This window comes from Miniopterus natalensis, chromosome 3 (genome assembly GCF_054644295.1).
Source record: "Miniopterus natalensis isolate mMinNat1 chromosome 3, mMinNat1.hap1, whole genome shotgun sequence".
Taxonomy (NCBI): domain Eukaryota; kingdom Metazoa; phylum Chordata; class Mammalia; order Chiroptera; family Miniopteridae; genus Miniopterus; species Miniopterus natalensis.
In genome coordinates, this window is record NC_142083.1 from 31,875,007 (window position 1) to 32,019,185 (window position 144,179).

Below are 144,179 nucleotides of genomic sequence, written 5' to 3' on the forward strand. Positions count from 1 at the left end.
ACCTGTGACCCATATTTGTGTGGGTGATTCTACATAATTGAAGGAGGAACTTAACTTCTATTCGATGCTAAATCCAGGGTGGGGCAAAAGCAGGTTTATGACCTATGGGCACAGACAATATTGTGGAGAAGGGGTGGTGGGGATGCTGGCAAAGGGGAACATCTATAATACTTCCAACAATAAAGATACATTTTTTTAAAAAGTAGGTTTACAGTTGTATGTGAAACATTTTATTTATTATACAGTTTATTCTTGTCATGAATTATTGTATTATTTTCCAAATGGACATCTGTGAACCTACTTTTGGCCCACCCTGTATATTGCCAGATACTATCAAGGTGCTCTGCATATAGTTTTTTGTTTTTCACAACAACCCCAAAAGACTTCTATTACTATGTCCATTTTATAGACAAGAAAATTTGAGCTAATAGAGGCCGAGCAACTTTTCTAAACCAAGTGTTACAGCCAGGAGTCTAATCCAGATATGCCTCGTTCTAGAGGCTGTATTTTTTCCACTAAACCTTCCAAGAAGTCCAATTTCGACTTCTCTAACACTAGCAGAGTTAAACAAAAATTCAGAGGCATTTCTCCACAGTGATATTTGAGGTCCCAGTGATCTGCAGCATGTCACGATGTAGGTACCTCTTAGGTACCTCTTCCACAGGGAAGGCTGAGGTGTTGCATCTGACCCTCCTACCACTAAAAAAGAGGCACATACTCGTGGGTCCTCTTCAAATTTGGGAGGTAACATATACCATATTTCGATATGCTATGCTGACCCATTCACAAAATGACCCAAGAAGCTGCCAGTATCAAGTGGTTCCAGAGCAAAAGAAGGTTCTTCAACAGGCCCACACTACCATGCAGACTTCTCTGTCATTTGGGCCACATGAGCCAGCACATCCAATGGGGCTTGAACAGTCAGTGGTAGGTGGGGTTGCTGTGGGAAGCCTTTGGCAAGCTTCAATAGGTAAATCTCAGCACAGAGCCTTAGGACTTGGGAGCAAAGCCACGCCATCCTCTGTGGATATTCTCCTTGTGAGAAATAGCTTGTGACCTGCCCTGAGCCTTAGTAGAAACTGAATATTTGACCATGTGCCACTAAGTTACCATGATCCCTGAGCTACCCATCATGAACTGGGTGCTGTCTGACCCACCAACCCATAATGTTGGGTGTGCACAGCAGTGCTCCATTATCAGGTGGAAGTGATATATATGAGATCAGGCTTGAGGAGGCCCTGAAGGCACAAGTTGCATGAAGAAGTAGCCCAAATGTCCATGGGCCCTACTCCTGCTACATTACTCACTCTCAGCCCATACCTGTATCTTCATGCCTAAGACCAGTTGACTGAGGAAGAAAAAACTAAGCCTGGTTTACAAAGGATTCTGCATGATTTGCAGGCACCACCAAAAAGTGTGCAGGTGAAACTACAGCCTTATGTCTGCACATCCCTGAAGGACAATTGTAAAGAGAAACCCTGCAGAACTTCAAGCAGTGCACTAAGTTGTTAATTTTCCTATAAGGAGGTAAAAGTCTATGCTAACTAATGGACTGTGATATGACTGTGTTTGTATAAATATTAACCAAATAGTTTGCTTTCCTTCCCTGTCTTATACTCTTATCTAACATGTGTTAATAATAATATAGTAAGAAAAAGAGCAAATTACCAAAAAAAACCCCCAAAACCCCCAAACTGGGCAACCATCAGTCTATTCTCTGTAACTATGAGTCTGTTTCAGTTTTGTTTGTTTGCTTTGTTCTTTGGAGTCCACATATGCATGAGGTCATGTGGTGCTTGTCTTTCTCTGCCTGTCCTATTCATTTAGCACAATACCGTCTAGGTCCATGCATGCTGTCACAAATGGTAAGACTTTGGGAGGAGGAAACTGTTCCCCATTGACAAGGCACTGCTTACTATCCTGAAGGATAAAAGCACATGATTTTCTTTTGGTTTTCTCCATAAAGTTCCCAGCCACTTTTCTTTTTTCTTCTGAATTTTTTAGGCAACCTCTTTCATACCATTTTAGATAGCTACCTCGCCTGAGTCCAGAAAAAAAGCATTTAAAATAACAATATAAAGTAATTCCTGAAAGTGGGGGGTGCGGGGGCGGGGAATCTACTACCAAGAGATACACATCCAAGAGAAATTAAAATGTAGGTCCACACAAAAAGTTGTACATAGATATTTATATGTTATTTAAAATAGACAAAAAGTAGAAATAATAAAATACCCATCAACTGGTGGATAAATAAAATGTAGTATATACACATGCATATACACACACACACACACACACACACACACACAGTCTGTTCCCTAGGCTCCTTTTTGGATCAATGTAGAGTAAGTGCAACCCTCTAATGAAGGTCATGATTTCTATCAGCTGATCTTTCCATGGACTCCTCCCTTCCCCTTTCAGGCTTAGAGATACCTCTTTATACTATACACCATACTAGTATTGTCTAATAAAAATATAATTCTGATTTTTCTAGTAGCCACATTTTTAAAAGAAACAGATAAATTTTAATATATTTAACAAAATAGTTTCAACATGAAATCAATATAAGACATGACTGGTGAGGTATTTATATATATATACATATACATACATATATATATATATATATTTTATTGATTTCAGAGAAAGGAAGGGAGAGGGAGAGAGAGTCAGAAACATCAGTGATGAGTCACTGATCGGCTACCTCCTGCATGCCCCCTACTGGAGATCAAGCCAACAACCCGAGCATGTGCCCTGACAAGGAATCGAACTATGACCGCCAGGTTCATAGGTTGATGCTCAACCACTGAGCGACACCAGCCAGGCATGACTAATGAGATATTTTTAATTCCTCTGTTTTCAGAGATATTTTTAATTCCTCTGTTTTCATACCAAGTCATAGAAATCCAGTCTATATATTAAACTTACAGAACACCTGAGTTCAGACTAGCCACATTTCAAGTACTCAATACTGTATTATCCTTTCCTGATAGTTTCATTTCCTCTTCCCCATACCTTTGTAAATAGTCCTTTTATTAAATTCTCCTCAAATTACCAATGTGTCCTCTATTTTCTGCCAGGATGAAACTGACATACATGGTGAAATGCTTGATACAATGTTCAAGAAAAGGCAGTATGTAAAATTATACAATTCCAGTACAGTCTTAACTACATGAAAAGTGCACAGAAAAGGAAATACCACAAAATGGTAACATAAAATAATGGAATTAGGAATAATTATTTTCTGTTTCTAGGTACTTTTCTATACTCTTCAAATTGTCAAAACAAAAATCCAATATAATTCTTAGGAATATTGATAAGGTGGATATAACCAAAGGGAATTGACTATTCTAACCTTCTTATAACAGACCCCACCCCTAAAAGGCCTATAAAAATAAAATGAAATCAATCAAATATAGATTCATCGTATGAACAGAATATCAAGCAAATTGGAACTAATATCACTTAGAGCAAATCTATACGTTCCTTAGAAAGGAGAGTCAAAGACTAGAGGACTCAGACTATGCTGCTAGCACATGGGGTCTTTAGCATTCACAGTCCCCCTCTTTCCCAATATAGGTAAGTAGAGCAAAGTCAGCACATATGGCTCAATTCAATATTTGGACTAAAAATAGAAACCAAATATATACTGGATTTAAACGTGGAGCATTTCCAGATTCTGAATTCTAATGGTAATGAGTTCGGAACTTAGTCACTGGCAGATAAAACAACACAGCAAGCAGGTGAAAGCAAAAAAAAAGGACAGTTAAACCCCAGGACTGATTTATGCCTCTTTTCCTTCGTTCACTCTCTTTGTCATCATGTGGGGTTGGGAAGGATGGAACATATGGTAGAATTATAGGTAATCATGGAGGAAAACAAGCTGGCGGCGTAGGTAACAGCTGCCCCCGCCGCCTCCTGCAACCACATCAGAATCACAACTAAAACACAGAACCACCGTCACTCAGAGCCTCCTGAGATCTGGCTGCACAGAAGCCCCACAACCAGGGAGCTGAAGGAGCATCGAGACCGGGAGGAGGGGCGGAGACGCGGGCGGATCGGGGCTGAATCACAGAGACGCGGCCCCGGGCCTACCCCCGGTGCCGCGGTAGAAACCCGGGAGGGAATCTCGGCGGTGGGGGTTTCCCGGAGGAGGGAGGGGACCCAACCCCACAGCAGGCCCCCAGCCCAGGGCTCTGGGACCGGGAAGAGACGTCCCCACAACTCCGGGCTGTGAAACCAGCGGGGACTGTCCCTGAGGGTCGCGGAGGCTGCGGGAGCCCCAGCAGCTCCTCTAAAGGGCCCGGCACGGACTCACTCGGACGCTCCCTCTGAGCCCAGCGCCGGGAGCAGCCTGAAAGGACCCGGGACACTCGGGGGGAACTAACCTGCCTGGAATCCGGGCGAGAGCTGGAGGAGCGGCTTCCTCCCGGGCAGAAGGGCTGGCGGAGGCCACGGCTCCTGTGGCGAGTCCTCCCCGCACACAGCCGGCAGGCAGGCGCCATATCTGAATCGCCAGCACCTGACTCCCACCTTTGGCCCCGCCCCGTGATTCCCGGAGGCCCCGCCCCTCCCCACCTGCAGCTCATCCAGGCCATTTCCAGGGGCTTCGCTATGCAAGTGGCCTCTCGAGCCTCACGCTTAGGACTTTCCTAAAATCTCTCAAACAAGCAGCAGCAGGCCCCATACGGCTTGATAAGTGGCCCCAGGCCTGGCACTAGCGGCAGCTGCATTGGCTCATAGCTTGGCCTCTCCTGACACCTCCAAGCCCAGCACAAGTAGCAGCCAACTACGGTTTGCTGTGTAGCTCATGCTGGGTGGCCCTGGGCAAGGCACTGGCACAGGCTGACTTTGCACCTCCCGGGAGGCCCCAGAGACAGTGCACCTGGTGGTCAGACTCGACCACGCTGGATTACAGCCCTACCACCTCCACGAGTGACACTCCAGGGGCACACTTGGTGAACACCAAAGCTCCACTGAAGTAAATCCTGCTCCATAGGGGTGTCTCCAGCACAGCAGCTCTCTGGCTGTAGTTGCAGCTGGTCCTCACATCTGATTGGCCTGGGGGTCAGTTCCTCCCAGGGACGCCAACAGCAACCAAGGCTCAACTACAACAGGACAGTGCACACAGCCCACACAGGGGAGCACCTAGAAGGCCCAGCTCAGGTGACTGGGGAGGCTGAGCCACTGGTCCCTACTGGACACCTACCACACAAAGCCACTCTACCAATTCCAGGAGACATAGCAGCTCTACCTAATACATAGAAACAAACACCTGAAAGCAGACAAAATGCGGAGGCAAAGAAAGATGTCACAAAGGAAAGAACAGAAGAAATCTCTAGAAGAGGAACTAAATGAATTAGACCCAAGCAAGCTAACAGTTCAGAATTTTGGTTATAAGGATGTTTAAGCAGACTGTTAGGGAAATAACTGAGAAAATCAATAACATAATAAAGTACCAATTTGATATGAAGGCTACAGGAACTGAAATGAAGAATAATTTACATGGAATCAACAGCAGAGTAGAGGACGCTGAGAATCAAATCAGCAATTTGGAACATGAGGAAACAAAAAACACCCAACCAGAAGAGAGAAAAAAAAAGAATCCAGAAATATCAAAATAGTATAAGGAGCCTCTGGGACGACTTCAAGAGGCCCCACATTCATATTATTGGGGTGCCAGAAGGGGACGAAAGAGACCAAGGAATTGAAAACCTATCTGAAAAAATAATTACAGAAAACTTCCCCTACCTGGGGAAAGAAACAGACTTACAAGTCCAGGAAGCACAGAAGGTCCCAAACAAGAGGAACCCAAAGAGGCCCACAGCAAGACACATCATAATTAAATTGCCAAAGGTTAAAGACCAAGAGAGAATCTTAAAAGCAGCAAGAGAAAAGCAATTACTTACCTACAAGGGAGTACCCATATGACTGTCAGCTGATTTCTCAACAGAAACTTTGCAGGCCAGAAGGGAGTGGCAAGAAATATTCAAAGTGATGAAAAACATGGAACTACAACCAAGATTGCTCTACCCAGCAAAGCTATCATTTCAAAGCTATCATTTAGAATTGAAGGTCAGATAAAGAGCTTCTCAGACAAGGGAAAGCTAAAGGAGTTCATCACCACCAAACCACCACTACAGGAAATGTTGAAGGGTTTTCTTTAAGGAGAAACTAATGAACGAAAATATCTGACGAACTAAATAGAGCCAGAGACATTGACGCATGCAACAGACGATCATATTTCAGAGGAAAGAGGGAAGGGGGGTGGAGGGTGGGAAGAGATTAACCAAAGAGGTTATATGTATAACCCATGGACACAGTTAATAACGGGGTGAAGGCCTGGGAAGGGGGTGGGAGGGAAGTGGAGGGGATCAATTGCGGGGGAAAATGGGATACCTGTAATACTCTCAACAATAAAGATAAATTTAAAAAGTAAAAAATAAAATAAAATAAAAAATGAAACTAACCAGAAAATAACCCGACTCCTCTCTATGCACATTTTGATGAATCAACATATTGAACGACACACCTAAAAAGCTAATAAGTATTCTGTTGAGACACTCCCCAGAGACCTCCCCTAGGATTCTGGCTGGCCAAAGAAAGATAAAAAGCCTCAAGACAAAGGATTCGCTAGAATATGCACATGCCTTGTACCTTTGCTGTTTTTCTCCTAAACTCTAAGGGACCCCACGAGATTTGCAACCAGGGGAGCAGTGGGCAGCCTCAGCTTGACCTGGGCTTACCCCTTGAACCTGTTTTAAGGCCCCCTTTTCTCTGAATTTCTCCTATTGCTTCTTCTACCTTAAGCCTTTCCTTCGTTTCACTGTCCTAAGCATTAATAAATATGTTCACAAAATAAAAAAATAAAAAAAAAAGAATTATAGGTAATCATGCCCTTTAACTATTTGGCCTTGCCATCCTACCTACTCTTACCATAGACATTGCCTAACAGCTGGATAAAATATTTCAACATCTGTTTGTTCCCCAGATCAGCCTCTCCCAAACTCTTTCCACTGTCCAGTTTTACTGTAACAAAAAAAAAAATCAGAAACAACTTACATTTCTAATAATAGATCAGTTAAATAATAAAACAGCCATTGAATGGAATACTATGCAACCATTAACAGTGGTGTTATAAAAGATTATTTCATGCACTACAATATGAATGTACTTACTACCACTGAACATACATTTTTAAATTATTAAAATGATAAATTTTGTTATGTTTATTTTATCACAATAAAAAAAATTATTTCATAACATGGAGAAGTGCCCACAATGTGTTGGGTTTAGTATAGTATGATAAACCAGTGGAAACCAATCATTAAACAATGAGACTCAATGATACCATCAGTTCATTGTATAAAATTTAGAAGGACTCACAGAAAAAAACCCACTATTAACCACTATATAGATATATAGATATACAGATATCATAGATATGTTTGTATAGAAAATACAATAATAAATACAAGAATAAACTCTGTGTTTTGCTTACTTACAACTGTAAACCTACTTTTGCCCACCTCTGTATATCCCCAAAATGGGGTGGATGGATAGATATAGATCCTTATTAATATCACCCTCTATCTAAATTCCCTAATAAATTCAATGTAGGCAAATAATGTCCAGACCATTATCTTCGGATCAAAGTTCCAAACATTTCACCCCTAAAGTTCAAATATCCTTTTTTTTTCTTTACTTGTTATCTGCTCATGTTACTAAAAACAGCTGAAATGTAACTGGGTGCTTCCTATTATACCATGCACTTTATATGAGTATCCTGTTTAATCCTTACAAATACCCTGTGATGTAGGTGCCATTATTTTCCTCATTTTACATCTGATACAACTGAAGCTTGGACAAGTTAGTCATGTTTTTCAAGATCACTTATGGAGAGGATGGTAGAGCCAGGATTCAGATCTAGGTCCAGCTAACTCCAAAGCCCATGATCTTAACTACTTCTGATAACACTTCTCATTTTTGTATATGCACAAATAAAAATCTTACCACATAAATCCAAACCTAGCTTTGATTAAAATTTTTCCGATTCATTGAACAATCCTGTTAGCTCCCAAATACTCTCTCAGTGCCTATAAATCAATGAAACGGGATTATTCAACTCCTCTGTTTAGCTCAGCTGACACTGTCTTCCTAGGCATGTATTTCTCTACCCAATCTCTCATTTTATGTCTCAGTATTTCAGCATTATGTTGTTTCATGCTTCCAAGTGTTTACTCTTACAAGGGCCATCTGCTGAGAATCCATTTCCACTCCTTCCCAAACTCCTACTCTTCTACTGAAATTTAGCTAAAGCTTCACTTCTTCCAAAGCAGTGACTCCACCATCACTCTAGGCAACGGCTTGATCCCAGATTTGATGTCCCTCCCCCATGCTCATGCAACGTCAGAGGCGTATCTCTATTCCAACACTTTCTATATTTATTATAATTATATGTTGAAGTGACTCTCCTGAAGTGACTTTCTTACTCATTTTTTGTATCTCAGCTTTTAGTACAGTATCAGGCTATTGATAACTGTTTTATGGATTAATAAATTTACAGTGTTCTCCAAACACCATGGTCTTTATCTTTTCCATTTGCAGATGACCTTTCCTGTGGGGGAAAAATGGTAAAAGGAGAATTCCCCAGTTTTGTATTCATCCCCACCTTACATTGTGTATCATTCTTCTCTGAGCACCTATCAACCATCTATCTACAGATAATTCCTTCAACCGTGAACATGATAGAAAAAAATGTTTAAGAAAAAATCTAACGTGCAAGTAATTGGAATCCCAAAAAGAAAGGAGAAAGAAAATGGAACAAGATCTGAAGAGAGAGGACCAATAAGTTCCCAAAGCTGATTAAAGATATCCACTCACATATCAAGAATCTCAGTGAATCACAAGGAGGAAAATTACACACACACACACACACACACACACACACACACACAGGAAACACAGATGGCTGACATTGAAGCCCTTGCTAACTAGGACGGGCAGGGAGCTGCAATGGAGGCCCCAGGCTGGGGGGGGAGGGGGCTCGAAACTTGCAGGCTGTCCTCGGCAGGTATCCTGAGTCACCACCACCCCGTGTCCCCTCCATGACCCGACTGGAAGGTGGTGGCCCACCCCCAGAGGCACCTCCCTGGGCTCCTTCCACAAGCTCCTCCCACAGGCTCCTCTGGCTTTGGGTCCATGTCCTAAACTTTGTTGAAATAAGGGATGGTCAAGCCATAGGGCCCAATGTCTCCTGGCCTGTCCCCACAGGTCCTGGAAGAGGGTTCAGTCTCCAGCTCTGAGAGCTGAGGCTGTGCTACTGCGGGGGGCTGCTTTCCCCCATCCATCTCCAAGAAAGCACTGTGTTGGCCCCTGGGGGCCTGGGCACTGCTGGAGTGGACAGGGCACATGGCTCAGGGTGCCAACCGCTCCAGCTGCTTCCAGCTTGCCCTGTGCCTGCGGCCCGCCACCTCCAGGTGTCCCAGACCAGGCCCGTGGCTGGAGAGGTCTGGCCAAGGGCTGGGGACCATTGAGGGCTAAACCTTAGCCTGGGGCCCCTAATCTGTAAACTTCTTAAGATGCAAGAACCAGGTCTCAAACCAGCAGAGCTCATGGTTCAGGGAGTGTAGTCAGAGCTCGTTGCTTTAAAATCTTGCTGGGAAAACATTTTAGTCTGTGAACCTCACACCTCTTCTCTGTAAGGATTTTTGCCCTCTTTACAGAAAAATAGGCCATTAGTCAAGAACTCTTCACAGAAAACCTACTCTGCACCCACTTCTGTGGTTCTGCCTCCATCTCTCCGGAGCTCTCTGAAGGATCCTTCAATGTATCAAGTAATTCAAGGTAAACACCCAGCGGTTGAAAAGTCCAGGATACACACAGCCCTGGCCTTCAGGGAGAGCACGGATGCCTTCACCCCCATCCTGGTCCTGTGCTTTCCAGTCTTTGCCACAATCCTGGAGGCCCTTTTCTGCTTCTACCATAATTCTAATGTCTTTCCTTCTACCTTTATTTAGAATCTAGGCACATTACTTTTTTTCTGATTTAGAACATGATGCTTCAGTTGTAGTTTTCTATCACATGTAACGTTATGACACTAGTGAAAATACATTAAGGGAAACCTCGCTAAAATGGACTGGGGAGGCCAGCAGGGGGAGCTCTCAGACAGTAGCACTCCCTGTCAACTGCAGGAAAAACCTTTAAGACCCCAGCAGAATAGTCAGCAGGAAAGAATCTTTAATTATGGGCCCCAGCAGGAACAGATCCTACAAAAAACCGACTACCCCAGCAACTCAGCCAATGAGAAACCATCATTTTCCTGAGTTCACTTTTATCCAACCGAATTTTTTTCAAAACAACCCCTGCCAACTTCCCCCTTTTTCTCCATAAAATAACTGTTCCTCTCCTTTGTTTGACTTGCCTGTGGCCTTTGCCATAGCTTGTTTGTCCCAAATTGCAATTATTTGCTGTTCTGGAATAAATGTATTTTTTCTGGTAAAATAACTGACTTTTATCTTTAAGCTCATTACAGTAAAATGCTGACTTCTGTTCTGCTATGGGCTCTGATATTGCTTGTGAGAGTAAAGGAGCAACTAATGCTTATACTTAATTACATTTTGCACTAGTTATTAAGATGGAATCCCAGTTAATCAGTAATATCCCGTAGTACAGCAACCTCTTGGAATATATTCAATTGGTCATTTGCTCAATTGATCCTGGATTAAATACAAAGTAACAAATTTGATAAAATAAGAAAACAAGACTTGAACAAGTGGGCATTGAAGAAATTGAAATGGTAGCCAAAGATCTCTTCTCCCAAAAAGCTAGAGGACATGATGTTAACAGGTGAGCTGTGCAAAGCTGGTCAGCTTAGTGTGTGCGTAATCATGATTCCAAAATCAGATAACAGCAGAAAAAGAAAAAATTTTATACTTGATTTACTTATGAATTTGAGTATAAAACCTTTAAAAACACTAAATCCAACAGTACATTTCAAAATTACAATGATTAGACTTTATCCCAAGACTGCAAGTAATTCGCTAGACTAACACATTGACATATAAAACTGAGATAATTATGTCAAATGATTCAAAAACATCTTGGATAAAGGTAAGTAATATTTATTTAAAATTCATAAAAATTTAAAAAACAAATTGGTAAACCAGCAGCATCATTTTTCATAATAAACTAACTTTATATGTTCTCTATAAGATCAGAAATAAGACAAGGCCGACCCCTGTCACCACCACTGGAAACTCCCTAAGCCTTTGGAAAAGAATACCAGTCATTGTCATCTGTAGGACAGAACATTATAAGTCAATAAAATTGTTCCTAGAATAATTTGTAAAAACAAGGAAAATGCAAGGCTCAAACAAAAAGCAAGGCTAGAAAACTGCATAAATGTAATACAATGTTAAGTGTGTAAAAAATAATTTTTTAAAAAGTTGGAAAAAAGATTAATGGAAATTACACCAACATGTTACCTCTGGTTGTTTCTGGGTGTTAATATTATAGATAATGATTTTTCTTTTTCTTTTATATCATCTAATTTTTCAATATGAGCATATTTTACTTCTCTTAATTATAGCAATTTAATTGTAGATTACTTTAGGTTTTCTCGATAGATAGAATAATTCCTTTCCAATCCTTATTCTGTTTTATTTCTTCATATTACCATGTTGGCTGGGATCTCTAATTCAATGCTGATGCAAGTATTGATGGCAGACACCTTTGTAGTTTCTCTGATTTTATAGGGAACGTGTTCAGGGTTTCAGTAATTTTTCTTTTATTTCCTAGATTGCTCGTACACTGTTTATGTGAACAGCTATCAAATTTTATCAAATAGCTTTATCTGTTAAAAATCATCATATAATTTTTCTCCTTTAAGCTGATACTATGAAAAATTACATTGACTGGTTTTCTTACATTAAATCAACCTTTCATAGAAGGCATAAACCCAACTTGGTAATGATATAATAGCATTTTCCTACATAGATTTTGAAGGTATTATTTGAGTTGATTTTATTTATTGCATATGATATAGAGCAATTGACTCACTTGAAAGGATAAGAAAATACCATGATATTATTGAAAATGTTCTCTAATATGACTTCAAAAAAATTTTTCCTTTTTTCCAAATATTATTTCACAATGGAATACGGACCATATAGATCATTTTTGTGGGTATTGAAATGCAAGCAGCACTTGAAGCTGTGTTTCTTAAATGCAAGCAGCACTTGAAGCCCCCATGTCTTTTCCTATGTGGTAACTGTAGGAAGACAGTTCATACATAGGTAGATTTGAATTGCTAATGTTTTATGGTTTTGCATATATGTTAATAAATGAGATTAACCTATAATTTTCCTTTCTTGTACTATGCTTGTCAGAGTTATGCTAGTGTCATAAGTTAAATCAGGAATATTCTCCTCCTTATCTATATTCAGGAATAGCTTGCTTAAGATTAGAATTATTTTTTGCTTAAATGTTCGATGAAACTTGCCTCGAAAGCCATCTGGGGTTGGTATTTTCTTCCTTGTTGAAGAATTTTATCTTAATTTCTTAACATAAGTTTTTCCAAGGATTTTTCCATGTCATCTAATTTTGGAGTATATTGGCATAAAGTTGTTCCTAATAGCCTCTTACTGTCTTCTTTCGTCTGCAACATCTGTAGTAATGACCTCTTTTTTAAATCGCTAATGTTGTGTGTATGTCTCAGCTTTTATTCAAGTTTGCCAAAGGCTTGTAAAATGTATTAATCTTTCCAAAAAACCAATGTTAGTCTTGTCAATCTTTTCTATTGTCAGTCTGTTTACCATTTCATTAATTACTATTCTTATCTTTAGCATTTTCTTCCTAATATTTTCTTTGAGGCTTTTTTCTCTGCTGCTCTTTTTCTAACATCTTGACTTGGATACTTAGCTCAGCCCTTCTTCTGTCCTTATATAAACAATGAAGTCTGAAAATCACCCTCTATGTACTACTTCAGATTCATCAAACAACTTTAGAGTACTTTCATATCATCCAATATAAATATTTTAAAATTTATATTATGAGTTATTTGACACATTAGCGATTGGCAACATTCTTTTTCTTGATTTTCAAACATACGGAATTTTCTAGTTATCTACTGTTTGTGATTTCTACCCTAACTCTACTGAAGTCAAAGAATAAAGTCTGAACATTTCTACTCCTTTGAAAATTGTTGAAGCTTACTTTATGAGCCAGTATGGAGTTGATTTTCCTAAACTTAAACATTCTGTTGTAGAATCCTGGGCAATTTACTGTCCTATATAGATCTACATTACTATTGAATTTTTAACAGCTCAATCTCTTAATTATTGAGAAAGATATGTTAAAATCTCCCATCATGATTGTGAATTTGTTTCTTCTTTTAATTAGTGAATTTTTGTTTTATATATTTTGAGGTTATGTTACCAGGTAGCTTCCTAGTAAATAAAAGTTTTTATCACCATGGAGTGACTCTCATCTCACATTTATGCTTCTTACTTTAAAGTCTATTTCTCTGAGACTAATAAATCTATTAAGTTAATTTTGGTATTATTTGCATGGAATATATTTTCTCATCCTTTAACTTTCCACTTTTTTGGATCTTTATATTTACATGTGCTTCTTATAAACGGCAACTTTTAAGCTTTTAATTTTAAATTAACTACAAATTTATAGCAGTTGGAAACATACTACAGAGAGGTTCCGCGTGCCTTTACCCAGTTTCGCCCAATAGCCTCATCTTATGTAACCATAGCGCAGTGTCAAAACCAGGAAACTGACACTGACACAACGTGTGTGTATAGATTTATGTCATTTTATCACATGTATAGTTTTGCGTAACTACCAGGCCGTCAAGATACAGAGCTATTCCAACACCACAAAGATCTAAACGTACGAGATGATTTAGCCAACTGAAGCCTGTGTGGCACGATGACTTCGAAAGGAAGTGGCCATGCTGGCAGACAAGTGCCAGGACTACAGTCCGGAATGTCTGGTTCTACAGATGCAAAAGATGCCAGCAGGACCCTGCCCCTGCTTCCCACCCTGGCGGCCCCATTGTCAGGCAGGCTTTCTTTATGTGGTAGAAGGAGCTACGGGGAGCTTCTGGTTCCCATCATCTAGTTAGTAATTCTAGAAAAAAGAGATAGGCCCTTTTTAGCTTGGTCTCCAGACTAAATATTAAAAGGACACTGACGCATAGCCCTACCTTTGGACCAGTCACTCTATCTAGGGCATGGCTTCTTTGATTGCCCAAGCTGGGTTGCAGGCCAGCCTTTATGGTATGGGGAGTGGGACCCCATAATTGTAGGTCTCCCCCCCCGGCCATGAGAATCACATGGAGAGGAAGAGGCAGGTCACCAGCTCCCACTGCACCAGTGGTCTTGATACGTGGCCTGGGTGGACAGTCACTGCTCTACACAGTCTCCTGGAGAATCAACTATTCCCAGGGCTTAACCTTTCATTCTACCAGGCAGGTCCTCAGGCATACATCTTGAGCCCTAATCTCTTCACTGAATTTCAGACCTGGCGTTTATCATTACCTGTAGGACTTCTTCCACAAGAAGTCCCTTCTCGCATTATCACCTCGATTTAACACATCTAAATCCAAGTTAATTATTTTTCCACCAACCCAGATTCTCCTCTGGATTTTGATATGTCAGGCAAGGTCCCATCACTATTCAGCCTCCTAAATATAAAACTCTGGAGACATCCTTAGTACCTCCTATTGAGTCCCCTTCTGCAGTGTCTTCCACAACTTTCCTTTCCCACTGCTACTTTTGATTTCCAGGCCCTTATGGCAACAGTTTCTCTCATTGTACCCTCTGCCTTACCCATCTAAACACTGATATCAAATTAATCTTCTCAAACTAGTTCGATTTTCACTTCCAAAATTAAAACAAAATCAATTTTCTCTATAGTCCATAGGATATAGTCCAATACTTAGCCTCATATTTCAATAGCTATTATAATCTGGCTCCGACCCACTTTTCCAATCTACTTGATTACTATTTGCTTATATGCACCCTCTGATCCAGCCAAACTAATGTACTTAATACTCCCCATAAATACTATGTCCATTTGAACTCTCTTCCTGTGCTTTGTTCATACCGATTCTCCTGCCTTAAATGCTTTCCCCATTCTTTTCTCCTTATGTAAGCCCCACCTCTTTTCTTTATGACCCACCTCAAATTTCACTTTTCCCTGAAATGTTTCTTTACAACTTCAGCAATGTGCTGGCTCCTCCTCTGTGGGCACCCTGGCCTCCACTCATTCACAAAACGGGAACCGCCCCCTGCAGTCAAACACATCACTGTGTGTGCCAGGAGCCTGCTCAGCTCTAAAGCCAGATCCCAGGACGCTCTCTCCATGGCAGGTAGCACACTAGAAATCTGCACGTCTAAAATCAGTCTTGTTGCCAAAGGCCAGATGGCTGGCGAGGGCAAGTGTGTACACCAACGTGGTCGCTGAACTGCGGCTTTCTCTGCTTCCGAGAGTATTGGCATGGTCCCTATCACTGAACTTCTGCTTCAGATTTTCTTCAGCTCTCCAGTTCTTTCTGGAAAATGGAGCCAAGCTCTGTATCTGAACCACCTCTCTCTCTGTGTCCCCAGAATCTTGTTAAGCTCTTGTCAGCCTGCTTTTCTGTTCCTCTATCTGCTGGGAGACTCACTCCCAACAGGCTTCACTCACAGATGATCCTGCCACCCTGAATATAGCTGACCTTCTCCACTTCTGTTACTGTAAGTCCCTCTTAGACAGGAGTTTACCTTATTTGACTTTGTACCCTCAACAACTAGCACATAGTAGGTATGGGTCATGTTTTTTGAACCTCCTGCCGCGCCCCCCCCCCCAATTTCTGCTAATTAAATTAGACCTTCATGAATATGTGGGCTAATATGAATCATGCCAATTTTGTCCTGTGTCTTTGGACACAGGAGGGAGTTAATAGTTCCTTTTAATGCACAAAAAATAGTCAAGTAATAATAAAGACCTTTCCTTTTGAAATTTCTGGATAAATCAACCTTTATTTCTGTCTTATCTATTTCATGTGTCTTTCAGACCTGGTCTAAAAGCCTATTGTTACACCTTTTCCCTGACTAATATTATCATATAAGGTAAGAATTATCTTCTATCTGCCATTTGGGCCCAAAGTTAACACAGAATATTAAAGCAGTCGTTTAATTTTAAAAGTAGTAGTTAGAGCCACAATGAATTATTTCGATATAATATGAAGGTGTAATAAAGTTGCTTTGACTTTAATCAGGTTATTATTAGAGACCTTATTTTAGAGTTTAGTTTCAGTTATCTTGAAATAACAAAAATGATTGTGCATATTTTTGAGGGAAGGATGAAGGGACTAACCTATTTTTGCCTGGAAGGAAAAAACCCTAACAGGTGACTTGACATGGCTGTTTCAGGATGTAAGGGTTACTGTAAGAGGACAGAGGCCTCACACTAGCCGTGGTCATGCAGCAAATCAGCAGAGCTGGTGATGGACTCGTTGCTGGCAGTTCTGAAAGAGCCAGAGGTATTGCGGCTGCATTTGTAGCCAAACTGGAAGTCAGGCGCCCTTTCCTTCTGCCAGACTATCAGAATAGAGACACCGGAGACGTCCTTCCAGCTTCCACAGAACAGGAGAGAAGACAGACTGAGCCAGAACGAAGGGGCTGGGCTGCATCCTGGCCTGAGGCCGAAAGCTACCCTGCAAGGACCATCTTATTTCCCAACTCCCTACGGTGGGGGGCAGGGGGATCTATAGAGATTTTGCAGTTAAGAGACACTCTTCCACCCTGGTTGGTTTGATTCGGTGGTTAGAGCGTTGGCCCAAGGACAGAAGGTTCCAGGTTTGATTTCAGCCAAGGGCACATACCTCAGTTGCAGGCTCGATCCAACCTTCCCCTAGTTGGGCGCATGGGGGAGGCAACCAATCGATGTGTCTCTCTCACATCAATGTTTCTCTCTCTTTCTCTCTCTCTCTCCATTCTCCCTTCCACTCTCTCTGAAAAGCAACGGAAAAAAGATCCTCAGGTGAGGATTATAAAAAGAGAGATACTTTCTCAACTTAATTCTCTCCTCATCTCTGTCTGAATTTAAAAGACTTAACTACACCATCATATTGAAAAGTTGGTTTTTATTTTAACTCATCTGTCTTACTTTAAGCCTGGCAACAAATGTTATTTATTTCCCATATTCACTAAGGAAATGGAATTAAATTGCTCCAGGGAGAAATTTAGAATATACGTAAAGAACAATGTCCTGACTGCAAAGTTTGTTGAATGCTAGAAGAGGTTATTGAGAGGAATTATAGAATCTTTTTCCAGAACAAGCCATGAGAAAAAAATACAGGCCAGGTCCTGAGCTGGCCTCCCTAGTGGGAGACAGGAGGTCCCCTACCACCCTCCGATGCAGCAGAATTTCAGTAATTAGGCTAAAAACTCAAGAGTTTAAATGCCTTGGTCCCCGAAGTCAGGTAATGGTGCTATGTTGTAGCCCTTTATTTATTCAACAGATTATTTTATTAACGTATTCTAAGGACCTAGATACTTTAAACCTGGATTCTATTTTCAGTGTTGAGCTGAGCTCAGCAATCCTGGATTCCTATTAGAGACTCTTGGAAAGATTTTCTAAATTCTCTGCATTTGCAAAAGATCAGTAGATTTCCACTCATTTCCATTTTGGACCACATTTTATCTCCACTGATTCCTTCTTTCTATCATTAGGTCCTTTTGTGAAAGCAGCATCTCTTTTCTTACCCACTGGCCCCTCCCTTCTTTGTCACACATGTCCTTTAAAAGGCACACACACACTTACCAGAACCTGCCATTCTGTAGCAACTGTCCTAGCTCTGCCCTTGCCCTCGTATTGGCGGTGCCCACCTGTGTCTTCCATTTCTTATCCTCACTGCTCAGTGACAAGGTAGGGTTCACTCCTTCCATTTGTTACATCTGCCAACTCTCCACAGTGACCTCTGCTCACCAGGAGGTGTTTTTCCAAGTCTTACCTGTTGACTGGCCTGGAGACTTATCTTCGCCCGTCTGCCAGTTTTCCTTCCTACCCCTAATCCTTCCCCGAAACACATCCATTCTCCAGGCTTGATTGACCATTTTTTGCTTCTGACGTCTAAGTTTACATCTCCAGCCCTAACCTGTTCCCAGTGTCATGGGTTCAATTGCCCAATTCGATCAGGGAAAGCTCCATTTTATAACTTCTCAGAGCAGGAAATTCAGATGCATCTCCTGTTCTTTTTCTAATCCATACACTGCCTCTTTTTCCTAATAGTAAGCGACTTGAAAGCCCACTGTCCCAGAGATGGGCCACACCCACAGGGCGCTCCTCAGCAGCAGGGGTTCCAGGGCCGCAGGGTGCGAGCGTGTGGAAGGGACCACTGCCAGCCTATAGTGTGTCCGTCGGCAGAGACTCTGCTGACACTGAGGCATCGGAAGCCCCAGAGGTAAGAATATAGCATCCAGAGAGAAAGTCACGTTGGCACAAATGTAAAGGTTTACCCAGATCAGACTGGCCGGTATGTGGAGAAACAGGTACTTTCGTAAATATCCAGCACGGGTGCAATTGGATGTGGCCACTTTGGGAAGATCTTAGGGTCTCTTACCAATGCAAATGCATATGTTCTCTGACCCAGCATAGTTAAGAATTTCATGGCAGCAGAGTTAACGTTATTAAAATATTGGGAATAATCTAGATGTCCCAACTAGGGAGTGTTTTAGTCAGCGGTCTCATCTGTACTATTCTAGGAGACTGTGCGGAAGTACACGGTTGAGGAAGATTGCACGACACACAAGCCGCTGCCAGGACAGAGTGAGGGCTGCACAGGACACAGGCACCTGGCAGAGCGGCGCGTATGCCGTTTCTATAAGTACATTCGCATACATAACAACACCGAAACACTCTGTGTCTTGACAGGAGGAAGCAAGTGCACAGTTGTGTAGATCTACACAGCAAACTGATCAGGAGAGTGTTTCCGGGGAGGCAGGTGAGGACTGAGGCTAGGGCTTTCTCCTAATCTGCAGTGTAACTTTTTTAGAACAAGAAAAAGGTATGTTTGTATTAATTGTGTTATTATTAGAGAGGGAGGGGGAGAAAAGGAGAGAATGAGGGGGGGAGAGGGGGAAGGATAGGGGGAGAGAGAAAATGAGAGGGAGGGAGGGAAGGAGGGAGAGAGAGAGAGAGAACAATTGAGCTGGCCAGGCAGACACAAGAGGAACCAGAAAATAAAACAAAGGTAGGAAATGGACTGGCCAGAGGCAGAAATGAGCCAGGGCACAGATGGGTCAAAGGACGGTTAGGGAACTGCTTCTGCAGACACAGCCTGTCCACTGCAGTGTTCCTCCAGCATGTTTTTCAGCATACTTGGCAAGCCCAGAAGCGTCCTTAAAGGAACCAAGTTGCATTGGAAGGAGTGGCCACCGCATTCGGGGTCGGTGGGACCAGCAGAAGGAAGTAGGGCCAGCAAAGCCGTGGCTGACTACTGCCTGGCTCTGCCGTGGTGCGGATTGGGTTTAGATAAGAGCTGTGGTTGGCCAGAAAGAAGTCTAGTTAATGGGTGGGAGACTCAGTAGAATCCATAGGCAAGAAAGGCTGGAGTATGGCCAATGGGTACATGCCCCCTGTATGTAGAAGGCAGGAACCACTCTATGGAGCCAGTGTTAGATGCAAATTTCAGGGGTAATGGTCACAGAGTTTTGTTATTTCCGTGGGAGATTGAAATACCTGTTGCTTTTTACCTTGCTTTTATCTTGGGTAGTTTAGATAGTGTTCCAGTCAGTCCTGTCATGAGGTAATGCTTTGACCTTAAAACTCTCTTAAATTCTCCCTGATTCTTACTGGCAGTCAGGTTCCTCCTCCACTTGGATTATTACAATAGCCTAAAAAAAGGTTTCACTATCTCTTTATTCCAATGCATGCTGCAGATCACTGCCAAATTAATTTTTTTAAAATATCACTTGCCTCTTATTAATTCACTTAAGAAATGGCAGTGGTCCTCTTTTGCCTGTAGCTTCTCTCAACCCAGCATCAGGATCAAACTCCTCTGTTTCGCTCTAACAGCACTAGGTAAAGTGAACCGTGCGGCTCCTGGCTAACATTAGCTCCCAGGCTATCCATGACCTGCATCACTGACTCCTCTGAGCGCTGGAGCTCAGCTCCAAGTCTGTTCCTTCAAAGTACAGAACGCCAGTGGTGGACCTCAGATTGGTCCTTTGGCGTATCAGCTTCCCAATGTGGCCTCAAATCATGTACATTACTGTCCTCCAGGGAGAATTGTTAGGTGTTCTCTGTTTCTCATCTACTACCAGTTCCTGCCCTAAACCAAAGGAACCAGGCCACTTGTCCTCCTACCATGACCTCACCCGCACCACTCTCACCGCAGCCTGTCTTCTCTTCGACTCAGGTCAGGCTCCTTAGGCACGTCACTCTGGGCCTTGGCCCTGCGATTAGCCAACTCCACAAAATCTCTCTCCACTCCTCCACCTATCCAGATTCTCTTAGCCACTCTCCAATATGCAATGAAGTATTATTAACGGTGGTTGTCATGAAAGCTGCTAAGAGAATAAATCTTAAACGTCGTTATCATAAGCCCTGGCTGGTGTGGCTCAGTTGGTGGGAGCTTCATCCCATACACTGAAAGGCTGTGAGTTCAATTCCCAGCAAGGGCACATACCTAGGTTGTGGGTTTGACCCTTGGTCAGGGTGCATACGTGAGGCAATTTGTAGCTGTTTTTCTCGCACATCAATGTTTCTCCCTTTCTCCCTCCCCCTCTCTCTAAGTAATTTTTTTTTTTTAATGTATCTTCAAGTGAGGATTAAAAAAAGTTCTCATCACAAGAAAAAATTCTGCAACTATGCACGGTAACGTATGTTAGCTTGATTTAGTGTGGTTATCATCTGCAGTATATACAAATATCAGTATATTGTACACCTGGGACTAATATCATGCTGCATGTCAATAAAGCTAAAAATAAAATTTTAAGAAAGAATCAATTTGTCTCCATCTCTCTGTTCTGATTTCCTCTGCGTTGGCTCTCAGGCAGTCTGTTGACCATGAGTAGCAAAGGCAGCCACCCAAAACTACAGGCTTTCACCTTTTCACCCTGGGAAACCAATGGAATGCTTAGCATTAGGCTGAAATATATAAAATTGCATTTAAATATGTCCAAAATTGTTGACTAATGGCAATTTCAAGTTTCAACCTAATAGTTCCAGAAAAAAGCCCCAAGACCTAAAGTTTATTGGTTCAGCTTAGATTTTATACCCATTATTAAACCAACCACTGTGGCCACCAGAATATAGTAATCTTATCGGCCAGGTGGGAGTATGCCCAACCCATGAGCCATGTGACAAAATGTGAGAGAAGGCTGATTTCTCAAAGGAAATTTAAAGTGCTAGCATCAGGAAAGGGAGAACAGAAACAAAGGAGGCAAAACACCAGAGGCCCCTGTTCATACAATAGACACTGAATGTGACAATTTACCACAAAGGCAGCGAAGCCTGAACTTCTGGGAACCTCACTGCATATGCTCCTTCTAAGGCCATGTATCTAATTTTGTTTTTAACTTTTTGGATTCTTTTTCTTAAAGAAGAGCTCCTAAATTATATAAACTTTAGGACCAACAAATCCTGGAACAGCACCTAATAAAAACACTCAAAAATATTTGTAAAATCAATAAATAAGAGTTCCCAATATATTGTACTTCCTCTTGTTTTTAGTGGAAATAAACCATTTCATACATAGTTTATTCACTAAATTCTTCACAATAACTTAATCCCTTTGGACACTAACAGAAAATAACTTGATTATCCCCTTCAGATCTCCCCAGCACCTCAGAACTCAGCATCTTAATGTTTCTCTCTTTGCCTCTGTCACAGACCCACAAAGGTTAAAGTCCTTTTTCATTTTTTTTTTAAAATGTTTTTTATTGATTTTAGAGAGAGGAAGGGAGAGAGAGACACACAAACATCAATGATGACACTGATCGGCTGCCTCCCGCACGCCCCCTACTGGGGATCGAGCCCACAACCCCAGCCTGTGCCCTGACCGAGAATCAAACAGTGACCTCCTGGTTCATAGGTCAATGCCCAACCACTGAACCACGCCTGGCCGAGAGGTCCTTTTTCAGTTTTACTCCTCCTTGAACTACTCCCAGGTGAAACCTGCCTCCCAGTACCTCCTTTGGTGAGAGGCCAGTCCAGTTTGAGACATGCATCTCTGGGTCCCACTGTGGTTTCTTACAGCAGCAACTGAAGAAACCCACCAAGATGCTCATATTCACTCTAAACTAATATTCATTTTCTTAAAATTCCAAATCAAAACGAATTCTCTAAAATTGCCACAGAGAAAGCATGGACATCAGGTGGATCTTATATTGGAGTGAAACTAGGATGTGACTCAGGTTAAAGCCATATACCTATAGAGGATCCATGATTGGTGTTGTGGCCAAACTGGGTCTGGATAACCAGAAAACAAGCCCCTGTTGGGATTTCCAACTGCATTGCCCTTCAATTTGGCAGCCCGGCAGCCCCAGGAATGTAAATTCATGCTGCTTCCAATGTGGGGGAAGGTGAGGGAACTGAGCTTGCCTGCTGCTATTCTGATTACAGCATTTGTCCCTGGGAGAGGCTGCTCTGGGATGGATGATATTTTCCTCCCTTCTCAAGAAAATGGCTTGGGCTGCATATCTGGGAACCAAGGGGCACCTACAAATGACAGCTTCTGCTTAATCTCCAGCAGATTTCCAAATCTGTAGTCCTTCAGATGTGGCACTGACTTTGACCCGTTTATCCCCTCCCTCCACCTCCTGCAAGAAATATGGCATAGAAACCGTGCAGCGCAGTTGTGTTGAGGGGATTTTTTTTCTTTTAATTTGTTGAAATTGTCTCTAGGCAGAAGGGGTGGGGAGTGGGGGCTGGGGGATGGGTCAGAAACCAGATGGTTGTAGCTGGAGTAGAAAGCTACTACTGAGGAGCTTTGAGATGCTCAAATCTGGTGACAGTCACTGTTTCCCTGCAGGGAAGGGATGGTGGCAAAAGGCAACCAGGAGCCTGGCCTCCAGTGTTCTTTTTTCCCCACCCTAGGTCCACACACGTGAAAAATGCAGCCCCTTTTCCTCTAACTCTCTAAAGTACCACCTCCGGCTGAGCAGGCTTTTCTTTAAGTTTGGGGAGTGGGGTAATTAGTGGCAACAAAAGGGAGGTCACAGGACTTAAATAATTTACAAATGATTATTACCTCTCCTTCCTTAAATCCTCTTAGCACCCCCCACCTTCCTCCTCAGCATCTCGACCACTCACTAAATCCCAGCAAATCCCACCAACTCACCTAATGTGTTCCTCAACCTCCCCTCTCCATACATGAGACACAGAAAGAAAACTGGGGTCAAGGGAAAGAGGAACAGAGAGTCGACTAAGAGTTAACCTTTTCTGTCTTCCTATATCTGGGGAGACTGGCCAGCTGAAGAGCCCTTCATCCTGGTCTCTGGGCCGTCTGTCCGGGCCATCTGAACAGCTGGCGGACAGCAGCGCACCAAGGTCTAGGGCTGGAGCTGATATCTCCCTCCCGACTCTGTTAGGGGAAACTGACTCTCAGTATTTGTGAAGTAATGTGCAAATACATCCGAGTAGCCATCAGATATCCACTTGTTAGGATTTTTCCTCCCCAACCAAGCACATGGTATCTTTTTCAGCACTAGTTCAACTCTCCAACAGCAACGAGGTGTCCTACAATTAATTCAATCCAGTTCGATTCAATCCAATCCACAGGTTTAAGGGCTCAGTCCCACAAGACTGCCCTCACTTCACAGACTAATCACAAGTATCAAGTCCCCAGGTTACCCACAATTTTATCCGACTTGGCTACAAAGTCAGGGGTTCCCACATACCCCCTCATATGTGATAATTTGCTAGAATAGCTCGCAGAACTTGGAAAGCGCTTTCTTTACCTGTTATTATAAAGAATACAACTCAGGAATAGCCAAATGGAAGAGACGCATAAGGCAAGGTATGGGAAAGGGGACACAAAATTTCCATGCCTTCTCTGGGCAAGGCGCCCTCCCCGCAACTCCATGTCTTCAACCCAGAAGCTCCCCAAACCCCATCAATTAGGGGTTTTATGGAGATTTCACTGTGGTTTTTCATAATAAATCAATCTCCAGCCCCTCTCCCCTCCCCAGAGGTTGGGGGATTGAGCTGAAGTTCTAGACCTCAGGTCAAGGCTTGGTCTTTCTGGTGACACGAGGCTTACCACCTTTATTACTTACTCATGGAATGCCAAGGGTTTTCTCTGTGTCAGGAACTGGGGACAAAGACCAAGCATTGTTCTTATTATACCACACCACCCCCATTATGTTTACGTAGCTTGTAAAAAATACATAGATCCTAACGCTTCCCTGTGGTGTTAGCCTTCCTGGCTGTACCTGGCTCTCCCTAACTGTGTATTCTCCGTATCCCACTACAAAGTTGACCAGGAACCTCTGATTAGTTCTTCGTTAGGCTTTTACTTGTTCCCCAGTGGCAGACCTCTTTATCTGTCCCCTCCAAATGAACCGTTCAGGGCAGTCAGCATTTGCCAGGCATCGGAACTGAATGCCCATTTGGCCTCCCTTCCCGCAGAAGAAAGGGGCTGCCAGCGGTAAGGATGGACTTTAGTGGTCCAGGAACTCACTCCCACCCTCTTTCGTGCAGGTCCCTGGGTCACTGGTGTCCCATAAAGGAGAAGTCATTCGGAGTGGCAAGGGAGGCCTGTTGGCTCTTACTTGTCCAGGTCTCTCCTGGGAAACTCTCAGAGCCGGGGGACTGAAAACTCTGCAATGAAAGCCAAAAATTTCACTAATTAAAACAGGATGCGATGAAGACCAGTTTGACTGATGGCCCGAGCGCCTTCTGCCCTACTGGCTTCCTGACCCCCCTCCTCAAAGACAAACAGCAGAAACACCACCACAGCAGAACCCCTGGAGACAAAGCTTCCCTCTTGCCTTACATCTCCCTTTGGAAGTAAAAGCCTCGCTCCCTCCTCGCCTTGAGCTCTGATCGTCGGAGAGCGAGGCCTCGAGCCCGCACTAGTTGATCTGCAATCCCTGTTTTCGGTCCCAGCATGTGACAACGTGCTCCACTCCGATGACACTTTTCGTTTCTAATAATAGAGCAGATGAAGTAATATTGCAATTGATGTTCCGGGGGATGTGATTGGATAAGTGCATAAACTGTGGAGGCGAGGAGGTTGCCTGGACGGATCACATTAGCGGCCCCGTCCTATCCACGCGCAGGACAGCGCACCACGTCAGCCGGACCGATTCCCCGCGTCCGCCAGTCCCGCCACCGGTTCATTTGGGATCCTCACCCGGACGGGCCGTGGAGACGAGGGATCGAGGCGGCCCATTAGAGCCAATTGCCCGCTCCGGGGACGGCCAGCCCTTCCAGGCCTGGCGACGGGGGAGGGAGGGAGGGAAGACGCTGGAGCTGGAGCGACGCCCCCGCCCCCCACCTTGCGGCGCAGGCTTTGAAAGCGGCTCCCTCTGAATGGAAACTCCGAGCCGCCGGGAGGCGCGTTCCTTCTCGCCCAGCCCGGCGGTCTATGCCGAGGGGAAGGCGGTGCGAGCCTGCGCCAGCGCCCAGATCCCGGGACGGGGCCGGCGATGCTGCTGAGCAGAACTTGAGCGAGCCCCCTCCGCGCTCCTGGCGGAGCGATGCTGCAGGGCGCCGCCGGCGCTCCCCCGGCTCTCCTCCAGGCTGAAGGTTACCCACCCGCGCGGCCGGCCGCAGCCCCGTGAGCCCGCGCCCGGCCTCCTCCGGCTGCTCGGCGGCGCGCAGGGCAGCGACTGGGCCGCCCGGCCGGGGCGCACTGCACCAGAGGCTTCGGCTCGCTGGATGTGTATGCATGAGTTCTGCACCGAATGGGCGCAAGAAGCGCCCCAGCCGGCCCACCCGCTCCTCGATCTTTCAGATCAGCAAGCCCCAGCTGCAGAGCGGGGAGTGGGAACGCAGGGGCAGTGGCTCCGAGAGCGCCCACAAAACCCACCGAGCCCTGGACGACTGCAAGATGGTAGGTGAAGACTGCGCCTTTTTTTTTTTTTTTTTTTTTTTTTGGAGAGGCGGTAGGAGAATCGTGTCTGTGAATCGTTTTTTGCTTGAGTGCCAGCCACTCCCCCACCCTCGGTTCCTCCATGCCGATCACGTGCACAGGCACTATTTTTAAATCTGCAGTCCCCTAGATTTAGGGGTGACACCCCGGTGCTAATGGCCCCTCAAAGAAGTGCCACAGCCAGAGTCCTGAGGTCGTGCCTCTGCCCCTCTGAGAATGGTGGATACGGACGACGCCGTGAACTGGCTTGCGCACCCGGGAGGGAAAGGACAGGAGGGGGTGCTGCTTTGTGGGGAGATTGTAGCAAACAAACCCAAGCGGAGCACACGGGGCGGTGCGCTCGCTGCGCCGAGATGGGGAGGAAGGTTCCAGCGCAGAGCAGTGGCCGGCCCCTGAGCGGTTCAGTGGCCCCACGGGACGTGAACGGTCTGCCTGTTACCACCCCCTCTGGCCTCTGTCCCCACCCCACGCAACTTCAGATTCGTGATGGACGCACGCTCCACAGGCGGGCTCGCGGCGCCTCTCCAGCGCCCCGGGAGTGGCGACGGTAACCTCAGACCTGCCTCCTCGCTCCTCAGGAGCGGAGTCTGGCCGGCGGGGGCGAGTAGGTCTGGAAACTTACGGGCGAAAAGAAACACTTGCCTAGGACAAAGAGAATTTACCATCTTTGTGCCTTAATCCTGAAATAATTTGTAGATTTTTAAGCTGGAGATGGGGGGGGGGGACTCAAGTGCCAGTGGAAGCCTGTTTATGTACACCAAAAATAGGGAATTGTCTGATAAGTGTTTCCTGAACGAAACTCACTTCTTTTCCAGCTTGTCCAAGAGTTCAACACGCAAGTGGCCCTGTACCGAGAGTTGGTCATTTCTATTGGGGACGTCTCGGTCAGCTGCCCCTCGCTCCGGGCGGAAATGCACAAGACCAGAACCAAAGGCTGTGAAATGGCCCGGCAGGCACACCAAAAACTCGCTGCCATCTCAGGGTAGGAGACTCTTGGCATTATTTGGTAATTCATATGCAGGGTGCATGCATATTGACATCTTTATGGTGGCCAAGGCCTCAGAGGTGAACTCTGCAAATGTGGGGTTTTGACCAATCACCCTGAGATCAGGATTCTCTAAACAAACAATAGGCCAAATCATACTCCAAGGTAGTGTAATCATCATGCCTCAAGAGTATTTTGTCATCTGCGGCTAAACATCTGCACAAAAGGCCTGTGCAGTAGAGAGAAAGTCTTTGGTAAATCCCAGATTTACTGAACTATTTATACCATGACATAAATTCCTATGATAGCATTTAAAACAAAATCCCTACAATAAAATCTTGGATCTAATTTACTCTCTTTGCTCTAGTATACAAAAGGGAAGGTTTTTGTTGCTGTTTTGTAATATTTTTGTGCCTTTGGGGGGGATGTAATTGACATATAGCATTATATTAGTTTCAGCTATATAACATAATGATTTAATATTTGTATACACTGTGAAATGATCACAATAAGTCTAGTTAACTAACATCTGTCACCATACAGATTATTTTTTTTCTCATGATGAGAACTTTTTTTTTTTTTAATATATCTTTATGGATTTCAGCGAGAGGAAGGGAGAGGGAGAGAGAGAGATAGAAACATCAAGGATGAGAGAGTCATTGATTGGTTGCCTTCTACACAACCCCCACTGGGGATTGAGCCCACAATAGGGGTATGCACCCTGACTGGGAATCAAACTGCAATCTCCTGAATCTCCGGGATCATGAGCAAGGCCGGCAGGGCTCACGACGAAAACTTTTACTCTCTTAACAACTTTCAAATTCGCAATACAATGTTAGTGATTATGAATGTCATACTGTACATTACATCTGAAAGGGAAGTTTTAATATAAGAAAACTTTTTAAAGATTGGGATAATTCACAAATCTAACTAAACCTAACCTGTTCATGCCCCCCAGTTATTTTTATGTATTTTTTAGCACATTTATGGATTTCCAAGCTTATTTTAGGTGATAATACAGTGAGTAAAAACTCCCTTGGGACTCTATCCGCTTCTTCCTGATCTCTCAATATGGGGGGAACAATTAGTCATGGATTTTGTTAACAGTTCCTATTTTCACATAAGTACATACAGAAAGGAAACACGGAAACTTTTATACAAATACAGGAAGTGTTTGGTTCAGCCTGGATATAGCCTTTATCTGTTTACCTGTGTGGATATGGCTTTATCAGAATGCACGTGCAAGTTAGACTCACTTGATAATGTTGCAGAATGATCACTTGAAGGAATTATATCTAATTTACCTACTTGAAAGGACCATTCTTTGCCATCTTTAATGCCAGTATTATGCATAGTGGCTATTATTGGGATATAAAGATTAGAAAGCCATATGTTGCCTCCCTTAATTACTAGTTTACATTTGAAAACAAGCATTTTCTACCATGAAAATAGATACACTCTACTAATCTCCTTGAAGTGAGAGAGAAATAAAATGTTACAACCCTACTTTACTCAGTAGAAATATTGAAAAGCCTTAGCCCTTTCTGTTTTAACTGTAATTCTGTACTTAGCTGGAAGTGAATCTGGGAGTGACTCGAGAAGGTGGAAGGAAATTAAGTGTTTCGGGTGGGGGAAGAAATGCAGCTGTGATACATACCAGATAAGAGTGGAGGAAAACAATCAGAAACACAAAGGGGAATAGTGGGGGATTGAAAAATGCTAGAGAAACAATGATTCAGAAGGGAAAACAGGTTTAGAACAGATCGTTTTATGCTCAGGGCTAAGGAGTAGCATCTTTGTAAACTTTTTGTCCAAGAGCGTAAGATGAGGTTATGTCAGGATCCCTTTAAGCTGGAACTCAAATCGATGACACGCTCTCATCAGAGAAGGCGGGCTGGCAAAATGAATAGGGCGTTCAGTTTAGTTTATTTTGCTACACACCTGAAATTCAGGTTCTCCTAAGGGTTTAGGAAAGGAAGATCCTGAAACCGATGGCTAGAAGTTGAGGGGTTTTGAGGACTTGAGGTGGATTTTATTTACAGGAGGGGGTGGCTGCGTAGGCCCTTTGCTTTTTGCTTACATGCTCTGCGGGTTGGTGTTATTAGGGGCAGTTTTATAGGAATTGGTGGGAAAATACATCGTTCTTAGAGCCTTGCAAAGGTAAGGCCAACTCTATGAAATATTCTAGGGTGGAATTTGAAATGTTTTCCTCCTTAAAATAATAATTAAATACAGTTTAACCTTCTTTCTAAAAAATGACAGCAATATAATTGAAGGAAATCCCTTTAACTGCTCACCCTCTGGGCTCCGTTAATGAAAAATGTAATTCCCTGAGCGGAATTCCGTTCCTGGTGCTGCTAGTTATGTGGGCTCTCGTTTCAAACTTGACGCGAAGGCTGGTCGGGAGGCTGTAGTGTTCATTTTAAAGTTTGAAGCAGGATGGTTAAGTAAAAGCAAAGGTTTCTAGGTAATGTGTGGAGAGAAAGTCTGGATTTTTTGAGAGCCCATTATTTGCCAGCACAACCCAGCTAATCCACGGAATATTCCTCTGAAGGAAGGATTACTATCTTAAGCCTACAAATGGGTCTCAGAGAGGTAAAGGCACTTGCCGAAAGCCACAGACCTCAGAAGTGGCGCAGCTTTGCTCCAGCCCTCCATTTGTGTGTTTCTGAAACCCACGATCTTTCCTCTGTATATTGCTGCCATTCAAAAAAGCGTTACGTAAAAAGCAACGAAGTACTGAGACATGCTAACATATGGATGAACCTCAGAAAAAAGTATGAACAAAGCCAGTCACAAAATACCACATATTATACCATTCCATTTATATGAGATGCTCAGGGAAAGCAAGTCTGTAAGAAACTGAGTAGATTAGTGGTTGCCTAGGGCTGGGAGTGGGAAAAGGGAGTGACTGCAGATGAGAATGAAAATGCTCTGAAACTGAATAATGGCGATGGTTATGCAACTGTATATTTACTAAAAATCACTAACTTGACAGAGAGAACTAATTTAGCACAAAAATGCATGAATTTTAAGGTATGTAAAGTATTATGTGTTTTTTAAGAGCGTGATCACCATCACCGTAATTAACATTTGCCTTTCCTAAGCTTCATTCTTTGCTACATATGTCGCTTTAGTGAAAGGGATATGAGCTATAAGGGATGGGGGAAAAGAAAACTTGGCTTTCCATGTATTCAGCGGGAGGCCAGCCTCCCTAGCTAAGTGCCAGCATCTGCTGTGTGTGGCACTAGAGGTGAGGGAGAGGGCCCAGTGCATCACTCATTCCTTTCCAGCAAGCACCACTCCTTTCCTGTCTACCACCTGGCTTGGGGCCAGAGGAGAGAGACAGGGCCGAAGGAGGGCAAGATAAACAGAAAGAGAAAAAACAATGTATCCGAACTAAAAAAGCCCACAAATGCTCCATCCCTTTCATTCCTGACCAGTTGAAAGCCTCAAGGACCGGTGACCGCAGAAGAAGAAAACTCAGACAGTGTTTCTCATTAACTGGCCGAGGGTATGAAGGGCCATCTTCACAGACACAATGGAAACACTTTCTCAAACTGTGTCTAGATCAGCAGAAGTCTGGATGGGTATGGTCTTTTCTTTCAAAGGCATCTGATGTTTCCTGGACTGAGCCAGCCAAGTGAACCAGAAGTCTCCTCTCACTGCTCTATTTACCTCGGTTATTGTACCTTGGCCACGCGACTCCCCTCCTAGGTATTAAAGCTGAGAGGGGCCTTAACAATCATGTGGTAGAGTGGTCCCCACACTTCTTTTAGCAGCAGAATCCCCCCTTCGATCTAAATGTGGAAAGCCAGAATTATAAGGCCGAAGTGGTGTTGCACTGCAGTGTGTGTGTGTGTGTGTGTGTGTGTGTGTGTACCCCCAAATGACTTCTGAGACACCTTCAAAGAATCTCTAGGGCTCCATGGCACAGAGAGAACTAATTTAGCACACCACCATGTTTTATACTCGAGGAGTCTGAGATTCAGAGGATTGAAGTGACTTTAGAGGTGATGTGGCCAAGTATACATGAGGATTTTGCAGTGAGGCAGACCTGGACACAATAATGACTTTTTTGACCTTGATGGAATCATATTTAATTCTCTGAATCTCAGCTCGCTCACCTGTGAACTAGGTGTCATGCTCACTCATGTGGTTGAGAGGGATAAGGGAGCCAGGTATGCGGTGCCCAGATTGTCCATGGCACTCTGCCAGTCCGAGGCTCTCACTCCCTGCTCCAGTGTCTGTTCCATCAACCACACCACATCCTGAAAACGAAGAGAGAGGAGCACAGCACACAAGCTAGGAGTGACCTAGAAGAACTAGCGTCCTCCAGCAAACCCGAGAGATTGTGCTAAGGCTGGTGGGCTGGTGGGCTGGTGGGTAGGATTCCTTTTCCTGTACTGCTTCTGTGATGTCTACTGCACTGGACTTTCTTCACTGCCTTCTGCTTGTGTCTGCTGATGACAGTGAAAGTGGAGTTCAAGTATCATCATGTGAGAGGCAGTATGTTGTGTGATGGGAAAGAGCATTGATCCTAAACCAGATTAGACCTGGATGAAATCCTGGCTGTACCACTCATTAGGGATACATATGTACTAATATACAAGTTGCTCCACAGGGTGGTAACTGGTAGTCTTCTACAGTGGTTAAGTACATAGACTTCGGAGCTAAACTGCCAGTGTTCAAATTTCATCTGTTCCATTTGTAAATAGTTTGATCATGGACACAGATATTGTTTCTCCTTGCCTCAATTTCCTGATTAGAAAAACAGGGTTAATAAGTAATGGGACCAATGCATGTGGTATTGTGAGCATTAAGTTAACATCCCATCAAGCACTTAAAAGACAGTAGGTGCCATTATTGAGTCTTAGTATAATTAAGAATAAGATTTATAATTATTCATAAATTATAGTGGTGAAGATACATTTATATAAAAATATATTTATCCATCACATATTTTTCAAATAAATATTTTGGCTGGAATAAGTTTTTGCTTACCTTAGTTTCTTACACTAGCTTCTGATGAATTTTCCAGGTGGACATTTCCCAGATAGTAAAGGGCCTCTTCCTTAAAACCTTAAAAACAATACAGAGATGCAAGCGTTCAAAGGTAGTTAGGTTTAGAAGTGTTTCATTTGTATAAGTCGGCCTGGATGCTTCATAAATAATATGACATTTATAAAATCTGTTGTGGTGTAGGCTGCGTGACACTGGACAAGTCCGTTAAGCTCTGTACATCTCAATGAGAGGGTTGAACTTGAATGACTGTGAGTCCTGTGGCTGCATTGTCCCAGTGTCCTAAGTTAATTCATGTAGAATCACATTTGTTTACAGAACAGAGCTATGAAAACACAAGCACTGTGGAGGAAGTTTGAAGACTGAATTCCAGAAATAGTTTGTCACGCTGTGAACACAGTATGATCACAAGAAGAATCTTAATTTCCTGATGGCTTTCTGGAACAATATAATGAATGTCCTAGAGACCCAGACCCACAGATTGCAGGCTTTTCCCTCCAGCAATTATTTTCCTGACCAGTCGTGCCTATGTTCTTCTATTTTCTCCCAACATCTCTCCTCGTGTTCTTTCTTCTATTTTATTATTTCTTGGCGGAGGTCTGCGTTAGTTTTATTTGATTCCTATTTGGCCTCTCTGCTCTATTTCTTCCAGGCCCACTTCTAGCTGGTTCTCGTCGGTTCCCTGTTCTGTTTCCTGGGAAGTTGAGAGGTGGGAGAAGGGGAGTAGAGCCCGCAGCCCAGTCAGCACTGCTCCTTTTGAACATCTGGGCTGAGACAGCGGTAGTTACATGGGCTGGTGGAGTACCGAGAAGTGCTCGGTGCCCCTGGAGGTGGCTCGCTCAGCTCTCTTTGCTCCACATGCTGGAGGAGGCCTCAGGTGTTAGTAACAGAGGCCTGGCTGGCAGGCATGCCAAGCCACCCACTCTGTCCTGTAGTCTCCCTTCCTATTGGTGTTTTTGTTTTCAAATGTTTAACTCTCACTGGTCAAACAGTGAAAGGGGAGTTATATCTGCACCAACAGGATTTGCCACCCATCAGCTATAATGCTGGGAGGACAATTCTGTATTAGTTTGCTAGGGTTACAGTAACAAGGCGTCACACACTGGGTGGCATACACAACAGAAATGTCTTGTCCCTCAGGCCCAGAGGGTAGATGTCCAAGATCAAGGTGTAGGCAGGGGTGGCTCCTTCTGAGGGCTGGGAGGAAGAATTTGTTCCTCTCCTCTAGCTTTTGGTGATTTGCTGGCAATCGGTGGCTTGTTGAAGTACCTCTGCCCTCATCTTCACGTGTCCTTGTCCCTGTGTGTGTGTATCTGTGTCCAAATGTTCTCTTTTTATATGGGCACCAGTTATATATAGAATTAGCAGTCCACCCTACTGGAGTAGGACCCCATGCTAACTTAGCTTATTACACCTGCAATGACCTATTTCCAAATAAGGTCACAGTCTGAGGTACTGGGGGTTAAGGCTTCAACATATGAATTCAGGGCAGGGAAGGCAGACATCATTCAACCCATTGTAAATTGCCCTGAGCCATCTAAGGTACACTTGGGCTTGTTTTGCCCAATGGGGGTGGAGTTCTACCCAGAGCTACATTCTCTCTCAAGGCTTTTGCATGAAAACGTCCCTGTGCCCAATGTTTCATCATTTGCAAGACTGTCGGGCATAATAGGGGTGGGGACCATGACCCTGGAATGGAACGCTTTCTGTATGGAGTGGATGTGTTCACAAAGGTACTAAATCCCAACTGTGGTTGGCATTTTGCTCTCCCCAATGTACTTACTAGCATCTGAAGGTGAAACAAAGATCGTACCACAGAAGAGAATACTGGGGGAAGTAGGAGACTTATCTTACAGTCCATGTAGAGGGCATTCACCTTCTCCAGTGTGCGTGGGAGAACTGAGCAGGTCGTGGTCACCTGGCAGTGCTCATACGGCTGCTTAAGGACCATAAGCATACTCTGGAGTAAGTGACAAAGTACTGACTCACAGCAGGTTAAAGAAAGGTGCCATTATTAGTAACAAAACTAAATGTGATATGGAATCCGGACGAGTGCTCTCCCCTTGCTCATTGAAGTTCAGCCTTGTTATGTTTGAATGATCTAATGACTTTCACCTTGCTAGAGCCTTCTTAATAGATTTCCCAATTAGAGAGAAAATTAGGCTCTAAACCAAACTTTAGGAAAATTTGTCACTTTATTATTCTACTGTGAAGTCCAGGAGGGCAAGGCTGTGCTCATTCATGTTGGCACCTGAGTGGTAAGCTCGGCGAGGACATGTGTGTCTTGTTTGTTCATTAAGGTGATTTAGTATTTTGAAACCTACTCTTAAAAGAAACTGTCTTCACATAGACTTTAGTAAGAAATTAGATAGAAATTAGATTAGCTTACATTTTAGGACACTTCTATTATTTGACAGTTTGTTTTCTGGTTTATAACTGTAATGCCACTGTGTTCATTTTTAAACCACAGAGGGCTTGAAGAGCATACCTAAGATGGATTTCTGAGGCATAGGCACTCATTATGACAATGAATCAGGGGAAAATGTGTATTTTGGAATTAGTCCTAAAGTAATTATGTCTAATTGGGGTTATCTGATAAAATATCAGCCTAACCTCTGTCTGCCTGGTGGCTTTATATTGAATTGTTAAATAACCATTTTCCATTGAGATCACCTTTTAAAGCCATCCTTTAAACTTTTAGCCCTTAACCGTTTAGTTGTGCCTCATCCCAAAAATATATCTGCATAAATCATAGCTCCAGTGTGGTAACTGTACTGCTAGTCCATTTATTTCTTCTGCTCTTCAAGGCATGACAAAACAAACAAACAAACAAACAAACAAACAAACAAACAAAAAACCATTTCTTTGCTTGTTTAAATATATATATTTGTATACAAATACTAAAATTTGTGAAATAGACTTTTGTTAGGATAAAGTGTCTGAGCCTTTAAATAGAAAGGCTGATTCAGCAAATAAAGGCTTTCCATCTAATGGGAAACACTCGACACTATCAGTTTAGCAAAAATCAAGTTAACATTTGCAGTTGTAGATATATAGTAAACTAGTAATCTACACCAATTTAACTGAGTTGGAGCAAAGGAGGAAAACACACACTAACCAGAAGTCAAACCCCTAGTGTGTTCCTCGGTCACTAAGAACAAACATCTTGAAGCCCCCAACCCCGACCCCATCAGTTACTAAGTCCTGTCGTGTTTTGTCCTTTGTCAGTGTATATTGTCTCCTTTTATTCTCATTTCTCTGGCCACTTTCTTCGTCTTAGTTCAGAATTCTGTCCCCTAAGCCATCAACTATTGTACTGCCTCCCAGTTGGTCTCTTTACTGTCAGTGTTTCCCCTCTTCTTTTCAATTGATTCCCTAGATCCAGACTAATCCTAAGAGTCTTCTCCGATCTCATCACTTCTTTGCTTTAAAATTTCCAAAGATTCCCCGTTGTCTAAAGCGGTCTTTCTTCCGATGTGATCCCTGGATTGCTTGTCTCAGAATCACCTGGGGTGCCCTCAGACCTAAAGAAGCAAAATCCCTGAGGAGTGAGGCCTGGAAATCCAAATTTTTAACAAGCAGCGCCCCATCCCCCAGGAGATTCCTGAACATGCTCAATAAGACGCCTGTTGGCCTGAAGCAGCGATTCTCAGCCTGAGCCGCACGTTGGAGTCACTTGGGAAGCTTTAAATATTGCCGATGCTTGAACTCCATCCCTAGAGTTTCTGACTGAAATGATCTGGGATGCAGCCTGGGTACCGCGGTATTTTTTTAAAGCTCCCCAAGTGAGCATCTTTATCAAAATGGATTATATTTGGCTCCATTTAACTGAAAATGCAGAGGAGTGGCTGCTTCAAGGCACCAGGGTTTGCCCTCTCACGGAACAGCAGCCCTGGAACGGGCAATTCAGAAGTCGTCTCGTTGCCCCATGAAATCATCATTCTGTCACCCATTCTTAGTTTCTGGCTTCCGTCAGCCTTGCTCTAGGACACAAGATACGACAGGAGCCCTAGCCCATCAGTCCAAGTTCCAGACCAGGAGGAAATGAGAGGCGAAAGGGCCCACGGCCCAGCCGGGTCAGCCGCCTGATGCGGCCCCAAACAAAACCTCTTCCAACGCGGGGCACACCTAACCTCGGGGAGACTGGGAAACGCATCATTTGTCCTTGTCACCCTGAATAAAAGGAGGACTTGGCTACTAGGAAAAAGGAGAGAATGGAGACTGAGAAACAACTAACACAGTCCGTTACAGCCCCCGACCTGTGTGCCTGGGCTTATCTTTGACCATAGAACTTGTAAATTCTTTACCTACTCAAACTGCTTTTTATTTCTTAAGTGTGTTTAACAGGATGGTCCTATCCTATTAGTCTGCCTTTATGGTTTCTCTGTGTAAAGGCATACTCTTTAGCTACTAAAAGAAGGAATTTACTCTCCCAAATGTCAAGGCCTTACTTGCTGTCTCATCACAGCCCACCATGATCCTCACAGGGAAAACCAGAAAGGGGCAGGGCTCTCAAAGGAAATGAGATTGTACTGCTTTTAAATGGACTCATGGAAAAGAGAAGTGGTTCAGGACACCACTTGGGAGGGCAGGAAGTTAGGCAAGGTGACTTTGAAAGGGCTCAGATATAATTTTCACAAGGCAGGATGTGAAATGGGATAGGGCCTGCAAGGATATAAGGAGTGGCACTCAAGAAATCAATTTTAAAAATCTACCTGAGATTGAGTGGGACTCTCTAACCCATAATTCCATAAGTTATAAACCTATTCCACCGACATCTATGACAGTATTTCCTATGGGGAAAATATTCATTTCCAACTCTGGAAGTTGTCTCCTTCTCTGGGAACCTATTCATAGAGCATTCACCCTATGCCTCATGCTCTTTTAGGTGCTGGAGATACAACAGTTCTAAAAAGAGGCAAGATTCCTGCATTGATGGTAGGATGATGGAAAATTGCTATAGCCTGAATATTTGTGTCCCCACCAAATTCACATGTAGAAATCCTAATGCCCAATGTGATGGTATTGGGAGGTGGGGCCTTTGGGAAGTGCTTAAACCCTGAGGGTGGAGCCCTTGTGAATGGGATCCATGCCCTTATAAAAGAGGCCCCTGAGAGCTCCCCAGCCCCTTCCACCATGTGAGGATGCAGCGAGAGGGCACTGGCTATGAGCCTCAAAGAAGGTCCTCACCAAACACAACCACGCTGGTGCTTGTCTTATATTTCCCAGACTCTAGACTGCGAGCAATATGTTTCTGTTATTTATAAGCCACCCAGTTCATGATATTTTGTTATAGTGCTCACATGGGCTCAGACAAAAAGAAACAAGCAAGAGAGAGAATGTTTTAAATAGTGATAAGTGCAGTGAAGACAATAAAATAGGATGATACTATTAAGGAATGATGGATGCGGTGTGGGAAGCTATTTTCAGAGAGGCTCCTCTGCGAAAGTGACATTCTAACTTGATGGCTGACTTTGAGAAGGGATCAGTCATGTGATGATCTGAGAGGGGAGCATTTCAGGCAGAGGGACTAGCAAGTGTAAAAGTCCTCAGGTGAACCGACCCCGGCATGTCGGAGAAGAAATAAGACTGGATTATCAACTTGGAATTATCTTCATCTGAAAGTGACACAGGAAAGATTTCAGTGACTTAATGAAACACATAGGATTCCTTTTTCTCACATAATTAAAAACCCAGCGGTAGGGATAGCAAGTATTGGTTCAGGACTCAAGGATATCAGGACTGAGATTTCTGTAGCCCTCTAGGCCTTTTCCTCAAGGTTCCAAGATTACTGCTTCAGCTCCAGACATTGTGTCCATGTTCCAGACAAGTAGAAAAGACAGAAGGCAAAAGGCAAAGATGTAGCCAATTAAAGAAACCTCACACCCATTTCCATAAACATAGAGTTGTCTGGGGCTATGTTATGGGGCTTTCCTGGCTACAGGTTTTATGATCTGATTTACATACATTTCTCTCCATAATAAAAATGTTCTCTAGTGAGAACAAAAATGCTTCAGTCTGGAAGCCAAAGCGATGCTTCCTGACACATCCTTAGCAAGACTGGGGAGAATGTCAGGATAGGGTGCTTGGTGGGAGAAGTGAGGAAAAGGTGCTGGAATGGAGAGAAGGGAGCGCAAGGAGGTCCCTCAGCACCTACCTCTCCTTCCTGCCCATTTCCTTGTTAGTTTGTTTGCTCCTCCATGTATTCATTTAACATTGAACACCTACTGCGGGCCAGATACTGCGCTAGGCTCTGAAAGTATAAAGATAAATAAAACACGGCCCCTGCCCTGGAGGAGCATATCACCGAGAATCTGTGTAGGTACAGACATATAAATAAATCATTGCAAAACAGTGTGGTCAGTGTTATTATAGAGATTTGTAGAAGATATTGTGGAGGCATAAAGGAGGTGGCAGTCAGCTCTGCTTGAGTGGGTGTAGCCAGGAAAGAAAATTCATAAAGGGCATGCTGCCACTTAGACCTGGCTTTGAAGACCAAGTAGCAATGTCCTTTCTCTTTTACTTGTGTGGCCCTGGGCCTCCTACAATGAGTGAACCTTAGGGGACACTATCTGTCTGTCCTGAACTAAGGGGAGACAGAAATAGGAGTTCATATGTGTGGAGAAGCAACTTATGTGCTGTACCCTTTGAACATATTACTTCACGATTAAATGAGTTCATCCGAAATAATATTTGCATAGAATCCAGTGGGACAGTGCTTTTAAAGTTTGATGTGTTTATTAAGAAATGCATTTACCTGCAAGTAACAGAGACTAGCCCACAGTGGCTTAATCACAGAGCCAACTATGTTGGTAGGTGTAGGAGCTGGGACTCTTGTGGGTGCTGGAGCATGTCAGCACTGTTGTTCTAGTGATGATTTTGACTTTTCCCTTATGGTTGCAAGATAGTGATCCCGTCTAAAGCAAATGAGGGTCCAGGGTTATTGCCTGATTCTAGATGAGACACCTGGAAGCTTTCCAGAGCACCAGCATGCTAGACATTTTTTAAATCTCCATTTTGTAGTATATTGAGGTTCAGGGAGTTGAGGTATTTAGTCAAGACAATTGATGGGGCTGGGATTTGGACACTGGTCTCTCTGGTGCCAGAGTTTTTATTCTTGGTACTATGCTGAGCTGTTTTCCCAAAGACCCCTTTCTTTCTCAGAGTGGCCCCAGGATTGGCAGACATGCTTGCCTCCCTCCCACTGCCACAGACTGTTGTTTCCACTCAGGGTCTCTCTCCTCCCCTGGACCCACTTCAGGACAAGGACCTCTTTAGCCAGCCAACAGCTGATTTGAGGGTTTTAAGGTTTCCTCAGCTTGTAAGAGAAGAAGAACAGGAAAGAAGGGGAAAATAACCCAGTTATGGCCTTACTGGAGCTGCCAGTAAATGAGAATCAATCTTGGCTCTGCATTCTTGAGGCCTCAGCACTTCTCTCTGGGCCCCCAATTGTTCAGACTTTCTTCCTCCACACGATGTCTACTCAAATTGCTCCATCCTTGGGTGTCTCCTTCTTGCTAGTTTGTCCGAGCAAATATTGGAAATGACCACATTGGATCAGACTTGGACCCAGGTCTGGGTTTCAACAGCCGACCTGCTCCTTCCCAGCGGAGGGCATGTGAGGAGGAGGGAGGGACACACCGTCATCACCAGTGACACTGGCCACCCAGGCCCACTCCAGGACATCAATGGGTACAGGGGTGAAAAGCAAAATGGAAGTTGGGGTGAGGAGTGGTACTCAGTGCTGGAGGGGCTCAGAGGAGAGGCAGCTTCCCACTGGGGTGGTGGGAACACTCAAGAAAGTTACATTGAGGCTGGGTGACCAGAAAGCCTCCGAGGAGGTGAGACTGGGAAGAGATTCCCAGACCAGTCGCAAAACACCATTTCTTCATATACCCAATCCCTTGTCAATAAATCCATAAGAGCTCCTGTTTCTCAACAAATGGAGTTTAAAATCATAACAGGAAACATCCAAATTGCCCCCCTCATGGGATTTTCAGTTTTTGGCCAAAAGTATGGCTTGTTAGAGCTTCAGGCTTGGAGTTTTAGACTCATTCCCTTAGCGGGACTAAGTTTGAAGCAGTCCAATTTGACTTCCAGTGGTTAGTTTCGTTCTTGCTATCTACTCACTGAGCTGAGGAATTACTAAAGGGGTTTCTCTCCTCTCTGTTTCAGGAAACAGGTAATGTCTGATTTTTCATCGTTCAGTATCATTCCATCACTGTGGAAAGGCCTATTTGTCTTAGAATTAAAGAATAAACCACACCTCCCCACCTGCACCAAAATATTTCTGAGGATGAAATATATTCTAAGCTACCAAGTCTGTTCAGACTGAGTGTGCCTTTCAGTTATTCCCTAAATTTCAGTGTTAGGTATTATACAGGCACCGGTGCAGATCTGATGTGAAAATGTGAAATGAGTTCAGATATCTACTTAGGTGTAATCTTTGCAAAAGAAATATCATCCCAGTTCATTCTGGGACAGTCGTGCTCATACTGCAATGTTCTCAAAGCATTCCCCAGCTTCTGAGGGGGCAGTTCTGTGGGGTGTAGGGGAAGGGGCAGGAAAGGAGCATGTTCAGCTGGAAAGGAAGAACGAAACTGGGGAAGGAGGAACTAATCTGTTCTTTGGGAACTATGTTGATTCAGCAGCAGGTACTGCGCAAAGATAAAGGAATGAGGTTGAAGGAGAAACGAAGGGGAATGTACAGCCGCAGGTTGTGGTTGGAGGCAGTGTGGAATTCAGGGTCTCCAAACTCAGGTCCGCTGGGGCCCAGGGGGGAGAGGTGGGAAAGTGAAGAGGCTCAGGCGGGTCCTGTGAGCTGGAGAGCACAGGTCTGCAGATACGAAGCAGGCAGCCGCCGCCCAGGTTGCATGGCTTGCTGATTCCCAGATGGAAATGTGGGCCAAACGTGCCATCTTTTTGCTTTTTCTTTCCTTAAAGGAATCCATGAATTCATGTTTGTGTGTGAAATATCACAATTTTTAAATGTTGGCCGACAGAAAATATTTGCCCACCAAAAGTGGACCTCAGCCACTAGGGTCTACCTGTTAATCATCACCTGCTTGCTGGCACTGAACGCCTGCCAACTGTTAGATGTGAACAGTGAGAAAAATGCCAGGATGGCTCAGCAGTGCTGTTTGTATTAGTAATTTTGACCTGCGTTGTCTTCTTAATTTCTTTGTTGCTTTCAGAACGGCATATAGTAGAGTGTTAAAATTTGTCATTCCCTGTCACCTCATTTTTTAAAATTTTTTTTATTTTTTAAAAGATGTCTTTATTGATTTCAGAGAGAGGAAGAGAGAGGGGGAGAGAGAGAGAGACAAACACCAATGATGAGAGAGTCATTGATCGGCTGCATCCTGCCCCCCACCACCAGGGATCGAGTCTGCAACCTGGGCATGTGCCCTGACCAGGATTCGAACCAATATCTCCTGGATCATAGGTCAGTGCTCAACCGCTGAGCCACACCAGCCGGGCCCTGTCACCTCATTTTAAAAAAAGAAACAAACACCTACCAAATATAGAAAAAGAGGAGAAATGTATTCTGCCCTTGAAGTGTTAGTTAATTAAGGCCAAACATATTTAATGAGCTTTATGAATATGTTAAACATCTCTGGAATTAAAACTAAGGCGAGAAATTCCTTTCCAGTACTCAACGTGTCCCTAGTCCAGACTCAGAATTCACTGTAGCCCAGTGGATCATCCATTCTTCTCTTGCCCTTCCCCCGCCTTTCTCTCCCTCCCTGCCTCAAACAATTGGAACACTAGCTACTGAGGCCCATATTCCTTCCCAGGTGGTCTTGTGAAGACCCTCATGTTCCCTACCCTTGCAGGAGTTCCTTGGGCCTGTAACTTTAGAGTTATGTGGGTGCTGTATACAATTCCTTGACTTCTTGGAGCCTTAGAGGCCCCTGAGAGGTAGGCTTACCCCTCACTGAATATACAGAACTCACTATTACTATAGATAATTAGCACTTTACAGGGTGCAAAGCACTTCCACAAATACCGTGTCACTGAATCCTTTCTCCACCTCTATGAGCTGGGAATTATTTCCCCTATTTCATATCTGAGAACACTAAAGCTCTGAGAGGTGACATATCTTGGCTTTGGCCACACAGCCTGGGAGGGACAGAGTTAATGAGAAGCCAGATCTCCTGCTTTCCAGTCTACAGCCCTGTCCCCTGCCCCACAGGTACCACTCTCCCCATCTTCTGGTATTTGTCTTTAAGGAATTTCTATATAACCAGAGCAGACACCTTGCAGATTCTTCTGTCTCTTGCAAATGGACAAGCATCTCCTTCATTCCTACTCCCTCATTTACCCCCAGTGCATGTTGTAATGCAGAACTGAGGACTCCAGATCAAGGAGGGACAGCAAGGAGTTTCCAGGAGCAAATCCACCACAAGGAGGAAGGAATCAGCACTTTGCCATAATCTCTAAGACAGTGGTGTTCTGGGTATAGTGAAGCCCTTAAACTCTTCCCAACCCAGGCCCCGGGATGGAACCTGTGGGTATGAACTGAAAACAAAATCACTCAGTGCTAGAGCTTTGCAATCCAATTAACTTTGCTTTCAGATACTTCTCCAAATAAATGGAAGACACGGCAAGCAGTCTTTTTCTAACTCTAGGTCTCTGACCTGGAGGAGTGGTCAGTAAGCTGCTCATTCCCAGCCTCAGGGTGCAGTTTCCAGCTCCACTGTAGCCAGGAAAGGGGAATGACAGGGATGGCCAAGTTCTAGTCTGATTGGCACCTCTGTGTCTCAGGCCAATCTACTGTGGCAGTGAGCAGCTAAGGGACTGTTTAGACACCGACCAGTATTTTGCAGAAATATAGCCCCAGAGTTCTTGGAGATGCCTGGGGAGGCTGGCTTCCACCAAGTAGGTGGGGGCTCAGGGCTAAAGGGCTGTGTAGCTGTGAGTACAGGTGGTGAAAAGCCCAAGACACAGATTTCCCTCGAGCTGTAGCTCCTCATTGGTCCCAGGCCTTCCCCTCTACCAGCTTTACAGCAAACATTCGGAGCTCTCAGACCTGATGGTTACAGTTGAATAAGCATTTCTCTTTCAACTTTCAAGATGAAATACCCCATGAAAATTGACAAAGCAGTCACCAGAGTAACATACGTGAGTGCTGTTAGCACAAGCAAGAAAAATTGTAGGATGCTTTGAGTTCCCCCTTTAACTCGCAGAGGCAGTGCTGATAGGATCCCAGGACACCTCTCTGTGTGATCTCGATTCCAGAGGCCCCATGGTGTAGAGCAGTGATCCTAACCCTGCTGCACATCCGAACCCCTGGAGGAGCTTTTGAAAATACTGATACCCGGCTCCACCCCAGATCAATTAAATCAGAATGTCTGTGCTGAGGCCCAGACACGACATTTTTAAAAATCTCTGCAGGTGATTTAAGAACCTGCGGTAGGGGTTGAGAGCCACTGGTGTGGAAGAAAGAGGCCCAGACTGGTAATCAGTTTCAAGCTTTAGCCAGGCTTTCAACTGAGTCATTTTGATCAATTCCCTTGACTACTCTGAGCTGTTTTCATATAATTTCTAAGTTTTCTTTAAGCGGCAAAACTGTGTATGTACATTACAGCAGCAGCAGTGAAAGATAAGGGATGATCTAAATATCCAAAAGGGGATTAAACAAATAACCATACACTCAGGTGCTAGAATACTATGCACACATTTAAGGACATTAAGTGAAAAAAAGCAGATTCTAAAACAGTTTTACATATGACTCCATTTTTGAAACAAAATGAATTACATATAGCCAGATATAATTGCAGGAATGTACACCAAAATCTTTACGGTTTTTCCTCTCTGAGTAAGAGACGTTCATTTTCTTTTTACATATCTGTTTTTACATATCTTCTTTTAAATATCTGTTTACATATCTGTACTAAACATTAAGGGGAAAAATCGACTTACACATGTCCAGCCTTGACTATCAGTCTTGAATACAGGCCTAGAAGGTCTCAAATATAATTACACTTGTATATGTAGAGTTCTAGCTCTTATATTCCTTTATCTGTGAAACCTGGCGCTTTGCTTTTCCTCCAGGTTACCTACAAAATGTACTACCCTTAGACATGCTCATCTTCCTGATTTGGAACTACCGATCTAAAATATATATATATGAAAGCATTTCTCCTGCAGCATTTGCCCTGAGTCCTGGTGGGGCTGCCCCCGTTTCACTGGTGAGAATAATTAGAGAGGAAACAGAAGTGAGAAGGTCAGGAGGACAGGGAGCCAGGAGAGAAGGCTTCTGATCTGTTTTTCCTCCCCAGAGCTTTCTGTCATATTTCTGCCTGGTGTGTTGGTGGTTATGAAGATAAAATGAGAGGCAGCAGTGAAAAGACATAGCACACATTTAGGCACACAGTTAAGCATTAAATCTTGGGCCCTTCGTGCCTGCCTCTGAAAGGAATAACTTAGCTACTTACCAAATGCAGGACCTCGGAGCACTCTCATTTCCAGCAAGCTTCAGTTTCTACCCCTGAAAGAGTGAGGATAATAATAGTATTAGCCTCACCGGGTTGCCGTGAGAATTAAGTGATGCGATGTAGCTAAAGCGCTAAGCAAACATCAAACACATAATAAGTGCTTAAGACATGCAGCTATTATTGTTACACCTCATTCAAGCATCCCTTAACCAGAAATGCCTTGCAGTATTGATAAGATTTTCATTGTAATCCAGAGAAGGAGAATTGTACCAGCTTATGGCTCTAACAGTTTGGGATAGGAATGAAAAAAATAGATTGGAAGATTATATTTTGATTAGAAATGTATTTTTCATCATTTCAGTCCTAAAAAAAAAAAAAAAGTATTATTTTAAATGTTGAATCCTCTGTGGTTTGACACCAAGAATAGAATATTTCATTTCAGAAAGAATGCCTTAGAGAAATGCTGAGCCACTGATAAAGGCAGTTACACTAGAAAATGACTTTGAGTTTAAGGCAAGTATTTTTCTGTTATAAAAGTGATTAGACCTTTAGAAATGTTTTCAAAGCAACACAGTATATGCATATAATATAATGAATGTACCTTGACTTTTGTTGTCAGGCTCAAGGTTCAAAAGGACTAGGGAGAGAAATGGGGGAAAAGAACCTTTATCAGTTCACAAGCTTTATTGAAATAAAGTATGAGAACAACATTGGCCAGTGGTCTCCAACTTGTGATGCTATTGGAATCACCTGAGGAGCTTCAGAAAGTAAGTACTAGTGCCTGGGTCCCTCCCTCAGAGACTCTGATTAATGTGGTGTGGGGTGTAGCCTGGGCTCCAGAATTTACTAAATATCCTCAGGTGATTCAGATGCAGAGACAAATTTGAGAACTACTGGCAGAGACCAAGGGTCCACCTGAGCAAACATGCCCCACCCAGGGTCTCCCGTCCTCTTTGTTCAAAGGGATGTTCCCAGGGTGTGGCAATGAAGAGTAGCCCCCACATGGGACCCTCTTTTCTTCCCCTTCTTCTCCCTGCCCCCTGCTGGAAGACTTACACCGACTGCCCAGAAACAATTTATATTACAGATGTCAGACTTGGCCCTTGCTGTGCCAGCCTGCTGCCACCTCCTCTTGTCTGCAACTCCGACCTCAGTTCCCACACCCTTCCTTTAGCTGTGCCTGTGCCACGGGACCAGAACATTTCCATTTCTGTCCACTAAGAGCCTCCTTGGGCAGGACTTCAATTGATACTAAATGACATCGGTAAACCAGGAAAACATGTTTTAACCACTAATTTTAGTTAGAAGGTTCAGATGGTGGCCTCAAAGGATCTGGTGATCAATAAGCCAATGAGCTGTGGTTTGAGCTCTGCTGCTTGTGTGTGTCTGTGTGTTGGGTCAAAGAGAAACTTAGGTTCTGAATGCAGAACAAGGAAGTTATCTCCTCATCTTTTCAACATAGTTTAAGCTTTACTGCTTACATTGGAATAAGACAATTTTTTAAGCTAGAATTTGAAGCCATCTCCCAGGCTCTATCCAAAAAAGAAAGTAGGAAAGACACTATAACAAATGTGGATCATGTGCAAAATGAGATTATACAGAAGAGATTTTGTTGGCCTGGGGTAATAAAAATAGATTTCAGATTTAAAAGTGCTTTCATGATCAAAATAGCCTCATACTGCCCATAGAACACACCTGTGTGATGTTTTGGTTCTTGTGCTATAGGCGAGGAGATGGAGGTTCATAGAGATTAACTGTCTTGCCCAAGGTCACACAGTCAATAAATGGTAGGGTCAGTATTTGATGCAAAGGCCACTAGACTGGCATTGTGCCATGTCTGAAAAAACACAAATAATGTCCCCATACAGCTTAAATTTATTAGATAAATAAGTTTATCTTCATTTTATTCATGACTGCCAGAAACAGGTTTAGCTCTGTTACTGATCAGTAATTCAGGAGATGTACCAGTTACCTTGTTGTTGTTTTTTGTTTTTTTCTTTTGTAAGCAAGAGTAGTTTGCTCCAGATATCTTAAGCAAATAGGACGATTCATTGGAAGGTTATGGTGTGTGTGGGGGGGTGTCATGCAATCAAATGGGGAAACTTGAGGGAGGGCATAGAAAATTGACATGAACCAAGAAGACCACACAGACTGCACAGCAGAAACAGGCTGGCGGAGATGCTGCCCAAGCCAATGCTGATGGGTGATGCTGCCCAAATGAGTCCTCTTAGGTGGCACCCGGCAGCTTCAAGCCCTGGTAGGAACACCCAGTTGGTCAATAAACATCCTGGCTGCAGGCAGGGGGAGAGAGGCTCTCTTCCCTTCACCTTCTAGAGAGGAAAGCAGGACATCGTGACCCCTCAGTGCCACTGATAATGGGGACTATCCCAATAAAAAGAAGGGCTGAATATCGGATGGCCAAAGAAATGACAAATGTCCCCTACAGAACACTAGTTTAAAAACATATCTCAGTCTCTTGCAGTTTTATAAAATCTAATAAGAAAGGTCTCTAAGGAAAATTACAAGCTACTGTCAAGACAAGAATATCTCCATTCTTTTAACTTAAAAAAAAATCTGTGTTTAATCACTCAATGCCATTGGACACATCAGTCAATTTGCACATTGAGAAGAAAAACCTCTGCAGCTGGGAGTTTGTTGGGCGGCCTGTGTTTCCAATCCAGCTGCGGTGCATGAAAGAGTCACCCCGAGCAGTGGGGTTAGAGAGGCCCTAAGTCAGAGTCTGGAAACACACTCCTTGTTCGGCCGTTCACTCAACAGACATTTATTATGCATTTTTCTATGTACTAAGCACTGAGGTTTTCAGTACCTAGTTCTGGGAATACAAAGATAAAAAATTTATAGATCCCGGAAAAAAATCCTGTTTGTGCATGTGTGTGGTGGGCGTGTCCTTGCATGTATGATTTTGAGTGTATGTTGCAATGCAAGAGTTAGAGATAACCTAATATTTAAAACCACATAAGGGATTTTGGTATTTTATAGAACCCCTTTATCAAGAACACTGGAGTACCAAAGAGATTAATATAAAGTTTAGACAGTATTAAAATTTTTCATCATCTTTAAAATTCACCTCCTGCTCGGTTTTTTTATACCCTCTGCTACATACATACAGGCACAGCTACCTAATAAAAATTCCTTATGGGTAGGACATTTGTAGGGAGAATCTGAGGTCTTGAAAGATTTTGTTTCATAAATCTTTTTGGCATGCTTACTGTCTTTCAAAAAAATAAAGAGGCAGGAACTCACCAAAGACACATTTATACTTCAAGTCAGGCTAATTTAGTGCTAAAAACTGAGCTGGAGCCATATCGAGGAAGAGCTGAGCAATGACTTAATATTATCGTTGTTTAAATCTTTTCCTAGACAATTCAAACACCACCACAATTTTCTGTAATATCCTTTTTCCTGAAGCTGTACCTGGATTGTATCCGCTCAGCGTCTGTTCTCATAAACCCGAACAGAAGGCGCTGCCCGGAACAATGAGGCTTAATCTGCAAAGGGAGAGAGGCAGAAAGGGCTTTATAACGAGCCTTCACTCTTAGGAGAAATTGTTCTCAAGTGTCAAAATAATAACCTTTTGTTTCTGAAAGTTAAATGTTAGAGCATCAGTGTTTGCTTTTCTGGGTATTTAGAAGACCATTTCCATTGAAAAACAATACATGTAACGGTGATCTAGTCTCTCACTTCACAGGGAAACTAAAAGCATCAGCTGCTCAAATACTTCTGTGAATAATGAAAGTTTCTCTAAGTTCCTCCGTCCCCAGGGGCCTCCTCTTACCTTTAGGCCCCATTAATGTTCTCTGGGGAGTCTGGAGCTCTCCATGCGCCTACGTTCCCGTGCCAGGCCATGCTGTCTGGCAAGTTTGGGTAGCAGGGGGCTGCATTCCCTGTTGCGTCAGCCCACGCTGCAGCCTGAATCCCGACGTTACCAGACAACTCCCCTCAGCGCTGCTCTTGCCTCTTGAGTCTCTGGATCTTTCCTCACAGTTCCATCGAGTACACAGACTCCATGTAAAGGAACTTAACTGCCTCTCAGAGACCCGGACTTCAAGAACCATTTCACACACATTCAAAGCTTTATGCCTCTTCAGACTTAGACACATTGAAGTAAAACCGTTACCAAAGGTTGGAGGTTACTCTAGCATTTTTTCCTCATGTCTATTTCTGAGCTACAGTTACTTTTTCAACAGATTTATTGAACACCTACTATGTACCAGGCACCGGGGTACCCTAGGAAATAAAGCCGATGTGATATGCCCTCATGGAATTTATATCTAGTAGAAAACACATGTGTTAAAAAGAAAAATAAACAAGATAATTGCAAAAGTGGTGTGTGTACAAAGACAATAATATCGAAGGACACAGCAAGTGTGTCCCATCCAGGGGCAGGGAAAGGGTGGCTCTCTAGGGAAGTATTTAGATTAGTATCCAGGGAGGTCTTCCTCTGAGGGGGTGACATTTGAGATGAGACATGAATGGCTAAAGGAACCAGCCATGTGAAGATCTGGAGCAGAGCGTTCCAGGCAGAAGGGGGAACAGGTGCCAAGACCCTGAGGCAGGAACAGAGTTGGCGAGTTCCAGAAGCTACCAGACTGGAGTGTGGTGAGAGGGTGGGAAAGCGGGACAAGACAAGGTCAAGGATGGACTTAGAAGCTGGCCTGGCAGGGCCTTGTTAGGTCACAGGGAAGAGTGGATTTGATTAAAAATGCAGTGAGAAGCAATTGGAGGATGAGATTGGTGATTTTAAAATGTGTGAGAGAGAGCAGTTGCTCGGGTGATAGTGGCTTGCTTTAGAGGTATTGTTTTAGAGGTAAGGCCAGAAGGACTTCCAGATGGATTGCGGGTTGGAGGGGGTGGGGTGAGAGAATGACAGGGAGGAAAGAAGCAAACAGTAGTCCTTCGCTTCTGGCCTGAGCAGCTGACGGGTGGCCCTGAGCAGGGAGGCCTGGGGGAGGCGCACCGCGGGGAGGTGAGAAAGCAAAACTCCAAGCTCGGTGTGGACGCCCTAACTGAGATTCCTTTAGGCGCCCATTAATATCCATTAGAAGATCACGTCCATTAGGACCAGCCTGGAGCTCGGAGGAAAGGGCAGGGCGGTAGATTTAAATTTGGAAGTCATTGGCCTGGAGGTGGTATTTACACCTTGGGGCTGGGTGGGTTCACTTAGGGGGGTAATGTAGGTAGAAAACATAAGACCGGGAAAGGCTGAGCACTACGGTACTGCAAGTGCCAGGAGGAAAAAGAGATCGGTGAAGGAGGCTGAGCAGAGGCCAGGGACTGAGGGGTACAGGGCTCTGGGAGTCCAGAGGGAAGTGTCTCGAGTTGTGCCAAGTGCTTCTGAAATGCCACATAAGAGGACAGAGGGAGCGGGGGATTTTGTGAGAGAGAGGTTTTGGTGAGATCCACATGAGCTGTGGGCACAGAAGTTCAGCCTAAAAAGTTAGAGACAATGGAGGTGGGTAAGTGGAGGCAGCAACATTGCCATGAGCACCAAGAGCTCTGCTGTCCCCAGGGGATGTACTTTCTCCCTCTTCTGAGTGAGATCTTTGAACAGACTCATTGCAACACCCACGTTTCTCTTGTCAGGACACAAGTGGATGCGTTAGAAAGATGCCAGTGTGAACGTCACATATTCAGAGAATCCCCCGGGTGGAATAATGGCCTTAAGGAACTTGAGTCAATGCTTGGGATAGAGCTGGTTCTTTCTCACTCTATGCAGTAACTTCTCTAAAGATGCTTCCTACCAGGCCAGCCTTTCCAGCTACTCATCATGACAAAAGAGCAAAATATATGATTGACTTCGAAAGCTGTACATACAAGTTGATTATTAAATGACATGAAAGGCTATCTGACATAGAGCGACTGGATCTTAAAGAGCATAGTAAGGCTTCCTCACATTTCTACATCCACTTAAAACTTGAATAAATTTCCTATGGCTTTTTCATCTTCCTTCCATAGCAGGTAGGAAGACACAGGCTCTGCTTTGTGGAAATTAAATAGTCCTGCTGGCACCTTTGAAGTTGTGGCCTCAAGAAGCAACTGAATGTGTTTGGCCAGTTACTGTCAGTTACTGTCTTACGATGCAAAGATCTAGTCTTTTGGGGAAGAGTTTTGAGGATCCAAATGAAACACACAAAGAAAGACTCGGGACTTACTCAGACGTCCAGGGTATCTGTTAGACAAGCCCCTTGGGGTACAATCACTACTGAAATAGAGGTACCAGTGTAAGTCTCTATTTTACAAGGGAGGACAATTTGTAACTCTGAAAGTCAGACTAGTCTTGCCCTGTATAGAGCAGCCCTTTTGGAACTGGAGTCCAGAAGTTTCTTCAGGCAGGTAATATCTTAATTAGACATTAAGCAACAGCCAAAAAAGCAGCTCCTAATCTTGGAGCATGGCCAAGTTTGAAGACTGAAGCCTGTGGCCACTGCAGGAAAAGGAAGATCGTTCTGATTTCTGTGGGCAAAGCTCAGATGGGAGCAAGAGGTGGTGAGCCCAGTGAGGAAGTAGAGAAGGGTAGGAAATTCATAGAGGGACTATGTGGGGAACCCAGAGGAAATCAGGTACCTGAGGTGGGGGGACCCTGGAGAAAAAGAGACTGTGTTAACAGGATGATCATGTTCCTTATGGTGTTTATAGCCATGTACATTCACAGCCAAAAAATCCGAATATGTTTAGTAGCAGCAGCAGTAGTCGTGGCAGCAGTTGCTGTAGGGTGAAAACCTTGGTCCCAGTTGCCCATGTTGCTGCAGCTCATCTCTGCACAGATGATTGATTTCTCATCAGGACAGGGAATACATATCACACGCATTGCCTTTCAAACACTGTATAAAAGCATACATGTGGTCTGTCAGTCAACCTACGTTTCAAGTACTGTAGGTATTCTTTTACCTGACGTTCGCTTCCTTGAGTCACTGAATTAAGGGAAGCTCTCCATTCTCTCTGTGAAACCTACTGATTGACACCTATGGCAGCAAGCAGCTCCTGATCCCTGCCATGGACTTCTGCCCCACCAGCTGGTTTGTATGTTTATCATTAGTCAGTTATGTGCCCTGGCCTGTGTGGCTCAGTTGGTTGGGTGTCGTCCTGTGCACTGAAAGATTGCTGGTTCGAATCCCCGTTAGGGCACATGCCCAGATTGCAGCTCAGTCCCTAGTGGGGGGCATGTGGGAGGCAGCGAATCGATGTTTCGCTCTCACATTGATGTTTGTAAAGAAAAAAAGAAAAACAAAGAGTCAGTTATGTTGATTTATGTGCATGCTGTAATTCTGACTGGGTCATCTGATAAGGCAGGAGGGCCAAAAAGAGAACTGTTAGTATAAAAACTAAGTAGTTGAATACTTTAGAAAGGACTATAAAAGTGAGCTGGTAAGAAAATAATTGCTTCAAATTAGGTGTGGACAAGATAACTGTAAAAGGCCATGAACAAAAATAATAGAACTCTAGGAGGATTCTGCACTTGGGGTATATCATAAGTATCTTTAAGTTCTTACTGTACTTCAGAGAAATTGAAACTGGAAATTGGAGATGATATATGATGGGTGTGGTTTTTGCCAGATGGAGAACCGCAATCAATGGATCCATACTCAAAGACAAGACTTTCACCAGAAGACTGATGGATGAGTATATAATTATCAGCTTAAAATAACAGTTTACGATAGAGTTATAGCTGACCTTAAGCCCCCAGTTACCAGTCTCAGTGACACTGGGTAAGAGAGTTTCTCCTGTACCTACTAGGAATGTTCATTTTGGAGTCTCTGAACTATACTTCTCACTAGAAGCACAGCTACAAGCATTTATATTCAAGAGCAATAACCTGAGTATATGTTAGCCATGAGTCTCTCTAAATTCTGTCCCTGGCTCAGTCAGATCCCCAGAAAGCTACATCATAGACTATTTTGCTCTAGGTTAGGATGGAAATTTCTTCACAGAAATATGATTTTAGTGTTAACTCTGGATTTTTTTTGAGGGTCCATAAGAGAGATGGTTGTATGAAGAATGTCTCTGTCAAACTGCTGTGGAAGCTTTCCCATACAGTATTGAGAGCCTCAGACATGAAGGGCCACGTGATCAACTTCACTCAGTGTTAAATGCCTGAGGCAGCCACGTGGGAAGGAGAGGAAGGGAAGAGCACTCATAGCCTTACACAGAACCGTCTCTGCCATTTGAATATAAAGCTCCTTTCCCCTCTGCTTTCACATGTTTTCTTGTGGATTTACGAATTTTAAAAGTTGGTAAACCTAATAAATATGCATTATTTTATCCACACAACCTAAACCATACTATATTGACTTCCAGAGAGATGATACTAACTGATTTTCTTCAGTTTGGATACTCTAGGAAACAGGCATTAAATGAAATTAGAAATGCAAGATAGTTATTGGGGGAAACATTTGTGAAGAGTTAAGGGGAGAGGGAGCAGGAGAAGGAAGGGAGAGCATTCAGCAGGACTGACACCTGTGAAAGACGAGAGGGCAGTAAGGAGGAATGGGGAAGCAGGTCCCCAACCTGCAGCGCGGGCCTGTAAAGGCCTCAGCCAGCCTCGGAGGAGGCCCTGAGCGAAGATGACCTGTTAGAGGAGTTCTGCGTTGGGCAGAGGTGGCCCCGTTCCAGTGACTCCCGACACTCGGTGTTGGCTGGGAGCTTGGAGAATGCAGCATTGCAACGAACCCTTGGCGGGTCCCAGAGGGAGGCAGCTAGAGCCCTGAGCCCACAGCACCTTCTCTCCGCCACGGCTGCCACGTGTACTTCCCACCAGCAGCGTCCACAGGAGCCACTGTGTCCCAGGATCCTGGTCCTCGCAGGGCATTAACATTATTCTTAAAAGTGGCAATGGAGTGGACAGAAAATAATATCTCTTTTTCATTTTCATTTTCTTGATTAGTAATGTAGTTGTACTTATGTTCCTTGACATAAGTCAATATTTCTGCATTTGACAATTATTTGTTCAGAGTCTTTGCCCTTTTTCTATGGTGGTATTAATTTAAACTCCTAATATACTAAATCCACCTTTGTCAAATGGGGTGCAAATACATTTCTTCAATTTTTTGTCAATCAGTCCTTTCTCTACTGGTTCATCTTTTTATTTTTATTTTTTTATTTTTTGCTTAGAAAGATCTTCCCTAAGTCAAAATCAGAAATATTTTTATACATTTTCCATTTTATTCTAGTTTTTTAAGATTTTCCCTTTTTTAAATTTTTTTGTAGTATAGAATCTAAGGAAGGATTACATTTCTTTCTAAATATTTATCAATTTTCACAGCACTATTTTTATAAATAATCTATCTTCTCTCTCTATCCTGAAATGCTCCTTTTCTCAGCTTCTTATTACTTATATATACCCTTGGTGTATTAACCAAAGAGTTGAAAGGTCAAAGTAGACTCTTAAGTATCAAACACCTCATCCAACACCAAACTTCACTAATGATACAAGGGTCCTGGCAAGAACCCAACACAGATGAGGGGCCTGAGCCCATCACACACAGCTTCTCCAGCCTGTCCCTTTCTCCTGTGTTAGGATATGTTTTGATTTCAGCTTAACAGCTGAGTTCTGAACAATTTATGTGCACATGTTGTTCCAAAAAAAAAAAAAAAAAAAAAGATCATTTGGTTTTGGGGTTTCCAGTTTTATATTCCTTTAGTTAGACAGAAAATGCTTACATGAGTACTTCCCAATCTCTAGCCAGCCATACCCCATAAATCCATAAACTGCAGGTTTATTTACAATACACAGTCTAGACAGACCAGGTCTATGCTGCCAAAAAGTGTTATTTTAGATAAGGACTCTCTGGTATCTTTCCACTAATAAATACCATTAGCGTGTTTATAAAGAGCTCTGGTTAAGGTCACTCATTTTCCCTGAGTTGAGAGAGAGGGAGTCTCAGGCCTGCTGTTAACTCTTTACTTCCCATGTAGGCATTGCCTGCTTTTCCAATAAAAGGAAATATACACAATCTCTTTTGTATGCATTTTACATGTCCCCTCCAGTACCATGAATTGAATAATCTGAGCTCCACATCTAAACTTCATCATTATTTTATGGCACCACATTTTCATCACAAGAATGAATAAATAAGTAAATGCAAAGTTATTAAGCACATGCTGCTTGTCTCTTGCATGTGCGTCAGCCCCTTTGGCCTCGTACAACTCTGATGTCACAGTGAGGCACAACTCCTCTGCCTCATTCCAGGCATTTTCTCCCACTTGGAAGTAGCTTCATTAATGCCATAGTTCTGCTCTTTTGATCCAAATCAGGAGGCATATCCCCATTTTATACACGATACAACATTGATATTTCATAATAATTCAATGGAAATGCTGGAAGTACACCTGCTAGACACAGGGAAATATATAAGTCTTTCAATAGTGCATGTCTTAAGCATAGAAAGCCTACTTAAGTGTAGAGAAACACTCAAAAAACCTTAGGGTTCTAAATTAGGCAAATGATTCTCCATTCCATTCACTTTGCATAAGAAGAGGAGTATAAAAGTGCTAGACTGCTGAAAAGAGTCAACATATATCCAAAAAATGCATTGAAAATAATCATCCTTTTAGACTCTTAAATAGGATAATGTCAAGAAGTAGTTCACAAAAAATTGCCCTCTGAACAAGAAAATACAGTGGAGGAGTCCACCTGTGGACACACAGAAGGGAAGAGCGCTGCCGGTGGGGCATGACCGTGTTCCCTACAGTTTGGGTACTGATTATCAGCCAGGTTGTCGGGTGTCTGGGAGCCGCCTTAGGGCAATGTCAGCCAGGACAGAAACAGAGCGAGAGCATTTCCCTCTAAAGTAGTCAAGATTCTTTTAGCTGCAAGTGACAGAAACCGACACGGACTAGCTTATGCCAAAAAGAGACTTCATTGGCGTAGGAACTCCATAGAAGTTCTGAACCCAGACGTGGGAAGAACAAGGTTGGGGTGGCTTTCAGGAATAACTACATCCAGAGCTTAACTACGAGGAGGCGCGTTGTCTGTCTTCTCTGCGACAGTTCATCCCGTCACTCAAAACCAGCGCCCTCTGCCTGGAGAGAAAAGTGGGGAAAAAGAGGGAACAGATTTGCCCCCATCTCTAGAATAATCAGTTGCAGATACTGGGTGGGTACTATGATGATACAGCTTAGGTGTGGCGTCCTCTCTAAGCAACCCCAGGGGCCTGGGAAGCGGTATCACGAAAGAAAATGGCAGGTGTGCAGGAGGGGCACGAGTGGGGCCGGGAGAGGGGTTGTTCCCGGGGGATCTGTGCTCAGGTGCTCGTGGAGGGTGGGGGGCAGCTGCTTGGGCCATCCAGTCTGTCCTTCCCGAAGGACAGAAAGAAAGCGGAGGGCAGAGGCCTGGAAGACGTGGTCTTCAATCACGGACTGAAGTCCCGAGTTCTGTTCCTGTAACAAAACTAAGTCCCTGGTGTCTTGGTACAGTAGGTAAACTTTGAGTATTTAACAAACAAAAAACTAGCCCGGCTGGGCGTGGCTCAGTGGTTGAGCGTCAACCTGGGATCCAGGCGATCGGGGTTCGATTCCCGGTCAGGGCACATGCCCGGGTTGTGGGCTTGATCAATGACTCTCTCATCATTGATGCTTCTGTCTCTCTCGCTCCCTCTCCTTTCCTCTCTCTGAAATCAATAAAGATATATTTTAAAAAAATAAAAATTAAAAAAAAATAAATAAAAATAAAAAACAAAAAACTTTTAAATAGGGCTCCCTTGCCAGAAATGCCAAAAAGAAATAAGTAATAATGATGATTTAGACATCCCTGAATCATTACTTTCTGTTAATAGTACAATTATACATACAAGTATTCTAACGATGTTTATAGGCTTATGCTTCATTTAACAAATACTGAGTCAGTATATCAGGCGCTGTATTAGGCAGGCACTGAGCAGAAGTGAGTAAGACACAGTCCCTGCCTTCATCAAGCTTACAGAGCAGTGGGATATAGGGAGAAACAAACAGGCCCTGATAATTCAGTACAATACTTGGCATTCTAGGGTTAAGTAGAGAGTGCACTGGTATCTCACAGGGATGGTACTTAATGCAAATTCGGGATTTTAGGGAGAATTTCCCAAATAAAGTGATATTGATGTCTAAGATGGGACTTTAAGAATCTATAGGAGTTGAAGAGGAAAAGGAGCTGAGAAAAGTGTGACAACCAGAGAAAGAGATGTGCAAAGGCCCTGGGATACCAAAAATCATGGTGCATTTTAGAACTGAAAGTGGTTTTAATATAAGCCTGTAGTGTGGCAATCAATAAGCAGAAGAGAGAGATTAGGCTGGAGTGATAAGAGCCATGCTGTTAGCCATGTTAAACAGTTGGCTTATATCCTGAGGATAACAGAAGCCATTGAAGAGTTTTCAACAAAGCAATAACGTGATCAGATTTGCATTTTATAAAATTCTCTCTGGCTTTACTGTGAAGAATGTGTTGGAAGGGGTCAAAACTTAGGAGGATGTTGGTGTAATTTATTTAGGCAGTGATGTTAACCTGACTTTGGTTAGCGTAGTGAGAATGGAAAGAAGCAGAAGGAATTCAGCCTAATTCAGAAGCTAGAATCAAAGGGGCTCATTGCAAGTGAAGGAAGAAAGAGAGAAGTTAAGGCTAACCCATAAAATTCTGGCCTGGTCGTCTGAGTGAATGGGGGTGCCATTCAGTGAGATGGGGAATACAGGAGGATAAGGTTTTGGGACAGGATCATAATATTGATTTGGGGTACCTGTGGGAAATCAACATGGAAATGAATAATAGGCTGTTGTATAAATGGATCTGGACTGCAGTAAAGTGGCCGGGCTGGAAGTAAATGTTACAAGTATTAATGGAGGTAACGGGAATGGGTAAGGTGGGTGGAGAGCGTGAAATGTGAGATGAAGAGTGCTGGGCAGAACCCTGAGGAGCCAACAGGAAGAACAGAGATGGGGGGCCCGCACAGGGACCAAGAAGCAGCCGCCGGGGGCAGGGGTAAACCAAGAAGGGCGGCATCCCAGGAGCAAGGAGGAGAGACTTTCAAAGCGGACAGACAAGCCAAGCCAAGCCAAGAGTTATGCCTCTTCCCACTCAACCTCACCCTCAAGAGATAAATAACCACTATGCTAATTTCTATCACCATAGATTCATTTTTCCAGCTCTTAAACTTCCTGTAAATGAATTTGTATAGCCTATCTGCGAGATTCATCCATGTGATGCATGTAGCAGTTTTTTAAATATACTACAACCTATCTGTTTTCCTATTGAATGACTTTGAGTTGTTTCCAATTTAAGGCTATTATGAATAAAGCTGGTATGATTTTCAATTCCCTTGGAGCAAAATGCTGGCTCATAGAACAGGTGAATATTCAGTTTGAATAAATAAAAAAACTACAGGGCGGGGGAAAAGTAGGTTTACAGTTGTGTGTACACAAAACACAGAGTCTATTCTTGTATTATTATTTATTAGGTTTTTTTATTATTTTCCATACAAACAACTGTATGCTTACTTTTGTCAACCCCTGTATAACCACAGTTCTTTCCTTTTTTTTAAGGGGTAGTACCAATTACACTCCCAGTATGAAGGTTTTGAAATTCTTCCCACCAAAGCTTGGTACCGTCTGTCTTTTTTGTTTTAGCTTTCTGGTGAGCAGACGTTTTGAAAGTCAGGCTTTCTGAGATTAGACAGGCCACAGCTCTCAGTTGGTATTTATAAACATTTCAAAGCTTGCTACCTTAAGCATTTTCTGTTATTGGCTACTGCCCTTCAGTAAGCCAAATCTAATATTAAAAACATGTAAACAGAATTCAGATGTTTCATAAGAAAGAGGTAATTTGATTTTCCTTTAAGGTTAGCTAAATTATAACATAATGATCAGGAAAATCCTGTCAGAAAGAATCTCACTCCTAATTATGAAGATGTAGGAAATATTACCATCAGTGTCTTAGTAAGAACCGAGTGGCTTATATTATGATGAAAATTCTTCCTTGATGCATCTATTCCAATTTACATTCGGTGTGAGTAGTGACTTGGAGATGATGGCTGTTTCCTCTTCTCATTTTCATTTTAATGAACTGTATTTAAAATCATCATTAACTATGATCAGAATTATAGACTCCCCTGGTTTGAAGAATGCTAGTGAGTCTTTCAGGAGAAAATAATAAAATAGAATAAACTATTGACATAAAATTGAATACTGACTCTTCTATAATTTGACTCACAGCTTTCCCTCTCTTTGATGCAGTTTCTATTTGAAGCAATATCTAAAACCTGACAAAGAAAATAAATATATGACATTCAAATAACATTTTCTGTATGATTTATTGTTTCATTAGGTAAATCTTTATTCATGTTAACATTATACACGAAGTTGGTGGCCAACATTGTTACCTAATAATTTATTTAATTTTCACAAGTGCCATGAGAAATCTACTGAGAAATCTGTTCACACATTTTACCAAAATAAGATGACTTATAGATTTAAGTGTAAAACCTGAAGTGATAAAAGTACTGAAAAAAATAGAAATACATGTTTATATAATTGAGTTGGGAAAGGCCTTTGTAAAAATGACACCAAAGCCAGTGGCCATAAATAAAATATTTGACACATTTGACTATTTAAAATTTAAAATTTCTTTACTCAAGTAAAATAGCACCATATACAAACAGATCAGTTCAGAATGTGAAACATTTTAACGGACAACTCCCCTGGTCTCTTCAAAAAAGTCAGTTTTCATAGAGGGAAAAGGGCAAGGGGCTGCTCTGGCTGAGAAAGGAAAAAGACTTAACAACCTTGTGTGAGCCTTGATTAATTCCTTGTTTTAAAAATTAAACAAAGATACTTAGGGACCATTGAGAAAATTTGGAAGCACATTAGATGGTATTAAGAATGTTTACTGTATTAATTAATTGTATAATTAATATATTCATTAATTGATTTCTGTAGTTATTTATTTGCAATTGAAGGACAAAGAAAATATTTTCAACAAATGTTTTATAAAGAAGTTAACATACTTTTAAAACACTTAACAATTAATAAGACAAATTCTTTTTTTTAAATATATCTTTATTGATTTCAGAAAGAGGAAGGGAGAGGGAGAGAGAGAGATAGAAACATCAGTGATGAGAGAGAGTCGTTAATTGGCTGCCTCCTGCACATCCCCTGCTGGGGGTCCAGCCCACAACCCAGGCATGTGCCCTGACTGGGAATCAAACTGAGATCTCCTGGATCATAGGTTGATGCTTAACTGCTGAGCTACGCCTGACTGGGCAAGACAAATTCTTTACAAATAAAATAAACAAAGGATATGAAATCCCAAATCATGAAAGAAGAAATAAAATGATCAGAAAACATATGGAAAATTTTCCTAGCTCACTGGTAATCAAAGAAATACAAATTAGATTGCTAAAGATTGAAAAAAAAGCTATGAAATCTACAAATATTCTCAGAAATGGCTGGTAGAGTACATAAATTAGTTTAAAGATGATGGATGATTATTTAGCAACATTTATCAAAAGCCTTAAAAATATTCCCATTTTTCATAAGCGTGTTGGCCATGTTTATGTCTTCTTTTGAAAACGGTCTCAGCATCCATCGCTAGTGGTCAGGGAAATGCAGATCGAAACCACATTAGATATCACTTCACACCTTTTAGGATGGCTCTTATAGAAAAGACAAAAGATAAGTGTTGACAAGGCTGTGGAAAATGGAACCCTTATACCCTGTCGGTGGGAATGTAAATTGGTATAGCTATTATGGGAAACCTTGCCATTTGCAGCAACATGGATGAACCCAGAGGATATTATGCTAATTAAAATATGCCAGACACAGAGAGACAAATAATGCATGATCTCACTTGTATGTGAAATCTAAAAAATTTGAATACCAAGGGCTGGGATGTGAGGGAAATGGGCAGATATTGGTCAAAGGTACGAAGGATGAATGAGTTCTGAAGCATGATGACTATAGCTAATAATACTATATTGTAACTTGAAATTAGCTAAGAGGGTAGGTCTTAAGTATTTCTACCACATGCACAAAAATGATGAGGTGATGAATATGTTAATTGGTAGTAATTATTTCATAAATGTATACATATATCAAAACATCATATTGTATACTTTAAATATGCATAATTTTTGTCAATTATACCTCAGTAAAGCTGTAAAAAATATATCCACCTTTAATTCAGAAATTCCAATTGTAATGATTTATGCTAAGGAAATAATCATGCATTTTGCAAGGATGTGTAGATAAATTTTCCCTAAAACAAAATTTTGTAGGTATATTACCATGGAAAAATATTCACAATGTAGCATTATCCTAAAAGCAGATTATAAAACACTATTTTTATTTTATCTTTTATTTTTTTAAATATATCTTTATTGATTTCAGAGAGAGGAAAGGAAGGGGAGAGAGAGAGACAGAAACATCAATGATGAGAGAGTCATTGACCAAGCCCGCAACCCGGGCATGTGCCCTGACCGGGAATCAAACCCCAATCGCCTGGATCCCAGGTCGACGCTCAACCGCTGAGCCATGCCTGGCCAGGCTAAAATACTATTTTTATAATTCCATTCATTCTAAACTTGTGGATTTTATATTTTAAAAAATATCTGAAAAATAGACCTGGCCTGTTTGACTCAGTGGCTAGAGCATTGGCCAGCGGACCAAAGGGTCCTGGTTTCAATTCCTGGTCAAGGGCATGTACCTCGGTTGCAGGTTTCCCACCCTGGTCCGGGCATATACAGGAGGCAACCAATTAGTGGTAATTCTATGGTAAAATTGGTATACTTATATATTGCTAAAGGCATAGACATTTACATTTACAGAATTAAACTTAAAAATTCAGTTCCTCAGTCACACTAGCCTATTCCAAATGCTCGAAAGCTACATGCAGCTGTTGACTGCCTTACTGCTCAGCACAGAAGATTGTTTCCATCAGCCCTGGAAGTTCTGTTGAACGGTACTGCTCTAGGGGACAGACGGAGCAGAACTGATGGGGGTCGAACATGCACAACTTCCAGGTACTTGATGCTTCAAACTGTTCTCCAGTGCTCACATCAGTTGGACTTCCCATTCGTATATTGCTCTAGCTCCTCTTAAACACTTGGTATTTCAGACTTTTATTGCTCTAATAGGTATGAAATGATATATCTCACTGATTTAAATATGCATGTCCCTGATTTCTAATGAGATTGAATATTTATTTATGTATTTATTATCCTTTCATATTTCCTTTTCTGTGAGTTTCCTGTCTGTTTATTTTCCACATTACTATGTTGAAAATATTTAAAATGTGAAATTGTCTATGATAAAGTGATAAGTTAAAAAAAAAAGAACATAAAATTGGCCTACAATAATTTCAGTTGAATGAAAGTAAATATCCAGGTGATCAAAGTTCAGAAAAATCTGTCACAAAAGTTAACTTAGAAACATTAAAATGTAGGATTTGGGGATAATTTACTTTTCACCTAAAATGATTTTAATTTTGTAATAATACTATTTTATCATTTTCAAAAACAAACACATATAATATTGCTTGATGTTTGGGAAAATTGCCCTAAAACCTCTTACTCTTTGTTTTCTGTCTCCTTCTTGGCTCCATGTAGCCTGGGTGATTATTTTTCTTTATCCCTGCTATTATTGTTATTTGACATTTTTTCTTTCTGGTAGAACACTGTGTGCTTGACCTAAAAAAAAAATCAGAGTGTGTGTGTGTGTGTGTGTGTGTGTGTGTGTAAAAGCAGGGAAAGAGTGGTGAGAGAAGAAAAACATTTCAAGATTTGTATCTTTAATTAGACAACATGTTTAACTTCCCTTGGAAACTGCATTTCATAATTCATAGAAGATGGAAGTGAATTTCGGCACATAGCTCTTGGAGACATCACACATTGGTGTTTGGAAATGTAACTTAAGCACACAGTAGTCTAAGTAGTCCACTTAGGAAATGAATGAGATTGTTTAAAATGTGGAACTGCATGGTTTCAAACAAAAATAAAACTGAGACAGAGAGACATGGTAGTGTACAAATTAAAGACATGAATTCCTGTCCACCGAACTCTTTGGGAAAGAATGGGCGGCTCCGTGTTTCCCCGCAGCGTTAGCAGCCCGCACGTGTAACCTCCCACTGGTGAAATGCCCTTACGTTCCCACGCACCCCCGAACAGACTTGTCCCCCACTGGCCTTGCCCTCTGTCTTACTTCAGCCAGGCCTCTTTCTATTATTTTTCCATTTCCTGCCCGGATCGACTCTTCCAGTTTCCCTGTTACACTCTGCTGAATGATGCCTGCAGGCCCTGGTAGGAGCACTCTCCGCAGCAGGTCCCGCGGGCACAGCCGGGATCTTTACCCTTAACAAGGGCAGACAGGGGCTGTCTTTACAGTGTTTCACCGAGACCGCAGGCCGCCCGATGCTTCAGGCTCCCATCCTCCAGGCCCCTGCAGCGGTGCTCGTCCACTGTAAGAGGACTGGGTGTCCGCTGTCCTCTGGAGCCTTAGCAGCATGAGCTGGATGCGCCTTTGTGTGTTCTCTGCCTCTCCCACTTGCTTCCCAACAAGCGCCTCTCAGATGATTTGTTCGGAGCAGAAAGCAGAGAGCCTCTGAGTGTATTGCCCTTGCCCTTGCCCTTGCCCAGAACGGTGTCACTTTCCACACATGCCACTCCGTGGGGCTGTTTGCTAACTCATGTACTCATTTGTAAAGTGGATGTGGCCGCCTTTCCTCTGATTTGCAATGAGATGTCAGCTCACATTTGAGTGTTGCAACTTGAGCTCAAGAACAGGAGATAAAAGGAGGCCAAACAAAGCAGAACTTTCCAAACAAGACGTTTAAAAAATGAGGATGACACCTTGCCCAGTAAAACCTGGAGTGCAAACCAAATAGGCTTTGCCACTTGAACACACACCCTCCAGGAGGCCTCTCAGAAGAATCTGCCGAGTGATGCTTGGCTTCTGGGGGGCACCTGCCAGGCCCAGTGCATGTCACTGCTGTCCTGGAGCCTCCTGTGGTCTCTCCCATCTGCTTAAGTTTGCTCTAAGGTGTGGGTTTGGATCTGTTAACTAAGAGGTCCCTAATGTGTATCCTGCATGTCATCCGAAAACATTTTTTTCTCTCCATGTGCCTGGAATGGACTTGGATGTTTACTGAAGCTACTCTTTTGCTTACTGGAGTGAGCTCTGTGGCCCCGTGTTAAGATTTGGGGGCACTCCACAGGGTCGCCTGCTTTAAATATCGGCCTTGCCACTGGCATGCCAGCATTACTGCTTCTTTCTTGTGGATGTTAGATGCCTTCCCGAAGGAGCGTGGCTGTAATGGGCTAACCCACTGCTTCTTGAAGTATGGTTCCTGGATCAGGTGGGAGCTTATTAGAAATCCAACGCTCAGGCCCAGCTCAGACCTACTGAATTAGAAACTCTAGGGATGGAGCCCAATATTGTGGTTTAACAAGCCTTTCAAGTGATTCTAATGCACATTAAAGTTTGAGAACCTCCAACCCAAGCCTGTGGCTGTCTAAGTGATGTGTGCAAGATGATATGCAAGAACATGTTATAACTTCGTATTTTTTAGTCTCCTTTTCTAATTTCTCTTTTTGTACATTTTTAATATACTCAATATGTTAGTATCATTGTATAAGCAAAATTTATCAACAAATACATGTTGTATATTAGGAGTGCATGTTTAATTTTTTATTGATAGGAATGCATCATATACAAAGTTAGAAGCCTATTTGTCTAACATTTAAAAATTCTTATGCTCAAAATCCAACTGAGCCATTAGCCACCAAGAATGTCAGTTTTGCATTAATACAGGGGTGGGCAAAATAGGCTTACAGTTGTATGTGAAACACAGGGTTTACTCTTGTATTATTTATTAATTATTGTAGTATTTTCCATACAAACAATTGTAAACCTACTCTTGCTCACCCCTCTACGTTTATCTTACTGCTCACTTCTCAAATGCTTTGCAAATAATTTATAGTGCTTATTTCTCCATTTGTGCAGGGAACTCTCATATCCCCAGTAAAGTGGTAAAAAAAAAAGTCCTCTGCATCTCATTTTGGATGCTTTTGCTTCTTCTTGGGCAAAGACAGAATAATTATGTCCCATGAACAGCGTCAGTGGCACCTTCCCCCTTCCCCTAGTTCACTCATTGTACATGAATGGAAGGAGACAGAGCTCAAAAGAGGATTCTATGTCCAGTTCTCACCATGCCCTTACCCATTCTCACTGCTCTGCTTAGAGGGAGGGATCCCTGGCAATTTCCCCCAGTCCCCCACGTATTCCGGCTGCACTAGCCTGGCATGCCTCCTGTGTTATACACTTAGGCTCCCTTTGTGGTATGCATTTTCCTGAGCTAGGCAGAAAATGTCATTGTACACTTATAAATGGAAAAATGAAGGACCGAAGAGTAAGGCCAATTTTTAAGCCACAACAAAGCAAAAATAGGAAAAAAAATTATTTCATTCCTAGCACAGTACTTTACATAAAATATGTCCTCAATATCTGTGCATTGGATGCATGAATACACATATAAACGTAGTTCAGTTCCTGGGCACATTATGGCAACATTACATAGCAGTTGAAAGCTCAAATATAGGTTTGAGTCTTATCATTCCATTTACTATTTGTGGGACTTGGAGGAAGCTCCAAACCCCTCTTAAGGCTCATTTCCCTCCATCTGTAAATTAAACATAAAGACAGTAACTGCTTCACGGACTCACTGTGAGAATTAAATGAGATGTAAGTGCTTCCCTAGCATGGTGTCTGGCACGTAGTAAACTGAGTAAACATGAGTTGTATTTTATCTTGCTACTGCTGAATTGAATGTCAAGAAATAATAAAGCAGGTTTCTACTAAGTCCTTTGTCAGCGATTTCATTAACCTTTTTTCCACTTAGCAAAGGACTAATGATCTTACATAATTTATGCTATTTTAAAAATCAAAGTAATGCCTCTATTGGGGAGACTGGCCTAAACATGTGTTAATCGTTATCTCCTCCTGCCCATATGTCCGTCTGCCTGGAAGAGCTATTTCTGTTCCTGAGCTAACAATTGGCAGAGGTGCAGAGTCCTTTCATTCTGTCTCACTTAATGGTGCATTATACTTCATTATCAAGAAAGAAAGAATTAGATGTAGCTCTCCACGGTGGATGGAACCATTTAGTTGAAAACTTGATGGCAGTAAAATACGACACCGAGAAAAAAATAAAAGACTGCAAGTTTTCTATCACTGTTGAGAAACATTAATTTGTCTTAAAGGAGCCTTTACAATATGTTATCATCAAATAAAAACACCCTGGGGCAATCATGGGAGTTTCAGTTACCAAAGGATTCCCCAAAAAGTAATACTTCCTTCTTTTTCTTTTCCAAATTCACCCTTTGTGAACAGCAGGAAATCGATAAGTACTATGTGAATTAATAATTAAGTAGGAATAAGGCCTGTAACAAAGGTATAAGGGTGTCCAGACATCATGCATGATTGCCTCCCCAGAACACTTTGTCATTCATTTGTGCTTGTTATGACCATATAGCTCCCATATATTATTTCACTTGAATCTTTTCATAATGCTATGGAGTAGCTATTGTCACTTTAGTAACAATATTTCATGATATTGTTACTAACAATATCATATAACAATAGATTCATGATATTTGAGGCCCTGAGTGGTTAAGAAATTTGCCCAAGGTCACAGGTCATGAAATCAGGAAATAAAAAACCCAGAACTGTTTGACACTGGACCACTTATGCTTCATTGTAGAGACTGGAAGGTGGCCTTTATGTTAATATTTGTTCCTTCTTTGGGAAAATGGGAACCACTGCAGGGAAGCGGGCTCTCTTCCTCCTGTAGGCAGACTAGGGGTTGCTGTCTCACTGACTTGAACATGCTGGAAGGCCCAGCTTTGCCCCCGGGAGAAGAGTGTGTGGATCACATGATGAGCTGTGAACGTTCACTATGATTCATTTCAACAATCATGGATTGAGAGCCTTCAATGAGCCAGACACTATGCTAAGTGCTTGGGAAACAGAAATAATGGATAAAACATCCGCTCTTGGAGATATTAATCTGGAAAGAAATGTACCAAAAGCTTAATAATGGATACTTCTGATATTTGTATGTCACCTTTTCCTCTTTTTACTTTTCTGAATAAAATCTCTGTTGATATGCTTTATCTAAAGAGAAAAAAGAGGGCTGCAAGAAAGGAAAGTCTTAAGAAACCCATCCCTAATGGGCATTACTTTTTAAAGCCACCCTGGGAACCAATTAATTGAACACCTACTGTGTACCAGACAATCTCTTAAGTGTTGCAGGTTATAGAGATAAATAAGATAAACCTGCTGGCCTTGAGGAATTTATAGTCCAGTGGAAAAACTCATGGTAGAATATATTTTCCATGTACACAGATACTGGTTTGTTCTGTTTGCAGAAAGCTTTTGCCTTTTTGTAGAAAATAGCTCTTGCATCTGTCTAGAAATGCACATTTCCATATTGGCATGAAGTGTCATCTTTTCAGTTATGCAAAAAAATATATCTTTTCATTGCTTGCCAATAGAAAGGCAGAAAAACACCACAGAATCCAATTAAATATAATATTTAAACAACCTCTAGTGTTGGGTAGTAGTCTAAAGCTCAAACAGTAAACTGCAAAACGCCAAAACCGTTCTAACTCTTCTCTAAATCCCTCATATAAACTGAAGAATGAACCAGAGAGCTAAACTAGAGGCACTGAAGCTCTGTGTGTTTTCTGTTGTTATTAGTATGATAAACAGAGGCCGTTTTTCTGCCCTAACCCTAAACCTTGCCCACAGAGCCTTTCTGCCTTAATACTTCTGTGAGTCTAAAAAAAGAGCATTCCGGGCCTGTGTTGGCCATATTTTGTCACCATTATAGATAAACAGTCTCACATGTAAGAGGAGGCCATTGGCATTGCCACCATGATGGGTTTGACAATTAGTTATCCTATGACTACACAACTGATATGTCATAATTAATTTTAAAGTATTGATCAACATTTTGTGCTGTTATAGTTAAAGGAGATGAGGAAATTTCTTTTTTTATTAAAAACTCTTCTTTGGGTTAATTGAATAAGTTCAGTTGCGTAAGCCCAGTTCTCTCAGGTTGTTTTAAAGCTGTCACTGTTACAACAATATTGATGAAGCCTGTAGCTTCCGCTAAAGAGAAATACAGCATCGCCTAACTTAATGACATAATTAAGAATGAAGGGCTAAATACCATTTAGCTAAACCAAGAGTTCAATATATTGAGCCCTAAAATCCCAGTGGGTAAAAGCAGGAATGAACCACGTGCTGCAATTAAGGACCCAGACTTTGACTATAATAAAAATAAATGAGTTGAATTCATTCCAGTGTATCACATGATCACTGAATGATAATTGACCTTTAAAGATCATTGGTATCAGGCACAATAATAAGCATCAGAGGTTGAAAATCTTGATTTTAGATGCAAAAAATATTTTCCAGATTAAAATGCGTCAACAGATATATGCTTCTTTAATATAAACACACACATGTACATATATATATGTGTGTGTGTGTATTTATACACATATATATGTGTATATATATATATATATATAATTTGAACACAGACTGATCCTAGGTATCAGTGGGAAAGGGTTGTGTTCTACCCATGGTGCTGATTGTCATCGCAGCAGAGAATCAAGAATCTAAGACTCAGCCTGCATCAGCGACAGGCCTCTGTCTGCTAGCTGGGAGAATCACAACCCCTGGTAGACCAGGACCTAATGAGCTGTTTGCAGACTCCATAGGACTCCCAATAGTAGATCACAAAGGGAAAAACATTGAGAGAGTCAGCGGGGAAAATGGAAGGGCTGAGACACCCTCAAGCCACAAAGGAGAGCAGGGTGAGGGAAGAGGCTAATACAGAATAAGAAAGAGATTTTATTTTGAAGATTGAAAAAATAGTGCCTTATATGTAAATGTTTGTTTCCTCCTGATCCATAAACATGAGATTCAAGTATCATGAAAAAGAAGTCATCATGTGCGGCCCATTAACTCTGTCAACCTCTGATGCCCTAAGAAATTCCCAGAAAGCCTCAGAACTGCCAGAAAAGCCACCACTGGGTCCCAATTCTCCCCAGTAATGCCTTAATCTGTAACTTTTCAGATAAATAAAAGATGATTTACAGCTCATATGTTTAGTCTTATTTCATTGTAAGTATCATAATTCCAGGAAACTGATGCCTATAGATTTTTTTAAGTGTTTAAACCTGTTTAAATATAGTTTTTACTCTTTAAATGGAAAAAAAAAATAAGCTGCTTGGTAATGCTACCTATTATTTATCAACTCTCCCGGCTGGGTCACGGGGAAATACCAAAGGTCCTGCCTGAGGACAAAACAAAAGTAACAGGAGATGAGGGCCGTAAATAATATGGCCCTAAACCGAGAACTGTGCTGGCCTCTCCAAACCTAGTGGTTTTGCATAAAGTTACTCGAAGTAGCCACCAAAAGACAATCTAGTTGCACTTCTGGCTTCACTTTCCTGTTAAAGTCCTTTCTCTGTTTCTGACTGAACTCGAATATCTCCAGGGCAGCGTTTGATGCGACTGGTGTTCAGTGGTGAGGACGTCGCCCAGCCATATGTTCCCATGAAAGGACGCACTGTGAAGTGAGGGGATTTACTGCAGTTATTTCTCCAAAGGCCTCTGGGGGAACCAAACTTGCTATGATTCTCTATAAAGAAAATACAGGAGGTTTCCACCGAAAACACAACTTTCATAAAAACTCACTGGAAGAAGGTGATGAGAAAAATGGAGACATAGGGAGACTCAACTATTATACCTGTAGATACCTTGAAAAATGTCTTGCTTTCATTTCTTCTCATTAACTAGGCTTCTCTTTTTATTGCTTGGCTTATTTGGGTATAAAGTAGTGTAGTCATTTAGTAGGTGCCTGGCATACATTCTGTGCTTACGAACCTGGATGGACCCTGTAATTGCCCTTGAGAGTGAATTTGAAACCTAAAATAATAACTGGGTCACGGATACACACACACACTGGTGCCCTCTTTGTCCTCTGACTCTACGTGGGTTACGCACACTCATGGGGCCACCTTGAAAAGTCTGCTTTAGGAAACCATGTGAAGGCTGGGCTCTGAAGCGGTCGCTGAATTTGGCACGGAATTAGGGTAAATACTTGCAAGTGGAATCCATCTGAGAGGGAACCGCAGGCGGTATTAGAAGAGATAACCTGGAGATCAAACTCCCTGGGTAAACCTCTGAACCCCTTTCCCCCCTGGCTATTTGCTCAGAAAAAGAAAGCAAAAGATATTACCCCCTTCCTTCATCCCATTTGGCTTCCTGAACCTTTTCTTGCCATTTGGCTTAATAGCCAACCACAGAACTGATTGGGAAAAGAAAAACTTGGCTACGTTTGCTGCAACAAGAGCTCTGGTTTCCATCTCTGTGAGCTGACAAATGCCAAGTGTTTATGTCATCACGAACGTCTGTGAAATGCTGATGCTTGTCAGTGGGGTCACACCTATTTTTCTCAGGCTGATGGCAAGTTTATTTAACCAAAGTTCATATTTGGGAGCAGTAAGGAAATAAAAAATGTTATGGAGTAGCAAGTAATTTTTAAAACTAGAGACTCTACGCAAGCATGAGGCTAAGTAAACACAACTTTCATGGGTTAAGATGGATTGCAGCCAACCTCTCACAGTCCTTCACAATTTTTATTTGTTTTCCCACACATGGCCCCATTTGATCCTTGCAACAACCTTGAGATACTTCAGCCTCCATAGTTATCCCTACTTCATAGCTCAGGAAACTGAGTCCCAGAGAAGTTCAAGTGTTTGTTCTAAGATCACAATTCTAAACAACAAGGTCTATATTTAGAGCTAAGTTTTCTGACTCCAGAACCCATTTTTCTTTTATTATGTCTTGCTGCCTTCAACTAAATATATAAACCATTACATTGGGGACAGACTCTCAAAACAACAAACATTTTACTGGTTTTCAAAAAGCTATTAGCAGCTGCACAGAACACCAAAGTCTGGCAAATTCGGCAAAGGAGCAGACGCAAGGCTGAGACGTTTCGTAACTAAAATCCCCCGTATGTTCACCCCCATACTTCACCTCACTAGCCATAAAGCTTCTCCATCATTTTGTTCAATTTAAGCCATGAAATTAGTTGGGGAAATGTAAATCCTTGGACATCAAGAAAATACCCATCACCTAAATTCTACAATTAACGTTTTATTACACTTGCTTTACCACATATCTACCTGTCCGTTCATCCCTCTATCGAACCTCCAATCCACATTATTTTTCTAAAAGTGCAGACATCAGAAAACTTTACCCCTAAACAGTTCAGCATGCATATCATTAGAGTGCAATATTTGCTTATGGTTCTCTTTTTTAAGTAAAAATTTCATATAATCAAATGCACAAATCTTAAGTGTACCAATCAATAAGTTTTGCCGAATGTATATACCTATGTATCTCAAAGCTCTATCTACCCTCAGCCCAGAAAGTTCCCTCCCCTCATGCCCCTTCGCAGTCAATTCCCTCCCACCACTGTCCTAATATTTATCACTATCTATTAGCTTTATCTGTTCTACAACTTCATATAAATGGTATCATACAGTATTTACTCTTTTGTGTTAAGGATTTCCTTGCTCAAGAGTATGTTTTTGAGGTCCATCCATGTTGTTTCATATATCAGTTTACTCCTTTTAATTGCTCAGTGTTACTCTATTGTAGGAATATACTAATTTCTTTATCCACTTTCCTCTCGACAGATACCTGGCCTATTTGCAGTTTTGGGTTATTCTAAATAAAACTACTGCGAATACTCCTATAGGATCTTTTTGTAAATGTTTTCATTTCTCTTGGGTAATTACCTAGAAATGGAATTGCCAGGTCAGAGGGCAGATGTGTGTTTAGTTTTATAAGAAACTTCCAGAACTATTCTCAAAGGAACTGTACCATTTTAGTCCCCAACAATGCATGAGAGTCTCTGTTGCTCCACATCATCACTGATATTTGGCATGGTAAGTCTTTTTTAAATTACAGAATCAGAATATCCACAATAGAAAGTTTTTCTATCATCAAAGGGTGATTGAGGCGACATCCATATACATGTACCGGTTACTATACCAGTTCAGGTCTGTTAAGCTGTATGATTAAGACAATAAACCCTAATTCCATCCTTAAGAAGTTGATTGAAAGATTCTTAACTGGGCAGTTATTTTAAATGTTTTTTCACTCAACTTGAGCTCTAAATCGCTGAACTGTTGTTGAAGTTCATTTTTAGGATGTTTTCCTGTTAATACTAAGGCTTCAAAATCATCAAAATGATCAGTTGAGCTCTTGACTTACACTCATAAAAAAATAAATAATCACAACCTAGTCACTAACTCAGAAAATTTCTCTGACCGAATTGGTTGAACATCAGTCACCTCAGGAGTGTCTCATGGACACTCCTGAGTGAATCATTGCAGACTAAGTCTAAGTAATATGTGGTCAAGTTGCCTCCAAGTTAAGTTGCTGCCAGTTCCTGGGGGAAGTCCATAGGCCTAATTTTATTTTAATATAAATATTTCCTTAGGTTTTTATCATTTATCCTTAGGAAGTTTCAAGCTTTTAAATTGCTGTATCTCTCAGCCAGTGTTGCTCAGTGGTTGAGCATCGACTCAGGAACCAGGAGGTCAACAGTTCCATTTCCAGTCAGGGCACAAGCCTGGGTTGCTGGCTCGATCCCCATTAGGGGGCATGCAGGGGGCAGCTGATCAATGATTCTCTCTCATCATTGATATTTCTATCTCTCTCTCCCCCTCTCCCTTCCTCTCTCTAAAATCAATAAAACATATATTTTTTAAAAAGTGTAAACTGCTGTTTTCTTGGCTTTTCCTCCATTCTCCATGCTCTGAGGCTTGCTCATTTGTTATCAAAATAACCTAAATGCTCTTAATGTTTCTCAAAAATGTATTTGAGCTCACTGCTTATAATATTAGACATATTATATTAACCCTTATGACAATTTGCCTTTTAATGAACCTTTAGTGATTAGTAATTATCAAGGGATAATCTACGAGTATATGTATGAAGTTTTGGGGTTTTTTGGTTATTTGTTTATTTATTTTAAATTTATCTTTATTGTTGAAAGTATTACAGGTGTCCCATTTTTTCCCCTCAATTGACCCCCTCCACTTCACTCCCACCCCCTCCCCAGGCCTTCACCCCATTATTGGCTGTGTCCATGAGTTATGCATATATGCATATAACTTCTTTGGTTAATCTCTTCCAATCCTCCACCCCCTTCCCTCTTTCTACTGAAATATGATCATCTGTTGCATGTGTCAGTGTCTCTGGATCTATTTCGTTCATCAGATTCTTTTGTTCATTAGCTTCTTCTTAAAGAAGACCCTTCAACATTTCCTGTAGTGCTGGTCTGGTGGTGATGAAATCCTTTAGCTTTTTCTTATCTGTGAAGCTTTTTATGTGACCTTCAATTCTAAACAATAGCTTTGCTGGGTAGAGCAATCTTGGTTGTAGTTCCATGTTTTTCATCACTGAATATTTCTTGCCACTCCCTTCTGGCCTGCAAGGTTTCTGTTGAGAAATCAGCTAACAGTCGTATAGGTGCTCCCTTGTAGGTAACTAATTGCTTTTCTTTTGCTGCTTTTAAGATTCTCTCTTTGTCTTTAACCTTTGGCATTTTAATTATGATGTGTCTTGCTGTGGGCCTCTTTGGGTTCCTCTTGTTTGGGACCCTCTGTGCTTCCTGGACTTGTAAGTTGATTTCTTTCCCCAGGTAGGGGAAGTTTTCTGTCATTATTTTTTCAAATAGGTTTTCCATTCCTTGGTCTCTTTCCTCTCCTTCTGGCACCCCAATAATATGAATGTTGGGCCTCTTGAAGTTGTCCCAAAGGCTCCTTATACTATCTTCCTATTTCTGGATTCTTTTTTCTTTTTGCTCTTCTGGTTGGGTGTTTTTTGTTTCCTCATGTTCCAAATTGCCGATTTGATTCTCAGTGTCTTCTACTCTACTGTTGATTCCCTGTAAATTATTCGTGTAGCCTTCATTTCTGATTGGTATTTTATTATGTTATCGATTTTCTCAGTTATTTTCTTAATAATATGCTTGAGCATCCTTATAAACAAGATTCTGAACTCTGTATCTGTTAGCTTGCTTGGATCTATTTCATTTAGTTCCTCTTCTAGAGATTTCTTCTGTGCTTTCCTTTGTGACATGTTTCTTTGCCTCTGCATTTTGTCTGCTTTCAGGTGTTTGTTTCTATGTATTAGATAGAGTTGCTATGTCTCCTGGAATTTGTAGAGTGGCTTTGTGTAGTAGGTGTCCTGTAGGGTCCAGTGGCTCCCCCTCCCCAGTCACCTCAGCTGGCCTTCTAGGTGCTCCCCTGTGTGGGCTGTGTGCACTGTCCTGTTGTAGTTGAGCGTCACTAGTGGATGTAGTAGGGTTATAATCCAGCATGGTCGAGTCTGACCACCAGGTGCACTGTCTCTGGGGCCTCCCAGGAAGTGCAGAGTCAGCCTGTGCCAGTGCCTTGCCCAGGGCCACCCAGCATGAGCTACACAGCAAACCGTAGTTGGCTGCTACTTGTGCTGGGCTTGGAGGTGTCAGGAGAGGCCAAGCTATGAGCCAATGCAGCTGCCGCTAGTGCCAGGCCTGGGGCCACTTATCCAGCCGTATGGAGCAGCTGCTGCTTGTTTGAGAGATTTTAGGAAAGTCCTAAGCATGAGACTCCAGAGGCCACTTGCACAGAAAAGCCCCTGGAAATGGCCTGGATGAGCTGCAGGTGGGGGGGCGGGGCCTCCGGGAATCACGGGGCGGGGCCAAAGGTGGGAGTCAGGCGCTGGCGATTCAAACATGGGGCCTGCCTGCCGGCTGTGTGCGGGGAGGACTCGCCACAGGAGCCATGGCCTCCGCCAGCCCTTCTGCCTGGGAGGAAGCCGCCCTCCGCCTCTCGCCCGGATCTCAGGCAGGTTAGTTCCCCCCGAGTGTCCCGGGTCCTTTCAGGCTGCTGCCCGGCGCTGGGCTCAGAGGGAGCGTCCGAGTGAGTCCGTGCCGGGCCCTTTAGAGGAGCTGCTGGGGCTCCCGCAGCCTCCGCGACCCTCGGGGACAGTCCCCGCTGGTTTCACAGCCCGGAGTTGTGGGGATGTCTCTTACCGGCCCTTGAGCCCTGCGCTGGGGGCCTGCTGTGGGGCTGGGACCCCTCACTCCTCCAGGAAACCCCCACCGCCGAGATTCCCTCCCGGGTTTAACCCGCGGCACCGGGTGTGGGCCCGCGGCTCTGTCTCTGTGATTCCGCCCGGATCCTCCCGCGTCTCCGCCCCTCCTCCCGGTCTCGGTGCTGCTTCAGCTCCCTGGTTGTGGGGCTTCTGTGCAGCCGGATCTCAGGAGGCTCTGAGTGACGGTGGTTCTGTATTTCAGTTATAATCTTGATGTGCTTGCGGGAGGCTGGTGCGGCTGCTACCTACATGCCATCTTGTTTCCTCAAGGAACGAGGAAATCTGTAATGCAACTTTAGCAGCAATTAATTATTGTTTGGTGGATTCTATTTCTGGTGACACCTATTTAGTTCCTCCCCATAATGGTTAGAAAGGGTGAAATGGTTCCACGGTTTCTGGCATCACCATTGGTTACAGAGGCGTTAGAGAGGTGGCACCCAAGGTAATGTTATGAATTAGGCATTTTAATCTCTGTTTTGATTTGCCTTTTTACTAGAAGCACTTAATACATTGCTTTATCTCTCTGTATCTAGCTATAAAATCATAAACAAAATATAATGGCTCTGAAGATATGTTAATACGGTAGCCATGTCTTTAAATTACATAAAATGTCATCTATATAAGAGTTTTGCATATTTTTGGAACTAAGCCACTAGGTACATATTTTATACTTCTGAAAATAGGAATACTCCATGGCTTGGAATGATACTGTGCTCGCTAATTGTCCCACTCATCAAAGGTACAATACATACAACAGATTTATTATAGGGTCTTAAAAAAATCTCTGTATGAGCCACCAGGGCCAATGTTATGCGTAGGTGAAAATAGGCAGCTAGGACTGGGACTATGAAGCAGCACAGGAAAGACCTGCTTGCCTTAAAATCCTTTCCCTCTACCGGCCTTTGGAATGAGACACTGTCTTCAAAATTTTCTATCAAAATCAATGTATTAGCAGGAATAGACAGGATGACTTGATTACACAAACCACTGCCCATTATTGCTTCGGAGTCTAGCAAGGCCGCGAGGGGGTGGGACACAGAGACATTCTGAAAGGCTGAGATGCTATGAAATAAGGAGAGGAACTGCCTGAGGGTGGAAGGCACCCACGGAAGGAAGCTCTGAAAGAAAATCTGGGAACTTTCACCAAAGGTATATTTGATTCCAAGGCTGGCCTAGGGCTGGACCCATGGGACACAAATGAGAAAATAAGTAGTCCTTTGTTTTTCAGATAAAGCCATATTTTGCCTATAAGCTCTTTCGAGACACTTTGTTCTTTCTGACACAGGAAAGACATAGAATGACTGTGCACGTCACTGGTACTGAAGCAAAGAATGTTGCATTCTCTTGTGTTATATAAGCCCCAAGGTTAGACACACTCTGGCTCGTTTACTAAATAAGGATTGAAAATGAAAACCATCATTGTGAAGTGCTGCGTAAATACAAATTCCTTTTACTGTGGTTCCAGGACTTAAAACTTGAGCCTCCATTTTTTCCCCCCTAATAATTACCCCACACATTTTGCCACTGACCCACTTACAAAGGAATCCAATCCAAACACTGCATTATTTCATCAGATTTCATTGCATTTTAAATGAGCAGGGATAGGACTAAAGAGAACACATTAGGACAATTGACAGAGTTCACCTGTAGGCTTCTTCCGCGTCAAATCTGTCTCTAAGCTTCATCCCTTTTGTTTAGTTTCCTTTATTCAACACAGGGTAATTTACTTGCATATAAAAGGAAGAGTTTTATTGACAGCTGACTCCTCTCTTCTTAATAAAAACATAAAAGTGATCGCTCCGTGTTTTAATGTATTCACATGTATACATTTTATCGTTGTTAACAGGGAAAGTCTCAAGGACTTTAGAATAATTTTAAAACCTAAGTTGAGTGTTTATTTAGTGTTAGATCAGTAAGCATAATTATTAGAACTTTGTCACTTCTCTTTTTTTTCATAAAAATTTTATTTTTTCATTAAAAACATTTGGCCTCTCATAAATTAACCATAGCAAACAATAAAGGAAGATGCCTTAGACTGAGACAAAAGCCCTTGATAAAAATAATTCCTATCTGGCTCTCTAATCATATTATGCTAGGGTCTTAATATTAAAGAACAGTCTCATCACTGGCAATTGAATAGCTCTTCATTTGTTTCTCTGAAAATAAAAGTTTTTAATCTCTCCTTGTAAGCTAGGATATTTTTATGGTTTAAATATATTTTGGACTTTGTTCCAACAGTTAAATTGAAAATAGCAGATATTTTCAATTACTTAAAACATTTATGATTTTACGCTCCCAGCAGAAATCTGCTGCTAAAGGGGGGAAAAAATTAAGAGCGGTTAATCAGAAAGACACTTATGTAAGAACTATGATATTGGTCATTGGTTTGAAAGCAGGAAGTCCTAAATTTCAGACTCAAAGCTTTAAGCAAGCGTCATTGAGCACTTTTTCCTTTCAGAGCTAAGGCAAATGGCTGATAAGTGAAATCCTGAGAATGTTCACAGCTTCTCTCTTTCATTCTGTTGCAGCCCGGAAGATGGTGAGATCCATCCAGAAATCTGTCGGCTTTATATCCAGCTGCAGTGCTGCTTAGAAATGTACACAACAGAGATGCTAAAATCCATATGTCTGCTGGGGTCTCTTCAGTTTCATCGAAAAGGTATCTACATTTAATATATTGCCATAGACCCTGCAGAATGTTAAACAAAAGCTCATCTTTGGAAATGTTCAGGAAATATTTGATATAAATTAATAAAAGAAGTCAATATCAATTCTAAATGCATACGAACACTGATTGCCTTGAACAGAAATTGTGGTAGAAACAGTTCTCAATTTTATTATTTTACCACTTGTGAACATGACTTTGGTTAGACTCGACATAGGCATCAAAAATATATAATTATCTTACTAGGCTAGTAAATGCTATCCAAGGTTGCTGCTACGCATTTCCTAAATGAATTAGGTTGCAATAACACAAATTGCATATTGTATCCCGAAGATTAAAAGATAGGGGAAACTCAACAAACAATAGGGAGGCATATTAGTAATAGAAAATCTCTTTACCAGGCTTAAACTATAAAGAGGGTATGTTGGCTGAAATGACTGAAGTCTCCTTTAGTGGTAGTGGCTTCAGCATGGTTTGACCACACTACTGACTCCCATTCTCAGTGATGCTTTGCCTTCTCCTGGCTTAACCTTCAAGCTGCCTTCCCTGACATTAGCAAACTGATTGCAACAGTTTCAGTGATAACATCTGCACATCACAGGATCCATAAGGAGACAGAACATCTCCCTACTACAGACTAGCTAACATGCTAAGCTTCAGTCTGATCGAACCAGGTCAGATCGTGGGTCTACACTTGAACCAATCGCTGTAGTCAGAAGGATGGAATTATACAGACTGGCTTAGGCAATCAAGGCCCATTCCTGGAACTAGCAGAGGGTCAACCCCACCCAACCAGTGCCTGTTATATGATGTGTGAGGGTGGAATGGAGTGAATGCTGGGAGAAAGCCAAAAGTTCCATTACTAGAGGATTGAACCTATATTTTCTTCACTAATTCATCAAACAGTAATTTATTGGCAACCTCCTGAATGCAAACATTTTGTGCTTGAGCTTAGGAGAACAGAGGATACATAGTATGAAATACTTGCCTATGATTTAAATTCAGAGATAGAAAAGGTCAGTAAACTCATACTCAAGAGAAAATCTTGTAGAAAGGGTAGGACTTGAGCTGGGTTGTGAAGATAAGGTTCAGGTAGGGAAGGAAAAAGACATTTAAGGTGAAACAAAGTAGGAAGTTGAAATCAAATGAGCATGCAATTTGAGAGGAACTAAGTGACATGACAAAGTACTTAAAAAAATTAAGTCTTGTGTATACACATACATACGCACAAAACAGGACTAAAAACAGGATTACACTATGCTCCAAAAAGAATATTTTCCCCATGTACTAATATTATTTTATTTACATTCTAAAGGCTGACCTTCTAAGGCTTTCTATCTTTATTTCTGTTGCTAATACAAGTGAACATGTTTGAAGAGATTAGCTCTTGACACTCATGAAACCTGATCAGAAAATTGAGTATCATAAACACTGATGAAATCCAAACAGGTTGTCATGGCCCAATGTCTTCACTTGTCCTCCCTCTTTCTCTCTTACACACACACATACATGCCTTCAGACATAAACCAACACACAGAGTATAGAATTTCCGTTCTTTTTAACCATGGTTTAATAGACTGGGTAGAGTAGTTTTTTCCTCCAGATCTGCGTTGGCTATGCCTGTAATATTTCATGCCTACACATCACCCTCGTTGATGACATGTCCTAGCATTCAGTGACCTCCACTCTCACTCCTGCTCTAACTTCTCAGGTTGCCATCTGGTCTTCTGCCATCTACTCCTGGTTTTTGTCTTTTCATCATTGACTTTTGAAAGGAAAATTTTTGTCTACTAGCTCGGTTTAAAAGTAAAAGAAGTTTCCTCACCAGATTTCTTCCTTATTGTATTTTATCTTGAGTATTCAAATAAAAAACACATCACCTTTGACTTGATCAGCTCATCTGGTCGTCACTGTCTTCTATCTTCATTGTCAGCATTCAACTGCTAACCTCCCTTCCTCTTCTGTTAAAAATAGTCAGCCTTGCTCCCTGCTCTAGTGCCTGACTTATACACAACTCTAAAAAAAATATACCTGACACAGTGGTATCTCTGATGGGGCTCAGGCTAGGGAAGGGGCCTATCTGGATGACCTCACTAAGTCCTTCAAGAAATCAGTGCACCACCATCATCCAGTATCCCAATCATAAACCTTTCTTTTTTCATTCATTGATTTAATACATATTTATAAGCCAACTGCAATATACTAGTAGTCATCCTTAAATTCTACTACTTTAAGCCTCAAATTTAATAACTCACAATTCATGTTGATTGTTAGCTTTTCTAAACATTTCTTTAATTTGTCCATATTTACTCCTAGGCCACCATCAATTTTAAACTGTTACTACAGGTTTATCCCCCTGCTTTCCATCTTCAGAGAGAGAGAGAGAGAGAGAGAAATCAAACAGTGCTTAGAGTCTTAGGGGAATAGTGACTCCCATTCTAGCCTGTAACACTTGAAATTTCTTCTTTCTGATATGTTTCTTTTAATGCTATTATGAAAACAGATGTTTGGGTAACTTTTAGGTTATCTAATTTATTCTTCCTCTGTGTGAGTGTTACAGGCTGGCCATTCCCCTCTTCTTTACTATTTCTTTTCCATTAAGGAAAGAAAAGGAATTGTAATTGAGTCATTAAGTTTGGTTCAATAAGAGTCTCTGGTCAATTTTTCTTTGAGATTAAATACTGAAACCAAATTGATTCACAGTTATTTTTATTTCTAATCACCTCCCCGGCTGCTACCAGAGATCCAGCAAGTATTGTATATCACATTTAGTTTTACTGTTGTATTGAGTAGTTGTGAGTTTACTCGTTGGAGGGCACATAAGGTCACTGCAGACGCAAAAAGTATGTTTTTTTTTCTGGGGAAAAATAAACTTCAAATCATTTTAAAGTTCCTGCAGTGAGCATGAATTTATAACAAAGATTGTCCTTCTCTCCCAATTAAGCAAATCATAATTATTCCTAGTCCTTAACAATATCCTTGGTGGATCTTCATATTTTTTGCATATACAGTGCTTCTGAATTTTTGCTGCCTCATAAGTTTGATTGGTACAATCTATTACTTACGAACCTTTTATACTTTACAACATCATGCTATTGCCAAAGAAATGAAGAAAAACAGTACTAAAATGATTTTCTTTCTTTTCATGGCCAACAAAATTAAATTAAAGTACCAAAATGTGAGGTAAAAATCCACATTGAATAAAGGCTATTGGGTTAGCCCATGCAGAGTGTGTTCTGAAAAACTATGTTTGTTTCACAAAGACCACAGATGGGAATAATTTTAGACATTTTTAGTTTTGTATTTTAACACTTTTAAGTTGTAGATTGGACCATTGCTTGACAAACTCTAATTTCTATGTTTATAGTGAAAAAAATAGTTGCTCTCACGTCTTCACAGTTAGGTTGGTAGGAAATCTTTTCCCATAAGTGAGTCCATGTATCACACTGACCCTTAATGCTTGTTTCCTGCCACCCGATGAAATGAGATTGCAGGTTTCATTCACTCGGCTGGCAGAAAGTGGAGTCTGGTTTCTAAGGGAATTGAATGAGCCTGCTCCTGGGGCCATGGCTTTCTCCTCTCTCACATTTTCACCCCTTTCAATCAGTTTTGGCAACATTCTCATCCTGAAAGGAGCAGAGATGACAGAGCACCCCCTGGCCCCTCCCCCTCACCGATGACCCAGCTCTTTCCATCTTTGTTCTCATATCCCCTCACTTATCAGTGGCCGTCTCTGACTCTGCTCTGCCTCTCTGCCACAGCTCACAGCAAAACTGTCCCCAGGCCCTTTAACGTTATACCATTTCCCCCTTTCTCCCCCAAAATAAGGGCTTCTCTCCCATAAATGTGTCACTATGATAAATACAGAGATAAAAATATGCAGAAGAAATGTAATCACAAAAGGGAAAGAATAGAAAATGTTAAAAGTTGAAAAATCTTAATTCAAAATCTCGTGGGAGCTGAGGCCTCAAGAGGCTCTAATGGGAAATTAATGAACCGCTCTCCAGCAAAATACAGGACGAACTCAAGACAAAGAACAGACTATGAGCAGCAAAGTCTCCAGTGCAGCTAGCCGCATATTAAGACAAGGAAATGACCCACACCAATAAAAGAAACAAGCAGCATAAAGACAGAAATGGAATATACCACCAGTAAAGGCCTTATTATTTTCCAGTGCAATGAGGCAGTTGGTACTAAAATAGATCAGGAGGTTAGAAGGAATGAAGCAGAGTAAATCTTAAAATAGACTGTGCTTCAGATTCTGAGTGGAACGTGCAGTCATTGTTTGAACAAATATTTATTGAGCACCTATCATATGTAAGGCCCTGCTGTAGGTACAGAGATCAGGCTGAAGAGATCCCTGTTCCTGTGGACTATACAGCCCAGTGCAAGGAAATAGTATAGGAAAAAACAAATGTTCTAAAAATCCCAAATACCAATATGTGAAATGTCAATAATGAAAACAGAGCAGGTGATGTAATCGCGCTGGGCGTTTTAGAAGAGATGGTCAAGCTCGCTGAGGAGATAGCATTTAACCTAGATTTGAATCACAGGAGGAAACAACCTCATACGCGCTGGTATCTAATGCAAAGGGCCCAAGATCAGAGACACCCTTACGCTGTTGGAAGACTATAAGCGTGGCCAACTTCTGAATCTAGGGCTGATCTGAAATAATCTATTCGTGTTCTGTCGTGAGGGGTTCGTATACTAGGCAGTTAGTAGGCTGCCATATTCACCCCCTATTGCCCAAGCAGATGTCAATGAGCAGAGCAGCAGAATGAAAGGAATGATAATAGCCTCCACTGATTATGCGCCTTCCACTTGCCTGGTGCTTGGTCCGTGTGATCGCGCTTTATCCTTAAGTATCATTTCCCCCATTTTACAGATGAAGAACCTGAGGCTGAAAGAGGTCACTTGTCCGCGGTCACACAGCACATTGCTCCCATTGCAAAGTCTGTGATTGGTCCTCTACACCAGACCGTTGTCCACTAAGCTACATTGGAGAAGGGCAAGAGAACATCTCAAGTGGAGAGAGGAAAAATAAGAGCATTGTGGTTGAATTTTATCCACGGACTTGGCTAATTTAATGATTAGTGCACATACTTCAACATACCATGTTTTGTGGATAAAATCTACTGCATTTAATTTCTTTCCAAAATAACATGAAGTTCAGAGAGTTACTTTTAAGACGGGGGAGAAATTTAACTCCATAGATCATTTAATGATTTATAAAATATTTTACTTTGAGTAAAGAAGTTTATTCAAAGAAGCAATATACTTAGTAAAGTAAAATAAAATAAAATGCACCCTAGCTGGGTAGCTCAGTCGGTTAGAGTGTCGGCCTCATACACCAAGGTTGCAGGATCGATCCCCAGTCAGGGCACATACAAGAATCAACCAGTGAATGCATAAGTAAGTGGAACAACAAATTGATGTTTCTCCCTCTCTTTCTCTCTCCTTTCCTCTCTTTAAAGTCAATAAATAAAAATTTAAAATAAAGTGCACCATTCATGTGCTTCAAAAGGAGCATGATTTAGCCTTAGATACCCATTATGGGAGACCTAAAATTAATTAATTGTACAGTAAATCCATCTTGTCCATTGTTCTGCTCTACTTTAGAGTCCAGAAATGGAGCAGTAAAAGCCTCATAGGGACCTCTTCCCATTATCTTCCATTGTCTGCTCTTTTCCTGTGCTGCAAGGGGGCCCTGGGCTTTCTCACCCACCTCCATGAAGCCACCTCGATGGCTGCTGGATGGAACAGTGATGAGACTACAGTGCCATGAGGGCCACAGAGTAGGACTTAGGGCAGTGGGGGGAAAGGGGATAGTTCTATATTTCTTCTGAATTAAATGTTTATTTCCCAGTGTATGAGCAAGAATGCAGTTCTGTGTATGATGTAATTATTATTTTCCACTATGCGATTTATGGTATTGTGAATAACTTCTCGCCATAGTACAGAAAAGCATTTGAAACTATTTCTTCACATAGGTAAACAACTGAATTAATGTTACTTATTTCCATTTAAATTACATGCTGTTTAGAAACGAGAGAGTAAAAATGAACTACTTAACAAACAGTCTGTATTTCCCCAGTTGTTTTTTTCCACAGTGTATGGAATTAAAAAGCACCTCCCAGTTATGAAAATGCATGAGAGTGAGGATCACTATTTGAATGAGCTTCCATGCATCTCATGCAAGCCATGTTCATTTTGTCCTCACAGTCAGTATGAAAACTGTCCCTAAAGCCTTCCCTGGGCATAGTATCATAGCAGATAATGTGTCAGGAGTACAAAGGACATGGGAAATTGGCCCCTGCCATCAAGGAAATGATAGCGCAAAGATACATTATTAGCTCAGAGAAGACTGGTTTGCTTTGTTTTGATTCCTGGGGAAATTTATGTAAATGAATAAAACTGACTTTGCTGAACACTAGAGGCCAAACTCAGGACGTCCCCAAAAGACACTGTCTATGACAACGCTTCACATTGGCACTGGCAGGCGGAAGACAGGCAGGAAAGCAAGAAGCAATGGAAGTATAAAAGAGAAAAGAGAAGAAAGAAGATGGGAGAAATCAGAGGTCAGGAGAAGAAATGAGGCCTCTAGAGCGCATGTAAAAGAAGACCCCACTCTGCATAAATGACCCCAGCCCAATCCTCAGGCCGTGCTAGGACCTCTGAGGCTGGGGGCGCTCTGTGTGCCCTGGAGGCTGCCCCACATCAGATATGTTTTTGTTGCCCTGAAGCGACTGACCATTTCTCACGAATATAAGAATAACCGGTCTCCCAAGTTGGTATGTGCTTCATGGGTGGTTTCCCTTAACATTTCCTCAAACATGCCGATTATATTATCCATAAACAGGCTAAAAATACAAGGAAATCCCAAAGGAGCTGGAGGCAGAGAGCTCTGCAAGGCCCTGAGAAAAGTGGCCAACTTTTGGATGTCCTAGTTCCAAACAGTGATGCAGCCAGTTTCGTGTGATTTCAAGGTGCTCTAAAAGCTCGCCTTCCCTACCTGCATCCCAATCCAAGCAAATATTTGTTCACTGAGGCCTGAAATTGATTTTTCAGGGGACAGAGTTTTTCATTTCATAATAAGAAGTGAAACGATTTAAAATGCATATTCGCTTTCTTGGGTGAAATAAAACATTGACTTGAAGATACCATTTGGAAGCAGGTTGACCCCCTTTCCTGAGAGTCCACCTGGTGTTAGAGAACAGGTGCTCCATTCTAAGAACATTGGTCAAACGGGGAGGCTGTGGAAGAACTGAGGTTGGCCACTGTCCAGGCCTGTGAGGTGCTTTGCTGTTGACTCCCTCATGTGGCTTAGAAGAACACCTATGAACTATGACCCTTCATTCTCTCCAGCCTCATCTCTCACCAGCAAGCCTCTCACCTGCCCCTACCCCGTACACTGCCCTGCCTCACTCCGGGCGTCTTGAACTACTTGGAGGAACCTGAACTTGCAAGTTCTTTCCAGTTGCTCTCTCTGCCTGGAACAGATTACCCATACTGCCCCACTTCACACCCATCCCTTTCACTTGGCCTACCTCCATAGTTTCTTCGGGTCATAACTTAGATGGGGCTTCCTATAGGAAGAAGCTTTTCCTTGTCTTCCAAGGCTGGGATAATGCCCACCCACTGTGTCTCCCAAGCATTTCCATGGCACAGGTTGCAACACATGTTACATTGAAAGAGAGTTGTGTGGTTTCTTGTCTGAGCACATTGATTGTGCTCACCATTGTTTCCCCAGCATTTAGCACAGTGCCTGGAGTAAATTTTCAATTAACAATTATTGAACAAGTGAGTGAATTGCTTTCATTTTGTATGTGTTGTCAAAAGAGAAGGAGTATAATTGGAGGAAAAGCGTGTCCAGAGATGTTGGCCTAAACTCATGCATATACTATTTTCCCTCCTACTGAGAATACGTTGAAATAACAGATAAAGATATAATGAAAAGAATAAATCCATATTAGTTCTTGTTTTGTCAGGTTAGGGTAACTGCTACATGAAACAACACCAAATCTCAATGGCTTGGAACCATAAGAGTTCATTATGTATCCACGTCATAGTCCAATGCCAGAGCTGGGGTGGGGTGAGCAACTGGGATCATGTGGGAAGATTTTTAGGAGCCAGTCTGGAAAAGGCATACATCATTCCTGCTCAGAATCCATTGGCCATAGCTCTATCACATGACTGCTCCTATATGTAAGAAAAAGAGAAAATACGTAGATGTTGACAAACAAGGAGCTATCTCCCATGCCCCTGAACTTTTGAGGAATTTCTCAAAGCTGGAAAGTGATTGGGATTGGATTGGTGAATATAAATAAAGAGAGGAAGCCGTGGCTGGATAAGAAACTCACCAAGATACAAAAGAATTTCATGCAGGAGAAAATTACTTCAAAAATGAAATAAATTCCAGAGATATGTCAAACTTGGGATCAACAAATACAAGTCACAGGCAGTTGGAACTGTTGTCGAGGAAATTAATGTTTGAAGTTGCAGTCGGGAAAAGCTGGGCTGCCCCTTGCTGAGCAGAGGAGAGCATCATTGCTTGCCCCAGGAAAGCGCCTGGTCTGAGTGTGAGGACTGGCAGCAAAGCAGAGCACAGTGTAAATAACTCTGAGCCTCCATAAGGACAGCTGTAGAACAAAAAGAAAGTAAGCACATGACTCAGTGTTTTTTCCCAGGATAAGTTGCTTAGTATATCTCATTGGAGTAGGAGTGTTAAACAGGAAACTCAGCAGGCATGGGGCCCCCAAAACAGGCTGATGAGAAGCACCTGGAGAAAGACAGATGACATATATTTCACTTATATGTGGAATCTAAAGAACAAAATAAACAAAACTGAAACACACTTATAGACACAGAGAACAGACTGATGGTTGCCAGAGGGGAGGAGGGCTTGGGGGACTGGCTGAAAAGGGTGAAGGGATTAAGAACTACAAATTGGTTGTCACAGGGTGTAAAGTACAGCACAGGAAATATAGCCAATAATATTGTAACAACTCTGTATGGTGCCAGGAGGGTACTAGAAATACCGAGGGAACACTTTGTAAAGTATATGATTGTCTAACCACTATGCTGTCCACCTGAAAAAAACACAAAATATTATTGAATGTAAACTGTAATGAAAAATAAAATTTGAAGTTCTTTACAAAAACAAAAAAGAAGCACCCAGAAGCTAAGCTTTCGACACACCTTGTCTAGCCACACATCATGCCCCTGCCCCACAATAACCAGAAAGAGGATACTGTAATCAGAATGATAGGCAAACAGAGATCCTCAAAGATTAATCTGAATGGACATCCAGGAATGACTAGATTTTTAAGAAAAAACAAAACCCTGAAAGGGAAGTGCCCAAATGCAACAAACACACTGTACCTGATATTTGAAGAACCAGTTTTAAAGTGGAAACAAATGAAGAATTAAAAATATATGTAATCAATATTCTCAGAGTGATTTATTAGTCTGTCATACCCGTAAAACAGTAATTGTCTGAAATAAGCAGGAAGCGGCCAGATTCTTTGGAAATAAAAATGGTATCAACCAATAAAAACTCAATAGCTGGATTAATTACTGTTGGAAGACAATTCTCCTTTAGTCTCTTGCATTTCTGTACACCTTGCAAAGGGACTGCCCTTGTTTTACACTATCTTTTCAAGGATGTTTATTTGGTAAGTGCCTTGGAAAATAGAGGCAGTGTGTCCCTCCAGAGCAAGGCATACTTAATATTCAGTATAATGAAAATGTTTCCCTCTGGAGCAAAGGGCAGACATGCTCATAAAAAGACTCAGAATCCTTAAGCTCAGGGTTCCTTTTCTGTCACACAGCCTCCTATGTGTGCAGATAAGATCTGGCCCTTTTTGTATCTCCCTGTGGGAATTAGGACTCAAGAAACTAACACAAATGCTGATACTCTGGCCACTGCCACTATGTGAGAAATGAACTGTCTTTGTCTCTGACCCAGGAGTCTCATGTCTTCTTCTAGTATCCATGAAGCTGTGACAGGCTAACTCACAAACAGAGGAAAATCTCAGACCCTTCACAGTTCTTAATAATAGAAATACTGAGCCTAAAATAAAGAACTGAAAGATCAAGTCAGAGTATTCTCCCAGAACTAAACCCAAAAATAAATATGGAGTAGGGGGGGTAGTTAAGAAGCATAGATGATAGACCCAGAGACTCCAATATGAAATAGGAATTCTGAAAGAACAGAGAGAATTGAAAGAAATAGATAATCAGGAAAAATAGAATTTTTTTTCTTAGGCCTAAAGAAATATTTAAATTGAAAAGGCCATAATATATCAGTGAATCACTCCATAGATTACTTAATTACAAGAGAAAATGCTGCATCTACAATGGTCAAAGCTTGCAGAAACCACCTTAACCAAGCAATCAATAACACTTAACGAACATCATTAATAATGGAACAAAGTGATTCATGTGCTTTCTGACACAATGCTCTAAGGACAAAATATCACTTCTATAATATTCTTGCCGAAAGGTTTACTCTTAATCTAGATATGGAAACAATACGACAAATCCAATTTGAAAGACATTCTATAATACAGCTGACCTGGATTCTTCCTTCAAAAATATCAATGACATGAAAGACAGAAAAAGACAAGGGTGCTGTTCTAAATAAAAGAAAAATAAAGAAATGAAACAGCTAAATGCAGTCCATGATCCTTCATTGGATCCCTTGATTTAAAAAAAAAACACACACACAAAAAAAACTATAAAGGATATTATTGGAACAATTGTGGAAATTTTAATATAGACTATTAAATAATAGTATTGTTTCAAATTGCATTGAATCATATTTAAGCAAAGATTTTTTTCTGTGCAGTAAGTATTTAGAGGTTATGTAGAAAAACATCCTTGTTCCTTAGGAAATATATGCTGATATAATAAGGATAAAGCTTCATTAATATCTGCAACTTACTCTTAAATGGCTCATATATAAAAATTATATATGACCAATATAATATATATGAAACCTGTATACAATATATACACACACATATATATGACAGAGAGACAGAGGCTGAAATATAAAAGAAAATATGGCTAAATATTAACAATTGGTAAAACTAGAATATCTGGGTTCCATTGTATTATTCTTGAAAGTTTGCTGTAGGTTTGCTAATTTTCAAAATAAAAAATTCCAATCAAATGCCAAAAAAAAGATTAATATAAAAACAACCCATCCCTAGACATAGTTAGGAGTCATTTCATAACTCAAAAATTTAAAGATAACATTCTAAAATTTTTTCAGAGAGTTTGTGAGCTGACGCATGCACTAAACTTCAAGCCCACCATCCAAGGCTTACATTTTTGTTTATCCACAGTAGTACAGTGAGATCTAGAAAATGAGGAAAAGGGATATTACTTACCATTATAATCTCATAGGCATGTTTCAGGAAGACATGAGTAGTTATTTTACTTTGAAAAAGCTATAGAATGCACCCTGGCCAGTTTAGCTCAGTGGTTAGAGCGTCATCTCTCGGACTGAAAGGTCCCGGGTTCGATTCCAGTCAAGGGTACGCACCTCTGTTGCAGGTTTGATCCCCTGCTCAGGTTGGGGTGAGGGAGGCAACCAATCGATGTGTCTTTCTCACATCAGTGTTTCTCTCTCTCTCTCTGTATCCTCTGGTGAGAATTAAAAAAAAAAAAAAAGCTATAGAATGGTATTTGTCTTATATAAGTAGAATTATTGCAGGCTGTAAGTGTAAACAATGTGGTCATGAACTGGATTCTATCGATGCCCTTGCTGCAAAAGGTGTACACATGAGGAAGATAGAGGACTCCAAGAAGGAACATTACAGTACCTTGTGTCCTCTCCTGTTCCCATTGGAATAAAACCTTTGAGCTCTATAGTCCTGACCACAGGACAGGGGCCGCTGTGGCCCCAATGCCAGGCAAAGAGCAGAGAATTCCATCTGTGTGTATCTTCTTTGCTGCCCAAACCATACTCCATTCTCCAAGGCATTTTGACCCCACAGGAGTGTAGCAGGAGCCATGCATGCTTTCAGATGGCCCTATCCTTCAGAATTTTGAAAAGCAGAGACTGTTTGGGGGGAGCCCCTTTTTGCCCTGTCTCAGATTTCCGCCACCCTTGCTCAGGCTCACATCCTGCATCTTACTGCTGACCCTGCCCAGAAGTGGGGGGGGGGGGGGGGCAAGTGGACTGCATTTGCTGCACTCTCCCAGGAAGCATAATGCAAATGCTTTTAAGAGGTCAGTGCCCTCCAACTGTGAAGTGGTAACATGCTAAATTATGTGCTTAATTAATTTCCACCCAACAGCATGCCATAAAATTGGAAAAGCAATTCCATTACCCAGGATCAATGTGCATAAAGTACATGCAAAATGATCAGAAGTTCTCAGCAGTAAATCTGTGTTTGTGCTCCCGCTGAATATTCAGAGGTTCATTTCTACTAGAGGCTGATGAATCGCATACAGTTCATCACCACTTAATTGCTTGTCTCTTTCTCCTTGTGTTGCTACCCTATGGGTTTGAAATTATAGGGATGAGATTTTTCCAGTTCCCTTCAGATCAGGAATCGAAAGGAAAAGCTTCCTGTTAGATTTTACCGTAAACAGCCATCCTCTTCACAAGTTTGTTTTATTTTCTGTTTATTTGTTTTGTTTTTAAATATGCAAAAACAATGCCACCAGGATTAAGGAAACTGAGCTAAGAGGTAACCTGGCCTAGCTACTATCTCATGAATATTCAGTGATATGGGCTGTAGCAATTTCCTAATTAGTCTGGAGCTATATCTACATAATACAAAGCTGGATGAAAGAGTAAAAGAAACAATATACCTACTCTTCTTTCTCAGACTATGTAATATACAACAGTTTTGTGATTATTTGTATAAATTTTTTGATTATCTACATCCAGCACTTTATACTCCATGAGTCAAAGACTATGTCTTTCTTTCACTTTTATATATCTAGCATCAAGACCAATACCTGGCACTTAGCTGACATTCAAGAAATATTTGTAAGTGAATGATTGAATGCGTGAGTGAATGAATGGCTGACAAAGTCATGTTTAAAACCCAGTTCTCAGGCCTCATAGGCCATCCCAATGGTACCAGGACATCCACCTTCAAATGCACAAATATTCAAGGCAGAAAACAACATTAACAGAAGCTACCTGGGTCACAGACTATAACTTCCGTTTAATTTTATATAAATTATGGCTGAGACAATCTAGAGATTTGATTTCAGGAAGTGTTGACATAATCGCTGGAGACCAGTCACAGTAAGTCTCAGTGGACTGGCAGTGCATCCCTTTGGATGGCTGGCTACCCAGTACATGGCTCTTTCATTGATGGCACTTCATGGTCTCAGCGGAGTAAGGCTGGATCTTGAGGCTGGGCTCATTCCTCATAGAAGGAGACACTGCAGGATGCCGGAGAGCCAAGGAAATGGAAGGCAGGTCCACAACCCCCGCTGTTTCCCTCAGGCCAAGAGAACCAGTGTCAGAATCAGAGGGACCGGCAGGAGCTCCCGTTCCTCCTGCTGTCTGTCCTGTGCTCCTGGCCCTCTCGTCTGCCCTGCATCTGAGGACCAAACAGCAGCATGGTTCTACAGGCTGACTCCCCCTTCCCCAGCCAGCCTGATCTAACTCCCTAAAGATGGGTTACAGAGCACCAGGACTCCATCAACGCAGGGCCTTAACTTCATCTCCATCTTCAAACTGCCTCTGCCTCAAGCTGTCTCCCAGAACGTTGTGAAAACATGCTACACACACACACACGCACACACGCACATTTATTTTTATATATCGATTATTTTAGTATTCAGAAATTAGTGTTCATGGAGCATTTGGTTCAAAGCATAGCCAACCTTTGTAATGACATCTTGGGCATTATGATTTCTTATCTCCTCTTTACCAACAACCCCCGGCCCCACCTCCCTGCGCCGTAGGAAAGGAGCCTGGCGGAGGAACCAAGAGTGTGGATTGCAAAATCGAGGAGAGTGCTGAACCACCTGCCCTGGAGGACTCCTCTTCACCCCCCGTGGATACGCAGCAGCACTCCTGGCAGGTTTCCACAGACATCGAGAACACCGAAAGGTGAGTGGGAAGTTACCCTGCAAACACTGCCCATCCCTTCCTCCTCCACTTAATACTCTTTTCAGGGCCACAGGAGTCAAGATTTTCTGAGTCAGAAACAGAGCTCTCAGAAAACAGAGCTGAGAGAAGTTAAGGGGTCCAAACTCTCCAAACTCGGCAGCGGAACCGCAGCAGAACCTGCAGTGGAGGCCAGCTGCTCAGGCCACTCCACCACATTGCATCTCCATGGAGACAGAACAGTGCTTCCTCGGCAAGAGAGAAAGTTGGATCTACATACCGTCACAGCTCACCCAGTGGGCCGGGTCCCCAAATTGTGCCAAGATGCCTCCTATAGATTCTCGGATTTCAGATGTATGCAGTGGCCTGCTTAGCTGCCACTTAGGGGCTGAGCATTCTGTCTAGTTCTCAGCAGCTTTCTCCCAGGTCCTTCTCTTACTCTCCCAAAATGTGGCTGGGGGCCCCTTAGTGGTCAAAGCGAGCTAATGCATGTGTCTTGGCGAGCAGTTGCTCCCTGCTAGAGAGGGAGCTTCTTTCCTGGGAAGAAGAGAGTCCACAGTGATTCTGTTTCACTTGAGGAAAGGGTGCAGTGATGATACAATGAGTGCCGTGTCTCATCTCGATGCTGAAAATGCCATTCTGTGAGGCAGAAGGACAAGGGCCTTGTTTATTGGCCTTCACGCTCATATCTTGTCCTTTGCTACTAATGTCCCCAGCGCCTGCACAAAGCAGCTGAATGGACGCCGGGAATTTCCACTGAGTGCTCTGTATGTGGGGGAGGAGGGGTCAAAGACAAGATGAGAAACATTTTATTTTTTAATTTTTAGAGATGTAACACACAAGGGCATTTATAGCCATTGTGCTTCTCCTTTCAGATTGTAATATAATTCTAAAGCTAATTGCCGAATTTCTGTGTTTATAGAAAATTGAAGCGTGTGGTAATTATGTGCTATTAATAAAACTTGGATTTTGTATAAGCTCAGAAATCCAACGATTCAAACAATAAAGCTGTTTGGCACAGTTTGCTAGAACTATAGACCAATGATGAGGGAGTGATTTATCTTAATTTATAAAATGGAAAATGCTTTGCCCTATTCCCAGGAAGGAATATCTGCCGGAGAGCTGTGGTCAGGGCATAATCCATCAACAAGGCCTTTTTCCTTTCCCAAAGCCTTGCAGAGAAGCGTGTCCAAGCCCTGCATGCATGCATGAAGCCAGCTGTGGCTGGCAGTGAGATAGGAGAGCAGAGCCCCCAGGCTGCTAGTGTTTCAGTTCTGCCCTGAAGCCCGGATTCAGGTGGAAGGAGACGGGAATGACTGAGAGAAGTAGGCACATAGACCTGTCTGGGAGGGTGGCTTCCTCAGTCCCCCTCTCTTCCTGCCATGTGAGCTCAGTGGCTCTCAAACTGGGCTGCACATTTAAATCACCAAGAGGACTTTTTTAAAACGTTGATGACTGAGCCTCACTGTCAACCAACCAAATCAGGCTCTCATGGAGTAGGGCTGGGCGCGAGGTGATTCTGCTGTGCAGCAGCCAGGGCTGAGAATCGGCGCTCTCCACGGGGACCTGGCTCAGTCTCACATTGCATTACTACCTTTCCCACCTTGTGCCTGCCCTCCGCCCACCCATCCCATATCCCCTTGGGAGTTTCACAGGAAAACAGAAGGTGTCCCTTGTACTTCTGGACATAGGGCCCTGTCCTCCTTCTCCCTCTCCCCCACTTCTCTTTCTAGAAATGCCCTTTGGGGCTTATCAGCATGCAGTGCCACGCAGACACATCCTTACACCTGTGGGGAATGTTTCCTGAATGTTTTTACAGGTGTATTTTGACGGATCCAGAAGGCTGTTTTCCCCTCCTTTTCCAATCAGCTCTTCCCGAGATAGAGTTCCTTTTCACATACTAGCCAATACTGAAGGAGGAGACCCCATGGGGCCCCTGGCCTCCCTAAGACAAGTGGTCCTCAAACTATACTCAACAGAAAGAACACTTGTGTTTCATGAAATAGACTGAGGGATTTCAAACCTAAAATTACATGGTGGCTCTATTTCCTCAAATGACAGAAGAAAAATAGATTAATAGTTAAAATATCCTCAGCTTTAGGATTATTGCCCCTTCCCCCCAATTTTTCTTTTTTCTTAAACCCTGAGTGCCTGCTATTGCTTGCCTATTCTGGAGTTAACTAAAAGATGTATCTGATTTTTGCTCTTTTAAATGAAACCTACCACTATGTTTTAGGATTTCAAAAGTACTGACTCCAGTGGACAACCATTGCTGACCATGTGGGGAACCAATGTCCCAAAGATTTGTGCTGTGAGGAAGATGGCTTCCTGCGCTTCGGCTCTGTGGTCTCATGATCATATGTAGTCTGGGATGAGGGAGGGTGTTGGAGGTATGCAGTGTCAGACATACACGCAAGTGTACAGAGGAAGGCCCAGCTGTCCCACGTGCACCCCCCACTCTCTCTTTCTCTGTTTCATCCATGGTGAAAAGCTCTTCTCTGACAGTGTTAGAGTTTTTCATGCTCGCCCATCATCCAAGTCAGTTTAATAAGTGCTGGCCCTGTGAATGCTTAACATCTGTTACACTGAATTCCAGTCGTGGTAAAGGGAGGCAACAGCGAGTGAACCTACACAACCACAACAGCTGTCTGACAAGAACCCAGCCTCAGCTTTGCCCAGGGTAACCCCATTATTCTAGTTGTGTGTCCTCTGCCTCCCTGTGGAAATCTGAAGTACTGTCCTCATGACCAGAAGCCCTTATCTAATCTCAGCCAGGTCCAAGGATGGCAGAGAAGAGGGCTCCTGCAGCAGAATGCCCTGGGGAAAGCTTGGCCAGAGTAGTTCTCTTTCCTCCCAGAGCCAACCCACCTCAGATTTCTTTTTCTTATAAAAGCAAAATAGATTCAATATTTGCCTGTTGAAAACTAGAGCTAGTACAATTAAGCAAAGATTCTTGTCTTTCCGTTGTCTCATAGAACATACTGAGATTGCATTTCCAAAATTTACAGCTGATGATTTTCTCTTTTTATCAATTTTACAGAGACATGCGAGAAATGAAAAACCTTTTAAGCAAACTCAGGGAAACTATGCCTTTACCACTGAAAAACCAAGGTGAGTCATGTCATTTCCTTTTGAGGCAGAGGATGTTTTTTAACCTGAGAACCTTGGGACTTGTTTCTAGACAAATGAAAGCAAGTTCTTTTACACAAACAACAGAAAGCACTGAGCGTACATTTGTCTTTCTTCAAAAAATATGATAATGAGAATGGAATCCCTCCGGTGAACACAGTTTTGCCTGAGGCTAGCCCAGATATACCCTGACCTCAAAACAGACATGTCCTCCCCCTGGCCCTGTCAGTCAAGAGCATTTATTCATTGCCCGAGCTGTGGAAAGCACTGTACCAGGTGTGGCAAACACAAAAGGACTGAAGACTTGGCCTTTGCTTTTAAGAAGTTTACAGCCTACTAGAGGAGACTTCAGAATACTTCCAAAGGAAGATCTCTGTCATCTAGACAGTTAATTATCTAAAGAAGTAATAGTAATAATTAACATATGTTGAGAACTCACAGTGTGCCACTATGGTTCAGCACCCAACTAGGACTTGGTTTCCATACCAAGCAATTTTCAGATGCCAGCTGTGTGTCCTACAATACAACTGAGTTCTGACACTACCTGGATATAAAATCAGATCCCACAAGTTAAGGGCTCCTAAAGACTGGCTCTCTTACACACACACACACACACACACACACACACACACACACACACACACACTCTTCAGATGCCAATGGCAATTTAAGGGTTGTCACCTGTGCTGAGCAACTGGCTATAGATTGGAGATTCCAAAAACCCTTTTCATGGGTTTGATTAATTTGCTAGAGTAGCCCCCAGAACTCAGAGAAAACTCTCACTTACTAAATCACCAGTTTATTATAAAAGGACATAACTCAGGAGTAGCCAGACAGATGAGATGCATAGGACAAGGTGAGGGAAAAGGGCATGGAACTTCCATCTCTGCAGGTGGGTACTCTCCCCAAATCTCCACATGTCCACCAACTTGGAAGCTCTCAGAACCCTATCTTTCTGGGTTTTTATGGAGGCTTCATTACAGGCATGGTTGATTAGATCATTGGGTGTAAGTTGTTGAACTCAATCTCCAGCCTCTCTTCTCTCCCAGGAGGTCAGGGGGTGGGACTAATCACATGGTGGTTCTCCTGGCAACCAGCCTCCATCCTTTGGTGTTTTCCAAAAGTCACCTCGGTAACAAAAGACACCTTTATAGCTCTCATCACTTAGGAAATTCCAAGGGTTGCAGGAGGAAGACCAAATATGTATTTATTGTAAATCACAATATCATAGCAACTATCCTAAATGCCATAGATTATTAACTATTTTAACTTATTTAATTCTAATAACATCTTTGTGAGAAATGCTATTAATGTTTCCCAATTTACAGGAAACTGAGGCATAGAGAGGCTAACTAACTTGATCAAGGTCACACAGACTAACAATAGAAAGGCTGGAATATGATTCCAGGCAGTCCTTCTCTAGAACTATCCTAACACAGAAAGGGAAAAGGGATATTCTATGAAGGAGGGACCACTGTAAGCTTTTGTTAACTATTGTATCTCCAGTTCCTAGAGCAATGCCTGGAACATAGTAGAATAACACTGGCCATAAACAATAAATGTTTGTTAAATCTGCATCCAACTTTGCAGCCCCAGGGTCTGAAACTATGTACAAAAGACTAATAACAAGCACTTTCACTAAGCATACATGGCCGGAGCAGTCGTAAGTGAAGCATCAGCTTCAGAGACTGGTACATAGAGGGCGAGAAAGGATTTTTAGAGGTAAAAAAATTGGTGGGGAGATCTCCATGTCTCCACCCATTGCTAGTGGGAATGGGCTTCTTGTGATATCCCAAGAAAAGGAAGTTTCTGAGACTCACATGGGAGGATGAGATATTGTAGGAAGATTTATTGCTATGGAATCAAACCCCTGAGTTTCCAAGGTCCCATTTCCCTTTGTCCCACCAAGGAAGAAATCCCATTTTGCCTTCAGCAGAACTAAGATCAAAGCCAGTGTCCAGAGTTTCCATTCCATGTCTGCACAGTCCAATACAGCGTCAGACTAGTTTAATTTGTGTTCCCAGTTGCAGTCCATCTGTCCATTGCATGTGGGGTTTGCATGGCCATGGGCCATGCCGCTATGGAGGAACACGGGCAAGAGCAAAGCTAAAGGAACCAGAGAACAGAGAGAGCACCAAGAGCCACACAAGTGAGCGAGCTCCTTTATCTAAGGGATTATGTAGTCCCAAGTTTTCTCGGGCTTGCAGTGGCCCTGCCCACTCTAGCCAATGATCTCTGTTCCCAGGTTTGACTGACAACACCTTCGCTATGTCACCCCAACTTCATTCTGCATGTGTCCATTTTCCCCTTTGTCTGGCCCCTTCCCCCAGTAATCTGTGGGGAATGGGCTGGTAGTTCCCTGGGGAGTGTGAAATTGCAGCTACCTGGTGAAGCTGCCCAAATGACATGCCTATAATGTCTGGATTCCCCCTTTGCTCCTTTCCTATTATTAATAACTAGCTAATTAAACGGTGTCATTTCCACTGAGCAAAGCCTGGGTGGGAGGGAGCACCGGGTGCTGCCTGCCTCTGAGCAAGGAGGGAGAGGATTTGACAGCAGAGATGGAGAGCCTCTTTGTTGAGGGAGCAGCATGGCAGAAGGTGGAGAGGTGGAAGTGAGAACACCAGACGAAGAGGCCGAGGAGTAGTGTGACCTTAGCCACATGGGATGGAGGCGGGTGTGAGAAAATAAGAGGCAGGGGATGTGGTGTCTCAGATAACTCGACGCACCCCATGAAGAGCCTGGTGACCGAGGCTAAGTGGCTTGAGCCATGGGTGCAGTGTTTTGGTGACCTCGTAGTCAGTTTTAAGAAAGCAGTGTTTTACCACAACGTGTGACCACAGCATGCGAGTTGGTTTCTAGAAATAAGCATGGTGGTTGGGAGCAGGCATTTGGGGTTTAAATGCTGGCTCTGCCACTTACCAGCTTTATGACCTAGAACAAGTTATCTAACTTGTGAAAATACCCATTTCCTCATCCCTGAAAAGGAGATAATAGTGTCACTTAATTCAGAGAGTTTTTGTGAGGATTAAATGATGAGCGTATGTCATATATCTATTACAGACCTTACAGAAAGCAAACATTCGCAAATGCTTTATTATATTGTTATTGTAATTATTATTATTATTTACTGGCTGGCCCAGCCGCTTGGCTCAGGAAAATTTCAGTCATCATCAAAGAGAACAATCCCTGCTACCACTGACGATATATATTATCTATGAAGGCTGAGCCTGCAGTTCAGAACATTGACCCCCCCCAAGACTGGATTTGGGGTTCATGTCTGAAGCTCTCCATACCTTCCTAATGTGTTTGGCAAATCTACTCCCATCAACATCACAAGAGCCTCTCGCTATACCTCACGTCCGGCTGCCCAGGAAGAAGACTGCCCAGGGTGCCCAGTCTGAATTTCATGTATGCTATGTAGCCTCTCTTCTAAACCAGACCATCCCAAACATTTCCTCTATATTTAGTGAAAATTAATCCAACAGTTTTTGAACCATGCATTAATGGAAAAACAGAAATTTCATTTTACTTACTTAGGACATTTTTATAATCATAAAAAGTATAATATAAATATTTTTGGGTAACTTTATATTACTTTTATAAACAGAAAAATAATTTAATTTTAAATATATTAATAGTAATGAAATATCGATACTGTGAGTAAAAACAGGAATAGCCATCCAAAGAAATGATACCCAGGACTTGAACCCTGAATCCATTTGAAGAAGTAAGAGGAAAATGCCAGGAGAGGTAAGGACTTCTTTAGGAGGGAGTGATACAGTAGGGTTTTCATAAAATTGAGGTGAAGTCTTGTTGGTAATTTAGGTTTCTTCATTTGTGGGAGAAATGGGAGCCCTCAGCATATGAAGATACATCTCTGTTCTCTACATGTGTAATGGATACTCACTGCATGATGTCCCTGTGAGCTGACAAGTGGAGAAAGGGGGATGTGAGTCTGGACAAGGGTCTGAGAAGGCCTGAGGGATGGAGAGCAAGTCTCTGGAGCTGGGAACATTTTTTAACAGATGCATATGGCGCTTTTAGTGGACAAATCAGCCAGCTTCCTTTCTCTGACTTACACCAAGCTAGACCACAGGGGCTTTCCCATAACATCACAGAATTCTTTCCAGGTGAGTTTTCTCTTATACAGGTCTAGGTTACTCTGCAGGAAATGGTCTGGGGTTAAATGTAGAAAAATTTGTTCTACATCTTTTTTATAGGATTTTATGGTCAAAACAATACTAACTGGATGAAAACCGTTATAGAAAGACATCTGTTTCCTTTCTGGCTTTTTATTTTCTTTCTCTTTTTGTTCTATTTATGTGTATGTTTGAAGCAGAGAGAAAAAAATGGAAAAGATACTACCCTTGATCCCCCTTTTTCCTTCCTCCAAGCCTGCCCATGTGAAAATTTTGCCAGAGAAGTACTGGGAGAACCTCCACAGGAAATGTGTAGCGCCCCTGTTCTCCAGTCTCCCTCCTTGTCCTCAAATCAGAAACTGTTCTGCATTCATCTTAGCATTTAAAGATTTAATCAGATTCCCCCTCCTTCCAACACAATCAAAACTTGACTTAGCAGTTTACTTTAAATTGGTTTTCAGTGGCAAATAAAGGAAGGAGGCTAAGAGCAGGAATTTTAATGTTAGTGAGCATGCCTTCATTTTCGACAGGGCCTTTCTTTCCCATCTTTCCAGTTTGAGACTGGAGACCAAGAGGTGCACAAAAAAAGAGTGAGCTGCCCTGCTCCTCAGACACTGACCAGATCTCCTGGCTCCCAGCCGGCTGTTCTCTCCACTGCTTCAGTGCCTCTCCTGTCCTACATTCTGGGTCACTGGCAGTGCTGTAGGGAGCTCCATTAATTATGATTGTCTTGCTGTGTCAAATGGATTACAAATGGAAACACCTGTGGAGAGCCCACAAGGTTACTGACAAAGGCTAAAAGGAGATTGGAAAGTGAAGGACAAGTATCTTCTAAATGCACGCTGTCATCAGACAAAACAAATTGGTAGAAATAAATTTAGCCTGAAAGACAGCTTCACCTTTTTTAAAATTCTGACTTAATACATGCTGTGGCGTGTGTCAGTACATTTACTCTTGCCTAGCATTTGGTTGTTAATACCATGCATTAGAATAAGTCTGAAATAAATTGGTCAGGATTGGGATCTGTTCTAGAATGGGTCTCCTCTATGGGAAGTCCTACTCCAGACTAAATTGGGTCTGGGAACAATTCCCCAGACTCATACCCCTGATCCACTCTCCTCTGGAACCCCATATCCAGAACCAGCTGAACTATGTCAGACAGGAGCGTTTGATATCTGGCTGAAGAACACTAGGCAGTTATGCCACCTGCTAGCCTGGAGATGACCTTGTAGGTCCTTCCCCCAGGGCCTTATATAAAAACTTTCTGTGCTTCAACTTGGTGCCTGAATGTTACTCTGGACACTTACTGGTAGCCCCATATCCTTTGTAGTGTCTGCAACCTTTTGTCCAGGATTCAGTGTGACATACGTAATCCCTCTCTTTCCTCCAGTTTGATGCACACATCACTGATCACACATGAGTTTCTTAATGGATTACTGATTACGTTGAGCCCCTACTCACAATGTTAAGAGCCTGCTCACTGTCTACTGAAGGAAGAACAAGCTTTTTGCCCTAGCATCCTTTGTCCCAACCATCATTCAACATGTGATGGGCACCTATGACGTGACCAATGCTGTGCTAGGTGATGGGGATGTCTCCCTGCTTAGAGGCTCTCCATCTCAACAGAACAGATTGGATGAGAATCATCTGAGAAGTTTTTTTCAAGTGACATATGTGTCCCATCACAGGGGAGAGCATGTAAATTCTGGAAACAACTAACACACACACACACACACACACATATGGAAAGACAAAGAAAGTAGTGTGATGCCATAGACACAGATTGCTACAAGTGCATATTGCATTCTCACCTAGCCAGATTTGTGGGGGGAAGGGCGATATTGAGAATTACTTTTTGGAAAGTATCTGAGCTGAGATTTCTTATGATGAATCAGAGTTAGCCAAAGGAAGAGATAAAAAAAACACACAGTGTAGGCAGAGATCCTGGATACGTGAAGGCATTTGGGGAGATGAAAGAGTGGGGCATTTTGATGAACTACAAGCACTTCATTGGTTGGGAAAGTGGTTAGAAAAGAGGCTTGAGGGAGAGACTAGAGAGATAGGTGGGCCTCTATCACTAAGGTCCTTGTAGCCATATTAAGAGGTTTGGACTTTATCCTGAGGCCATTGGAGGGACTCAGGAGGCAGGTGCTATAATCCAGATCTTAAATGCTTAAGATCTGACCTAAAGGCAGGGTGTTGGAGAAAATAGTTTGACCAACTGGATGGGCTGCGTAAGGGAGAAGGTAGAATCAAGGATGAAACCGAAGTTCAGACTTGGAAAACAGTGAGTAATGGTGTCATTCACTAAGCTAGAGGGAACAGAGGAGGAGCAGTAGAGATAGAAGACAATTGACATTTTGGACATGGGGGAACTCCAAGAGCAATTCCCAGTGGTTAATGGTGGATATACATACAAATCTTATGCTGAGGTGAGACATGTAAACTGGAAGCACTGGGAATACAGATTTAAACATCATCAGCACAAGGGTAATTGAAGCCCTAAGAATGCTTGAGACCACCCAGGGAGAACAATGCACATAGAGAAGGGTCCTGGAAGGCATTCCCCTGAGGGAAAAGGAGCAGTTCACAAAGGGGAGTGAGAAGAAAATCTGAAGAGCCTTATGAAATACATGGAAGAAAGTTGCAGGGTAGTTAAGCCAGATAAGAACTGAAAATGTCTACAGGATTTAGCAACAGGACAGCTACTGGTGATGCTGGCAGAAGCAGCGTACTTGGAATTTGGGGCCTGGAGGGTTGAGGAGTGAGGGGGAGCTGAAGAGCTGGGGCAGCAAGAGCACATTTATGAAGACTTTTATGAAGATGCTTATAGGGTGGTAGGAAGACAGGGCTGGAAGCATTTGTTTACAGAAGGAATGGAAGCATGAAGGATACAGAAGCATGGAGCAATCAGAAAAGACTTTGCAGGAAAATAAAAATGCTTAAGCTAGTCTTGAAGAAGTGGTTGGCATTTCCTTGGAAAAAGAAATGGCATATATAAAGGCAGGGAGACGGGGGGGGGGGGGTTGGCCATATTTAGGGAATTTCAGTAGTTCTGTTTTGTACTATTCCCTCCTTCGTATGCCCTTCATTCCAGCCAGGCTGGTTTATTTGGAGGCAGATTCAGGCTACCATTGTTCACATTGCTCTCTCCATCTAGGATGCCCACCCCCCATTTCACCAAATGCCCAAGTCCTCCTCATCACTGTGGCCCATCATGAACACTGAGATTGCAGTGGGTTCACGAGCGTCTTCTTCCCTCTCCTCCACGTGGGAGCAACTCTCCCCATCGGAATTCTCCCAACACGGTGTTTGTATCTCTCTTGCAGCATTGCTGCTGAAGCCTCATAGTTACTCAAGGGAAGATCCCTGAGGCCAAGGACCATCTTTCTATTGGGACCCTCTATACCTGACACAGAGCCTTGCACTTAGCAGGCCTTTGGCTAATTCAGTGGTTCTCAAAGTGTGGTCTCAGGACCAGCAGCATCAGCAGGCCTGGGAACTTGTCAGAAATGCAAACCCTCTGGCCCCACCACACTCCTACTGATGCAGAAACTCTGGAGGTGGGGCTGGCAGTCTCTGCTTTAACCAGCCCCCAGACGATGCCGAGGAAGTTAATGTTTGAGAACCACTGGGTTAGCTGAAGGTATCTTTTTTTTTTCTGGAATAGAAATTTGCCATTATAAGTTCTTCTTTTGACTTTATCTGAGAACACAGGTTTAAACTAAGGTTATTATTTGAAATCTTCTCATTTTTTTCTTTATTCTCACCCAAGGATATATTTATTGATTTTGGAGAGAGAGGAAGGGAGAAAGAGAGAGAGAGAAACATCCATGTTAGAGAGAAACATGGGCCTGTTGCCTCCTGTACGCACCCCAACCGGGGTTCAAACCCACAACCTAGGTATGTGCCCTGCCCGGTAACTGAACCCGCAGCCCTTTGGTGTGTGGGATGATGCTCCAGCCAAATGAGCCACCTGGCCAGGGCTGAAAACCTCTCTGTTTTTTGTCTTCCCATTTCTTGTCATATCCCTTATGTAAGAAATCTTTTATTAGCAAAGGAAATCTGAGCAATAGAGACATGGTATCATTGAGCCTTAGAGGACTCCAGTGTCCTTGGCTCAAGTCGCATCCCAGAATTAAACATTGAATGACTGAGATTTGAAATAACTAATGACTGAATTTCCTAGTCTCTTTTTTCCCCCCACTTTCTCCTATGCTTTCCTTCCTTCCAGTTCCTTTCTCACTTTTTATTTTCTCATTGACAACTGTTCTAGGTTACAGTTCTCTGAGAGTAAGTATTTTGGAGAAAAGGTGCTACAAAAGTCTCCAACCTTTGCAATAAAAATCAAAGATGTCCCAGCAAGGCCAGGTGGAGCAGCCCAGAATGTTTAGAATGAGTGGGGAAATGGTCCATTTTGCTCACATTCTTTCGGTAGCCCATTACCTCAGAGACAGGATTTTAATCAATGTGGAAAGACATCTTTTCTTGGACTTTAATTCACTTCAAACCATTCCAGGCATACTTACTGCCCTATGAATTTCAGCATTTACTGCAGGTGTCAGCTTCCTCTGGTGTAGAAAGCTGCTCTGAATGTCTGCCAAGGACTTTGGAGCTTTTGTATCACCTCAGCCTTAGGTGATAATCAGACAAGCGCTGGGCAAGGCTAAAGTGTCACCAGTGCTTAACAAAGATGCCCCGAACCAGCAGTCATCCTTAATAGGCGGCCTGTTCTTCACTTAACCTCCTAACATTTTCTCATCAATCTGACACTTCCTGTTCACTTGTGAGTACTATATATGCTATGTGTGTGCGTGCATAGCACTCACAGGTCAAATATATGTATATGAAAAGAAGACTGAGTGAAGAGAATTTCAGTAGCATAAAAGGTTCCTCATTCACTGTAATGAATACACAGATACAAGGGTCAGTCCTTTTATTTTCAATTACAGTTTACATTCAATATTATTCTGTGTTAGTTTCAGATGTACAGCATAGTGATTAGACAATCATATACTTTACAGAGTCAAATACCTACCTGGCCCCATGCATATTTATCACGATATTAGTGACTCTATTCCCTATGCTGTAAACTATATCTCTCTAATTATTCTGTAACTACCAATCTGTACTGCTTTAATACCTTCACCTTTTTCGCCCAACCTCCCCCATCCCTCTCCCCTCTGACAACTGTCAGTCTCAGTACAAATCTCTTAATATCTGCGTGTAATAAAAAAGAGAGAATGGGAGCAAATATACCACCACAGCACCCACAAACCACAGCATCCACATGCACACTTCCTTTGTAAATACAATATTGTGGTAGACATTTTCTAATGTAGTGAGAACCATACACATCAGAATTGCATTTTATAATATAAATACCAGTTAGGTCACTCCCCAAATTTCTCAAAAGCTTGGAGAAAGGGAAGGATATATGGGAATTCAGGAAATAGATCTTCCAAGTCTTAAAGAAATGTATATACATAGATTTCTTTTCCTAAAAATATCTGCAGCTTTGGTGATTCTGTTCCAAGGAAGCAAGCATTGAATTCCAGATGAACTTGAGCTTCAGGAAGTGTAGTCAGTATCCAAGCAGATACTGAAAGGTAAAATTCTTTACCCTTCAGAGTCTGCTATATCTTTGCCATATCCAAGTAGGTTAAGTTCATTGCTCATTTGTTCATTTGATGGTTAAAGATGTAAGAGTCCGAAAAATGGTGAGAAAGTGACTTATCTTTCTGTTCCAAATATATCATGATTCATTTCTGAGATATTATCCTGAGAAATCTGGCTCAAGTACAGTCTCTGACATTGCTTTCAATGTCTTAACTATTTAGGGCAAGTTTATTTAATTTTTTACTTTTTTATTGAATTTATTGGGGTAACATTGGTTAAAAAAAAATTATATGTTTTAAACTATTTTTAATTGATTTTAGAGAGAGGAAGGGAGAAAGGGAGAGAGAGAGAGAGGCAGAGGGGGAGGGGAGGAGAGAGAGAGAAAGAGAGAGAGAAACTATTTAGGGCAAGTTTATTTATTTTTTTACTTTTTTATTGAATTTATTGGGGTAACATTGGTTAAAAAAAATTATATGTTTTAAACTATTTTTAATTGATTTTAGAGAGAGGAAGGGAGAAAGGGAGAGAGGGAGAGAGGCAGAGGGTGAGGGGAGGAGAGAGAGAGAGAGAAACATTGATTGGTTGCCTCCCACATGCACCCTGAGCAGGGATTGAACCCGTAACCTGGGTACGTGCCCTACCAGAAATCAAACCCATAACCTTTTGGAGTACAGGATGACACTCCAACCAACTAAGCCACACTGGCCAGAGCTAAAATTATATAGGCTTTAGGTGTATAGTTCTGTAATACATCATCTGTATATTGCATTGTGTTTTCACCACCCCAAGTCATGTCTCCTCTCGCCCTTTATCTCCCCTCCCTTTACTTTCTTCTACCTCCCTGGGGCAAGTTTAATTATAAAAGAGAGGTGTCCTATTTTTAGCTTTCAAAATGTTAACATCTAGATTATAGTGGATTATTTTTCACCATGGAAAGGACAAAGACAGTCATTTTGTTTCCATTTTAGCAGAATATGAGTTTTAAGAGAGTAATTTACTCTGTGGAGACTGGGACAGTGGACTGTGTTTGATTCATGAGCTGTGCCCAGCTGGGGCGCCTGTTTTCTTCCCTGGCTCCAGCTTGCTATTCAGCTAAATGTATAACAGAGTAGACAACATTCTGAGGAGCACTGTCAACTTGGTGGGTGACACTAATTTACTTATAAGCATGACACATGAGAACCTTTGAGGAAAGGGAGGAAAAGCCTGGGCATTTGGATGACACAGTTTATGTAAAAGCACCGGGAAGCCAGGACTCTTTTGTTCTGGACAGTTTCCTGAGTGCCTAGCCTCAGGAATCAACAAAAACCAGCCCTCACCTACAAACCAGTTTTCCTGAGGTGGGGCGCAGTCCTTCCGATGCTGGGCTCTTCCCCAAGGTCTGTCTGGGCCAGGTTAGGATGGAGAAAGGCGGGAGCCCCTGAGCTCTTCTCTGAGAGGGCAGTGCCACCAGTCCTGGCAGATATTAGGTCCACAACAGTTGCCAAAACCAACCAGCCATGGGGTTGCTCCTGGCTCCCATCTGACCATGTTCTAGCACCGTCCCAGTTGGCGATAGAAAACTTACTTCTTTGTGGTCCTTCTCGAACCTCTGGGACCCACACTGGCCAGTTCTGCTCAGCAGGATATCTCCACCCACCCTCTCTTTGGGCTGCAGTATTTCCTAAAAACCCAGCCCCTTAAACAAGATTTGGTTTACGGGCTTATTTCTTCCTCTACTTGTCATCATGCTAAAAATTCAAACCCAATTTCATGAATTCAACAGCTGGCAATGGTCTCTTGCCCTTCTCACAAATATCTATAGGAAGTGCAAGGGAAAGACTGAGCAGGGAATCCTTGAAACCTCGTTCTGAGGTATGAAGTGGTGAGTGGGGCAAGGCAATGGTCCCGCACAGAGGGGAATAGTACTGAGCTCTGTTCTCTGCCAGGCACCAAGGTATCCGCCCAAGCTAAATGTTTTTCACCGAGTATTTCACTTAATCTTCATCTAAGTAACATGAACCCCTACTGACAGATGGAGAAACTGAAGCTTAGTGAGTTTAAGTAGCATGTTCAAAGTCACAGAGCTAGTAAATAACAGTAAGTCACAGTCGCTAGAGGTGACTTCAGAAAAGGAGCCCACCTTACCCAACGCGTGGGCTCTTCCTGAGAATCGATACTTCTCCCAACTGAAAGTTGGCCTCTAAGCAGGTTACATTCAATTCTAAGCAGTGGTTCTCAACTGTGGGCAGTTTGCCCCTCTCCCAGGAAATATTTAGCCATATCTAGGGACATTTTTCTTTGTCACAACTGGTGGGGAAGTTGCTACTCGCATCTAGTGAGTAGAGGCCAAGGATGCTGCTAAACATGCTACAGTGACCGGGACCGCCCCCAACAACAAGAATTATCTGGTCTAAAATGTCAGTGGTGATAAGGTTAAGAAACCTTGATTCAAAGGACAGGGCATTTTTAAAACCAATTAATACTAAGAAGTTTTTGTCCGTACCTCACTTACATGTACTTTGTCCCATCACAGATGACAGCAGCCTTCTAAACCTAACTTCCTACCCCCTGGTTAGAAGACGGAAGAGAAGGTTCTTTGGGCTCTGTTGTCTCGTCTCAAGCTAGACAATTCCTCCTGGAAACCCACCCCGGGGAGACCTGAAAACGATCACAGAAGCAGAGGACCTCCAGACAGCTGAACCAGTTATTGGTTTTTGACTATGTTTTCTATGCTTCCTTATTACTTTTACCTGCCTCTCTCTGCCCTTTTAAATGATTTTACATTTGAAAGTAGCTGCTGTCAAGGGAAAAAAAAAAAAACAAACAGATTCAAAAAGTAGGCTGTTTTTAAAAGGATTTTTAAAGTTAACATTGTGCATGTCTGCTCCAAACCATACCATGACAGACGCAAGAATTATGATTTTTTAATTATTTAAAGGTTTTTTAAAATGTATTATACAAAGAAAAATTACTTCATGTATAATAGTAAATCTGTAGCTCTTGCTGATCTCATGTTAACAATTTATCATATATGGAAGAAGTCTTTAAACATAGAAATCTATTTAAAACTGAAAAACTGTTGAAATCCAATCGATCAATATCATTAGAAATATAAGCAAACACTCCACTTCGCCTATTGCTTTCTCTGCTTTCATTTACATTTAGTCTTCCATTCTGTCAGAATCTAAGAGCTTCAACAGAAGAATATCTTAATTTATAATGCAACAAAAACCATATTAAAAAGTATTTAAATTTTGTAAATACACAGTAATCCTAATACCTTCTTACAATGCATATGGCAACTAATTTCTTTCGATCCAATGATGTCTTTTTCAGCTTCTTGGAGAGTGAAGTAATCCAGTTAGGAAATGGTGTAGTGACATATACAATTACCCTCAAATGTAAAATTTGAATATTATCACATTTTGTTCTAACTGAAATCTGAAGCATGAAGTCTGCACATCAGCATAGTGTTAACTCTTTTAGGGCATGCTGGAATTAGCTCAGATCGTAAAAATATTTAACATTTTACATTGTTAATAAAGTCTTCTTAGTTCAGCTAAGCTTGTCTCATGTTAGATGACTATGCAGATATGACTTTCCCAATGTGTACTTGGTGTCTTATGCAGATTCTTGAAAGCAGGACACACGAAGCAATACTATACTTTAGAAAGGAGGAAGCCGCGCTCTGGCTCTCTGCTCACAGCTTCCTTGGCGCGCTCCTCCTCCACTAAACGTGTAACATGGTACACATTCTGCTCCCTTCCCCCTTCTTCCCTTGGCCCGTTTCCCAGACAGGATTCCCCGTGGGCTAAGAGATGAGGCCTTTGGACTCCCTTCCTTCTTTCCATAGTCTGAAAAATCCTGAAGTCAGACAAGAGGCACCAGTGTCCAGTATAATCAAAGGATGAGTAGATGCCTCTAAGTGGTTTATTCAAAGCCCATCTCGAATCCCAACCCTATAATTTCTTCCTTTTCATGTGCACAGGCATTTACATGTCCAGCACTATTTTGACCTGAGAACTAAGCATATTAAAGCCTTTAGCTTTAGTGAAGACAAAGAGAGGTACAGACAAATTACTAAAATAATTATTGTATTAGGTTGAATTATATGCAATTGCTGCTTTTTGACTGTTTCGACCTAAGAAATGGCAGTTTCCTATAGTTCAACGGAATATCTAATGTTGTGGAAACTATCTTTGGAACTGTCTCCTAGCTTTTTTTAATTGAAAGTGAAGGGATTAAAGGGTTGGGAGAGATCTCAAAGGCTGTGCCGGTCTCGGCTAGATCATACCAGCTGGCCACTGCCTTATTCTTAGAGACCAAAGTTGTGCTCCAATGACCTGGTTGTGGATGCCTGGTGATAGGGATGCCTGGCCTCATGTAAAGAAGCACCCTTGAAAGTTACATGAGAAAGTCACAGTTTTCTAAATCCAGTACCGCACAACAGTGTGGGAACGCGCTATTTAAAAGACTCCTGGGGTGAGTATTTCCCTTCAGAGCAGGTGACCATTCCCAGATTTACCTGATCTGCAAACCCTGATTTTCATAAACCAGGTTTGAATAAAGCTTAATAACCTTTCCTGAATGCCATTCATTTCTAACCCCTGGGGTTAATGAACTTCAGGTCTGTTGTTTTAGAGATTATGAAGTAGCCCAATTTGGCACGTTCCCACTCCGTCTCTATCCTGTCCCACCTTTCTACTGTGTTAATCCCCTAGCTTCATTCTAGTTCCTACTAATCCATGCAAAGTTATTAACTGATAAGTCCAACCTTGATGTTCAGCACGTTCTTCTAAATGCCTGGCCTAAGCCACTTCTGCTCGGTTAATTTGTGCTCACTCTAGCCTTAGTCTCTTAGTCTCAGCGTAAAAGTAACACTTACCTTCCGTGCAATTGTGCTTTGTACAACTGAAGACTGTTAATAAATTCAGGTCTCACCTCCATGTCTGGGAGGGCCATAGTAGCATTTCATGGAGATGGGAATTTGTCTAATTCCCTAGCTAGGCTTTCCATACCTAAGGTAAATAAATTCAGCCACTCTATCTTCTATATTCATAGTGCCTGTTTCCCAGCCTTTGATCAGTTTTGTAGTTCCCTTAGACACACTCCAAGATTTGTAGATCTTTTTTCAGTGGCAGGGCCTAAAATCAAATTTGGTCCTCAAAGTCCTGATAACCTACACTGGCTCATAGTCTCAACAGGTGATTCACCGTCTCGCATTAGACATGCCAACACATCTCTTTAGCAGCTGACCCCCCTCTCCTCTCCCTGCCAAAGGACTTTCTCAGGTGTAGTTCCATGAGGTAGAGTTCTACTGTCTCAGCTTCCTGCTGGTAATCTGCTTCCAGATGAGCAATAACACTGAACTGATCTCTAGGGATACGGGGAGAACAGTGAATCCATTTTGCTGCATGTACTCACATGCGTGACAAAAAAGGGGTGTGAACATTTTCTGGCACACAATCATCCATTTTACCACCCTATTTTTAATACCCCATGTTACCTTTTTTTTTTTTTTTAAGATTACAGAAGCAAATATATGTCCTTTGTAGGAAATCTGAAAAAAATACCACCAAGTATAAAGAAATAAAAATCACCTGAATCCCACCACAGTGGCATTATTTAAAACCACATTTCCAGGCTTTATATGAGTCAGTGGTGGGGCCTGAAGGCACAGTGTCCGTAAAGCCAAGGTGGCACTTTAAAATACGGTCCACTAATGTTTTGCTCGTGCCATTTTTCTAGAGTACAAAGAAGGCTTCAGAAGTAGCATGGCCCTGGGGCCTCCTCTAATGAAAGCTGCTGGGGAAATTCTAAAAGCCTGCCAGATCATTTTGCTCCTTGGTGCTCCTGTAACATTGGGATACTTACTGTTTGGCAATGCTGCCACCTACTGAAAGCTGAGCTTTACAGTGAGGGGGGGAAGCAAATACCAAGTATAAAAGCATCTAATTGATTTTAGACAGCAAACAAATGGGCCAGAGTAACAATGATCCCGTATGAATTTCAGACTGGAAGTCTCAAAGTTGAAAGGATTAGGGGTATCATCCCAATGAACTTCCCACCCCAAACACATACCTAAGCAATGTCTAGCATTTCTTTGTATTCTAGAATGTCACCGAATGCAAAATGCTCAATTTTAAAGTAACTATAGGTGGGATGAAAAAAAGCAGCAGTGGTATTATTGGCTCAAAATAAATCATTAGCATTAAATATAAAGTCCAGAAATAAACCCAGAACATAGAAGAATGGAGTACATTTTAAAGATGACATTTCAAATCCATGATTGTTAAGTAAATGATATTGGGATAACTGGCTAGCCATTGGAGGGGGAGATATTAGTCTATGCCTCATAAATGTCATCAAAATAGTCTAGGTGCAGTAAAGATTGAAATGCTAAAGCACATAAATAAACATTCAAAAGGACTAGCAGGCAATACTGATGAATAGTTATGTAATTTTCTGTGGGGAAAAAAGCCTTCCTAAGCAGGACACCAAAGGGAGAAGCCACAAGGGAAAAGATGGATTTGACCAATTAAAAATCCAAAACTCCTATACAATAAAAAATAAACCAGATTAAGAGAAAACAAAAGTTGAAATATAAGCAACAAAAAGCGTAGACCTGTAACATGCATCAAGAGCTTAAATTCCACTTGAGAAGTTTCCATGGTCTCCAACTCCCTGCGCGGCCAAACGTTCCCATGTCACCCTTTCCTTTTCTTGCTGCAGGTTCTCCCTTATTGCTTATTTAATTGTCTACATCCACTGAACTGGAAGGCAGCAACCATGTCTATTTTTCTTACTGCTATATCTTCAACACCTAACAGTGCTAGACACAAAGCAAATACTAAAAACATATTTATTGAATGAATGAATAATCAATTCATAAATAAATGATAGTTTATGACACCTCCCCCCCCAAAAAATATCAAACTTTCCAGTAGAAAATTGAGCCAAGGACACTAACGGGCAATATACCATAAATTTAAATAATGCACTAATGATAAATATTTGAATGAAACTATTTGAATATACTAGTCATCAAAACTGCAAATTATTATATCCCTTTTTGTGTATCAGAAAGGCAAATAGTATAAAGAATTAAAGTGCCCAGGGTCAGAAGGAAGTGTGGAAATGAATATTCTCTTACAGAGTCAATAAGAGTGTAAATTGAGTAGACCTTTCTGGAAAATATTTTGCAATATATTTTACGTGTATGCCAGATAATTTCATTTTAGAGAGATTCTCCTTGAAAAGGTCAGAAAAAATGCTCTAAGTTACAGTCACTCATTATTCAAAAAATATATGCGAGAAAGGACGCTTATAGCAGCGATATTTGGAGGACTGGAAAAATGTACGTGTACAGTATGGGGCTGGCTGCGTATGGTGGGTCCTTCAGTGGGATACCGGGCGGCAATTAAGCATAAGCACCGTACGTATGTGTGTGGAAACGAACACACTATATTGTCCAGTGAAAAAAGAAAGTTACAGAAGAAATCCACTTTAAAAATATACATTTACATGCGTGCATTAAAGAGTCTGAAAGGTATTTGCTAAAACGTTAACAGCTTTTATCTCTGAGAGGTGAGATTTGGAGCAACTGTATTTTCTTTTTGCATATCTGTAATTTCTGAATTTTCCACAATGAGCATGTAGTGTCTGTATAATTTTTCAGGGAATAAAGAGCAATGTTCACAATATATATTAAAATATAAAACACATGTTATAAAACAGTATGGGTAGTATGATACAATATTTGTAAAAAAGAAAATTATATATAAATCTATCTATGTATGTGTATATATGCGTAAGAAAGCTAGAAGGACATACATTAAATGTTAATAGTAGTTATTTATGGGTAGTGGGATTATGGGTGATTATTTTTCTTTTTGCTTTTCTGTGTTTTCTAATTTTTCTACAATGAATATGTATTACTTGTGTAATAAAAACTATTAATAAAAGTTTTAAGAAAAGAATAAAAAGTGAGAGAGACATTGTTACTTGCCACTTGCTCTCATCTTCTCCATCTCCAGAGAGGGAGGGAGAAAAGAAGGGGGGGGAGAAAGGAGAAGAGAAGGAGAGGAGAGGAGAGGAGAGGAGAGGAGAGGAGAGGAGAGGAGAGGAGAGGAGAGGAGAGGAGAGGAGAGGAGAGGAGAGGAGAGGGGAGGGGAGGGGAGGGGAGGGGAGGGGAGGGGAGGGGAGGGGAGGGGAGGGGAGGGGAGGGGAGGGGAGGGGAGGGGAGAAGGAAAGGAAGGGGGAAGAGGAAAGGGGAGGGGAGAGGGAGGGGGGAGAGAAGGAGAGAGAAAGGATATGGGGAAGAGAGAGAGACAGGAGGTAAGGAAAGGAGGGAGAGGGGAAAAGGTCAGAGAAAGCAAGAAGTCAAAGTAAGTCAGCAGAGGAAGGATTAAACAGATTTTGGAAACTATTTTACTCACTAGGGTGTGGCTAAACTATACATCTGAACCTAGGCCAAGAGGTTATGAGTGGGGTTGTGCGATTTCCAGGCAACATCCCTGAAATAAGGGGCATGCATTGCCATGCTCTTCCTCTCTCCCCATGAGGCTGCAATGACAGCTGAGGGTGGAGCTGAAAGGACTGTCCTGGAGCCAGAAGTGAACACACATGAAGATGACAAGTGCCTTAGCAGACCTGGGTCCCCTGTCTTCACCCTGTTACCTGTTGAATGAATGAATGAATGAAAACCTCTATCTCAGTTAGGGTGTTAATAATGCAAATTTTTGTGCGGAAGAACCGGTTCACTAAATTAACATCTGTGAGCCTCAGTTTCCTCAGAGTACAACGAAGGCAATACCAATATCACAAAAGGTTCAGCCCAATAACTGTGCAATTACTTGCTTAACACCAAAGCTCTTTTATGAGGAAAATCCAACAAACGAAACAATGCATGAGACTGTGTGCAGAACAGTAGGCAAAGGGAAATCTTCTAAATAAGTGGTGTTTTTAAATCAAACGGCAAATTGGTTTGCATATGAAAAAAATTAAACTTCTCTCTTGCCTCATTCCAAGTTGGTTGTTGACCTTAAGGTAAATGGTAACAAAACAATAGTTTCCAGAAGACCATGTAGGAGGATAGCTTCACACCCATAGAGCTGTGAAATGGGGACCCAATAGTTTCACTCCTAGGTGGAGACCAACAGGACTGTGTGTGTATTCAAAGACACAGGCGTAAACAATTTAAAGATCTATTAACAGAAGAATGGAAGAGTAAATTGTGTTACAGTGATATAATTGAGTGCTGTAGAGCAGTAAAATGGAATGGACTCCATTCAGCTGTATCAACCACATAAAAGAATGAAACCATAATAATGTGGAACGCAAGAAAGCGAGATGTAAAATAACGCAGACTGCCCCGAGCGGCCAGCGTTCTCGGCCGCCGGGACGGTGCCCTGGCTCAGAACAGACACCACGGACCCGCTACAGTTCGCCCCCGGCGCTGCTCAGATCCACCAGCTCCTCGCATCGACCTGCTCCATCCAGGCAGAGCTTCTGCATTCCGTGATCGCCATTCACATATATAAAAAGAGGGTGAAGGGACAAGCCGCAGCCCCCACTTTTCAGTTGGTCTCAAGACTATATAGCTGACACGCATCCCGTCCCTTCTCTAACCGCCCCTTCTAGCTCCCCCTCATCCTACTCTGGCTCTTCTGGGTTGCGATGACCCAGACCCTCGCCCCTGAGCGGTTGGAGACTGGTTACCAGGCCTTCGGTAGATTGTGGTTGCTGTACTTGCCCGTTTACAGCTAAACTTGGGCATGAGCATACCAAGAGGTGACTCGATGGGTCATCTGAGTGCCAAACACACCCCTCTGTGCCCTCCTTATGTTGCAGTTCCTCTGTCTCCTCGTGATGATCAGGACCCATAACCTCGGTCGGTTTGGTAACTTCCATCTGCCTACTAGTTTTCTGGCATGAGGAACCTAAAGTGACCACGTAGCAGTGGAAGCTTAAAGTTTGGTGGGACTCTTATTTCCTCTGCTCTAGGGCCTAGGACCTCCAGACACACATTCTAGACCTGCAGATAAGAAGCACAAATTCCTCAGTGCATCCCTGGGACCACGCCTATTTTCACTCCTTGATTTTCGAACCCACACATTCTGTGTATTGGTGACCAGAACCATATAGTGACCATTGACTTATTTAAGGATTCTAGTGAATTCTGAAGGTTAGCATCCAACGTTGCAAGGTGTCCTCTCTTTTAAGAGGCCATGCCACCACTCTCTTGGGATGGCAGCTTCTGCTTGGTGGAGTTTGTGTAGAAGAGTGGATCCCACAGTTGTGTTTTCACTGATGCCCCTCCTTTGCTATAAAGTGAGGTCCTTGGTCTTAGGTAATGTTAAATGGGTCCCACGTCAGTAGATCAGACACTCTGTGAGTCCGTGGATACTGGTGCTTGCTGAAGCCCCACAGGTGGTTGGTAATGGCAAACCCACACGCAGGAAGCAGGTTAACCCTAGCCAGCCTAGAAATAGTCAATTTGTCACCAAGGAGCAGGTTCTTCTCCCCAAGGAATGGTATTGAATCAAGGACACGGCGTCAGTCTGTTGCCAAAAAAAATGGACATTCAGCAGTGGTTGTAGATAAATTCGTCTTGGTGAGAAAAGCCCGCATTAGTTTCTTATTGCTGCTGTTGTAGCAAATTATCACAAACTTAGTGGCTTAAAACAACACAAATTAATCACTTACATTTCTAGAGGTCAAAAATCAGTTTCACTGGCCTAAATTCAAGGGGTCAGCAGACCTGTATGCTTCTGGATGCCTTAGGGGAGAATCTATTTCCTTTCCTTTCCAGCGTCAGAGGCCTCCGGCATTCCTTGGCTTGTGACACCTTTTTCCATCTTCAAGCCAGCAGCACAGTATCTTTAATTCTCTCTCTCTCCCTCTCTCTCTGACTCCTACTTCCATCACCACATGTCCTCCCTTGACTCTGCCTCCTCACATCGGGACCCTTGCCATTACACTGGGCTCACCCAGATAATTCAGGATAATTTTCCCATCTCAAGATCCTTAATATTTACAGATTCCAAGAATTAGGATGTGAACATCTTTAGGGGACCATTATTCCCAAAGCCAATGCTGCTGGACCCATTCACAGCCTGCACCTCTGCCAGGAGCAGCTTTTCAAGTGGAAAATTATTCTCTGCTTCATGTAGCCTGCTTTCGAATTCTAAGGGTCTGTACCATGACCCTCTTATTGGAGTTTGCATCCAACAGAGTCTCTATTGCATCCTTTTATACCCAGAAACCTCTAACACCATGGCTTCTGCCAGAAGATATGGCCCAGGTCATAGAGCTGCTTATGCTGAAGCCTAAACCTGCTATAAAGCCTCTTCTTGCTCTGGGACCCTCTTCAAACTAGCACTCCTAGTTACCCAATAAATAAGGCAGAGCTTTATTTACCTACCCCAACTGAAATTTGCTGCCTCCAAAACCTGAGAGGCTGATAGGAGGCACAGGGGACGTTCCTATCTTTTACTCTGGATGGATGACTCAGCATCCTCCAGACCACTGGACTCCTAAAAATGCCACAGATGTAGCAGGCCTTTTTAGCTTTGTAAGGTTTATCTCCCATCCTCTGCAGTCTGCATGACTTACTAAGGAATGTGGAGTCCTCACCACTTCATGTTAGCCAAGTCCAGGTAACATGATGTCATTAACATAGTGGACAGATGTGATGTCCTCTTGAAAGAACGCTCAGATCAATAGGATCTGACTATTCCGGTCTGAGGCATGGTGAGGTCTTCTAGGGACAGAGAAGCTTTGTTCCAAAAGGTCATCTAAGGACATGGAGTTATGCTAAACGCCAGGCATCCAACCACTCAATGACTAAAATAAACATGATACAGTGAGAACATAGAGTGCTGCAGACATGTGAGGTCTACTAGTGGTAGAGAAAGGCTGGTTCCGAAAGGTCATCTGAGGACATGGAGTTGGGCTGTACCCCAGGTACATAGCTGCTAAGTCATAATATTATACAGTGAGCACATAAAGTCCCATCCTCTATGTTCTCATTGTTAGATAAAAGTCCACAACAACCTGGCATAATTTGTATCAGTGCCCATGCAATTGCTGGTTGATAAAAACTCATCCCAGGCTTTTAGGAATTTCCTCTCCACCTGCCCCCAGTAAAACCTCTGCTGGGGACACTTAAGGATGGAGAATTTGTTGCAGGGAAGCTAAAAGTAGCAACTCAGGGACCCACGGCATCTCTAAACCCTGATCCTCTTCACACTTCTTGTATCTTTTTCTGTCTAATAAAGCACAATTTGTAGAGACCTTCAAAAGTGTGTTAAAGTCTCATGACACATACCTGAGGCTGTATTAATCTGTTATAGTAAATACACCACATTCAGCCAGCAGCTATTATTGGGGCTTCCTAGATAAGCCTGTGGCCATGCACTTGATCTGCCATGACCCATCCAGTTTTTGGAGGAGCCAAACTGGTGAATTAAATGAGGGATATGATAAGGACCACCACCACTGGATATCTTCCGTTAGCCTTGATTTGTAATAATAATAGCCTTGATTTGATTAACTGTCTTGGTGAGAATGGAAGAAAGTTTAGGGAACTTCCATTTATCCTTTCCTACTACAATAGCTCTTCCTTACAGGTCAAGAAATCAGTGAGATAGTACTGCCAACTGCTAAGTATGTCTATAAAGTCATATGTTTGGGAACCAGATAAATAATTACCCGATGTGTTCACAGACACAGCTGAGCCAGATCTGGGTTAGGACTCCATCCATGACCTTACCTTCATTTGTTCTTCCCCTAACATGTTGGGTCCCTGGGTATCAGTTTCTACTCAGATCTTATATCTGAATTCCTTGAAAGATCTAGATCATCTCCTTTGCCCACAGTTTGGTTACCCGGATAAATGGTTATAGGGCCCTTTGGGAAAGGACTAGGAGAATCACTAGTGTATAAACTTTGTAACCTTGCAGGGACCACTGTCTCAATGTCCATGCAGACTCTCCTTCAGTAGACAGGTTTGGGTCTAGATAACTGTCTCAGGTCTGGAAACTGGGTAAGAGATTGTCACTTTCCTTTGGGGAAGCAGATATCAGCCTCCTGCTCATCCATTTTTTTTATCTCTTCAAATTCTATATATAAAGTAATACCCTACCCACTTGTCTTACCCCTAGGAATGCCACGATCACCATTATTAGCCATCTCCAAAGATACCTGCAGGTCAGCCTCTCCAGCTGCCATTCTGATCTTTCTGCCCGTTACAGGAATCATGCCCACCATACTTGTGATGGTTAGGGGCTCTCACCCAGCCTTTGCAAATCCAGGATCCTAGCACCCCCATTGCTATTAGGAGCCCAGTTCCTTAACAGCATCTACAATCAGCCCTGGCCCATAGAGGATGGACACCCAGCTCCATATTGATGCTGCTGTTACATTCCTCATTGCCTTGGAAAATAAAGTGCCTTCTGAACCCTCCCAAGGAAAACAATTAGCTGGTGGGTTTTCCAGTCTCATAGTAGATCCATTCCAGTAAATCCTTTCCTCTATACGCTGCCATTTTTTTCCCAATAAAGTATGTCAACTTTATTCAATGTGACCCATTTCTTCTAGAGAGCTTATCAGATTCTAACATGTGACAGAATTTACATATTTTTACTCATATCTTCTTTGAGCAGAATGTAAGTTGCATGAGGATGGGGTTTATTTTCTGGTTTTGGTCACTGCTATTCCCCAGAGCCCAGAAAAGTGGCTGGTACAGTCATCCTTGGATAACTATTTTGAATGAATAGCTTGTTAATATTAATTTCTGATCACCTGGTATGTCAAAGGCATGGATATCTTTTCAATCAACAAAACAATTCTCTCTCGACCCTGGGCTTTCCTCCTAGCATTTTACTCTCTACGTGGCAACTACTGTTTTCCCATGAATGGTGGGTGAGGTTGAGGCTGCCTAAGAGGTTTAACTATGTTCTAAGTTCTTTGAGCTCTGTCTTCATCAATATATGGCAGGTAAACATAATCCAAAAGCTATAAATTAACATAGATGTCAAAAAGTCCCATTATTGAGCTACAATTTTATAATGCTTGAGCCTCAGCTATTAGATCTTAACTCTACAAAAGCAACTTTTGCGTGAAGAAGTTGTGAGGAAGCGTCAGGGGTGAAAGCTCCGCTGCTCTACTCGGCCTGGGAAACTGTAACAGGCGGGGGCCTCCCAAAGGCCTCCCGGGCCCCGGGTTGCATTCAGCCCTCACTCCTGCAGAAGTCTGCTCGCTCCTCAGTCTACGTGGCCCCGGGTCACAGTGATTTCAGTCACCTCATCTGTAAGGTGGAATGACATGCCTAAGAAAAAGCCATCACAAACCCATTTACTGCAGTAGGTGTCTGAGAGGGAAGAGAAGAAAAAAGAATTCACTACATCAGGGGGACAGCTTTCTCATGGGGAATTGGTTCCAATCTGATTCCATTTTTTAAAAAATCCCCTTGACCCTCCTAACACAGTGTATTGTGTATGTCTGAGGGTTTCACTTCGTTCCTTACCCGTATCGGAAGTCATCCTCCATATGGATGGAGAGCAGAGTCTTCACCCCAAGTTAGGGGCAGAGTGGAGCCAGCATTCGTATCGCCCCGACATTCAGAACCCCGACTGTGACCCCTGGTCAGACGGCCTTCCACCTCCTCCAGCTGCCCACTAGAGATACAGCTTCCCACTTCCCTCCCTCAATCCAGAAGTCACTTCCCTGAGTATTACTTTCTCACAAATTTGAAAGTGATTTCTACACGCCCATGAGTTTCTAGAACATCGGTGCAATTGCATACTTCCCCAAATCTAGATCAAGGTGAAACTTCGCTTTTGTTACATATCGCTGTGGCAAGTGTGTCACTGAACTAAGAAGATTGTGTGACCTGTTACAGAGCAGGGAACCACCTTCAAGTAAGAGGTAAGAGGAGTGGAAAAATAGCAAACTGGAGTCAAAGATGGATTGTGTGCTTACTGAACCTAAAGTAGCTTTACTTCATGAAAATACAACAGAGCATGGTCGTGGTAGTGAACGGTTCAGTTGAAAATTGGCACAGTGATAAAGGGCAACCAGGTGAAAACAGTGTCCCAAAAACATGTACACACACTTTAACAGCTGATAACTCACTTAATTTTTACTCTTTTTCAGGTTTAACTGATTTGAAATAATGGGTGAAGCCAGACTAAGCTTTGAACAAAGAAAATTTTCCACTAAACTTTTTTATGGGGGTACATAAAAGATAAAGCTTATGGTACAAAACCCGCAAGAGTTGAATTGAGGACACACAAATACCAAACGAAACGATCCTTGATGTTTGCAATTCCATTGCTTCACGTGATCAGCAAGGCCTGGACCAGAACGGTGATCAGTTTGAAAGCAGGCACTGACCAAAAAAATTATTCATTTCTGTAGATTCTTTTAAATTTTGAAAATGAACTCTATATTAATGAACACTGACTTTACAATCATTCAAAGTGTGTATACATTCTTGGGGGACACACTATAGTTCAAAAACTATTATGCCACAAGATTCTAATGATCGAGCCTGTGCTGTGTGCCTCACCCTAGGATGAAGCCATTAGTCAACCACCACTTGCAGTCAGCTTCAACCTCTCATTCTTGAGCATAAGCAGACAAGGCTCGCAGACATTGAGAATAGCCTGCGACTTGAAATAGAAAGATTATCATCAAACAAATGGTTCAGAAACACTGACACTGGAGAAAACAGAGATAGTTCCAGATATGCTCAAATAAATTTAAAACTCAAATGTAAGATCTAAAACTATAAAACTTCTAGAAAAAATATTTGTGACTTGGGCAAAGATTTCTTAGGTGTGACATGAAAAGCATAGCCCCTGGAAGAAACACTGATAACACTAAAATCCATGAACATTAAAAACTTCTTCTGCTCTTTGAAAAAGACTGTTCAAAAATTAAAAGTCAAGTAACAGATTGGGAGAGAGTGTTTATAAAATACATATCTGATGAAAGGTTGATATCCAAAATATATAAAGAACTCTTGAAGTTTAAAAAGAAAACAAAAATCCAATAAAAAAATAAGCAACATTTTACTCAAGAGGATAGCCACTAAATATACAAATAATGCTCCACATAATTAGTCTTTGGGAATATGCAAAATAAAACCACAGTGGGATAACTCTATACCCATTAGAAGTAGGCAGAATACACATGCTGACAATGCAAAGTGCTTCCAAGGACATGGAACACGGGAGCCTGCACGCCGCTCTGAAGGAGAGTGTGGCGGTTTCTTCTCAAGTTAAACCACACACTCACCATCCCATCAATCTCAGTCCAAAGTATTTACCCAAGAGAAGTGAAAGCATGTGCATTCAAAAGCTTGGAGTGAGTGCTTATAGTGTCTCTATTCTTCAAGAGCCAAAAGCTGGAAATAACTCAAGTGCCCATCAGCTGGTCAATAAACAAATCATCATGCATTCATATGATGAATATTTATCATAAGAAACAGGAAAAATGACTGACACATGCAGCAACACAGATGACATTCAAATACATTGTGCTAAGTGAAAGAAGCCAGACTCAGATGGCTACGTGCGAAATGATTCTATTTATATGACATTCTGGAAAAGGCAAAACTATAGGGGCAAAAAAAGAGATCAGTGTTGTTGGGGAGAAAGGGAGGCAATAGACTTATGAAAGGGCATAAGGGGACTTTTTGAGGTGAGGGAAATGATCTATATCCTGATTGTGGTGGTTACAAGACAGTATGGTTTTTCAAAATTCAGAAATATTCACCAAAAACAAAAGTGTATTTTATTGTAGATATATTATACCCAATACAGATCACTTTAGAAAGTCTCCCTCATTTCCTTGCTGAATTTACCTCATTCTGGGGTTCTAGGTCTCAGTGTTAAAACTTCAAAACCTGATTTATCAGCAGAGTCTCAGGAGACTCACACTAACATATTAAGAATCACATTAAGTTCACAAAAATGAATGCATAAACCAGAATGCCAATTGATTAATTTGCAATGAGAAATGGAATTGCTAGTGTTAATGGATAGTTATGTTTTCTGGTCAAGTTGTTTTCTTCCTGTAATCGTATTTCACAGAAAACAAAATTATAATCAGATAGTAGTTACGTGGTGATAATAGAGTCAGAGTACGGAATGTTAGCTGTAACCTGAACATCTGAAAGCATCAGGCTAAAACAACCTGATCTGGCCACATCCAGAAAAAGGAATATTTCTGCCTCCAAGCACAGGTCCAGGCATCCTTTCCCCAGCACAGGTGTGGCTGGGCTCTGCTAACACATGGCTTCTGGAACTCATGTTCTTAAGCATAGACGGATGACAACCTCATCTCTGACTGATACACCCTCCTTCATAAATAGTAATACCTTCAGTTAATTGGGTCTGGCATACCTAAAAACAATTCTGCCTCTTTAAGTTGACATTGCATTCTGTGCTGCAATTTATTATGAGCTAATTCTATAATTCTTAGAGGGCAACTTCAAGTCCAAGTCTTAGGGGACTTTTTGTTTTCACTTCCTTGTACCATCTACAAAGAGGTAATGGGTTAGTATGCAATCATTAACTAAATTATTTTATAAAATAGAATCTTGAAGGTGGTTTTTCATAACCCACAGGAAAGACCCCCTAGGAGAGAGCACTTGACTACAAGTCAAAGTTCTGGTTTTCAACCTCAGCTCTACCTGCTACATAGCACCAACAAGTTGCTGACCTCTGTCCATAACTTACCAGCCCTGTAGCAATAAAAATATACCAGTTTAGCAGACCACTAATAGGAGAACTTCATCAACAAAGCAGGTGGAGAAAGTACCACCATTCTAAAGGATGTTTTGATAACTTGGTGGCATACTCCGTGCACACCATCCCTGGCTGAGCACTGCCTGTTCTCAAGCATCCCCCTGTGCAAGAAACAGACAACCCCAGAAAAGAAGAATGTGTTGCAAGCAATAAGCAAGTATTTAAATAATCAGACTACCTGCCTAAGGGAGGGCAAGAAGCTACTTTGGTACCCTAAGCACCAGCGTTGGATAGTCTCCTTTTGCCCCTCCAGATCTGTCTCCAGTCTTCTCCAACCCACTCTGTGCCCCAGGTGAATGAATGACCCATGAGAATTCTATCAATGGGCTCCCTTAGCCTTTGGCTTCTAACTGTGTTTTGTCAAAGAAGAGCCCTGCCAGGAGTGAGCGGGAGGGAAAGAGAGAAAGAAGTCAGGCATGTATCCCCCTGACTCTGTTCCCTCCGGGTCACGTGGGCCGGCTGCCTCCCTTGACCGAATGTCTCCACTTCTGACAGGTGGCCCTCTCCACGCAGCTCCCTCTCAGGCTCTACTCCATCAGGGGGTAATGGCACCCCAGTGCTACCAGTCCTAGGATGCCACCCCATCTTTTGTAGTTTTCCTATACCCCCATCCATCCTTTATAAGTCCTTTTATCAAACTCTCTTCAAATTAACCATAGATTTCCTACAAATACACAGTCACCTTGTGTCTTGTATCCTACGGTTGATAAGACACATCGAGGATCTCACACTAAAGGCAGCAGAAAACATTCATCCCTTCAACAAATGTTCACCAAGAGCCTCCTTTGTCGGGGCTTAGGGAGTACAGCAGTGAACAGCATCCACGAATTCTCTCCCTCTATCCTCAGATGACTGATGAGGGAAGGCTTCCTCATGGAAACGACAAGGAGCAGAGTTCAGGACAGTGTGAAAAAGCCAGGCGTGCAGAGATCTTTAGGAAGAACTTTCCAGGCAGAGGGACAAGCAGGAGTGATGACTAAGGCAGAAACAAGACTGGCCTTTTGAGAAATAGATAGAAATCCACGTGGCTGTGGCAGAGTGAAGGAAAGGGAGAACGGTAAGAAGGGCAGGAAATGTGAGACTCTGTAGGTCATTAGGAGTGTGGGTTTGATTCCAAGAGCTATGGGAATAAAATGATCTCGTTTACATTTTAAAGATACTTTGGTTACTATGTGAGAACAGACTGTAGAGCAAGAGCAGCAGAGAGACAAACCACGAGGGCATTAAAACAGCTGAGGTAAGATGATGGTGGCATGGATCGGGCTGGTGACAATGGGAGGTGGAGAATAGGTGATAATACTCAGAAAGCATCCAAATTTGCTTATGAGCTGGATATGGAACGAGGGAAAGGGGAATAAAGGATGCAGTTAAAAAGTGTGGACTCAGTAACTCAGATGCCATTCGCTGAGGTGTAGAAGCTGGGTTTTTGCAGGTTGGGTGATTGTGGAGAAATAAGAATTTGTGTGTCTATTTGCTTCCCAGATAGAGGTGTTGAGGAAGCACTTGAGTATGAGCCTGGTTCTTAGGAAAGAGAGTTCAAGACACATAGGGGTGACCCAACCACATACGGCACTGGATGTGATTACCCTGGGAAACAGTGTGGCTGGAGAAGATGAGGGCCAGGGGCTGGGCCAGGAGGAGCAGCTGGGGAAAGGGGAGGAGCTAGCAAAGCAGTCTGGGGAAAACACGAGTAAGGAGGAAGGAAGCTGGGTGCTCGAGGTCCCATGTGAGACTGAGAGCGCTCTCACCTAGGGAAAGGGTGCTCAAGAAAGATCAATTGTGCTAAATGTTGCTGAAAAGTAGAATAGTACAAGGCTGAAAATTAAATCATTGGGCTTGCCAGCGTGTAGGGCGTTGATGATTTCAGTGTTGAATGATGGAGACAAGAGGAGGTTAATGAAAAAATTGAAGATTGTAACCTTCTATTGAGTTCTTCTGTAAGGGAGGCGTTAGAGGGGAAGGTGGAATCAAAGAGGAACTGTTCCCAAAACAAGATATTAAAGCATGTTTGCATGCTGGTGGGAATTGTCTAGCAGAGAGAGGAAAACTGATCATGTGGGGAGATTGGGAGATAAGTGAAGGAACCATGTTTGGAGGAGATGAAAGGGAGTAAGATCCACTCTGTAAGCAGAAGAGCTGCCCCCTCATCGGAGCTCAGACTTGGCTCTAAATTCTAGCCATGTAGTAGAATTCCTTGAGAATTAAAAAAAGAAAAAAGTCCCATGCCAGATTAAATAATTCAGAATCTCTAGGAGTGGGGTTTGGGCATCAGGATTTTTAAAATTCTACATAGAGCCCCGTTGGTGCATTGAGACCGGAACAAAGAGGCTGAGTACAAATGCAGGTAGTCTAATCAGTTTGGCGGCTGGGAGATGAGGCAGTTTTCCTCTGATTGCATCTATTTTCTCAGTGAAATTAGGGTGAGAAACAAGGCCTAAGCTGAGAGGGCCTGGTTGGTTTAAAGAGAGAGGGGGTGAGGTATGAAATAATTTTAGGAAGTAGGAAAGCAACTAACACAATATAATAGGATTGCAAAGATTTGCAGAGAGCCGACTTGAGATTTGCGGTGATAATTGTAATGTGAGACTGAATTAGCACAGCTGTGTTTCTCCTCCAGCTCCATCCATCCGGTAGGCAAGGAGTAGGTGGAGATCTTCTTTTGTGACATTTGAAACAGTTGCCACTACTTGACTCCTGAGTCAAGTTACAGAGTGGAGGCGAGTCATCTTGGGGAATTTTCTACCTCCTTCCTGTTTCCTAAGACAAAGCTACCCCAGGATGACCTAACCCCTACCACTACCCCACGGGAATGTTGTAAAAGAGGAGCTGGTAAACCTGAATGGAATTCTAATTGAAGGAAAGGTTGAAGGAGAGGAAAGGAGATTTGACGATATCTTCAGGAGCCACATTTCACATGAAGTAAAAATGTACAAACCTGATGTGTACTGCTTGTCAACTTTGCCTATTTATATGCACCAATATTGGATCACCACCAGATCAAGATAAAAAACATTCCCATCACCCCACAAAGCTCCCATCCTGCCAGCGCTCATATTCCCAGGATGAGAGGCTCTAAGGCTGATTCTCTGATTTCTACCCTCAACCCAGACAGAGCCCAGGGTCAGAAACAAATAGGCTCTGCCACAGTTTCATTCGTTCATTCATTCATTCGTCTATAGATACATAGATGATACATACATGTATCATCTGGATGTCTGTCGTCTCTCCCTTGTGCCAGAGATTGACTGTCCCTCTTCCTGGGCACTTCCCAGAGCTGAAATCTACTACTCTTCTTGTTGCTAAATCCCTGAGTTGAGCTCGGGGGCAGCAGACAGGAAGCCATCTGCAAGGACTGGATTTTAATGATCCTTCCAGTTTTAACAGCTAATCATTCCAGACACCAGCCTCGTCCATATGCATAGCTCTTTGACATGTGTTAGTCACTGTTGACTCAATTCCTTATGAGTGATCTAGTAGCTAAAAAGCCTTTAGGCTGCACACCAGTGACCATAATCACTGTTGCTGATACATTTAAAACATAACTACATTGCTTTTGAAAAACGACTCATTTGGCCCGGCTGGAGTGGCTCAGCGGTTGAGCATCGACCTAGGATCCAGGCGATCTCCATTCGATTCCTGGTCAGAGCACATGCCGGGGTTGCGGGCTCGATCCCCTGTAGGGGGCACACGGGAGGCAGCCGATCAATGACTCTCTCATCATTGATGTTTCTCTCTCTCTCTCTTCCTCGCCCTTCCTCTCTCTGAAATCAATAAAGACATATTTAAAAAAAAAAAAAAAAAAGGAAAGAAAAACAACTTATTTGAACCACACAAGAGTGTAGTTCCAAATATGTCCCAAAGATGGCAGTACGCTAATGCTTTGTGCTCAACTGTATCTTCAAATACTTTTAACTGGTAAATTACAAAACATGCTGAGGGGGAAATTTCATCATGAGAGACTGGGGAAAAAAAATAGGTATTTTTTTCTATTCTATTATTGCTACAGGAACGTGACTGCAAATAAATAATATTGCACATCTATATAGTGCTTTAAAATATGCAAAACACCATTACATACATGATTTCACTTAATCCTCACAACAAAACTTTATGATGGTTATCTTCATTTATATCATGAGGTTCAGAGATGAATTATGACTAATTTAGGTCACCCAGCTAGTAAAGCAGCAGAAACATTTCCCAAAGACCAGAACTCTTTCCTGCACACCTCTGCTTATATCTACAGGCCCATAAATTACTTTAAATATCAAAGGTTATTATTATTATTTTTTAACTTTTAAAAAATGTTTTTAAATTAGTTTACATTCACTATTATTTTGTATTTGTTTCAGGTATGCAGCATAGTGGTTGGAAAATCATATACTTTACAGTGTTCCCGTTGATGTTTCCAGTACCAAATAGACACCATACATAGTTATTACAATATTATTGGCTATATTCCCTAGGCTGTACTGTACATCCCCATGATTATTTTGTAGCTACCAATCTGTACTCCTCAGTCTGTCACCTTTTTTACCCAGTCCCCAACTTCCCTCCACTCTGCCAACCACAATGTTCTCTGTGTCTATGAGCCTGTTTCTGTTTTGTTTGTTCTTTTATATTGTTCTTTAGATTCCACATATAGGTGAAATTGTATGGTACTTCTTTTTCTCTGACTGACTTATTTCCCTTAGCATAATACCCTTTAGGTCCATCGCTGCTGTCACAAAGGGTAAGATTTTATTCTTTTTATGGCCATTTATTATTCATATTTTTAATCTTTTTCTTCTTCTTCTTTAGGCCCTTTACCATTTCTTGTGATACTGTTTTGGTGGGGATGAGCTCCTTTAGCTTTTTCTTGCCTGGGAAATACTTTATCTGTACTTCGATTCTAAATGATAGCTTTGCTGGGCAGAGTAATGTCGGTTGTAGGTTCTTGCTTTTCACCACTTTGAATATTTCTTGCCACTCCCTTCTGGCCTGCAAAGTTTCTGTTGAGAAATCAGCTGACAGTCTTATGGGAGCTCCCTTGTAGGTAAATAACTGCTTTTTATTTACTGCTTTTAAGATTCTCTCTTTATCTTTAACCTTTGACATTTTAATTATGATGTGTCTTGGTGTGGGCCTCTTTGGGTTCCTCTTGTTTGGGACTCTCTGTGCTTCCTGGACTTGTATGTTTATTTCCTTCACCAGGTTAGGGAAATTTTCAGTCATTATTTTTTCAAATAGGTTTCAATTTCTTGCTTTCTTTTTTCTTCCAACACCCCTATGATGCACATGCTGGTACACTTGAAGTTGTCCCAGAGGCTCCTTACACTATCCTAATTTTTTTAATATTCTTTTTTCTTTTTGCTGTTCTGATTGGGTGTTTTCTGCTACTTTGTTTTCCAAATCACAAATTCAGTCCCCTGCTTCATTTAATCTATTGTTGATTTCTTCTAGTGTATTCTTTATTTCAGTTAGTGTATTCTTCATTTCTGACTGAGTTTTTTTGTGTGTGGTTTCTATGTCCTTTTTTATGCTATTGAAGTTCTCACTATGTTTCTTGACCATCCTTACAACCATTGTTTTGAACTCTATATCTGGTAGTTTGCTTGCCTCCATTTTATTTAGATCTTTTCTGGAGTTTTCTCCTGTTCTTTCATTTGGGAATTGTTTATCTGTCTCATTTTGGCTGCTTCCCTGTATTTGTTTCTATGTATGAGGTAAAGCTACTACATCTCCCAGACTTGGTAGACTGGCCTTATGTTGTAGGTGTCCTGAAAGGCCCAGTGGCACATCCTCACCATAGTCTCTAGCTGGGTGCTCCAAGTATGCACCTGTGTGGGCTGTGTGCACCTTCCTGTTGTAGTTGAGCTCTGATTCTGTTGGCATGTGACTGGGAGGGATTGACCCCAAAGCTGATTGGCTGCAAGGACCAGCTACAACTACAGAGGAGGAGCTAGTATGCAGGGGCTGTCCTCACAGAGCAAGACTTGCTTGAGTGGGGCTTTGGTGCTCACCAAGTCCACCCCTTGAGTGTATAGCTTGTGAAGGTGGTAAGGTGGTATTCTGGTATGGTCTACAGCTGTCCACTGGGTGCACTGACTCTGGGCCTCCTGGGAGGTGCATGGTCAGCCATTGTTTGTGCCCTGCCTAGGGCCACATGGCAATAGCTACAGAGCAATCGCAAATGACTACTAATTGTGCTGAGCTTGGAGGTGCACAGGAGAGGCCAAATTGCAAACCAAGGCCAACTGCTGTTAGTGCCAGGCCTGGGGCCTGGTAGAGGCCAGATCCTGCTTGTTTGAGAAATTTTAGAAAAATTCAAAGCCTGAAGCAAGAGAAGCCATTTGTATAGAAAAGCCACTGGAAATGTCCTGGGCTGGGCCCACAAGTTGGGTGTGGTAGGGTCTCAGGGAATCACCAGGGTGGGGCAAACAGTGTTAATGAGGTTGATGGAGACTCAGATATGGTGCCCACCTGGGGCCTCTGTGGGGAAGGACTCAGAAAAGGAAGAATGGCCCCTGCCAGCACTTTTGTCTGGGAGAAAGCTGCCCCTCCAGCCTTCGCCTTGAAACCAGAAAATTTAGTTCCTCCCTTGTGTCTCTGGTGCCTTTGGAGCTGCTGCTGCAGCACTGGAGCTCAGAGGGAGTAAATCTGAATAATTTTGTGTGTGAGTCCTTTAAGAGGAGCACCTGGGACTCCAGCAGCCTCTGCCTCACTCAGCCACAATCCCTGCTGGATTCACAGTCAAAAGTTATGGGGACTTTTCTTGCTGGCACTGGAACCCTTGGCTGGGAGTTCTGGTGTGGTTCTGGGACCCCTTGCTCCTCAGGGAGGTTCTCTGCAACTGAAATATCCCTCCTGATTTTTATCCACCACATGTGGGTGTGGGACCAGGCTGTTCTAGCCTCTTCCCCTCCTACCAGTCTCCATGTGGCTTCTTCTTTATATCCTTAGTTGCAGGACTTCTGTTCAGCTAGAGTTCAGGCAGTTATGAATAATGGTTCTTTTGTAATTTAGTTGTAATTTTGATGTGGTTGTGGGAGGTCCTGAGTACTGAGTTTACCTACACCGCAATCTTAACTGGAACATTCAGGGGTTGTTATAATCCAGCATAAATTTGGGATTAAAATAATAAAATTTGGAGCTGAAGCTGTCTAAGTAGGGTAAGCAACTCATCCTGGTTTGCTTGGGTTTTTACTAGTTTTAGCACTGAAAGATCCTGGGGACCACCTGAGTCCCAAGCAAACCAGGACAGTTGGCAATGAGCACCCTGGATCACCTTGCCCATTGGTTACCTGATGGCAGCCCAATATTCCTGTGGAAGCTCTGCCAAGAGGTGCCCGGCACACTACCTTACCCTCAATACTTTTCAGTAAATATCTATGAAATTATGATTCAGTGTTGTGTTTTGTTTGGGAGGAAAAATTCTTTTCTGCTGTTTCCTAAATAGGACATAATCTTTGGAATTATTCTTGTTGATTCTAGACTCATTGGCTCAACCCATTTGGCATCATTATCCACTTTGGCCCCATCTACTCTCAGCTTAGTTCAAGTTTCCTTGAAGTTTTAATATGCTATGCGGAGGCAGTTTTTTGAGAGAGGGCAACAAAGTACAGGAGCTGAAAGATATTATGAGTGGAAGAAGACATTTCTCTACTTGCCTCTACTCTAACACAACATAAAGCAAAAACAAGTTCTTTCAAATTCCAGATACTTAAGCACCTCATCAGTGATGAATGTGTGACACACACATGGTCAGTCTTTCATTACCCTTTGAATTATGGATATGTGAAAATTGGCATGCCCCTGGGAACATAAAAGCAAAGTCGTGTCTCTCAGAAATTCAAGTTTTCTTTCTTCTCCCCAGTAAATTAAGTTCTCAGGCAGGGAGCCATTCTGTCATTAGAGCCCCAAAGAAGGGAGGAGGGGAGTGAGAAAGCCTCCCTCCCAGAAAGAAGGATATGATGGAAGGCAAGAGGTGGCGATTGGGACCCTTTCAGGCTCTAGGAGATTATGGAGACACGGACAGAAGTAGAGAGAAAGCAAGACTTGAGATGCTTGCTGAATAATTTCTGATTTCTGGGCTGATATCCCAGAGAAGATAGGCTGAGAAGAAAAACGCAGATTTCACAGAGGTACCTAAGGACCCTCGCATCACACGATGCCAGGGGGCACAATGATGTGAGCAGCCCTTTAACAATCGCAGAAGCTGCTTTAGAGTAAAATTGCAAGGGTCAAAAGACTGCATGGTCTTGCCTAGTCTTCCTCAGTTTCTGGTGATATGGAAGGTTACTCATAGCTCCTATGTACCCCATAGTAGAGCACATGGGAGTTATGTTGCTGGCTTTTCAATGTCATCCTAAAGTAAGAGCCATGTCTCCAGGGCCATGACCCAGGGCAAGAACCACCTAGGATTCACAGCCAGATCTTAGGGGAAATATGCAGCATCACCAGCAGCCGAAGTGGGTCTGAGTTAACAGACGAGACCACTCCGAGAGAAGCTAAGCTACAGGTTCTCCAGCAACCTTAGCAGACTTCAGCAGTGTGAGTCAACGGGGAGAACAGGAACAAGAAGGACAGGCGACATTCTTTCCACAGAAGCACAGGGATCCACTCAAGACCAGAGCACCTTTCCCCTGCCCCTGTCACTGCCACAAGGACACATAAGGCCATGATCCCCGAGATATCTTTGTCAGGGACAAGGTGGAGAGTGAAAAACTGTGAAAGAATAACATGTACTGAAAAGGCATAGACTACAAGGAAATATTTGAAATCAGAATATAATGATAAGCCCTTAATTTAAGTTCCCCTGGCCCACACTAACATGTAGGGTAAGAGTTCTGGGGAGGGAGGGAGGGAGGGAGGGAGGGAGGGAGGGAGGGAGGGAGGGAGGGAGGGAGGGAGGGAGGGAGGGAGGGCTCATAAGGAAGATTGAATTAATTATTGAAAGATAAGATAGCCACATTTTCTTTGCATTTTTGTGGATAGAATGAATGAATATGTCATCCTGCTGTAGTAGCTAATGGAATGAAGTTTTTAGTGTATTGATAAGTCAGCAAATAGGTATTTTGATGAAGTAATCAATCAGCTAATTGCTAGTCCATAAATCATGAACTAGTGCTCAGCAAATTGGTTTTTCAGCAAACTGATCTTCTGAAAAACTGCTACTCAGTGAATTGATCTGTTTAGGACTCCTGGTAAGAAAGCACAAAGAATCCCCACTTCCATGATATTTATTTTGACTCCATATTGTCTTAGCAACTCATTTATATTGCTTCCATATTAGCACCTGAAGCTTCTCCATTTTGGCAAAAACACAAAATCTAATGAACCCTGATTCATGACTAGTCACGAATTTGGTGTCAGTGGCTCCCCAAATCCAGGTTTAGCCTTTGCAGAACCCTTCCAGGCATAATCAGAATGCAAGAGAGGAAATGGGGGAAATGGGGTAGGGAGGAGAGAGGAGGGAGGAGGAGGAGGGAGGAGGGAGGAGGGAGGAGGGAGGAGGGAGGAGGGAGGAGGGAGGAGGGAGGAGGGAGGAGGGAGGAGGGAGGAGGGAGGAGGGAGGAGGGAGGAGGGAGGAGGGAGGGGAGGTGGAATGACACAAATAACCCTGAAGCAGCCCACACTGATGCCGTGAAAATGCAGGTCATACACTCACTTGGAGATAATCTTGCCCATTTCAAACCACTTTGCTGTTCCATACCACACAGAATTACTTCTCATGGCAAACCTTTGTTGGTGTGTGGTATGCAACATTTTTTTCCTAAGGTCTGCTTTGCATAAGTTGAGACTTGAGTGTCCCCTGCACATCTGTAGTAAGACATCTTTCCAATAAAAATCCTCCCAATGTCATATTTCACAACATGGAAGGAAAGCTCTTCCTGTCTGACTGGTTCCATTCCAGCTCTCTCGGCTCCAGCTCAATGCAAGCAAGTGGGTGCTTTCCATGCCTCCCAGATACCACAGGTCACTTCTGCCCCAGCACTGTCTCTCGTTCTCCACGGTCCCACCCTGCCTACACCCTGCTCAATTTTTAAGGCTTTCTGATGTCAACAACCACAAAAAACCCTCCATTGACTACAGAAGCCCGTACTGATTTCTCCATTTCTTGGAGACCCTATGAGCCCAGCTTGGCTGCATCATAATTTTGGCTCTCCAACTCCATACATGTCATATTTTACCTCTTTCCTGTGTGCATCACTCCAAACACCATAAACTTCTTGCGCTCAGGTGCTGTGTCTGATATGTCAGCACCTTGTTCTGTGATGAGGACACCACATCCACTCTAACAAAGGCTTCCAGAACTGAATGAAACTTTTTAGCTGTAACTTAAACACTTTGCTATGATTTGGAAATAATTCTGCTTGCTCATATGTTCAAAATAGACACCATATCAAATCACTTAAGAGAAAGAATGCTTTCAGAAAGATTTTTATAATGACGGGAAATGATGGTATTCAGAAATGGAACTGAATTGGTTCTTTGAAAAACAACTTTGGAACATAATAATCTTCTTACAAATTTGTTGAACAAAGCGTACAGATCTAGCATATACAGATATGTCTGGGGGACAAATAAATTTAGGATCCAAATGAGATAATAGAGACATGGACTAAGTAATTCACTTAATAGAGAAAAACCTTATAAAATGCAAGACAAGAAAATAGAAAATGAAATTATCTTCATGTCACAATAGGTCATAAATTGAATGTAAGGATATTTTTAGAATAAATATGACATTGGGTAGAATTAATGAGACATATAATATTAATGAACAGGGGTCAGAAAACAAAATAATTTTTGACAAAGGGCTTATACACAGGTCTTTAAATAGTAAGCTTCTTAAAGTTTCTTTAAATGAATTTAAAATCAATTTATTAATGTAGTTTATGAGTGTCTCAAGAATAAATCTATTAAATACTTATGGGCATTAAGATATATTCTTTATGTCCCATTGCAATTGATTAGGATTTTCATTTGGGAAACTCATCCAGAGGTGTGGAGAAATTGGAATTCAAAAGCAAATGAAATAGAGACTAAAAATAAATAAAGGTTAAAGATTTTGTAAGCTTGATGTTACCTATATAACTACTATAAATATATTTGATGTATATATAAGTTAAAATGTTACCATTATATATTCAGAAATACAGAGATAAATACCAGAAGAAACAGCTACAAGATTTGAAAATAGAACCTCTGTGGAAAGGAAAATAGAAATGGAATAGGCTAGGGAATAGGGTCTCTTTGTGGTTTCTTTCATTATAAGTTTTGTAATTCTAATAGATTTTTTAAACTATTCATGTATTACTTTGAAAAAACTAAAATTAAATTTTTAAAGAAGTGTGAGATGCCGGGGAGCTGACTGGAGGCTCTGCAGACCCGGGCAGAGCTCCGGAGCCGGTGACCTTGGCCCTGGCTGATGGGTAGACCATGGGGACCAGGCGCCTGACACTGTTATTAAAGAGAGGTCTTTTCTCTGAGGTTATTTTCCTGAAGTAAGTTAATAGTGTCTACAGCTGATCAATCCAAATTGCAGTATAAGCATATTTTTAGAGACATGGAGATCATCACCAGAACTAAACAGGCTTTTCCTCGAAGGAGTGATGGTGAGGAGGAGAGAGGAGCGAATCGCCACTTTCCATCTCAAGCCTACGGGAACACTTAGGAAAGCCAAAGCTCGCGTGGGCCAGGAAGGGAGTGGGGGGGAGGCAGTCCCAGCCCCGGGCCCAGCGCCCCCTCCTGGCCTGATTGACCCCCACCCGCACCACGCCCTTCGGCCTCTAAACAAGTAAAAGCTTTTTCGCTGCAATCGTTATGAATCGTTTTCACAACGTAAATAACCACTTCCCATAGCGATTGTGCCATTCTTATATTTGTTCCTTTCACATGACTGAGTCCTGTATTTACACATACTAAGTAATCAATAGGTGTCGAATGAATGAACGAACCTTGCTCTAGACCCCTGCTGGTTATTTTCCACGTGCCCTTCCAGATTACTCTCCAACTCCATCCACGCTGTCCGTGGGCTTCCAGTTGGCTCAGTCACTGGGAGGTCCTTCCAGGAAATCTGAGATGGGAAGAGAAAGAGGTCTAGGCTTTTGCTCCATCAGCTCTTCCTCTCTCTCTCTCTCTGCTAGGTCACAGTCCGGCAGTGGCTGTGTTCCCTCACCCAAGTTCACAGCTCTTTCTAGGCAGCCTTTCTCCTGCAGCTTCAGCTCTTGCCAGATTCCAGCAGCCACACCCTCTCCTTGTCCCTTCAGGCCCCGGGAGGTAACAGCTTCCTGCTCATTCTAGCCCCTAACGCTTCACCACCTCCCCCTAACCCACATCTTGGTAAATAGTCCTTTCTTAACATTTCTCCTGTTTCTCATCTGGTTCTTTGTCGTCTTCATTTCTCTCCTATTTCCTGCTCAAACCTTGTCAGATTCAACACATAACTAATATACTTAGTACAATTCAATGAATCTTTAGGGCACAAGGCATTGTACGAGGTAACACAGGGGACACGAAGAGTCAGTCTTGCCTCTTAGTCCTTCAGTCCAGTAAGGAACCTACAGGTCAATTTTATTCATCATAGATAAATATTAAAATAGAATAACTGGTAAACTCTGAGAGGGTAGATGACTTTCAAATTTGCTCTGTTCCCTATTTGTTAATAAAAAAGCTCTTCAAGGGACAGTGACAGAGTGGGCACATATCTGCCTCATCCTCTGTAAGGACTAGGCTAGAATAATTACCTTAATATACGTGTTTCTGGACCTGGGACTCAGTCCAGCACCTATTGATATATGTTTATGACCTTGGAAGGCTGATATGGGCCAACACGATACATAGCAAGGGCCCAGTTCCTTTAGTATTTATGAATGCATAATCTTTTGGTAAAGAGTGTAGAATACCAAGAGCCTGAGGACTTGCAGAGTCAGACATGTCCCAGGACAGAGGGGAAGAAAATCTGCTGGCCTGCTCCTGCTCACTTTTGCCTACCCTCTTGAGCACTGTCGTGTGAGCTGTTATGGTGCTTTGTTGGGAGAAGAAAAGAATTTGTTTGTAAACCAGGGTTTTAAAGTTTAGACAATAGGCACTATGGGCAGACTGCTTGGGTTCAACCTTGGCTCTGCTACCTCCTGAGAGAAGCTATTTAGCATCTCTGTTTTTCATTTATCTTACTTATAAAATGAGCTTAAGAGCAATACTTATCTTGCAGGGTCACAATGAAAATTCAGTGAGTCAATATGAGCAGAGAATTTGCACACAGTTCTTGCTATTAACTGTTGGGCTTGTATTTTTGGAGAGTATAAAGTCACTTTAAAATCCTCCCTCTGAATTTGGTGTGGCCTCCACATGGATCGACTTTCTTGATAAGAAGAATCCCATGTGGCCAGTAAAACTTGATCTAGTGCCAGGTAAGTGCCCAGTAAGAACTCCTCAAACGGTCAGCTTCAGAGGTCTCAGAGCAGGAAGAAGTCAATGCTGCCTGAGAACAGGTTGGCAGGCCCTTTACAAAGGTGGATTTTTGAGATGAGACATAAAAACATCAGTAGGACTTAGAGGAGGAGGACAGGAAAGGTGCTCTTTCCTCTTAGGAAAGTATCTTTAGTGTGTTTGTTTTTTTTATTCCCCGGTACACTTTCTAAAGGCACTTCATCCCCCCAAGGACAACTCTAATAGTCTCTGATATTGTCCAGTCAGGGGGTGGGAGGGGGGCGGGGGGGGGCAAGAAATGTTGCATAACAAAGTTAAAGTCTTTGTGTTCCGTTTTGCCAGAATTTCATTAAAGGCTAAGAGTTTACAATGGTTAGGAGGTACCTAGAGAGAGTGTGTGTGTGTGTGTGTGTGTGTGTGTGTGTGTGTGTGTGTGTGTGTGTGTGTGATCCAGACTCCAGCCTTCTCTCCCTGCTTCTGTCATTTTCTTTCTTCTAGTTTTTCAGGGGAAAGAAGGATTTGTCTCATACCTGTCCTGCGCCAGCTTCGTGCCCAGCGGCTTTTCTCTGTCTCTGTTAGAGTCTCCAGGGCCATCATTCACTTTCCTGCCAGTTGCTGCCAGGACACTTGGCCCATTGCTCCCGTGAAAGCACATGGCCACCCACTCTAGGTGTCAGCAGAGGGCTGGCATTTTTACTGCCCTGACTTTTTATTTACCCCATCGCCAGCCCACAAGGTTGTTCTGACGAACTGAGTTTACACTGAAGATTTAGAGTTATAGGAAGTTTACTTCATAACAACACAACTTACAACGCAGTATTCGATGTCCTCAGTCTTAAATGTCTTTTGGCGGCCGGCCGGCGTGGCTCAGCGGTTGAGCATCAACCTAGGATCCAGGGGATCGGGGTTCGATTCCCGGTCAGGGCACATGCCCGGGTTGCGGGCTCGATCCCCAGTCGGGGGTGTGCAGGAGGCGGCCGATCAAGACTCTCTCATCATTGATGTTTCTATCTCTCTCTCTCCCCCGCTCCCTTCCTCTCTCTGAAATCAAAGATATATTAAAAAAACAACAACAACAAAAGTGTCTTTTGGCTACTCTATTATTGGGAATTTTCTTCCTTCTCCTGTCTTATTGCCAAATCTCTCTCTCCTCTCTGTGTAAAATCTGTTTATTCTTATGCAGATAACTTACCTATCTTTTAGTTTTACCATCCTCTATAAATACATGCCCTCAGGGTCTCTCCTTCAGTCTTCATACAGCTCGTCAAGGTGGTTTCCTGAGCGAAGACATGAGGACAACTCTGAAGAGAGTTCTGGCACCGGCGCTAGGTGGGAACCATGTGCGCTGAGACGGAGAGGAAATCTCCCGGAGGAAAAGGGCCCAGCCACGCGTCCCAGGCACTCTGGCCCCGGCCTCGGCAGGAGAGCGAGCGCCGCGATAAAGCAAGTCCGATCATTCTGCCGGCGGAGGGTCTCGCCTTCGGTTCGTGAAAAGCTCAGCATCTGTGGAATGCAATAAAGCGAAGTGCAGTCACCCGAGGCATGCCTGTGATTGAAGACGAAAGGATCAGCCTGGGTGGTCATCCCTCCACGGATGTGCTAGCAGAGCCGTGGACGGCCGCAGGGTGGAAGGCCATCTTCGCTTAGTCAGGTCAAATGTCAGGTGACTGTTGGATTCCCTAGAAATACAACTGAGATGGAAATGACTGTGCAAGTGTCTCATTGAGAAAATGCCCGCAGGGGAAACCTGTACAGGAATGGGGGAAGCAGGGCAGGGTCAGGGGGAAAGCCAGGTATAGATAGGGGTTCAGCCTACATCCAGCCCTGGCCTGATCCCACAGGGAACTCTGGAGCAAGAATAAAATCAGAGTCATCCTGACTCAAGGCAAGGGGCCGGGCTGTCTACCCACATACCAGTCAGACAGTGACTGTGGCCATCTGTAAGGGAACGGTGTGACATCCCAAGCAGGCCAGCTGAGATAGCTCCTGGTGGCCAGGGCTGCCTCAGAAGTGCACGCCTGTGAGCTATCCAACCGATGAAGCGGTACCAGCCTGGTGAAGAGGCTGAGGTCGCACACTAACAGCACCTGCTACTGCGAGCAACACCGCGGAGCAGAGCTCGCTGTCCGAGTGCCCAGGCCTGGAGCCAGCTGAGGCAGCTCTGCAGCGGGGCAGATGCAGGAGATCAAACGTACATGACACTGCATTCTGCCCGTCACTTTCTGTCACATTTTTATCTTCTCCAATTCAAAACTTCTATCCCCTTTATATCTTTATATTTTTATTTTGTCGACTCACTAACCATAAACAATTACGTTCTCATGAATATTGACTGGCCCTCCAGTGGCCACCTCTGCAGCTGAGTTAGACAGCATAGCTGGACACATGCGTGAGGCTGACAGAGGCTCGGGGATTACTGCCTTCTGATTGGTTGGATTACAGTCAACCCTTGAACAACTGAACAAAGTGGCAGTTAAGGGCACCAACTCCCATGCAGTCAAAAACCCATATATGACTTTTGACTCTCCCAAAACTTAACTACTAGTAGCCTACTGTTGACTGGAAGCCTTACCAATAACACAGTCAATTAATACATATTTTGTGTATGTATTACATATTATGTTCTTATAATAAAGTAAGCTAGAGAAAAGAAAATGTTATTAAGAAAATTGAAAGGAAGAGAAGATACATTTACAATACTATACTTATCAATACTGTATGTTTCCAAGATGGACAAAATCCTCTAATAAGTGTACCCATGCAGTTCAAATCCATGTTATTCAAGCGTCAACTACAGATTGATCGATCCAAATCTTAGCTAGAGAGGCAGAGATTCACAAAAACTTGATTGCTCTTGCAAGAGAAGATGTTATATTCATTTAATATTTTATAGAGCAATTTTTTCTAAACAAATATTTGACAATGTCCTATTTATCTGATAACTACAGATAAAAATAATCCAAAACACAATGGCTCCCTGTAACAAAAAAGAATGGGGGAAAAAGCATACGCAATTATACGGTATAGTGTTAGAGCCAAGATTTGTCAGTTGCAAAGAACAATAAAACTAATCTTACTAAAGAAAGAAATTAATTAATTTCAAGGTTACAGAAACTTCACAAACGCCAGGATGAGACAGAGGGCTGGGATATCAGAATTTCTCTGTTTCTTAGTGGTGGTGCAGTCTCCCCCTTCCCTGATTCTTTCTACAGCTTAGTCCAGTTGTCATCGCCTCAGTCGTTTTCCTTTACCTCCTCACCTTATACCGGGCCATTGGCCAACTCCACATTGGACCACAAATGCTGAACCCTCCCTCTAGGTCTCTTGGTTCAAATCCTTGAGAAAAGGAATCTGATTGAGTGAGGTGTCTCTCTCTAGACCAGTGTCTGGACAGGCATCACCTACTGTCTACTCAGCATGGCTGGAGCAAGAGAGTTTAAAACTAGAAAGTTAAATTGGAAATGAGTGTGATACACTGATATTTTTGCTACACAGAATTTACATGGACCACACACTGTCACTTTGAGTCCTGAGTATTCCACATTCTCCTATTAAGTCCAGAGGAACGTTTATTCTGGTCTAGCCTAAGGCCTGTAGACTCACAATGCCCTGGAACAGACTGAATCCACCTTAGAGCAGACTGAATTCTGTGTGTGTGTTGGGGGGGGGGAGTAAATGAGGAAATGAAGGCTGTATCTGGAAGAAGTTTGAGCTTTGGACTATGTCTGTCTGTTCAGTGACCCAGACAAAGTAGAAATGTCTGTGGGGAAAAGCCCATAATTTTTTCCTAAAGCCATTTTTGTTCCATGGCACTGAGGTTGAAACGAAGATGGTAGATTCTGCTCTAAACACCCCTCTCAGCCTCCTTTGGCATTCTGAAACTCCAGGAGGGCATCTGGCTCACAGGCCAGCTTCATGCCTTTACAGTGTTACACACAGTGGGACTGGAGAAGCTTTCGGAAGGGCATGGCTTTCCCTGCAAAAAAAACGATAGCAATGCCTGAAATGTCATCATTAATGATTCACCTGAGCCTAGATGAGTTTCTAAACACCATTCCCCACCCAAAGGAATAACACATCTTGGACAATAGCTGATTCCAGGTCAAGGGCAGGGAAAGTTCAAGGGGAGCCTCAGACATCTTGTCTCACAAACCCAAAAAGTGCTCAAAAGCTAATTGGGTCATATCAAAGGGACATAGGAATTGACCTATAGGGACTTTCACTGTTTAAATTTGGAACAATTTGAGCATTAAAAAGAAATGATGAAAATTGATCATAATGTTCAGAAGAAGGAAGGAAAAGCTCTTCTTTATCAAAGAAAATGCAGCTAACAAATGTAGATGAAATGACAGAAGGAAGAAATTAATGTTTTGCAACTCTCAATATAATAATTGACTGAAACAAGGATCTTCAGTGGATTTTCAATAATGATGTTGGTTCCTGGGATCCATGCCTCTCTCACTTCTATAAGTTACACCAGGGTTGCTTTTCAGGGTAGGAGACTGCAACCCAGACTAGTCTTGTCACTTTAGACATTTTTATAGCTGTTGATCTATAGTGGATCCAACATTTTGGACCCAACATAGGGTCTGAAAATTTTGAAATAGTTTGTACAGCCACTATTTTCTACCTTCACAAGCAATGTGTATAATTATATGTTTTTCCAACTCAGGGGGAGTTCATCTTATTGATTGATTTTCATTTCTTTGTTCACTAATGAATTTGAAATTTTTTCAAACGTGTTTATTGAATCCATGGATTTCTTTTTGTGAGAATTTGACTATTTGTGGCATTTGCTCATTTACTTTTTGAAGGCTTAGTGTTCTTTCCTCACTTATTCAGTTTTCTATGATTTATGTTGGTTTAAGATTTATTATGATTTATTTTGACTGACATTGAGGATTTTTAAAAGTATATTATAAAAGGCCTTTGTTACAGCAAAAACAATAATAGGAGTTATGATACCACAGGGATGGATTCACTCTTCTTCAAGGGCTCTTAAAATAAATACTGTAACCCCTTTTCTTATGTGCAAATGTTGTTATTTGTATGCACTCAAATCTGTAAAGTCTTTTTTACTATTTTATCTATTGTTTCTAAGCTTATGATTATACAAATATCTCTTCACAATCTTCATAACTGTTGAATTATATTTTATTCCGATTTATAGACTTTAGTATTTTATTACTCTAACTTTTAAATGCAGCTGAAATGGATTTTGAGGATGAGCAAAAATAGTTCAAAATGCAAAAATGACAAATTGACTTTCAAAATGGGCTTGCTCTTTACCTTTTATCCAGCTAAATTACAACTACAGCGGATGGCAGGAGACCATGAATCCGGGCCTTGGGAAGAAGATAAATACACTTGTCAGAAAAGGGCCGTTCAGCCGAAAGAGAATAATGATAGGGAAGAAACTCATAAAATGTTCTCAGAGAGACTGTTTGGGTTTTATTTTGTTGTTCTGATAGCTTGATTGTTGGAGGAAATGCTGCAAAAAGAAACGGGAAAAGCCAGATGATTTTAACTCTTTACCTTGTCGCAAAATTGCCTGGTAACCAAGGGCGAGCCTGAAGGGCCAGAGCCGGTGCAGCCGGCGGGGACCACACCGAGCCCTGGGGACGGGCTCGACCGTGACCGTTACACTTTGCTGAGCAGATAATCCTCCTGTTTCTGGAGTAAACACAGTAGTTAGGACCTACTTCTTCATTTCTTCCTGTCTTCCTTTGATAAGAATATTAATGGAGTTATAACGTAGACACTCATGCCCTTTAGTGAGCGAATTGTTCACAGATTGCGCTGGGCTCCTTCCACTTTCTGAGGCCCGTCCTTCACCCCGATGCTGATCTTTGGCTTCCAGGCAGCCTTTGTAAACAAGGAAAAATCATGGTCACTTTTTGCTAATTGCCTGGGAAAATAAGACACCCAGATGACAGACACGTTCCCAGTGCCCTTCCTGTGGCTTTCTCCCTGCGGAAATAATTTGGTTTATTGAATTCGTAGCGCTCTTACCTTCGAGCTGGCGGCCGGCGTTTATCAAGCTGCTTTCAGACCTCACGCCTGGGTGCTCCCGTGGCTCGAGCTCATTTTCACCTTGGCTGTCAAATAACTGAACGGAGTCCATTTCCTCCTTTGTACCATAATGTTTTCCTTTCCAATAGCAAGGAGCTCCTATCTATTGTGGATTCCACTATTCGAAATGTGTTTATAAATGCTGGAGGCTCACAGTTGAATAGTGTATCCTACTTGCGAAGGAGAGGTTAGAAAAGGGACAAGAAAACTTACGGTTTTAGCCTATCAACCCTTAATGGGCAACGGTGGCTGCTAATTCTTAAACTGGTATTATCTGGCCTTCGCTTCAAATGTATGTTTTATTGTTGTTGTTAAAGCACAGTGTCTAACAGATATACGTATCCCTTAAATAATTGAATGAATGAAATCTAGCAATTTAAATTCTATACTCCAGAATTAACTAAAGACTATATGGCAGCCTAACACCAACCCATTACAGTGATGAATCCGAAGAAAACACATTAAATCATTAGACAGATGGGTCTATGCCTCATTTGAAACAACGCAATTTTCTTATGTAACTTTAAATGCTAATACCGTGAGAAGGCAATTCGGTCCGTTTTCTCATTCTATTAGAAACAGCTGATTAATATTCCTGTCGGATGCATGTAATTCAAATTAAATGAAGGAAAAAACTACATCTTCCTATTTCAAGCTCTTTTTCTTGTATTGTGAGATCTGGCTCCTGTGGGCCTTTACTACCCAGCACCAGAACATGTTTCGTAGGTGGGCTTGACCCTTTAAAAGCCCCTGTGAAATGCTAGATTCCCAAGTTGGAGTTCTTTTATTAGATTAGCTCTCTTGTTTTTACCCCCATGGCCTTCCTGAGGGAATAGGCTCCATGTGGCTAAATGGTCAAGCTGGTGAGGGGCGAACGGAGGCTGGGAAAAGCTGGGGCGGTCAGAAGGTTGCAGGAGGACACTGGGCAACCGTCTGGATGGGAGGGGAGAAGGGAAGGAAGAATTATAAAGCCAACGGGAAGACAGAAGGATGAGGGATATAAGAAATAAGGATAATTACACCCTTGATGTTCGTTCAACCATCGGTCAATCAGCCAAGATGTCTTGATCGCCTGCTGTATGCTGGCCCGGTGCCGTTTCGGTGGCCGCTGTGCAGTTGTCAAAGACCCCGCCGCCTCCTGCCTTCGAGGACTGTACAGCCCAGATGGGGAGAAACGGCGAAGACATGGTGATGTTCGCAGGAGGGCAGATGAGGTCAAGGCCGTGCGTTCACTCACCCTTGAACTCCTCTCCTCCCATTTTCTCCTACGCCCACTCTCAGGAGGTCCTTAGCCCCACCGCTCCTCCAAAACTGCTTTCCTAAAGGTCACCAGTGATGGAATGGCCAGTTCTCAGACCTCATCTGACTTTCAAGCAGCACTTGCCACAGCTCATCCTTCTCCCTGGAGCACAGTCTTCTCGTGGCTTCCAGAGCACACGCTCTCGGCCCCACCTGGTCTCTCCCGTCCCCCTTTGAACCCTTTGTCAGTTCCCTCTCTCCTTTCATATTTCTTTATCGGACGTGTGCCAGGACTTGTTTGTCCTCTTCTCCTCTCTGTCTGCACTCACCCCCCTGATGATCTCATCTAGGCTCATGACTCTAAATGCCACCTTCTTGCTGATGACTCCCAAATTTATATCTCCAACCTCGACCTTCTTTCTGAACTTGAGATTCATTTTTCCAACTGGGTTCTTGATAGCCCAACTTGAACATCTAATAAACATCTCATGTCCAGCCTATCCAACACTGAACTCCTGATCCTCTACCCCCAACCCCACTCCTCCAAAATCTACTTACCCCCCAACTTTCCCCTTCTCAGCTTATGGCAACTTTATCTTTCTATTTGCTCAGGCTTAAAACCTTGGAGTTACCTATGGTTCCTCTCTTTCTCTCACATCTCATACACAGTTAGGAAATCTTGTTGTCTCTACCTTTTTTAAAAAAAAATCTAAAATTTGGTCACTTCTTACCACCTGCAAAGCTACCATTCTGATTCAAGTAACCTGGTCCTGTCAGGCTCTCTTACATTCTAACTGGTCTCTCTATTTCAACCTTTGCCCTCCCTCAGACTATTATTAACCTGGCTGTCAGAGTAATCCTTATAAAACATAAGTCAGATCAATCAGATCCTGTTCAAAACCCCACAACAGCTTCCCTTTTCAACTCATCATGAAATGCCAAAGTCTTTAAAAATGGTGAAAGGCCCCTGATGATGTTAACTCTTTTCCTAAGTTTTGCTCACTTGCTCTAGACACACTGCTTCCTGCTATTTCCCAACACACCAGGACTTCTCAGGGCCTTTGCACTGGCATCCCTCTTAATCACTCTTCCCCCAGCCTTGATGCCGGCATGACTGACTCCCTCAGCTCCTTCAAGTCCCTGCTCAAAAGCTACCATTGCGATGTGACCCACCCTGACCACTTTATTTAATGTTGCAAATTGTGCACCCCCATTTTTCTTCACACTTTACTTTTTATTTTTAATTTTGCTT

General features: G+C 42.5%; 1 protein-coding gene across 2 annotated transcripts; it reads left to right on the top strand.

Moving 5' to 3' along the window:
- The first annotated feature begins 25,838 nt into the window (after nucleotides 1-25,838).
- Nucleotides 25,839-112,336, top strand: RGS7BP (regulator of G protein signaling 7 binding protein). 2 transcript variants are annotated; one of them, XM_016198758.2, is made up of 6 exons: nucleotides 25,839-26,062; nucleotides 26,917-27,083; nucleotides 77,287-77,417; nucleotides 91,365-91,512; nucleotides 94,550-94,620; nucleotides 106,915-112,336. In XM_016198758.2, the coding sequence occupies exons 1-6, from the start codon at nucleotides 25,898-25,900 to the stop codon at nucleotides 107,004-107,006; spliced, it is 774 nt and encodes a 257-aa protein (XP_016054244.1). In that variant the 5' UTR covers nucleotides 25,839-25,897; the 3' UTR covers nucleotides 107,007-112,336. The 2 variants fall into 2 exon arrangements, with proteins under 2 accessions (XP_016054244.1, XP_016054245.1); XM_016198759.2 differs by lacking the exon at nucleotides 106,915-112,336 and having other exon boundaries at nucleotides 94,552-94,694.
- Nucleotides 112,337-144,179: the final 31,843 nt, after the last annotated feature.

Excerpts from the sequence above, each read along its gene's own strand:
- RGS7BP (XM_016198758.2), top strand. The coding sequence starts at position 25,898 with ATGAGTTCTGCACCGAATGGGCGCAAGAAGCGCCCCAGCCGGCCCACC. Across the intron at positions 91,513-94,549 it reads GACATCGAGAACACCGAAAG|AGACATGCGAGAAATGAAAA; the intron begins GTGAGTGGGAAG and ends TCAATTTTACAG. Across the intron at positions 94,621-106,914 it reads TTTACCACTGAAAAACCAAG|ATGACAGCAGCCTTCTAAAC; the intron begins GTGAGTCATGTC and ends GTCCCATCACAG.